General features: G+C 47.6%; 1 protein-coding gene across 13 annotated transcripts; it reads left to right on the forward strand.

Moving 5' to 3' along the window:
- Positions 1-1,987: 1,987 nt before the first annotated feature.
- On the forward strand, positions 1,988-108,757 carry LOC142587551 (glucoside xylosyltransferase 1-like). Of its 13 annotated transcripts, none has more exons than XM_075698650.1 (9): positions 1,988-2,250; positions 25,627-25,693; positions 30,335-30,358; positions 58,929-59,137; positions 60,815-60,962; positions 63,973-64,104; positions 69,030-69,222; positions 99,185-99,498; positions 105,631-108,757. In XM_075698650.1, exons 4-9 carry the CDS (start codon positions 58,947-58,949, stop codon positions 105,805-105,807), a joined length of 1,155 nt encoding a protein of 384 aa, XP_075554765.1. In that variant the 5' UTR covers positions 1,988-2,250; positions 25,627-25,693; positions 30,335-30,358; positions 58,929-58,946; the 3' UTR covers positions 105,808-108,757. The 13 variants fall into 13 exon arrangements, with proteins under 13 accessions (XP_075554765.1, XP_075554757.1, XP_075554764.1 ...); XM_075698642.1 differs by lacking the exon at positions 30,335-30,358 and adding an exon at positions 35,508-35,673; XM_075698641.1 differs by lacking the exons at positions 1,988-2,250; positions 30,335-30,358 and adding exons at positions 23,147-23,254; positions 35,508-35,673.
- Positions 108,758-144,179: the final 35,422 nt, after the last annotated feature.

Raw genomic sequence — 144,179 nt, forward strand, 5'->3', positions numbered from 1 at the left:
GATATGTAGTTCGAACAGGTTTTATTAGAATTTGGAGAAATCTACCCGTCAAATTAGGCTCCGCTGACATCCTTGAATCCCTTGGGTTCTGGGACAGCAGTGATGACGTAAAAATGTCTGCACCGGGTATTAGTAAAAGGCTATTGGAGATATAGAAGCAGAAAAATAGGAAGACCGCAAACAACGCAGGAGTACAAAAACCAAGTTCCCAATAGTGGTTCCGAAAGCTTGGGGAATTCTTCGTCTGTTAAAGAAAGATAGGTAACACATTAAGCAATATAAGAAAAAAGCGCTTGGTGGTGCAACCCACCGGCCCGTTTCAAAGAGGACGCTCACAGGGTCCGTGCACCCTACGCTGCGGGTGGGGGGGAGGGAGGGCGCTACTTGGCGCTAGGCGGGAAACAATGGCCTGCGGCGCGTCTTGCACTGCAACGAATAAATAAAGAAGCGCATGTTATTGTGTTAGACGATAATATTTGCGCTGAGCTTCGTTCATCCGGCATGCACACGTAGTTGAACGTAGTCCGTTAAGCATAAGCAGCTGGCACGTGCGGCCGAACTCTCCGCACTGGAGCTAAACTTCTCAGCAGAAGAGTTTGGTGCCTCAGCACCAAAGGCGTGTTAGCTGCCGGTTCTGCTACGAAGTAGAGTTCACCGAAACGGGAAATAATGTTAGTGCGGGCGCAGGCTTCGTAAATGAAGTGCGCTAAGTTTTCCCCAGAAGACAGAAATTAGCACGAGGTAGGATGATTCTCGCTGTTCAAAAATAGAACAAAGAGTGAAGCTGAAACTGAATAAAAATTACAAAGAAATCTATATCCCAGGCTCTGATAAGTTTTCTTTTTCTTGCAAGGCATCTTTTATTAATATTCAGTAAATGATTTTATATCACCTCCCGCCATCCGCCATGTCCATCCTTCTTATATTTATTGGGGTATCTATATTTCATTACCCTATTTCCTCTCTCTCAACTTTCTTCGACACATTCATCCTTATTGGTTGCTTTTATTTCCCATTTGTTCTTCTTTGTTTTCTTAAACGGGCGACGCCTCTTCATATATTTCAGCTTTTTAACCTTTTCTCTGTCTCCTATTTTTTTCTCTCGTTTATAATAAAAAACTAAAGCGCATCTTTGATTCCTCCCTGTTATGTGGAAAAATGAGTAAATGTCAGGTAGTCTTCCAAGTAACAAAATCTGCAAGGAATGTTCGTCCAGGCTAAATTCTGCTGCAGGCACAGTTCCAACAATTAAGAGAAAGACGAAGATTTAAAATATAATTACACTCGCAAAATGATGCGTGTTTGTGAATATACTGTTTTCGTGTGCCGTCTTCTACACGCAACCAGTTATAATATCTCCACGCGGAAGCAGATGTTGTCAACCCAGTGGAATTAGTTTTTCTTCAAAAACAGTTATTTTTCTATAGCTCGTCTCTTTACTGTTCTTAGTTTTAGTGGTACTTTTGTCATGAATTAACTTGTGCTTGGACAAGAGTATCGCCTCAGCGTAATGAAATAAATAAAGTTACCGAAACCTGGAACACCTTACCAAAAGAAAAAAAGACAGAAAAAAGTAAGGAAAAAGAAAAGACGATGACGCTGCTAAAATTTGTTGCGGAAGAATTCGCTGCGCATAACCACACAATCCTCGTAATCCATGTGAACACTGTTTCCGTGGATTTGAGAACGCGCAGGGAACTGACACGCGAAAATCAGAAAGTCGAAACAACGGAAAAGGAACGAAGAAAAAACGCCTAAACGGTTCTACAAAAATTTCGAACCCGAGCCTGCGAGGTTCGACTCCACGGTTTTTGCCGACAAAAGCTGCGCTTAGTGCTTGCGACATTTCGCGCGTCGCGTCGCAGCCATCTGGATGAGCACAGGTGTGCAGAATCCGATCGCCCAATCAGCAGAAAGACCATAACGCGATATGTTTAATCGCACATGTCTCGCCTCGAATGGAAACAGCGTCAGCTGGCTCAACTGTCTCTGCCGAAATATTTCTCTTTTTTTTGTACAAATAGCTAAACCCTCTTGCAAGTGATTCACATTCTTTAGTATTTCCTAAGTCGCTCTTTGAAAAGAATTTCACTCGGAGCTTCCCTCATGTCGAAACATGCCAGTCCATATCACCCCGTAGGGCTTCGTCTGTAGTATTCCCGTGAGCGCCGAATGCGAGGCGCTCTCCTTTCGTTGCTATCGAGTTCTCAACGTTCGTCTGACTTCAAGAAAGCAGCCGCATTTCTGAATGTAAGTGCTGAAACCCTTACACTTTTCTACGTACCCGGGAGCACCTGATATCTATTGGATGACCATAGTGATATGTTTCATTGCATCCGCCTTTCTCTTCCCCTTTGCTTTTATAGACGTTTTCCTGTGTTTCTATGTATCTATGGCCCTCGTTTATCCATACACCAATGCATTTGTATACTTTTTTCCCGAGGTATGTTATGACCCTGTATTACCCCTTTCTGTTCCCTATTTTCATTGAATACCGAAAGCTTCATTTCTAACGCTAAATTTCAATCCCAAGTTCTCGCCTTCCTGCCCACAGGTATCAGCCAGACGTTGCATATCACTTCGCCTGTTAGCAAGCAACAGAACGTTGTGCACAGAAGACAAACCAGCAAGCTGCTTCTCAATTATCGTTCCCGCCTGTTTGCATCCGACATTAAGCCCGATATTTATTCCTTCTAGCGCCCTTTCCACCCTTAACGTGTACATCGCAACCAATATCGGGGACAAAGGGGACTCTTGTCTTAGTCCTTTGGAGATCTCAACTTTAACGTCATCCTTTCCCATTCAAGGCAAACGGTATTTGCAGGTAAATCTCCCTCAAAAGTCCTATACAGTCATTGCCTCAGCCTTCTCCTTCCGGAATGTTGCGCTTAACCTTGGCACGCTGTCCGAAAATGTCTAAAAAGCCGCATATGATGATCTTATTTGTTGTCTGTTTATTTCTATGCACTCAGTAAGAACAAATAAGTTATGATCCAGACGACCACCGAAGCTCTCCTAGTATGCCATTATGTTCTGCCCGTGCTTGCAGTTTTAATTAAATTGCATACATTATAAACGTGTATATTACCGATCAAATGGTCAACAGTCTATTTATTTATTTATTAAAGTGATTTATTTATTAAAGCGATTACACATTTATTAAAGTGACTCGACAAGCCGGCCCTGCGAAATTGGCTGTCCAGCGAAGCTCTTGCAACACCACCACTACAACTCTTGAGGAGGATATACAATGCTTTATTGATGGCTCGGATGCTTATTTTGAGCTGTTGCTGAGCTTTGAGCTTTGTTGCGAAGTGGCGGTTAGGCCAGGAATCCACCAAGCCCCTCTACGAACACGACCGGTAGCAGGAATGAAGGAAAATGGGTTTATTTTACATTAATTACAATGGCTCCAGAAGTTGAAGCCCATTATACGCAGGAGCATATTAAATGTCTGAATTCTCATCAGCACACGTCAGCAGCACTCTCTCTGCACGGAAGGTCTCCGCTTTTAATGCCATTGTCTTTCCGAGGCGACTCGACTGGTGAATCTGAAGCCTTTATCCCGGCCAATCACAATCGTCGTATAGGTCTCGATATGCCGCCCATGATATCGCATCGTTCCACCGCACTACGCCTCCTATGACGCTAAATAAGCCCCCGCATATTTACCAAGCGCGTAGCATTCTGGGAATCCAAGGTCGGCGCCGTTCTTCGGCAGGCGTCGACTTGGACCACTTTCATTCATTAGTTCGTATTCTCAATTTCAGATAGAAGGGCCTTATGTGCACCTGTCAGCAGTCGGTGTCAACGCTGCGTTGACTTTTGAATAGGCGTGTATGAATGGGTTGCCTCGTAGAAAACGTCTAATTAATGCCCTTGGCCATGTTGCGACGCAACAGACACCCCCGCCGCCAAAAGATTTGACCTAAGGGTGACCAGCTGTCGGTTTTCCCGAAGCATCAGTGTTCGGTCGTGACCTCAGGGATTGTTCTAGAAGTGATGGCTGATGTCACACACTGCAGCTCGAGAGACCAGCCCTCGCTTCGTTGTCAACCTCTCTCTTGGTATACACAGGCCCTCAGACAAACTGGTCCTGGTATACACACGAATTGTTCGGCGTGCTCGAGCGACGCGCCTACCGGACGCTATGGTCCCCACATCGCTTTACAATGCTCTGCCCCTCTCTGTCTCGCTCTTTATTCTGTCATGGCCAGCTGCCGGCAGGACATAAATAGGTTGATAGGTGTCTGAATAACATCGATAGCGATTCGTAGAAAACACGTTCCTAAAATTTACCCTCAGGTCTTTGATTAATATGCCCGCCTCAGGCCATCTCCATTCTTATTCTGGCTCTCTTTCCTGTACTTGACCTCGAAGTTGAATTCCTTCCGAATGAGACCTTCTATGCAGTCTCCAGTTTTTTAAAGAAACGAAGCTTTCTTTGCATTTTCCTTTGACTTTCACACTGCTGCTGCTGTTTGACACACCGCATCGGGGGGTAATTTAGAGCGTGTGTATACATGACAGCAGTGAAGCGGTGAGGAAAGACGTCGCCAGAAACTCCTTTTGACCTTTGCACCACGCCTAATGTGCACAATGCCCTCTGGAGCTCTCGGAGCGTCGCCATCTTAGCCTCTTGACAGCTCTATTTATCCGTGGCTCCCCACAAACGCATTGCAAAATTACAGCGCTTACCTTTCTGCTAGCTTGCAAGCCACGAGAGAAATTAGCTGAAAAGGTAGAGGAAGCAGAGAATGGTTAGCGCAGCCTTGCCAGTTCCGTTAAAAGGGTGGAGAGAGAAGGGCGATCTGGAGAAGGTGACTTGAGAAGGCAGGGAAGCGCTGCGACAGTGGTTGCGGGCAAACGGGATAAATTTAAGTTCAAGGTACGGTAGGTATGTTCCTACTATTTCTCAAACATTAACACCATGCAAATTTGTCAACCGGACAACTTACATAGGGCAAGCCGAAGTGGAGCATTACTAAACCACACCTTAGGATCCAGGCGACACTACGGAAGCTGTCGCACGTCATATCAATGCTTCTGTGCCCGCCACGGTAGTTTTGTGACTATGGCATTGGTCGAGATCGCAGGATCAATCCTAACAGCGGCATTCAAATTTCGACAGGAGCGAAATGCCAAAAACGCTGCTGCACTTAGATTTAGGAGCACGTTAAAGAGCCCCGGGGTGTAAAGATTAATCCGGAGTCCGCGACTATGGCGTGCCTCGTAATCTCATCATGGTTTTAGCACGTACAGCCCCGTAATTCAACTGAAGCTTAAATCTTCTGCTACGATGTGATGTGCAACGTGAGGCAACGATAATGCTCAACCATTTCAGAGATTATGAACAATGGCGTACAATAACGCCTCAAGCGAACAAGTCTCCCTGTGTGTTCTGTGCACGACGCAGACAAACAGCAGGGTGCACGTAAGGCAACGTTTAACATTAGCTCGCCATTACGATGAAAAATCAAACATTCGCCGTCAACGTCCCCGCTAATTATGGTCCATCAAAGGAAACAGAAGTGAAAGATTCGCTTACATCGTTTCCCACAGAGCGTGAGATCCTAATTTTTCCCCCGGTATTTGTTTTAGCCATGCAAGAGGGCAATTGGAGTTCTCAACTTTGAAATTCCTGCTTCGAACATAGCATATTATGTTTTGAAGAGCCCATACTATGCACAAGCACCCTTTCTCTGAGGTGCTAGACGCCTCTCATAGCGGTGTCAGTTTTCAACGGAGGTACAGCAAGGAATGCTCTTCACCGCGTTTCTTAAGCTGGGCAAGGACGACACCTAGACTACGGTCGCTGGCGCCACACTAGAGAATGATTACTCCGTAAGTCTGGCGAGACAAGCACGGGTCGCGTAGACAAAGCTTCCCTTTCAAAACAATCCAGATATTTCGAATAAGGCTCTGCGAATTCTTGACTGTCGTGCGACTCACCGACTAACATTTTCTTTCTCTCGTCCACAAAGAACCCGCACTTAAGAAAGAATTTTTAAAGGTTGCGTAAAATACGCGCTGGAAGCTACCCGAAGATTCTACCTCATTTGTAAACATTACCGCCCACACTCTAAGCGATAATCAAAACGCTGTCAGCCTATGACTAAACGTGCGAAACGCGCACTAACTCCTTGCTTTCTTTCCGTGCTTGACACGCCTTAAATTAAATATACAGACACTTTCTAACATGTGCGGTTCACCCATCAGCATCCAGCGTACTTTTACAAGGACAGTACCATATTTCTTTGTGAATAATGTAAGACAAAACACGCAGCGTTCCTTGGTAGGCCATTTTGCTAAGAAGGCTCCCGCGAGGACGACCGCATTGTAGCTTTTTTTGTCAGCTGCAAGATGTGTACTATGTATTCATCGCCAAACTTGAAAAGTGCTGAACAAATCAAGTTCTGCTCTACTTGCAGATTCTTTATTTTTTGTCAAGCATAGCATGCGCTTCTCGAAGCCGAAGTTATTAATTGCGTAAGCTTTAGAAAAGAAGGGTGTAAACGTTGAACGCATGACATTCCATATACAATCCATATTTATACCGTCGCAAGAACATGGCTGCAGGTTTTCTTTGTAAAGCACGTAGGCCTATATGTGTATGCTAGAGGGTTGTACTTGATCTCGAAGCACACAGGATGGTTTTTTTTTACCTTTATTATGTCAAAATATATTTAGTTGGCTACAACAACTTCACACACTGTTGCAGGAAAGAAATGTATATAGAATTACATCAACACTGCTATTATTCTTCCTGGTTCGTTTCTTGTTGCCGACAAAAGTGACGATGCTCTTGTCATCTGAGTGAATATAATGGCGAGAAGTGTTAGAGTAAATTTATGTGAATTGAAACCGTTTAGACATCATATGAAGAATATTTAAAAAGATAACTCAGATAACTAACCCAGGGCAACAAAGATTGGTGAACCAGATAAAGACCCCGCCTCTTCAAATCACACGAATTTTTAGCGAAAATGGCACCTATAAATCATACATCAGGATTATAATGCAAAAACCGACTGTCGTTGGAGGAGGTGCCAGAAGTTTTTTTAATGTATCAATTACCACTGAACCCAATGCTGAATGCTTAATCTTTGAATGATTGCGTTCATCGCCATCGCGTCTAGGCCTGCGTCAATAACATACTTTCGTTGCACGCCCCTATGAAAGCAACAGCAAATCCCTTCCTTGTTACTTGATGAAGTCATTTAACTTACTTTTACTTATCACTTGATAAGTATAAACACCTCCATTACAAAGAATATTTCCTAATAAAATGCTAATTGTGCTTCCTGAAGGTTATGCGGGCATGCTCAATATGTTGTTGCACTCTTCGCTGCAAGCCTTTTTGGTTTAGAAGCTCCACGATGTAGGATATAAAAAAACATAGCATGTACATTTCGTAACCTATAGTAGCTTACGCTTCCATAAAGAGCCAGCGTGCTTTATAATGTACACTGTCGTAACGTTGGAAGAATAAAGCGCCCGTCACAAACCTTTCCCAATGTATATACAATGTGAAAAGATCGTCTGACACGGAAAATCAACAAAATGTAAATGGTGGACTTTCCTTAGGCCTTAATAGGTTAAACAATCGCTCCTCTAAATAACGTGTTCTGCATCAAGGGAAAGTCTCACGAGCCTTTCAAAAAGTGAACTGACACTCAAGCGCGACACTACACTCTTGCAGCAAATAACCTACACTTCGCGTTGTCGGCATTGTCAGCGTATCTTACAAAAGAATTGAAGCCTATCTGCTTAAACAGAAAGAAATACCTATTGAGAAAACAAAGTTTCGAAGATCTATGCACGCGCGAGCCATTCCTTTCAGAATATCAGTGAGCTTCTAAAACAAACAATCTAAACAAACTTGGAAACTTGTAAACTCTCGGAGGTCTCTCAACGTTTAACCTAACTCTAAAATTAAAGAAACAAACTGTTGCTTCTGGAAAGCTTGATCGTCGTTATTCATTCCGAATAAGCGACAATTGCGTCATCTCTTTAAGCCGTACGCAAAGGGGGCGCGGTCTGAAACCTCTTGTCAACCATGTTAACCAGGGAATAGAAAGGGAACGTAGGCCATTCCCCTCGTTACGGACTCCTGACACGCCTTCTAGGCATTTCTTCCTTTTTCCTTGCACTGCGTTTAGCGTCGTAACACAGCGCCTGACCTTCCTGCACAATTTGTTTCGCGGAAATAGGAACGATTTCCTCCTCCGGCTGAACTACTTCATTTGAGCTAGCTCTTTTTTCGTCTTTTTATGCGGTTTGCTGCCTCCCAGGGCAAGATTGGGGCCGTGGGGAAGGCTTTGGATCGTATTGTGCGCTACTGCGCTGTGGCCTAAAGCCACGACTTGCCACATACTCATCGGCCAGCTGTGCTGCACTCCTTAGAGACAGACCATCCTGCCTGTCCTTGACCGAAAGGCACACGTTATTCGTCAGAGTCTCGTCGCATCCCTCTAAGCGGATTAAATCTCCCGGTTGACTTACGTTATCCGCCCCTGTTGTATTCACCCAATCTGCAAAATTATCCTTCAGCTGACACGCAAACTCAGCAAATCTTTCATTAGGCTGCTTTCTTTGCTCCCGAAATCTCCTCCGAACTTCCTCTGCTGAGAGCGTGTATTTTGCGAGCAAGCTTGACTTCTCTGAAATGTAAACCCCTACCTCGGCTGCGCTCAATCATGCGACGACTTGCCAGGCTTCGCCCCGCAGCAGCTCAAGCAACCGCTCCGGCCATGTGTCCTGATGAAATGATCGCTTCTCGCAAGGTCGTTCAAAATTAATGAGGTAGAGGCCAATGTCATGGCCGGTTTCGTACGGCTGAAGGAAACTCCTCATTTCCACGCTTGCCGTTTGTGGCGGCGCCGGATCCACCCGGCGCGCTAATTAAGCTTGGTCCAGTCTTACTTTCGCAAGCTCAAATTCATCGCGCCTCCTTTTTTCTTCCTGTCTTTTTTCATTCTCGCGACATACATTTTCCCAGGCATCCGTGAGCTCATCTATCCTCATCAAAACCTACTTCCTCAATCGCCGCATGGGTTCCGGGCTTCCTCTACTGATGATTAATTTACATAACGAGATCTGCTGCCTAAAGCAGCATCACCTCTTTGCTTAACACTGTGATATCCATGCTGTTCCGAGAACTGGCTACAACTTCACCTGTATTGACCTCGCACCCGGTGGCGATCAATCAACGGTAATTGCCCGATATAACCCCGTCCTTTTTGTCCGGCATAAAGTAGTCGCTCTAACATTCACCCTACCTCGAGCTTGCGAAGGTCGTGTCTACCGGAGCTACGTTCTCAGGTCCGCCGATCCCATACCATGGTACTGCCTTCTGCTGCTCATCCTTCAATTTCCCACGAGCCATCCAAGACTTCACGCCATTACTGCGACGGTTGTGTCTCCATGAGCCACGAAGAGAAGCTCTGCTGATACCGGATTCACAGAACTCGCTCTTCCGTCTGCAATTCACTTCGATCTTGAGAAGGTCGTGCTTCCCGGAGCCGCGTTCACAGGTGAGCTTAACCCATACATTGAGGATGGCCTTCTTACTCGCACCGCTACTAATCAGTTTGTTGCTGATCGAGGTGGCGTTAGGGCCAGGAATCCACCAAGGCCCTGCATGAATACGTTGAGTAGTTTGACTGAAGAAAAAAAGCGTGTGGAACCACCAGCCACAGTTAATTAAGAGCAGTGGGATTCATCTTCAAGAAGACGAAATGTTCTTCTGGTAGAACGCTTCTGTGTTCTCTGGTTTCCGGCGAAATCTTCGGAATTTCCTGGTGCCTCGGCTCACAGTCTTGTGGCCATGGACGCGCAGCCTTCCAGAGGCCCTCGTGGCCAGAGGTCATGAAGGCCGTCCTTCACGAGGAAGAGAAGATGCGCGCTCAGTGACAACGAGGACACTGAGCTGTACTCCGTGTCAGATGAAGACTCATCTGATGATAGCTTCATCATTGTCCGCAGAAAGAGGGCCAGAACGAGGACTGTCAACGCGAACGCATCAACGCAAGCGAGCACGGCAACTCTGAAGTCAAGCCCTGAACGCTGGCCTCACGCCATCGTGTTCGTACGCGAGGAACACTCAAGCAACCTCCGATTGCTGAACAGGCAAGAGCTCTGTTTTCTTGGAAGGGGCCGTACCGAATGAAATTAAGAGCATTCGGATAAATACACGCAAAAATGTCCTTGTAATCGATGTTTCCAACGGGAGTGCGCTCGACAAACTAAGCAAATCTCGGAGCTAGGGCGCATCAAAGTGCGTTCCTTTATCTCGATGAATAATGCATCCACAGCAGATGTAATTTATGACATTGTTGTCGCCCTTCCCAATGCGTACTTGCCTATCCTCGTCAAACTAGCAAGTGAGGGTGATTTCATCACGCGTGTGAGCCGCCTTGGAACTTCGTGCTGCGTCAAATTGATTTTCAAAAGAGATTGCCTACCACCTCACGTCGAAGTCGGTCGCTTTCGACACCCTGTTCGGCCCTTCGCACAAAAGCCACTTCAATGCCGTCAGTGCCTTTAGGCTTGGGTATGTCAAGGGTGCCTGTCCAAACTCGTTACTGGGTCCCCGGTGTGCTGAACCTCACGTGGAGGACGCGTACCGGGCTACTGTCCTCAAGTGCGGCAACTGTAATGGCTGCCTTGCTGCCTCGCCTAGGGACTCCCCTCGCATCAAGAAAGAGGTCGCTGTTCTCATGCAAATGGTTCGGGACAATTCGAAAGACAGGGAGGCTGCTGAAACGATCCAGCGTCGGCGTGGGCGTCACCGAACCTCCTCAAAAAAGGCAGAGACGCGAAAGGAGAGGGGCCCTTCCATTGTAGCACCCACATTCTCGAATCAGACCAAAAAGGGGCTGAACAGCACAAGAAAATCAGCTGAAAGGAATTTTTCTCAGGAAGAATGGCCTGCGCTTCCGAGCCAGCAACTTTCCACAGAACAACAGATTGTCAAGCCTGCTCGGGAGCCTACTCCTGCCCCTGATGACACGCCCAAAGCAGATCGTCAAGTCATTTCAATGCTACGTCCCTTCATAGATTCCATTCGAGTGATTCCTTCGACCTTAGAACTACGTCTGCTCGAAGTGCACAGAAAGTACTGGACGCGTTAAGCCCAGTGCTTGAGTCTCTCGAATAGAGACATGTCCAACTATCGCCCATCCTTTTAGAAGAAATCAAGGCAGCGTCAGTCATCCAGTGGAACGCAGGAGGTTCAGAATCACGCATTTCAGACTTTCAACAGCTTATATATACTAATTTATTCCAATCATAGTCATATATTAGCCTAACGTGTCAAAACTAATTAGGTTATCGCTATACGAAGTTGTTATATCCGCAACAACTGATGCATGCAGCAAAGTCACCATTCTTATTCGTCGAGAACTGACCCATGTTCGCCAGCCGATTCCGGTTCATGATAGCAATCAATGTTTGCCCAACAGTTAAAAATGGCAAATTCATGTTTACACTTGTAGGCGTTTATATATCGCCTTCAAATATTTTTGATCCCAAAAGATAACGAACATCTTGTCGATGTGCCCTGCTCCTTGTGTCATCATCGGAGATTTTAATGCGCACCATATGGCATGTAGAAGCACGAGGACAAAGGCAAGAGTGCAAAGACTTCCAAACTTCGCCTGCAACCACGGCCTTTCCCCCTGAATGATGGCAGCCCAACGTTTATACGAGGCGTGAATTATGGCAGCTGTCTTGACCTAGCTTTCGTCTCCAGGTCCTTCAGAAGATAGATTAAATGGTTTTCGGATATCGAGACACACGGGAGTGATCGCATTCCCACGTAGCTTTTCATCAAAGCGATGTCGACGTACTTCCCACTGAACACCATTCGATTAATTGACTGGACTAATTTTACTTCCAACATGGAAAATGCTTGTTGAGAGGGCTTGTCCTCTGGATTAGAAGAAACAATCAAGTGTGCAATGCGAGACGCCACGCGCACGGTCACGGTTTCGTCGAAGCACACGGAATTGGATATAGAGTTGGAGCGACTACGTGCACTCCGTCTACGTGCGGAGCAGCGTTATCAGCGTACACGATCCATCGAAGACCTTAGGACAGTCAGACGATTACAAAAAAAAACATTCAACGTCGTATGGATAGATTGGCAACTCGACGTTGGATAACGTTTTGCCAGTCACTAGACCCCCGAGAGCCACTTCCCACATCTGGAGCCACATCTCGTAGACCACAACGTAGACCACGTCCCATACGTGGTCTACGTTGCCTCCCTGAACAACGCTTCCCATTCAAAGCGCTGGCGCTCTTCCGGAGGCGACTGGATGCTGATGCTGCAGAACACCTTTGTACAAGCATCGCTGGCCAAGCAACCGGTCGAGCCTTTCGACCCCCAGTCACATCCCTGTTTCACGGGGCTGCAGCATGGATCTTCCCTTCATAATGGAGGAACTAGAAGCGGCTCTTGCTCTATGCAGGCGTTCTTCATCCGAGAGGCCACATGGAATATCCTACCGCGCCTTGAACAACATGAGCGATGGCGCACAAAGAGAACTGTTACGTCTATACAACGTATCTTGGCAAGATGGCATGGTTCCCGAAGAATGGAAGACAAGCCGCTTGGTCCCTCTCCTGAAGCAAGGCAAGTCTCCACTTGAACTAGACCTTATACCGCCCAATAGAGCCGGCCAGCTGTGTGGGAAAGATAATGGAAAAGATGATCCTTGCCCGCTTGGAGTTTTACCTGGAACACTAGGACATGTTACCTAATTGCATCGCCGCTTTTCGTCAAGATTGCTCATCAGTAGACAGTGCTGTTGATCTTGCAGCTTAGATTATCTGCAGCTTTGTTCTTGGATGTCAAGGAGGTATGCGATAACGTATCTCATGAGGCTATCCTCCATGCTCTTGAGATGGTTGGCCTAGGTGGTCGAGTTTTCCCATTCGATTTCTCATTACCTTTTTATGGGACCGTTCTTTGCGTGTACCGGCGATGGTAAAACCGCACGGCACTACACCTACCAAGATGTTCCTCAAGGCGGTGTACTAAGCCCTAGCCTATTCAACCTCACTCATCGGTCTCGTTGATCATCTTCCAGCAGCGATCAAGATATCAATGCATGGAGACGACTTCTGTATACGGAGCTCAGGTGTGACACGTCCTCAGACACGTGCAAGACTTCAACAAGCTGGTACTCTAACAGCTCTATACCTCCACAACCAAGGTCTTGAAATCTCGTCCGACAAATGTGCACTGACGGCATTCGCTCGTAAGCCTATGACACCCTACGCCATCTCAATAAATGACCAGATAATTTCTTATGAGAAGAGTCACAAATTTCTCGACATAATCATTGAGAGAGGTCTCTCGTGGAACCCGCACGTGACCTACTTGAAACATCGTCTGACGCTAATCTCCCAGCTTTCCAAGTTTCTGGGCGGAAAGACTTGGGGAATGTTAGTGCATGCAATGTTGGAATTGTACAGGGCTCTTTTTTGGGCTTTTGAGTTTGCCCGTAATGACCAAAACTTGCCATACAAATCTTCCTGCTCTGCAGGCTCATCAAGCTCAGGCTCTCAGAGTTTGTATTGGTTTGCCAAAATGCACATCGACAGTAGCGACTATTGAGATCGCCCGGAACCAACCATACAAACACACATTGCGGTGGAAGTGTTGAGAGTGCACATTAGGCACGTTGCCCGTGCCCGTTCCCACCGTCTGGGGGAACGCCGCCGTAGGCGTCTCGCATCGGCCGCGCGATGCATCGGCTCCGTCAACTTTTGACAGGATCCGTGGAGCTTCGGATGTGACCCTCGTGAATTTGATACTACTGGATCCCCAGCATCAGTAGGAACTTTTCGACAACGGTCTCGTACAGGTGGGCCATAATTTGGACATTCTACGACTTCTACGACAAATTTGGACATTCTGCGAAGGTAACAAATTCACAGAATTTGTTATCTTCGCCACCCCGCGGATAGCTACCCCTCAAGAGGGTTAGCTTTGACTCCGTCGGCGCCGGAGTTTCCCTGGGACTTACCGGCCGATGGCGACCACAAAGACGGCTGGATACGACCCTACCACCATGGCCTCGGCAGAAATCAAGACTCATGGGCAAGACGAGGACCTGCCTCCCTCAGAAGATGAGCGTCTTTCTATGATGGTGAATCTCCGCCGGAGACGCCAGAAGAACAAGACGGTACAAAGGGCGACGCCGCAGCTGCGTCGCCCATGTCAAACACGGCAGCTAGGGATCCCAGCCACCCCGGCAAGCCCGGCAATGCTGGCGTTGTGCTGCCGCTGAACAAGAAAACGGCAACCACCTGGCGCCCGAAGCAGACGCCAAAAATGAATTCAGAGGATCTCATCGTGGTATTGAAGCCGCGTGTGACTTTGGACCTCAAGACGGCCTTTCGACATGGAGAAGTGGGAGCGGCAGTGGCGCATCATGTGGGTGGGGTGGGAGGAGCTGCTCTCAACGTCTGGCCGGTCTGCGACCAAAATCTCATCGTCTGTGGAACACAAATGGTGCAAGCAGCGGACAAGCTTGCCAAGGAATTTGACTTGAAAGCGGGGGAACGCTCCTTCCCCTTTCGGGGCCATGTGAAACTAAATGGTGAAGTGTGCCGAGGTGTGTGTGTGGCCAGTGTACGGGCTGACGAAACCTCCGCATCCCTAAAGGCTAAGCTTGAAATGCGAGAGGGCGATATTGCCTTCATACGGAAACTTGGTGCATCCAATGTGGTGGTGGTGACCTTCGTGGGCCGGTGGTTACCGTGTTACATACACTACGACTGCGAGTGTACCCCGGTCAGGGATTACAAAAAGACGATCCCCGCCTGCTACGTATGTGGCACGATGGGGCACCGCGTGGACAATTGCCCCCACCCAGTCGTAGGACGGTGTGGCTACTGCGGCCAACACGTTGGAACTTTGGACCAAGGCCTTGCAGAACAAGAGTGCACCTTGACATTCATGATCTGGGAAGGGGCTACCTCACTGGCTCCACAGATTGTGTAAGCAAGTTTCGGAAGCTACAGCGACCGGGACAACCTACCCTGCAACAACGGGGTCAACCACTAAAGACGGGCAAGAAGGGACACGTCACCCAGCAGGACCACGTAGCCCCGACCAACAAGAAGACGGGCAAGTCCGGGCAAGCCAACCGAAAGCAACTTTGTCAGAACCAACATGTGAAGTCCGGGACCAGTGCCAAGCCGCCAGCCTTCAAGGCAGAGGATTTTCGATCGCTTGGCAACAACCCTACTGCAATCCAGGTGAGCAACTGGGCGGGGTTTGTCTCTACTTCCTCTCAACCCTCCCCCATCCTCATGGTACTGGAAATGAGAAAAGAATTAGAAATTCTCAGAAGTCAGAACGCGCAGCTGGCAACTAAACTCAATGCACTGGAAAAGGCTAGGGAAGAACCGCTTGTTCCAGGAACAATGGATGAGGGGGACGACCCGGCGTCTGTGGGCTCGAGCTTTGCTCCGATGTCACGCTCCCCTGTAATCGCTACCTTGGAAAGCCGCATAACGGCGCTTGAGCAAACCATGGCCGAAGAAATGGCCCAGCTTCCCGGTCTGATTAAGGAGACCATTCAAGCTCGGTTGTAACAAATTGCAGCCACTATAACTCAACAGGTGACGGAATAAGTAACTCAAAACATCAATGGCAGGATCCAGGCCAGTCCAAAATTGTTTAGGCGCGCAGAACCTGTCAACGAGGTGAGCCGCCCATCAAAAATGTTTCGTTCTGTTGAGGACGATGAAAATGATGATTCCCCCCTAGCAGCTTTGCAAAGGGCCGGAGCAGTTGCGGCAGTGGGCCGGTTAGACCAACCAGCCTCGAGTCAGGAACATGGCTCACGGAATTAGTCGGTCACCTCGCAAACCAAAACGGGAACCTTTGTCATTAATACAGTGTAATTGTAGAGGATTCCGTCATCGGCATAAAAGAGCACACTTCGGCCTCTACCTCGAAACTCTTGAATTCTTAGCAGCCATTGTATCTCAGCAAGAACCTGGTGCATCTGCCAAAATGTCGGGCTACAACACACTCCAGAAAGACCCATTCACCTGTATTCTTGTACACAAATCGTACACGGCACAGGAAGTGGATCTAGACATTAATCTGGCCTATTCTTACACTATGGTCACTGTGCTTCCCCTGCGGTGCTCTGACTCATCAGTGCATATGCTTAATATCTATTGTCCGCCCAAACTCAAACACGTCAATTTCTCTGACATCTTTATTCGGGCGCTGAAGACAGCGGGTCGAGACCCATTGTTGATTGTGGGCGATTTCAATGCCCCCAGTCAACTATGGGGTTACAGAAAGGAGGAAGCACGTGAGCGTAAGCTAGCGGAGCTTATCTCAACGCTAGGCATCACTCTACAAACCGGCCCACACACCCTACGCGTATAGGGAATTCCGCACCTGGGACACGTGCACTGACCTGACGCTTTCCAGACACATACAAAACATCGAATGGAACAACATGGAGGACACTCTCGGAAGGGACCATTGTGTTATTAATACATTAATAGCTCTAAAACATTAATACCTCTAAAACGGCCACTTACTCACGCCCGAATCCCAAACTGGCAGGCATTCCGTAAGTCCTTACCAGCCAGCGATGTCTTTGAACATGGATATGAAGCATGGGCACGAACACTCAGCTCAACCCTCAAACAACACGAGAAGCACATCTAGACAACGGAGGACTACCCAGTTGTGGATAACCATCTACTCCACCTCTGGGAAGTCCGCCGCAGTCTTACCAAACGCTCGCATAGACAGAAACACAACCGTCCCCTCAAAAGACGAATTGTAAAGCTCACCCAAAAGGCCGCGGAATATGCCTCTCACCTGGCTGACACTAACTGGGTGGATCGGTGCAACACAGCAGCTACACAAATGTCTGGTAAGAACACATGGAGATATTTCCGCCATCTAATTGACCCCTCACAATCAAGAGGAGAAACAAAGACATTTACAACGTGCGTTCCACAACTTTAAAGGCACCACAACACACCTGGCCGAGACATTACGGGACAAGTGCTTGTGCCAGAAACAGGACCCCAAAGGCATAGAATATCTTTATGCAGGCAAAGATAGTCCGAGTTGGACCAACCGTTCCAACTCTACGACCTCACGGCGGCTCTGGCCAAGATGCGCAGGGGCACAGCGCCAGGTAGGGACAAGGTCACAGTCACACTACTGGCCAACCTCCCTGACCAGGCATATGAAGCCCTGCTCGAATACATTCACGCAATTTGGAAAGGGGAAGAACCGGTTCCCTGAGATTGGAAGACAGCGTTGGTTACATTCATTCCTAAATCAGGCAAGGCAATCAATACAGACAACTTAAGACCTATCTCGCTCACATCGTGTGTGGGCAAACTGATGGAAACGATGGTGCGCGATAGACTCTCAGATTATTTGGAACGCCGTAACACTTTCTCAGACACGATGTTCGGCTTTCGCCCCCACAAGTTAGCGCAGGACATCCTGCTCCAACTTAGCAGAGATGCAATACAGCCTATCAAGCACCCTCATAATGACAAGGCTATCTTAGCCTTCGACTTGAAGGGTGCTTTCGTTAACGTTAAACACAGCGTCATACTGAGTCACCTCAGTGAGACACACTGCGGCCGCAACACTTTCAATTACATTAAAGGTTTCTTGACCGATCGGGCTGCACTGATCCGTATTCAAGACACTGAACATGGACCCTATCAAATGGGCACGCGGGGTACACCGCAAGGCGCGGTGTTCTCCCCACTGCCCTTCAATTTAGCTATGCTACACCTTCCGGCAGAGTTGAATGATATTGAAGGCATACGGCATGCGCTGTATGCTGATGATATCACGATCTGGGCCACCGAAGGCAACTCAGGGCACATGGAGGGGAGCCTGCAGGCAGCAGCACGGGTAGTAGATCGCTACGCGGAGCACTGCGGGCGGCCTCCAATGTGCACCAGCAAAGTCAGGATTTTTCACTTTAGGGCTTCCCGTAAGGGTAATACAAACATCCACTTATCCCTCGGCAGTGGCCCCATCCACGAGTCTAAGGAGATTAGAATTCTGGGACTCTTCGTACACCATCAACGAAAGGTCGACACAACATTGAAAAGCTCCGGAAGATTGGAGACCAGGTGGGTCGAATGGTCCGCCGGGACTACAATAAAAGATGAGAGTTACGAAGCAAGGACGTGGTGCGGCTCGCTCACGCTTTCTTAACTAGCCGCATCCTGTATTCAGTACGCTACACCCCCCCCTTTCGGAAGCACGATGAAGACAGGGTAGAGGTTATCATCCGCAAACTGATGAAAAGGGCTCTTGATCTCACGGTATCCACTTCCAACGGACGACTTCTCGATCTTGGAATGGTCAACACTTTCCAGGAGCTCAAAGAAACTCACCTAACAAATCAATACACAAGGTTAGCCCAAACACGATCGGGCGAACTACTGCTGGCTCGACTACACATCCAACACGATTTTCACATACAAGAAAGAGTCAGAGTGCCAAAACTCCGGAGACGCGCCATTCGAATTGGATCTCTTCCAACCAAGATGGATAGAGAAGACCATATTGGACGCCGCCAAGCTAGGGTAGAAGCTTTGGAGCGTCACTATGGCAACAAACATGGAGTTTACTATGTAGATGCCGCTGGGCCAAGCCACGGGGGATAGTATACAGCAGCAGTCATACATCAGGGAACACAGGTGGATGGGCTCACTTTTCGTGCACTTGGTACAACACAAGCCGAGCAGGTAGCGATCGCCCTAGCTGCCTCGGACTTTAATTCTAAGTACATCATTACGGATTCGCGAGGCGCGTGCCGTAAATACGAGGCTGGTTGGGTCACCCTATTGGCCCAGCGAAAACTGAGAACCTGCGGCAAGTGTGTCGATCCCAACCCCCGCTATATAGTTTGGACTCCTGTCCATCAGAGCCTTCAAGGGAATGAACTGCTGATGCGCCAGCCGAGCACTCGCTTACCGGGCGTCCCCTTTGGCCCCTGAGGTCCTGGAACATGAAGGCGGAATTCTCTTAACTTTCAAAGACATTTCTACCTATTTTAAGGATAGCCATCGCCGCTACCCAGCCACAGCAAAGGGACTGGGGAAAGCGAACGAACGCGTTCTACTTCGCTTATACACCAACACAATGCTGTGCCAGGCAGTAATGAGACATTTTGATCCTGCGATCACTGGCAGGTGCCAACACTGTGGCGAGGTCACTGACACTTATCACATGGTGTGGGCTTGCCAGCAAAATTCGGCTCTCACCCCCCACCACAATCCTAACCGAGAGGACTGGGAGGCGGCCCTTCTTGGTTGCTCAGACCTTCAAGCCCAAACGGCCTTGGACAAGAGGGCCAGGCTGGCGGCTTCGACCAATGGGATCCCGGACTAGGGATTCTACCTAGTATATAGGGCTCCTACGCGAGTCCACACCTCTCTTCTTTAATAAATGCTTTCCACCACCCACCGTCTGGCAACACTACCGTCAGAAAGGCCGCAGGCATCGTTTTGTACTACGATTTCGGAGTATTACACCCGCCTTCGATCAGGCTCCACCCCCGCAACAAAGCAATGCTTTCGTCCATGGTGTTCGGCTCAACCTGCAGTGCACCTCACCGTACCAGGAATCAGGAAAAAATCTGAACTCTCACCACCTGTTTTTAAACAACTCACTCTGCTCCTTTTACACGAGATGTACGCTGACCACGTACATATTTATACTGATGGATCGGCAACTCGCCAGTGTTCCTCTGGAGCCGTGGTTTTCCCATCGAAATCCACCACCATCAGTTTCAAAACATGTCACCCAACGACACTGATGGCTGCGGAATTTGCAGCTCTTTGCGCTGCATTTCGTCTCCTGAGCCAAGAACAAGCTCGAAGGTGGTTAATACTCAGTGACTCGAAGGCAGCACTGCAGTCTTTGCTATCAGCCCTGCGGCGCGGACCACACGAACAAATGGCATTCAAGATTAGAGAACTAATTCATACCTTGACTGAGAAAGGACACCACGTGACATTTCAGTGGCTTCCAAGTCACTGCACCGTCATAGGGAACGAACACGCCGATAACGCTGCTCGGTCGGCTCTTCAAGGGGACGAATAGAATCCGATACCATTATCAAGGACAGATGCCGCTAGAAAACTTCGAATGCTCAGCCATGATATCGCGTTCTCCTTTTGGAACGCAGGAAGTTTTCAAAACTTCCTGCGCTGCCCAGCCTAGACTCCTCTTTACGCCTTTTGCATTCCAGCTGGACTCTGCCGTCGCGAAGCTACCCTGCTTTTTCGAATATAGCTAGGGGCGGCTTTCACCAAGTCTTTTGCTTTTCGAATCGGATGGACCGACGACGCCTCGTGTGATGACTGTGGTAACGAGGAGACTCTTCAACACCTTCTCTGTGACTGTCCTCGCTAAAATTTACAGAGACGATCGCTCGCAATCACGATGGCACGCCTTGACCGAAGGCCTCTGGCAGAGGAACTTATTTGAAAATGCCGCTATCACAAGCCATCGCAGCCGAGGGCGACGAGGGCACTGTTGCAGTTTTTAAAGGCAACAGAATTGGACAAGCGGCTGTAGCCTGAACAGATGTTTGTTGTGCTGCATGTGCTACTGTGCTATGCTGTGACAGTGTGCAGTGACAGTGACCGTCTGTGATTGTATGTCTATGCTCCTCTCTTTACCTCTACATTGTTATCACTTTACCTCGCCCTCCCCTCTCTCCCCAGCGTAGGGTAGCAAACCGGATCTTTCCCTCTGGTTAACCTCCCTGCCTTTCCCCTTTCCCCTCTCTCTCTCTTGCTCATCTCTTACGCCGCACCCCACTAATCACTCATGTCTAAAATCATCGACACGCCATAAGAAGCAAAGTTTGCCACAGATGCAGCCCTTCCCCCCTCCTGAGGACAGGCGGCCGTGCATGGTCACTTGAAGAGGTCGCGAGACGGAGCTTTTGATACGGGGAGCCGGTGTGATCCTTTCGAGAACGACTATGTCTTCACGCCCATTCCGCAGGATTGTGAAGTGGTGTTCAGAACGTTTGATAACGGGGAAAGGACCGTCGTAGCGGACCCGCCGAGAACGACGAGGCGTGTAAACACACAAAAACGTATCAGAATGTTTGCAGGCTTGAGGTAGCAAAATGTCATGCTTGCTCGTGAGAGCAAAGATTGGCGATAAACGCAAGTGGGGCACGAAAATGCGCAGACGCTGTATGAAAGAAGAAGGATCCTGAACATTCGGCATAGTTCAGGAATTGACTAGGTCATCGGGCAAACGGATAGTGCAGGCGTCATCATCATCATCATCATCATAATCATCAGCCTATTTTTGCGCACTGCACGACGATAGCCGTAAACCATCCCAACTACAGAGCAGGCGAATTCTGTTAGGAGTGTTGAACGAAGACCGAGCATCATCATTGGAAGGCGCCATACCCAATCCTCCACGTGAGGCTGAGCGGCGAGTGCAGCTTTCAAATGTCGATGTATCCTCTCGACGGTGACGCTGGATGCAGGATGGTGAGCAGTTATGCGAATGCGCAATGAACCCACAAAGGGTATTACAGACGTGAAAAGTGCCGGCTCAAACTATCTGCCTCGATCAGTGATCACCTTTGATGGCGTACTAAAATAACTAATCCATGTAGACAGAAAAACATGAGCAACTATCTCCGCCATTATGCCAGCCATCGCAGCTGCTTCAGGCTATGAAGCAAATACGTATAACCACGACATGGCGACAATGGTCCAGCGATCTCTAAATGAGCGGACTCAAAACGTGCATCTGGGAGAGGGAATCTGCCCAATCGAGGCTTGTTGTGTCGTTGCACCCTGATACGTTGACACGCTGTACAAGTGCGGATCTATGCAGTCTCGTATATCAGCGCGTATGCGCGGCCGAAACTAACTTTCGGTAATAAGGTCTTGCTTGGCACGTGCGCCTGTATGGCAGATGGAGTGCAGTGTATCGAAAACTGCATGACGAAGAGCAGGAACATAAATGCCGGTGCGGTTAGGTGAAATGTCAAACCAAAGTGTGACGTCGTGGTCAGGAATGTTGACTTGCTCCAATAAGACGGATGTAGAAGATCAGAATCGTGGAAGTTCAACGCCGGATGCGTGAGCCGCCGCGAGTGAAAACAAGGAGAGCTGTACAGAAGTTGTCGTGGGCCCGAACATTTTCATTTTAAATAAATGACAAGCGCATGCTCTCGGCAAAAGACAAAACAACACTGGGAAGGAGGCACCCTGACGCACAAAGCGCTGGAATTTAATTGGGGCTCCCAAGGCTTTAGTAACAATTATTCGTGTGGTACAATTCCCGTACTCCAACGCTATTCCCTCTGTGATAATGGACGCGATAATAATGTAATCAAGAATAGGGAACAAAATAACATGGTGCATACAGTCAAAAGCCTTCTCGTTTACGAGAGATCCAGCGATTTGGCTACATCACCGGTCTTCGGTATAAGTGCATCATGATATTGCTTCATTGGCAAGAGTAACATTTCCTTAAAGTTGACTACAAGAAGTAAACACAATTCAGGTGCGTGGCTGATAGCAGACGTTCCCAGCTTGACCGAGGGTTGCACGTCACGTGGTTTGCTCGAGCTTAGACAGCGGCCACACCAAGCCGACAGCGAGCCAGGCACGCTTTTGGCCGGGTAGCTTCATCAAAGCTATCTTACATACACCATGTAGCATACAGCTCATGTGATTTGCTCAATTTCAGACACGTGGCACACTTGCAATGGTGACGAAAACGGTACCACGCAACCTAAACCTTTCAGGAACAAGCCCGCGCTGCCCGTGGCAGACGCTACTCATCCCGTCACTACTCTAACGGAGCCGCCACGCCGACTTCGAGTTCTCCTTGTTCGTTTGCGTCGGCGCAAGGCAAATGGCGCGTGCTTCCTTAGCTTGTGTATATTGCACTGCGTAGTGTCACTAAAACTACGATGTTTACTTCGGGGAGAATATAACATATGCTGCTTTCGGATTTGTCGCACCGCCGCCATGACGTCACTGTGATTTTGATCTTTCTTGAATTGCTGCCGCGTGCTGAAGCTGCCGTTCTGACGTCAAACATAGCTGACAGGGGCTCACGAGAGAGCAAATGCCTCGGTTATGGCGCTCGCACGACTTCTGAAGCGAAGACGATCGCCTGCGGAGTCCGTCTGTAGAGGAAGGCTGCAGAAGCTGACGCCGACCCGCAGTTCGTAGCACTTCTTTCGCCTATTATTTCTCCTTTTTCTGCTATTGCCTAATTCTTCTCAAAATCAGCAAATTCTGTTTCTGTAGCATGTTGTATCACATATTTATATATCAAGGCTTAAAAGTTGTAGTATACCAGTGCTGTGCAGGGGGGGGGGGGGCGCCCATCGAAGATAGATGTATCTCGAATACTATGTTAGATACTTTTTGGCTATGCTGTATCTGTGTCATGATACATCTGGCAATACGTGTATCTACATCTGTATTGATGAAACATGGTTATAACTGAGCGATTTGAGGACATGACACAGAAATAATTCTCACCAGACTGCCGCCAAACTTCAACTGAGCTTTACTGCGTAAATAATATACGAGCAACAGTTGCTGCGTAGAAACTTTAGAAACAATATTGCCACAGCGAACTTTGTCAGCAGAAAAGCATATCATCATGCCTCACTTCACTACTCAACGTCCTGATCTTCGGAAGAGTAACGACAAATTGCTAACCACGCTATAACACATTCTGCGCTCCTCTTGTCCGTGGACTTCAATACTCATTGTGCAAATATATCTGTTCTTTTTTCGATAAGTTAAGCGGCCTGGTGCTAAATCAACCTTCTCCTTTTTTTTACATGCCTTAAACAATTCCTTCACTTTATTTTGCCTTGAAATTTCCTAGTATACAAGTGCCTCTGTACACTGGAGTGAACGGGCACCTTTTGCAATGGCCAGCCAAGTGACACTTCGCTACGAAAGCCTGCACATTTTCTCGATGCTGCCAAAGTACGCTGTGGCGATATTGTTTCTAATATCTCTGCGCAACAACTGCTACTCGAGCAATTTTTACGCAGTAAAGCTCAGTTGAAGTTCGGCAACTGTCGTTTGTGCATTCTTTCTCCTTCCCCTCCCGAAATCGCGCCGGTATAACCATGTTTCATCAAGCCAGCGACCAACTAGCCCATCTAAGTCAGTTAATCAGTATCTGTATTTCCAATACAGGAAAGAATGTGTCGTGTTTCTTAACTTACAAGGACAGCCGTCGCAACGTCACCGAGCCAAATATAGCTAAGCTGAACTTTGCTTCTCAAGACGATACTGCCATGCTGCTGCCGCTATGCCCCCAGAGTAAAACTAAAGGCAGCGGCATTCTTTTTTTTATCTTTTCGTCACAACCCACCAGCGAGGACAGGCGATCAGGCATGCGCGGGCGTATTGGTGTAGCAGAGCCACGGGGAGGCGCTCGTGCCGCCTCGACAAAAAAAAAAGTGCGCGAACGTCAGCGCGCAGCCGACCTTTTGTATTCTTGATTTTTCTGTCTTTAGTTTCGTCTGTGCAATTGACACTTACTCGCAGCCACCGTACCATACAGCACATGCTGATGCGTGCGACGTCTTTCGCACGAAATCTGATGCCGCCACATTGTCGGCATAGAAGTTGCGCTTGCGTGGTCCTTTGTTACAAAGTCTGAAGAATGCAAGAACGGCGTTGCCTTGCGTCCTGTGGCTTTCACACATCAGCGATTTGAAAGGTGCGTGAGTTTCTAAACCAAAGCATGGATTGCGCTGCTTCCTGAAGACTTGTGCATAAGACGGTTATTTTGTGTACGTGAAATAACTTTTTTGATCCACGTTACGTGAAAGTTTCCTGCGCGGCAGATGTTTTCTCGTAGAAGAAAAATCCTAAAACGATTGTACGGTAATGAATATATCACTAACCAATGCATTACGCCAGCAGATAAGTAGAGTAAGAAAGATCGTTGCAGCTTGATGTGCTTTCTGCATACACGAAGCTTCACAAAAAATCTCGCCATCAAGTTTGTTTCTCTTGTACAGCTGTCCGACAATCCGGTATTGCAGAAACCGTAATATTTTTATGGTTAAGGTGAAACTCCACAGCGGTAATTACGCCATCGTGCACAGGCTTCTTATTCACGTTCTTGTAGTTAGATGGTGGTCGCCCAAGCTACTCGGCAAGCAGAGCAGCAGCGTCGATCAATTACAAAAGCCACAAGCAAGAGTCGCGGACAGCACAGCGTACAAGGAGCTAAAGCCGCTGAAGTTACGCAGCTAAAGCAACCCCAATAAATTGTTTCGGAATGAAAATACTACACTTTCAGCAAGAAAGACAAATTTCGTCATACTAACCGATGTTTCATTCAAATGAAACATTTTTTGCATACGCATTTGTTCCTTCGCTATATAGATCTATGATAAGAAATTTGCATATCCATAGAGATATCCTAAGATACAAATGGAAAATATGAATATCTTTTCAGACACAATAACTGCGGTAGTATGCGCATCTGCATATCAAATACTTGTTACCCGAGTATCTTCTGTGACTGCAAAATATCTTTGACAATTTTCGTTTTAGGCTTGAAGAGTGTGTTCTTTTCCACGCGCACGTGCAAGAAAGATCATAAAGATCGAACGTACTTTGGGTATGCATAACACTTTTTTTTCATATTCTACTGCACTCTACCACAATTATAACGTTCTGTCACACTCTCCTGTAGATGTTTGACTAGCACAGCGCCTATCTCATGTAAGGAACCGAGTGCATTTGTGGTATGATACGATTGACGAGAGCTTTGTCTCAGACTGGCGCGTCCAACCGGCTGTTGTGTATTTTCACTTCTAGCTCACGAACAATCATGTGTTGAAAAAATTGGAGGACGCTTAAGCTTCGCCTTCAAGAGTAGAACGCGACAGCGTTCCCATCGACCCGCCAAGGGGTGTAAGACAATGCGCTACGGCGCAGGGATCACTTACGAGGCGCCCCGCATCGGACTTTGCGCCCACCTATCACACGGAGACCGTCGAGCAACGCAGCGTTCGGCGCGGCAACGAAACGTGCGCCTGAGCAAACGGAACGAACCAAAGAACTCGGTGTCTCGGAGGGGGAAACGATCTACGCCAGCCAAACGTCGTGATCGGCACGGGCAGAGAGATAGATAGATAGTAATCTAAAGAAAGGAACGGCGCTTGATTCAGCAACCCGCGTGGGAGCACGGCGAAGCGTCGTCAGGGGAGAGGGAGTCGGGGCCGCGACGCGCCTGGCACCGGTCCGCGCACAGCCCCAATGCGCGCATGGTGCGCCGCCTGTCGGGGCCGCACCGTACATTGAGAGGAGGGGGTCTTCTGTGTTTGCCGCAAGATGGCTCTGCGTGTGCGGTAAGCGCAGTAGAAATGTAGCGGAAACGTACTTCGCTACTCGTGTAAATGCGACTTCTGTAAGTTACATGCTCATAATTACCGCTAGATCATAGGCGACACATTGAAAGAAGATCATGCAATTTTATGGTGTCCTGGCCACGAGGGTATCTCGGGAAACGAACAGGCACACACTCTAGCTCGAGGCTTTACTAACCGAGCTGGAGATACGCACAACGATGAAAAAGACGATCACCTACTGGTCCGCGATATACTGGAGCACCAGCGAAGAACCCGGCAACAGTACGCCCCACCACACAGGCTACTCAATGTAGAGGAGGCGCAAAAATATAGAAGAATACAGACGGATACCTACCCACATTTGGGTAGATACCATAAAATAAACCCAACCTTGTACACTAACTCTTGCCCGTGGTCTTCATTGGCCTTCATTGCCTCATTGCCTCAATGGCCTTCATTGCCTCACGTAACATGGGAGTGCGCCAAAAGACCTCATGCCATTAATTCACCTTTGGTACTCACCTTGCTAAGGGAGCCCTGGGAGGCCATCCTCGCTCTTGCTGACCTCGAGGCCCAGAAGGGCCTCTTGGACCAAGCTGGGCGGGTCGCGATGGCCACTGGAGTCTTGGAATAGGGACCCACCCTGCACCGCTCCCTTCCGCCATTTTTAGAGCGCAGCTCTTTGGCGTCCGTTCCTGGGTTTCGCGTCGTCGTCGTCGTCGGCCTCGTAACCAGCTCCGCCCCCCTTTCATCCCCCCAGCGCTAGCAGCGACCGACTGATACCGCTGGATGCCGCTGACGCCGCTAGAGAGTCAAGATAACGTGACTGCATAGAACACCGTCGCCGCCATGCAGAAAGAGGAGGAAAGGGTCCCCCCCCCTGTTCTTGTGTGGCGGATAGGGTGCTCTTCAGTTGCCGACGCGCCGGTTATTCGTTGTCCCTGAAACCAACTCCGCAGCTGGGGTTGACTCACTATCGGCGTCAGCGGCATCAGTCAGTCGCTGCTATCTCTTCCCTCCTCCCTTTATCGTGTTGTCCGCTTGCTGCGCGCGCTTCTGCCCCCATCGTTTGCCGCTGGGTGTACACGCCGCCCCCCTCCCCCCTCTTCCTGCGAGTCTCCGGTTGTCAAAGCGCCGGCTCGAACTTAATTCCTTTCTTCGCTCCTCCTCCAATGCAACCCCTGTGCGGTGGCAATCAGAGAGCCAGATCGGTGGCGGCGGATCTGTATATGTGCACCGCCCGAGCCGAAATTGCCGCTGCCGTTCGCCCTGTGCGGTGGCAATCAGAGAGCCAGATCGGTGGCGGCTTGACATAAAGACAAACAGCAATTTCCTAACACTTATGCGGGAGAACATCCCGTTCCTCTCGCTCGTAACGCGTCCCACGGCTGTGACAACCTCGCGAGGCACTTGTATAGATCTCGTCTTTGAGAATCAAGCATTGGTGTACCAAGTCGAACATATATCAGTCTATTTCTCCGACCACAAAGCTTCCTTCATGACTGTCAAGAACTGTTAGTGGAGTCTTTGTTAAAGGAATACGTGTGAAAAATAAAAAAAAAATTCTGTGATAGCGCATACATGTGTTGCTTGATTTCTTTGCCTCAATCTATCAAAAAGGTGAAACAGCTTATTTGCTGCGCTCAAACTTCGCATTAGGAAGTAACGTAATCGTCGGTAATTTTTTTCTTATTTTTTTTTATTTTTTAATTTTTTTTCCTCATCAATAAATGTTTATTCCTCCTCCTCCTCCTACCGCTATAAACCGCAGTATAACTTTCTACGGCACGTTTTTAAGGCAACACCGCGTTCACTAGAAGCGCGTTTGTACCGCTTTCAAGCATTGAACTCGTGGCTCAGTGGTAGCGTCTCCGTCTCACACTCCGGAGACCCTGGTTCTATTCCCACCCAGCCCATTTTGGAAGTTGCTTTTTAACGCGATTGCGTTAAGGAGCTCGTGTCGCAGAAAAGCCGGTGGTGTCGGCGTCGGCGTCCGCGGCGTTGGCCGTGAGCGATAAATCACGACAGGCACTTCATAAATAAAAAGCAACTTCCAAGATGGGCTGGGTGGGAATCAAACCAGGGTCTCCGGAGTGTGAGACGTAGACGTTACCACTGAGCCATGAGTTCGGTGCTTCAAAGCGGTACAAAAGCGCCTCTAGTGAACGCGGTGTTGCCTTAGAAACGAGCTGTTTCTACGGCTCAGGCGTGCGTCGCTTGCTCAGGCGCACATATGGTTGTCGCGCCGAACGCTCCGTTGCTCGACGCTCACCGCGTCCGATGCGGGGCGCGTAGTCGCTGCGCCGTAGCCCATTGTCTTACACCCCTTGGCGGGTCGACGGGAACGCTGTCGCGTTCCACTCTTGAAGGCGAAGCTTAAGCGTCCTCCAATTTTTATTTATAAAGTGCCTGCCGTGACTTATCGCTCACGGCCAACGCCGCGGACGCCGACACCGACGACACCGGCTTTTCTGCGACACGAGCTCCTTAACGCTATCGCGTTAATAACTACGAGTATACGCGTACGTGAGACCAAGTTCTTTCTCCGTTCACTGCAGGTGTTCAGGGGGGCCGGAAGGGACCCCCAAATCGATTTGGATAGCTATACCTACAATGTGACGTAAGGAGCGCGTTCCTTTCGGAGAAAAGTGCTGTATAAGCACGTCGGGGCGAGCGAGATAACTAGAGAGTCGGCCGCAGTCTGCGCAGAGCCTGCGACGGTTAGAGATCGGCGCGGAAGTTGGCGCCTATCAATGGCTTCTCTTGTGTCACTCCCACCGCTTTCGAGGTTGCGTTTGTCGGCACGCATGGTTTCCTGCACGCCTAGCCTACTAGCAGCTATACTAGTGACGCTGTGCGAAACGCTTCCATCCCCCACGCATTCCAAGAAAGCAAGTTACCGCGCTCGTAGCAGCAGGACGTTGCCCTTCCACCCAAGACGTGCCTCTCCCGCATTCCAGGTGATAACAAGACCGCGTTTATATGGGCAGTAAATTGCGGTTGTAGCTACTTGTGACACTAGTAGTCTAGCATTTCCCGTATTTGACGGGATCGTGACAAAACATCCAACAAGCAATGACATCAAGGAAAGCATAGAGAAAAGTACTTGATGTCCTTAACTGAATTCTTTCAGTTTTTGTTGTCATTGTTAGCTTCTTATGATATCAGGAATAAAAAATGCCGCCCTCGGATATCTTTCCTCCCATTCACTACACAGTGAGGAACTTCAGTCCGGCAGCTTTGATGCCTTTTGATTGCATGCGTAGGTTTATTGCCCAAATGCCTTCAACCCCCCCCCCCTCCAAAAAAAAAAATATGCCTCACCTAGACGTTGCGCCTTAGGCAGAAACTATGTTCCACGATCTGCCGCCAAGGCCTTCACTGGTGGCGCTGGCTAACGTTCACAGGATTAGCGCAGATATGTAAAACGTAGGTACCCCACAAAGTGCACGTGAATACGGCGCCGTGGTAGCCCGATATGTAAGAGCATCGCACGCGTAATGCCAGCACGTGCCTTCGTATCCCATCTACTGCCAGTTGTTTCTTCAGCCACTTTCATTTCCTTTTATTTATCCACTCTTTAGTTCAATTTAGGACTACAAGTAATATGCCCAATTTTGTCTGTGGTGTCATTGCTAGATATATGTGTGTTTGTCAGGCACGTACGCAGGGCTAAACGGCGTACCCCCCCCCCCCCCACGTGTACACCCCCACACCTTTGTGCCAGTTCTGGGCTCTCTTGTAAATTCGTTGCTATGCATCCCCTGACCTTTGGCGCACAAGATCAATTCTAAAGATCCCTTATGTGCAGAGTAATCACTGCACTTTTTTTTCTTTTTAGAATGGAAAAACGTTTGATTTATACATCTAAGCAATCACCAGCAATTCCTCCATTTTTTTTTCAACAGCTGCGCAGCGCAAGTCGCTACAAGGTGAGCGGAATATCGAGGTCAACAAATTCTCATTCTGGGAAACATGACTTGCTGGTGGAATAGGATCGCAACGACGTGTTCGGAACAGCAGAGCGGAGCATGCGACATAGCGGCACCACGGGTTTAGGCAAGGCACCCTCAGTTACTTGCAATTTCCCGTTTTAATATTCGCAACGCATGACACTAAAGACACCCAGACACAGTGCACAGAGAAGGCTACTTGGTTTGTCTGATTTTTTTCCCTACAAGTTCTCGAAACTCTTTTACGAGATTCTATTTAGCCGGTGCGTAGACATTTCGCCGAGTCTGACAATAAGCATATCCACGCAGAAGCGTAGGAAGTGAACGACTACCATTCAAGGCAGCGAAAGAGCAAGAGGCTATCGCGGAGACTGTAATGCGAATGGCATCGAGAAAGTGTTCGCCCACTGATGAGAAAGAATTCAAAATATAAGAAAGAACAGGAGAGAAAGAAACGACAGCTTTTATATCAAGAGACAACGCGCACCGCCGCGAACGCTTTCCTTGGACTTTGACGCTCCGTGGAAAGGGCACGCATATTGCTCAGTGAAAAACGAATATGTAACGAAGCACGTTTGTCAGAGAAAACGCTAGCACAAAGATGACATTTTCAAGAATCTGCAGCAGCGACAATTAATTGACGTCAGCGCAATCCAGGTTGTCTCTCTTTAATGTCAACTGTCGAAGGGAACGCTGCTCACCTCCAAAAATCTCGTCAGAAACTGCCTACGCTGCGGACATGGGGTGGTCTGGCAAGACCCGAAGTCATTGTCTTACTAACGTTGTCAACTCTTATCGCATTCGCAAGTGGCTGCCGCTACTCTACGACGTCCTTCTCTTTTTCGCTGCCCTCTTAATGTTCCTGTTGCTGCTGATGCGGCTGCTGCACTGCCTTTGACGCACTGTAACATGGCTCCCCTCGCGGACGAAGCCCAGCGGGCGAGTCCAGTGCGAACGCGTCTGGTGTAACGGTAGCCTTTCTTATATGCACGTTCGGCATACACACATCGATTTAGAAACACGGACATCCTGCCTGTATGGCATTGATCATAAATAAATTGAGTCTTTCGTGGAACCTGCTAATCGACAAATGAGTTGGAACATTCCCATTGCATTAGTGAACAAGAAGTCAACCGTATCTAGCTTTTCTGGACACAAGGGTTTAGGTCGCGTGAATGCCACTACGTGACGTACTCACCTTAGACTTTTCAAACTTCCCGCGGTGACGCTTGATGATGTCAACCAAACAAAAGATGAAAAAGTAAAAGCTATTCCTGCGCATTGAATTTCCCCACAATGCTTGTCCCACCGGCCTTATCAGTATTCTTGATCAAGCGTATTCGCTCGTCGCCTGCAAATGACTCGTCATCCAGCGTTTACTCGCGACGAGCAATTGTTGATTCTGGCCTTTTGATGCGGTTCTTTTTTTCTTTTTTTTCCTTTTCTTTTTCTTTTTTTTTATTCAACGGAGTAAAGAAGCTAGCCTAACCGTCAGAAGCACTTCGGGGCAGCCTTTCTTTAGTTGGCACACATTGTTAAAGTCCGTGCGTCGCACAGAACCTACTAGAGACGCCGTCGTGGACGGATTTTGATTTTCCCCTATCGAATTCGTTAAAGTGCACACAATTATTTCGCTAGCGACTCTGCAATGCGCACTCATAGGCTACCGCCGCAGCTGCAAATCTAGATGTGCTTAAATATTAAGACATATACATGGATATGTTGGTTTTTCACCTTGACACAAAAGTCACGAAACAAGAGTTGAGCAAACTGACCCTGCTTCGTCGCAAGGTGTGAGACCGGGCTAGTTGGTATTCCATGCTAAAGTGACGAGCGCAAGAGTGGACACGGGACACTAATGAGGCGACAAGGATAAGCTCAAACTTCCAACTGGGCGCTTGTCTTTGTAGCGTCTGTAGTGTCCCCTGTCCACTCTTGCGCTAGTCACTTCAGTCTGTGTCGTCATCCGTTAGCATTGTATGGCCGAAGCTGCTCGCAATATTAGGACACATTTACTGGCCACCAGGCCAGGTACACCCTTGGGTACGAAATATACAGTACTTGCAGTTAGTTTCCAAAGTAGTCTCCTATGGCGGTTATCCACGTGCGTGAAGCAAGAACGCTATTTAAAATTATTGTGCAGTAATATATGCGGGATTTGTATGTTCTCCACATTCTCTACCATGTTGCCATTCCGCCTTTATTATATAGCCGCAATGTAGACTAGCAGCTATCGAACGCCATAAAGGCTATCCACATATTCAACCCTCAATGACCATCGGTTATCTTCCCTCCTCATTACACGTCCTGCCCATGTCCCCCCCCCCCCGTTTCTTTTTCTTGATTTCAACTAAGATGTCATTAACTCGCGTTTGTTCCCTCACCCAATCTTCTCTTTTCTTATACCTTAACGTTACACCCATCATTCTTATTTCAATAGCTCGTTGGGTCGTCCTCAATTTAAGTAGAATCCGTTTCGTAAGCCTGCAAGTTTCTGCCCCGTAGGTGAGTACTGGTAAGACACAGTTATTATACACGGACTGCATTCCAAGGAAAGGGAGGCGTAGCGGGGGGGGGGGGCGGCAGAAAGTTAGGTGGGCGAATGAGATTACGAAGTTTGCAGGGACTACATGGCCACAATTAGTAGATGACCGGGGTTGTTGGAGAAGAATTGGAGAGGCCTTTGCCCTGCAGTGGGCGTAACAGGGCTGATGATGACGATGATGGCATATTCAAAGACCTCACGCGCATCTCCTACACTTAATTATATTCAAGAGTTGTGCGACTGCCCAGGACATCCTTAACGAATGTTACATAACATATTATGAGGCTTTACTTGCCAAAACCAGGATTTGATTATGAGGCACGCCGTAGTGGAAGATTCGGGAATAATTTAGACCACTTGGGATTTTTAACGTGCGCCTAGCCCTAAGTACGCGGGTTTTCGCATTTCACGCCCATTGAAATACGGCTGCCGTGGTTGGCATTCGATCCCGGGACCACGTGATTAGCAGCCGAACCCAATAAAGGCTAAGCAACTACGGGGGGGAAGGAATGTTGGCAGTAGGAGGAAGGTGACAGCCGGCACGGGAGACAATTTGTTCGCATCCTCATTGAGTGAGCATGGGTACCATCTGTCCAAGAAGGACACCGTAGAATGCACTGTATTCAATGCGGTAGAGTCCGCGTCCAATATTTCAGACCCGAATCATATTGTAACTACTGACGACGAGGCATCTCGCTAATACGTGCAGTCGCTTGACAGCTGCCGAGCGCTGGCTTCGGCCACAGGACCTATTTCACCTTTGTTCAACACTCGCCGACATTCTCGCCTTATTTCGCACCATTGCGTTTCAGCTGAACTGATTCAACAGCCGATTTAAATGTGTCAAAATTTGGCCACCCTGTCAACGGTATGGTTTGTTATTTTTAATTCATCTTTTATATTTAGGCTAATGCTGTCCTGAAATTTCCAGCGGTTTCACCTTTCCCAAAATGCCCGCATTTTTGTCGGCCTCTGTTCATATGTTTGAGGATTTTTAATAGACGTGGAAACCATTGCGTGGCCCCCTGACCAAGCTGCTCAAAAAGCCATTTAACATCCCTGAGGTCCTGTGCAAGCTTCCGCCTTCTTGCCGTTCATCAACCTCTTGATTTTCCTGTCAACTGTATCCCACTTTGACGACTCCAATCCCACGGAAGTTGGCAAAGATATAATGTCCATGGGATTAAAGCCATTTAAATCAATTCTACTGTGGATACGACGGCCCATTTTTCTCACTATGAATGGAAATAATGCGTTAATGAGCGCCATTCTTAAGCATTTAAATTGACAGCAAAAATTATGCTGGCCCCATGTATGTGCGAATCGATGTAAGCAAAGCTTTCTGTGTTTGTTGTCATTGTCATACATAATGGATTATATCGCTATTGATGCAGTTGGTGTCGAAAGGCTGATTGTCAACTTAAAGGTGTCTTCGTCGGCCGGTCCAGATTGTATTTCATCAAAAATGCTGAAGTGTACGCAAGTTTATTCTGCACTGATATTGTCAAAGCTTTTTCAACAGTCATTACAGATGTCTACACTGCCCTCTGATTGGAAGATAGGGAAGGTGGTCCCTGTGCATAAATCTGGTGATGTACATTCCCCCAATAATTATGGCCCCATATCATTAACATCCATTCCAGTAAAAATCCTAGAGCATATAATATACTCGCACCTCATTGAATTCCTTGAGTCCAATTCCTTCTTCAGCATTTATCAGCATGGATTCCGTAAAGCAGTTTCGTGCGAAACGCGATTGTTATGTTTTACTAAAGACTTATTTATTAACGCGGATCATGACTTTGATACTGATTGCATATATTTAGATTTTGCTAAAGCATTTGACTCCGTCTCACACGATCTACTTATCTTCAAGCTTAATCAACTTAACATAGACCCCAATGTGCTTGCATGGATTAAGGAATTTCTTTCTAACCGTAGTCAGTATGTGACGGCTAACGACTTCTCTTCACGTAATTCTGCCGTAACATCTGGTGTCCCGCAAGGGTCCGTTTTGGGCCCTCTGCTCTTCTTGATTTATATTAATGATCTTCCTACTTGCCTTTCTTCCTCAACTGTCCGACTGTTTGCAGATGACTGCGTGGTTTACCAGAAAATTACTAACCATGACGATTATCTCAATCTGAAACGTGATCTAGATAGGGTATTTGAATGGTGCAGTCAATGGCTCATGACACTTAATACAACTAAATGTAAAAGTATGCAGGTTTCTCGTCACAGCACTAATCATTGTCCGCGTACTCACTGCCTCAATAATATTCCATTACCATCTGTTAACAGCTATAAATACCTTGGTGTTCACATTTCTTCTAATCTATCGTGGAATACGCATGTAGAATATGTAACTAACAACGCCAATCGCATGCTTGATTATCTGCGTCAAAACTTTTTTGATGCCCCATCGTCCCTGAAGTTAACACTTTACAAAACCTTGGTACGTTCTAAATTAGAGTACGCATGCGCCATATGGGATCCTACTCAGACTACACTCGTTCAAACTCTTGAAGCCATTCAGAATCGCGGCACACGTTTCATCTTGTCGAATTATTCACGTCATTCCAGTGTCACATCTATGAAGAAAACCCTAAACTTGCCTGACCTTTCGTTGCGTCGAAAGTCATCTCGCCTTAACCTTTTTCATAAAATCTATTATTATAACAATGAGATGAAGGACGTTTTGTTTCATCAACCCCATTACATATCTTCAAGGACCGATCATCGCTTCAAGGTGGGGCTACCTTCTTGTCGCACAAAATTGTGTAATGTCTCTTTTGTTCCTAGAACAAGTGTCGCATGGAACCACCTTCCCTCCACAATCGCCAGCATAGCTGATGACCACCAGTTCAAGATCGCTTTACAAGACGCCTTGTAATATTATTGTTTGTTTGTTTGCTGCACGCCTTGCCATTTCTTCCCCACTCCTTTCTGTAGTTCCTTTGGGCCCTGAAAGTATATTAAATAAATAAATAAATAAATAAATAAACAATCTCCACAGAGTAGACAGGCACTCGCTAATGAAATGCTGTCAATGTTTACCTGATTACACCTGCCGTTGTGATGCAAATAACCGGAACTTCATCTAATTTTCTCAGAAATAAACGCTGAATGAAATGCTGACGTCATCTTAAACAAGGTCAACAAGCGCCGTAGTGCTCGATCTTATGATGTCCCTATTCGTAAGCTTATATTCGTGATTTTTTTTTGGGAGGGGGACAATGTGCTCTTGAACCCTAGAAATGTTCCTCGGACGTCTCTGATGTGCTTGTTTTTATTCTCACGTACCCAATGAAAACTCTCATCGCGGCAACTTCATGATGTCCCGGTGGCAAGCCACCATGGCATGTCGCGCAGGTACGACCACGCTGATTCATTTGGGTTAACATATACAATTTTGTGCGTCATACTTCACCACATTCATTTTTCAAACTATGCCAGAGCTCGAAAAGGGTGGCCAACTCATTACGTCCCTTTCCTCTGTTTACTTCCGCAAAGTGTGTGTTTATCGCTGTGGTTACCAAATACGCCCAGCGGTATGCTACCACTCAAGCCTTTCTGGCGGCTGAGCAACTGAAGTCGCAGGCTTTATTCAACATGGCGTCGACGTTCAATAGCGATATCCTCAATTACTTCCCCCGCAGGGGCGTCTGCGTCAGCAGGCGTTTGGTGTGTTGCGACACCACGTACCCGAGCACACGAGGGTTGGACCCTCCCGCGTGTAGCCGTGCGCGGCTTAGCCGTGTCCGGGGAAAAGGGGATCCTGGGGGTTGAGCCAATGCCGGGTGTTTGGACCTTTATGGCCCTTCGGCGGCGGTAACACACCCCTTTGGCCTCGGCTTCACGTAGACGGCACCCCCGGACTGACCCACCCGGGGGAAATCGGCAGTCGCCTTTTCCTGTCCTCCTCTCCAATCTTCGTCTTTCTCTCTCGCCTTTTTCATCTTTCCTGTCTTCTCATCACTTCTCCTCACTTCCTAGTTTCCCGGCGACAAGGGTTAACCTTGTGTAGCTAGCCAGCCTTGGTTATGCTGTATTTGGTTATAGCAGCGATGTACGGCTGGCGTTGGCAGGGTTTCTCTAGCAGGAACTTCTGTCACGACCCCCTGTTGGGCTCCATGGTGGGTGGTCGGCATCGCGGGCGAAAACCCAACATTACTTATGGAACATGCTTTTCCTAAACTACCTGATCGCCCTCAGAAACGAGGGCGCACCGAAGAAATTTTTCAGTTTTTCGGACGACAAGTCCACAATTTTCCTCGTTTTCATGTCATCCACTCAGAAAAACCAGCTAAACAAGTGCGAACAATCTCCCCGTTCCTTGTACCTAAGTCTCTTACCAAAGTTTTTGGTCCAGGATATAAGGTGTCGAGGATGGCTAGCGGTGACCTCCTCTTGGAGCTCCGCGATCAGAAGCAATTTGAGAAACTGCCTCAGCTAGCATCATTTGGGGAGACCCAAGTAGTAGTAACCCCGCACCGCACAATGAATACCTCCCGCGGCCTTGTGTCGGACGATGATTTGCTGGAGCTCACTGAGGCTGAGCTCTTGGAGGGCTTCAGTGAACAAAATGTTATAAATGTCAAAAGAATTAAGATGAGGCGAGATGGCAGAGAACTTGCGACCAAACACCTAATACTCACCTTCAATGCAAGTGTCCTGCCCGAGTCAATCGAGGCCGGGTACATCAAGCTCCGTGTAAGACCATACGTGCCAAATCCCCCTCCGATGTTTCAAGTGCCAGCGTTTTGGCCACAGTTCGCAGAGCTGCCGAGGTCGCCAAACTTGTGCGAAATGCAGCGCGCATGAACACTCCTCTGAAGCTTGTGAGAATTCTTTCCACTGTGTAAATTGTGATGGCGAGCATGCCGCATACTCGCGGTCATGCCCGTCTTGGAAGAAAGATAAAGAAATAGTAACAATCAAAGTAAAAGAAAACATATCATTCAAAGAGGCACGCAGGCGGGTTGCATACCCTCCTAAGGCCAGCTTTGCCGAAGTGGCGCATCAAGGGGCAGCGTCACAACGGCCTCCGGCGGCTGTCCAACCCACAAGCCGTGAGTCGGCAGTTACGCCATCTGCCCCCGCGGCGGCTGCAGCTAGCGCTGCTCCGTCTACCCAGCAGACGGGGCCACCGACCCCGAAGGTGGGCGCAGCCGAGGCTGCCCCACCCACCCCCGCCCCTTCTAGCGCTGGCAACAGCCGGCGCAGCCAAATTCCTCAGGGTGCCCCATCAACCTCCGGGCTGGTGGGCGCAGGGATCTTGCGCTCCAAGGCGGCACCCTCCCTGACAACATCTCACTCGCAAGAGCACGTGTCCCGCGCCTCACTAGAGGCAATGGACACTACACCAACCCTCAAGGCGCACCAAGCGCCTAAGGAGCGGCGAGGCTCCCTCGAACGCTTCAGAAAAAGCAAAACCCCGGTTACAGGGCCTCGAAAGAGCTCTGTAATCTAAGGCATCACTCCCATTTCCGTAAACACAGCACCAATTTACTTTAAATATGGATACACAAATTCAGTGGAAGGTCCGAGGTCTTCTTAGAAACCTTGATGATTTGCAAGAACTCATCCACAAACATAATCCAAAAGTGCTGTGTTTACACGAAACACACTTAAAATCCAAACACACAAACTTTCTCCGTACGTATGTTACGTTTCGCAAAGATCGCGATGATGCCGTCGCATCATCGGGCGGTGTTGCCATAGTCACTCATAAAAGTATAGCATGTCAACCTTTACAGCTACGAACGCCCCTTGAAGCAGAGGCGGAGCGAGCTGTTCTGCTAAACAAACTCATCACTATTTGCTCGCTTTATATACCCCCACATCACAAATTACCTAAACATGAATTTCAATCCTTTATAGATGAATTGCCAGAACCTTATCTGGTTCTTGGCGACTTCAATGCACACAACTACCTGTGGGGCGACCCTCGTATAGATGCGCGAGGACGTCTTGTTGAACAGTTCCTTTTCTCTTCTGGTGCTTGTCTTCTGAATAAGAAGGAAGCGACATACTATTCTCTTGCAAACAGAACATTCTCTTCAATAGATCTTAGCCTAGTCTCCCCGTCACTACTGTCTGAACTTGAATGGGAAGTTAACGACAATCCTTACGGGAGCGACCACTTCCCTATACTACTAAGAACATATAAAGAAAACGAATGTCTACCACAGGCTCCTAGGTGGAAAATCGATACAGCCGACTGGGAGAAATTCCGAACCTTAATTAGCATATCATGGGATGACATGTCCTCGTTAGAAATTGATGCTGCTGTGGATTACTTTACAGCTTTCATTATAGATGCCGCATCTAAATGCATACGTGAAGTAAGTGGCTCGGCATGCAAACGGCATGTCCCGTGGTGGAACGATAAATGTAGAGTCGCACGTAGGAATCAAAACAAAGCGTGGGGGTTGCTACGTGCTTCGCCCACTGCAGATAATCTTGTTAACTTTAAGAAAGTTAAGTCTCAAGGCAGGAGAACCCGCCGACAGGCCAGAAGAGAGAGTTGGCAAAAGTTTTTATCGAACATCAACTCGTTTACAGATGAGGCGAAAGTCTGGAACCGCGTAAATAGAATTAGAGGGAGAGAAACATATTCACTCCCTCTGGTAAACACACAGGGTGATACGCTGCAACATCAGGCAGACTCACTTGGGGAGCACTTTGAGAGTGTGTCAAGTTCAAAAGATTATTCGAAATCCTTCCTGAAGTATAAGCAAATAGAAGAATCTAAGCCACTCAAAAGAAAATGTTTACAGAATGAATCGTACAACTGCCCTTTCAGTATTGCCGAGTTGAGAGCTGCCTTGAGCTCATGCAAGAGCTCTGCACCGGGATCTGACAGAATCATGTACGAAATACTGAAAAACTTACACAATGACACGCAGGTTACACTACTCACACTTTTCAACACCATTTGGGATGCAGGGTACCTTCCAACCGTATGGAAGGAAGCCATTGTGGTCCCTGTATTGAAACAAGGCAAGGACCCCTCCTCAGTGGCAAGTTACTGCCCGATAGCCCTCACGAGTTGCATTTGTAAGGTGTTTGAAAAAATGATTAATCGGCGACTGATTCCTTTCCTTGAAGTGAACAAAATCCTTGATCCCTATCAGTGCGGATTCCGAGAAGGGCGCTCCACAACTGACCATCTTGTACATGTAGAAGCAAATATCCGGGACGCATTTGTACACAAACAATTCTTCTTATCCATATTCCTCGATATGGAGAAGGCATACGATACGACGTGGCGTTACGGAATCTTAAGAGACTTGTCAGAAATGAGCATCCATGGTAATATGCTAAACCTAATAGAAAGCTATCTGTCCACTCGTACCTTCCGCGTAAAAGTCGGTAATGTACTTTCGCGTCCTTTTACGCAAGAAACGGGAGTACCCCAAGGAGGCGTGCTCAGCTGCACACTCTTCATCGTGAAAATGAACACGCTTCGCGCTTCATTACCATCGGCAATCTCTTATTCTGTCTACGTGGACGACATACAAATAGCTTTCAAATCTTGTAACCTCGCAGTGTGCGAGAGACAGGTACAGCATGGCCTGAACAAAGTGTCGATGTGGGCAGACAAGAATGGATTTAAGATCAATCCTAACAAAAGCTCCTGCGTTCTTTTTACAAGCAAGAGAGGAATGATCCCAGATCCTTGCTTAGAACTATGTGGACAACAAATACCCGTAAACAAAGAGCACAAATTTCTAGGTGTTATACTAGACTACAGACTCACTTTCGTCCCCACATTAAACATCTTAAAGAAAAATGTCTGAAAACAATGAACCTAATGAAACTTCTATCCCACACTTCGTGGGGTAGTGACAGGAAGTGCTTAATTAATCTCTATAAGAGCCTGATTCGTTCACGATTAGATTATGGTGCCGTGATCTATCATTATACCGCTCCAAGTGCGCTAAAGATGCTAGACCCTCTTCACCATCTAGGTATCCGTTTAGCCACAGGAGCTTTCAGAACGAGTCCCATACAAAGTTTATTTGCAGAATCGAATGAGTGGTCACTTTATATCCAGAGAACATACATCAGCCAAACATATTTTCTGAAAGTCCACTCTTATCCTCAACATCCGTGTTTTAATACCATTAACGATATGACATATGCTACACTCTTTCATAATCGTCCCTCCGTAAGACAGCCTTTCTCGCTGCGTGTGAGGGAGCTTAGTGATCAAATGCATGTCCCACTCCTCGAGCTCCGCCTAATGCATCCAGCCAAGCTGCTACCTCCTTGGGGGTGGCAGCTCATACAATGCGATATATCTTTTGTGCAAGTCACAAAGCGTGCTCCAGATATCGAAATCCAAATGCATTTCCGGGAACTCCAGTACAAGTATGCCTGCACCGAGTTCTATACAGACGCATCGAAATCGCGCGAGGGGGTGTCCTATGCAGCCGTCGGTCCATCCTTCTCGGAATCCGACATACTGCACCCGGAAACTAGTATCTTTACGGCTGAGGCCTACGCACTGCTGTCGGCCGTAAAGCATATAAATAAATCACAACTCCAGAAATCAGTCATATATACGGACTCCCTCAGTGTTGTTAAGGCCTTGATGTCTTTTTGTAACCACAAAAATCCAGTATTTAATGAACTCTACTCCGCACTGTGTAAAGCATATATATCTAACCAACATGTGATTATATGCTGGGTGCCTGGACATAGGGGCATCGAGGGAAACGTTCTAGCCGGCCAGATGTCCACATCAACTTCATTTCATGCAGTTCATCCTACTGCTTCGGTCCCTGTCACAGACCTGAAGCCTTTCTTAAGAAGGAAACTACGAAACTACTGGCAACATATGTGGGACGAAGAAATAAATAATAAACTGCATGTAATAAAGCCACAATTAAGTTTCCGGCCTCCTGTAACAAAATCCCGCCGGACAGATGTCCTATTCTGCCGTCTAAGAATAGGACACACTTTTGGCACACATAACTTTTTACTCACGGGAAACGAGCCTCCAACCTGTAGTAGATGCGGGGAGAGGCTGACCGTCCTCCACGTCCTACTGGAGTGTCGGGAAGCCGAATCTGAAAGAAAGAAACATTTTCCCATTGCATACCGGCAGCAGATCCCCCTTCATCCAGTAATGTTACTCGGCGCAGAACCGCTATTTGACACCAACGCAGTCCTAAGTTATCTGAAAGATGTTGTGTTGCATGTTGTTAGCCCCATACGTTCATAGCGTCTCCTCTCTTCAGAGGATGGCGCTGTGATAATTATTTTGGATAGCACATGCCTCTAGGCCCTTGTGGTTCAAGGGCTCTGGCGAGGCAGCAGTGCTCCAAGTAATTTTACCATCTTATATATTTTATATTTTGCATCATCCTTCTACGGTGGATTTTAATGTTCATAGTACTCGTCATTAATCATCACCATAATTTTATAGCCCATAGATTTTACGCACTTTACAGCGAATATTTTAGGCTACTTTACAGCCAAGTCACATCATCCATAGTACGTCGTCAACATTACCACGTGTCATGGCGCTCTTTGGCCAAACCTGGCCCTTGCGCCACAAAACACAACACATCATCATCCTCAATTACTTTTCGCGGACTTCGCTCACCGCCTTCTCTCCAGTGTCATCTCTTACACTACTCGCTCCTGCTAGACACAACACAAACACGCAACGACCTTAATGAAGTATCAATTACACGCTAGTTGACACGCTGTCGATGTATATTTGCGCTGAGCACAGGGATTGGAGCGTGGTCTTGTCTATGGAGACGTTATACGTCTACAGCCTCAACAACACCGCCCGTTACTAATCACGTTTCTTTCTTTTTTTTGTCGACAGGAGCATAGTGTATTTCCTCTGAATGTGCTTTCGGCTTTAGGTGTGACCTTGCACGCCAGCTTATTCTGTTACGTTGACGGCGACCGTTGTCGTCAGGCTGCCGCCTCATTCTGAGCTTCGCAGTGACCAGAGCGCACAGAAAGCTGTCTTCACAAACAAATCACCGGAATTCGAGCCCATCTCCCAAATGCACCATCTTGCATTTGTGAGATGGGCACGCTAACCATTACGCTACCACCTGCCTCCACCAATATCTGTTTATCTGCCTTCCCACTTCACGTTTTTGCCGCAGACGCAGGCAGAACGGATGCAGATACGAAAAAAAAGTAAACATTGCTTGAGCCGCCAGCTGACACATGACCTTAACTTTGGCAGGTTATTCTCATTGGAGCGCATGTAGGCTTGCGGCTGCGCGCAGATTGTGGGTCTCCTTAGCTTTATTGTAAATTGCTTTCACCGACTCTCTTCAGCTAGAACTGAAATGCCGGACAAAAATGAGAACTACCGTTGAATATACTTTTCTTGTTTTGTAGGTTCAAAACCAAAAACGCTCATTTCCAAAAATAGTGATTTTTTTAAGAAATGGCATAACGATAATGTATTTCGAGGTCAAGTCGTTGTGTCAATAGGGGCCGGCACCACGTATCGACGAAAGGGCATCACAGTGCCGATGCACGCGGCAAGTTCCTGAATGAAGAAAACAGGAAACGACTGTTTTTCAGTTCTCGCAACATATTGTACACAGAACACAAGGCACCCACCACCATGACATTTTATTTTTGACAACAGCGACACACAATGGCGGACTTATATAATTCCTAAAGGGGTTTCATTTGATTTTTTCATCGCAGAACGCAAGCACAGGTTGCGCCGCGCGTATACCGCAGCCACGCGCACTGTGGCCGCGCTCCTTTTCCTCTAACAATGTGGCCCCTGGCGGCTTCACGCGCTCCCGTAGGTGGCGGATTGGACTGTCACTCCAGAAGTTTAGATACATAACCTCTTTTCATAGAAACGACGGCATGATTGTTAACATATTGTTGGCTTGGATATGTTTTGCACGAGGCCCAAGACCCTATCTTCTAACGCGTTCTTATGTTTACGTTCGCATCTCAGTCTCGAAGGGACGCTCACCGTAACATGCTGCAATGGTGCTTGCGTTGAGCGTATGTAAGACGGAAAACGCGGTTCTAAAATGTCTGCATGTTCACTAACTTGTGCAGTAAACCTATGTTTGTAGTATTCGCGCAGTATAGTAGCAGTATAGTAAGAGTCACGAGTATGGCATCCGTAACCGCAAGCGTCACGTTATGGTCGTAACTTGTCGGGACAGCGTAGTTGTAATCCACAGACCCTGCCACTAAGGAATACGTGGCTAGGCATGGTTGATGAATAAATAATTGCGAAGATTGGTTTTCAGTAAAGGTTTGTTACCAAGAACGGCGGGAGCTTATACTGCCGCAAAGGACGGATGCTGGGCGGTGACTTCAATCATTTGCTCGACACATCACACATCTACACTGGAATTCAACTGGTTTCGCCAACTCTTGCTTATATTCTCTCGCCCCTAAGCTGCGACTTCGCCTGCCACCCGGGCCCCAGCTTTTCCTCTTTGTCCCCCTCTTCTTTCCCAATCTGCTGAGACGTGCTTCCGCTGATGCTTGCTCCTCCTTTTTCTCAATAAATGAAGGCATTCATTCATTCATTCATTCATTCATTCATTCATTCATTCATTCCTAAGTTACTGCAGAAAATATCGTGTCTCCATAACCACCCTGTCTCTCACCTGGACTCTCTCATCGCAAAACAAAGTTGCTGTGTTGCAAATGGCCAAATTTCCATAAATCGTCCTCCAAATTCCGAGTCGAGGCACCCCAAAATTTAGGTTGGCCCACCCCCATATCGCCCCCAAATTCAGACTGGCCGACCCCGAGATTGCCCCCACATTTAGGTATCACCAACCCCATATCATCCCCAAATACAGATTGGCCCGCCTCCACAATACCACCAAATTTAGGTTGGCCCACTCCAATACCACCTGCAAATCGAGGTTGGCCCACCCCCATATCCGCCCTAAACTAACGCTGGCCCACACCTCGATCACCTCAAATTTAAGATGGCCCACCGCAAATCAGCCACCAATTAAGGTTAGTCCACCCATGTATCACCCCCCAATTCAGCTTGGCCCAGCGGCACATCCCCCCCATGGCTAGGTTAGCCCGTCCCCATGTCACCCCAAAATTTAGCTTGGCGCACTCCCATATCATCCCCAAATCCAGGTTGGCCCATCCCCATATCAGTCCCAAAGTTAGCCTGGCCCACCCCTCTATCACCTCAAATTTAGGATGGCCCACCGCAAATCACTCCCACATTTAGGTTAGCTCATCCCCATATCACCCCCGATTCAGCTTCGCCCAGCCCCATTTCACCCCTGCGGTTAGGATGGCTCACCGCCCACATCCCCCCAAAATTTAGTTTCTCCCACCCCCGTATCATCCCCAAATCCAGGCTGGCCAACCCCCCACAGTCCCCCAAACTTAGGCTTACCCACCCCTATATCACCTCAAATTTAGGTTGGGCCACCCCCATATCAGCCTAAAAGTCAGCTTGGCGCATTACCATTTCACCCAAAATTTAGGTTGGGCCACTCCCATATCACTACCAAATTCAACTTGGCCCATCCCTGTATCACGCCCAAATTTATGCTGATGCCACTTCCAATTTCATGTTGGCCACCCCAACCCTTTTTATAAAAACCTCTGTATTCATTTGGGAAATTCGTCAAGTTTTTTGGCGTTACAGACACGATCTTGCACGATTTTGCCAAATTGCCAAATTGCCAAACTGCCAAATTGCTGGGGTACTCGCCAAAGAAAGCTGCGCATTAAAAGTAACTGCACCGATCGAGTGACGCCATATGTTGATCCTAAATACTGACGGCTAGCCAAGGTAGCTTCTCTGTAGAGCGACCGGGGAGACACAGCACGGGACATTTATTCAAATGGGTTTTTTACGGCCACACCTACGGATTCATTCCACATGGTTGTAGAGAACACATTAACAGTAGCAATTATTCCACACATTGCACATCTTGTCCTAGTTGGTGCATTTGTTATTTGGATGAATCTTTAGAAACAATTAACGTTCGGGTAGCGACTCAGCTTAGCAGAGCCTTTGTTCTGCACGAATGTTGCACAAGAATGGCACTGGCCACCGGGTGGCATTGTGGCCCAGGTGGACCTGATTCGCTTGGAGTATGTGCCATTAAGTACGGACCTTCCAGAAGAACGCAATAAGAATAGGCATTTTTTTCTCCCAGGTTCCAGGCTACAAAGCACGAAAGTTTTTTTTTCCATAACACAAAGCTATGTGCAAGCTTCTAGTTATGATGTCCAATGAATAAAATCTTCATAAATGCGATGACTTAAATGAACACGACACTGCTATGTTTTAGGAAGGAAAAATAGAAAATATAATATTTCACGAAAACCACTGGAAAACCAGAACCGCAAGCAAATCATGAGTTTTGTGTTTCTGCCATTTTGTGGGAGACTATAAAACTATGTGCTAGGCGGCTTTAAAAAAACTGCGCCGCTGAAAAACCAGAACTGAAAGCAAATGTTGGGTTTTGTGTTTCCTGCTCTCTTTTTTGTGTCCTGCTCTCGCTAAACCCAAGGGCTTCCAGGAAGCCAACGGTTCCTAAATCGACCACTGGGCAGATGGCTTCACATTCTAATAAAAAATGCTCCATCGTTTCCCTAGCTTTATCGCACCCCCAGCACATGCTGCTTCCTTCTTATATTTCGCTTTAGAGGTGCGCGTTCGAAGGTATCCTGATCTCGCTTCAAGAAGTACTGAGCTTCCCTTTGAGTTATCATAAATTATTTCTTTTCTGATTTCGTTTTTTCCTCTTATGTAATTACTCATGGCGGGTTTCTTTGCCATTACCGCCACCCATGAGATTATTTCATCCTCTCTGACTTTCAGCTTGACGTTCTTGGTTGTGGTGTTGTTCACCACAAAGGCCGCATACTTGCTTCTACGCTTCCCTGTTCTTTTCCTCCAATGTGAATCAATGTTTTTTCTGTACAAGGATGCACGGAGGCTAGCGCCACGTGGTGGCGGTGCAATTAACCGAGCGGCGGCAATGTCGTGCACACCCTCCTCTGCCATTTCGCCACTTGTTGAGCTATTCGGCAAGAGAACTGCCACGCAGGACCCACGGCACCGCAAACGTGGATGGGCTCGCAGAGAAAAGCTTCGGTCTTCAGAGGTCAGTGCCACAATTAGAGGTTGCCACGTGCTCCACAAGTCCGCCGCAAGCGATATTCTTTGTTTTGATGTGATATATGTTGGTGCTTCAAGGAGTTTTCGAAGTCACCTCTTTTTTTATTGAATACATTGTTGTGGCTGCAAGCGCTTTCAAAATTCCTGCTTTTGCCTATGTAGAGGGACAGAGAGAAAGGCTCTCTGTTGGACAAAGATTTTATCCCGAGCATGTATAGAACCACTGGCATGCGACTCTCTATAAGGATAGGGAATGGGATTAAAGCAATCTAGAGGAGAGTGAAAAGAAATGATCGAAAATTTCACAGCCACTTTCTCGACACTAAGTGACCTTGTACGATCGTCTTTGACGGAACGTGGCCTACACGAACCATTACCTGCCCTGCATAGGGTGTACCACTAATCCCCTGTGGAAAAGTCCACGTGGGGTATTATTTATATAACGCTTAAAAACTATTCCTTCTCCAGTCTCTCCTTGACACACTCTAGTTTATGCTATAACTAATGTTCACGATGACTCGCACGAGAGCGAGGTATCCACGTTCGGTTATGGGGTTTTTCTTCTCAGAACAAGAAAGGGGTCGGCTAACGTACGCAATAACGCGCGAAAAGCCATTCTGTAGTTGGGAAAGTATAACGCCGATGCCATGATCACACGCATCTGTACGAACTTCGGTTTCGGCGGTCGGGTGAAACTGAGCCAAAATGGGTGGGTTCGCTAGTCTAGCAATCAGTTCGGAAAATTCGGTGGCCTAATCAGGTCTCCAAGAACAAAAGAAAACGCCCTTCTTCAGAAGACGCGTCAAGGGGCGAGCGATGTCCGCGAAGCTATCGATCAAGCGTTGAAACTAGGAACGTAGTCTTATAAGCCTACGAACATCGCTCGACGAGCGTGGAAGTGGGGATTCTTTTACAGCACGGACTTTGTCGGGATTAGGCTGTATGCCGGCAGCGTCGACGAGCTGATCAAGTATTTTGATGTGACGTCGCCCGAAGTGGCATTTAGCAGAGCTGAACTGTAGACAGGCTTTCGGAAGACGGCAAAAACTGTGGAAAAGCGATGAAGATGGCTCTCGAAGTTGGCCGAATAAAGAAGAATATCATCTAGGTAGGAAAGACTTATGGCATTCAGAACTCGAAGAAGAGTCATACGACCGAAGGTGACAGGGGCATTACAGAGCCCAAACGCCATTTCTTTAAATTTCTAGAGGCATCAGGTGTAACAAAGGCTGTTTTCCGGCGAGGGTTTTCCGGCTGCAGTGACCACAGGATGGTAAGAACATGAATTAGCCAACACTTGAGGAGGGAATGGAAGAATCAGGTACCTGAGTAACCAAACAATGAGTTAGCGGTAAGAGGGAAAATAGAGCAATTCCGGATCAAGCTACAGAACGGGTATTCGGCTTAAACTCAGGAAGGGGACCTTAGTCTTGAAGATATGAACAACAATCTTATGGACATCATTAAGGAGTGTGCAATAGAAGTGGGTGGTAACTGCGTTAGACAGGATGCCAGTAAGCTATCGCAGGAGACGAAAGATCTGACCAAGAAACGCCAATGTATGAAAGCCTCTAACCCTAGAGCTAGAATACTACTGGCAGAACTTACCAAGTCAATCAACAAGCGTAAGACAGCTGACATAAGGAAGTATAATATGGATAGAATTGGACATGCTCTCAGGAACGGAGGAAGCCTAAAAACAGTGAAGAAGAAACTAGAAATAGGCAAGAATCAGATGTATGCGTTAAGAGACAAAGACGGCAATATCATTACGAATATGGATAAGATCGTTCAAGTGGCTTAGGAGTTCTATAGAGATTCATACAGTACCAGTGGCACCCACGACGGTAACGGAAGAGAGAATAGTCTAGAGGAATTTGAAATCCCACAAATAACGCCGGACGAAGTAAAGAAAGCCTATGGAGCTATGCAAAGGGGAAAGACAGCTGGGTAGGATCAGGTAAAAGCAGATTTCTTGAAGGATGGTGGGCAGATTATTCTAGAAAAACTGGCCACCCTGTATGCGCAATGCCTCATGACTTCAAGCCTACCGGAATCTTGGCAGAACGGCGACATAATCCTAATCCACAAGAAAGGGGACGTCAATAAATAGAAAAATTATAGACCTCTCAGCTTACTGTCCGTTGCTTACAAAGCATTTACAAAGGTAATTGCAAATAGAATCAGGAACACCTCACACTTCCGTCAACCAAAGAACCAGGCAGGATTTCGTAAAGGCTACTCAACAATAGACCATATTCATACTATCAATCAGGTGATCGAGAAATGTAGGGAATATAACCAACCTTTATATATAGCTTTCACTGATTACGAGAAAGCGTTTGATTCAGTCGAAACATCAGCAGTCATGCTGGCATTACGGAATCAGGGTGCAGACGAGCCGTATTTAAAAATACTGAAAAATTTCTATAGCCCATCCACAGCCACCGTAGTCCTCCATATAGAAAGCAACAAAATCCCAATAAAGAAAGGCCTCAGGCAGGGAGATACGATCTCTCCAATGCTATTCAGAGCGTGTTTACAGGAGGAATTCAGAAACCTGGATTCGGAAGAATTAGGGATAAGAGTTAATGGTGAACACATTAGTAATTTGCAATTCGATGATGATATTGCCTTGTTTAGTAACTCAGGGGACCGACTGCAATGCATGCTCACTGACCTGGAGAGGCAAAGCAGAAGGGTGGGTCTAAAAATTAATCTGCAGAAAACTAAAATAATGTTTAACAGTCTCGGAAGATAACAGCAGTTTACGATAGGTAGCAAGGCACTGGAAGTGGTAACGGAATACGTCTGCTTAGGACAGGCAGTGACCGCGGATCCGGATCATGAGACTGAAATAATCAGAAGAATAAGAATGGACTGGGATGCGTTTGGCAGGTACTCTTAGATCATGAACAGCAGGTTGCCGTTATCCCTCAAGAGAAAAGTGTATTACAGCTGTGTCTTACAAGTACTCACCTGCGGGGCAAAAACCTGGAGGCTAACAAAAATGGTTCTACTTAAACTATAGACGACGCAACGAGCTACGGAAACAAGAATGATGGGTGTAACATTACGTGATATGAAAATAGCAGATTGGGTGAGGGAACAAACCTGAGTTAATGACATCTTAGTTGAAATCAAGACAAAGAAATGGACATGATCAGGGCATGTAATGAGGAGGGAAGATAACCGATGGTCATTAAGGGTTACGGACTGGATTCCAAGGGAAGGGCAGTGCAGCAGGGGCGGCAGAAAGTTAGGTGGGCGGATGAGATTAAAAAGTTTGCAGGGACAACATGGCCACAATTAGTACATGACCGGACTAGTTCGAGAAGTATGGGAGAGGCCTTTGCCCTGCAGTGGGCGTAACCAGGCTAATGATGATGGTGATGATGATGATCGTCAAGAGCAACTTGCCAGAGCTGTTGCGACTGGGCGTCCGAAGATGTGGGAATGTACATTGCTCGCGGAAGGGTAAGGGAACGTGATGCTGGCTCGATATTCAGGATGTTTTACAAATACGTATATATTTTGAAATTAAAAAAAAATTCAAAGTAGTACAGTAAAAGTTCACGATGCAGTTGTAGCAGCCGATGACTACCGCCGGCCGTTGCTCATTTTAGGCTCTGCGGGGTCATTGTTCAGTCAGTTCCCCCAATCCGGCTTCAAGAGACCGATGACACCAGGTCCCATCAATCCGGAGGTCGGTTGCCCTTTCCCTCCGAAGGTAGCTTCGTCGGAAACGCACGCACTTCACTGGGCGCAAGCAAGGGAGGGGGGGCGTACGCTGACTCCGATCGTACACTGACTCCTTGCGCGGCGAGTACATACCAATATGGGCGGCTGACTAGTGATGGCTGTATGTTTGCTAATTGCCCAAACCTCTTCTGACCGAGGTAGTGCCGCGCTGGTCATAAATCCCGTTTTGAAAACCATTTTAGTGAGGCGGTCGGCCCGTTCCCCATAATCACGCTAGCCGTGACCGGAAGTTGTCGCGGGGAGTACGGTTGATCACAACAGCCCGTCTGCCCCCAGAAAGAGCGCTCGCAAGGGGGCAGGGTGCCTCTTGAAGAGGCCTTGGGCGCTCAGCAGACACAGCTCCGGCTCGAAGTCTCGGGCTCACCGGCAGGATCGAACGACCAATCGCAATGGCACCCAGAGCGGAGGTCAATAGAGGAGAAGTAACTGGCGCCGTGCTAACAGTCTCCCATGTCGCCGATCTGTGGAAGAGGGTACACGTCATTCTTAGTGGCCTTGAATTGTTGATAATCCACGCAAATACTCCTAGCGTTGTCCTTTTTCTTCACCAATATGACTGGGCAGGCCCAAGGGCTGGAAGAAGGCTCCACAATGTTCTTTTGAGGCATTATGTTGACCTTGGCATTATGTTGACCTTGGCATTAACCTTGGCATTATGTTGACCTGCCACATGGTAAGGTCCCTGGTGTACGGGAGGGGCATCGCCTGTGTTAATGCGATGCGAAACGAAGGTGGTCTGGCATAATGGATGACCAACAAAATCGAAAATATCTTGGTACAAAGCTACGAGGGAGCAATGAGTATTTGCATAATCAGGTCGCAGGCCATGGTAAATCGTTCGGTGTAATGGGTCCTCATACATAGAAGTTGAAGTCGACTGTACAGCAGACAAGCTGAGGATAAGTAGCCAGTGTCTAAACAGTAGAGTGCTGCAATGAATTCAGTGTGGCTAGGGAAATATCCAGTGGAAGAACTTGCGTCGATGAAGTAAAGATCAGAATGGGAATGCACGCCTAATTATTCCGAGCTGTAACAATGGTGTTAGGCAGCGTAACATGGCGGGTTAAGAGAACGTCCAGAACAGGTTATCCCACGTAATCTCCCTAAGGGAGAGCAGGGTAGGGCTCCGTTGAGAAGTATGGTTCGACCTGGGGTGGCAGACGAACGAATTGGCCCCACCCAAGGCGGGGCTTGTTTGTGACATCGTCGGCAGTACATTGGTGTCAGTATTAGCACAGAACGCCGGAAGAACGCCAGAACACGGCCGGTAATGTTAATACGGGCAGTATATAGGCCTGTATGCAGTTGTGCTGCCATTGGCAACTCGAACGGGAGGGGAGGCGCCAAGTGAGCATTTTCTTAAGACGTCGGCGCAGAACGGAGCCCATTACAGATGTCTGGGCATCTGTGTCTATTAGAGTGGTTATGAACAGACTATCAAAGAAAACTTCGATACGGTTGCATCGAGGAGCAGAGGTCAAGAGAGGATCTTCGTTCCGGGTCGTCAATGCAGTGTAACGTCCGGGCGCTGCATTATTTAGTTTTCTGAGTGGCGACTGGGATACGACGGAGGCGGCGAACGTCGACGCGGAGGTGAACGGAACTGTCGAGATTCAGGCGAGGGCGAACGGCTTGGATTAAACGACGGAAGGGGGCGTCACCACTGGAGGATTGTATCAAGCATAAAATTGATATATCAAGCAAGGGTTGTATGCCGAGCTGTGATAAAAAGTGACGTTGGGACGCGATGAGTACGAGTGGCTGCGGCCGTTCATGTAACGTTCGCCTATCACCTGGGCTTTGATAACACACTGGTGGGTACCGCCGACTCGGTGCAACTGAAGCGACCGCTATAGCATTTGGGAGTGCATTGCTGCTCCCTTGACTGTGGAGACCCATCTTGGCAAACTCTTGTCGAACGACAGATTGAATGAGTGATACGGTCGTCACATCATTGTCGGGCGATCGAGGATAACGGATCGCTGGAGCAATGGCCTCCAGTTCCCGACGGAAAATCTCTGTCACGGCAGGTGAACTTGGTGGCTGACGAAGCGCTGGAACGTCAGTCCAGGAAAATTAGCTGGGGTGATTGGCAGGACATCGAATTGCTGAGTACTGCGTCGCCTTTTAGCTTGTTCGAGGCGTCAGCACGACGAAAGGAAGGTATCAACTGTCGCACAATCCTTGCACAAAAGCCAATTGAATGTGTCGTCTGCTATTCCCTTCAGCACATGGCCGACTTTATCCGATTCCGACATGTCTTTGTTTGTTTTTTTACAAAGAGCCATCACGTCCTGTATATAGGAAATTACGACTCTGTGGACGATTGAGCTCGTGTCGCAAGCTCTTGTCTGGCTGATAGCTGATGACCTTGAAGGTTTTCCAAATACGTCACGCATCTTCTGTTTGCAGACTTCCCAGCTAGTCAGGCCTTCTTCGTGTTCGTATACCACACGAGAGCCGTGCCTTGGAAATAGAAGATTACGTTGACAAGCATTATTGTCACCATCTGTTATGGCCGCGGACGCGTTCATGCCAGGTGAGCCACTCTTAAACGTCCGTGCCATATATGCCAGCGAAAATTCCTTGGTCACGAGGGTGCGATAGCACTAGATCTCATAAAACCTGCGGGGATGTAGACCCGGCGGGATCGTTTGAAGACGTCGTGACGGAACCGATGTGGCGTTCACAACGGAGATACTGCGTAGCGAGGTAGTGAGCTTACCCCTCACTTCCCCCCACATGTGACGCTGTACGAGATCTGCACCGGTATTTGCTTAAACGCAACATTGAAGGCTCCGACCCATAGCATCGGGTAGGATAGGGTACCCTTCTACGATGGCACGTACTTACTGCAAGGAATCGGTCAAGAATTGGATGGAATTAGCAAGATTCTGTTAATACACATATTGGTAAACGTGTCAAACATACACAGATAATGTTTGAAGTATTTAGGAGTATCGCCTTGAAACAGCTATGAATTTTTCTATGGCTGAGCAAATATTCCTTTGCTAGATTTCAAGAGAGGACACTCCTAGAGAAAGAATATTTGGAATGAAAAAAATGGAAACCAAGTTGCTTGAACGTTGGTTCTGAAATGTCTTTCCTTAAAGAAGAAAACTAAAACGGCGGCATGATAAGAAAAAAATATCTGTGGTCTCGTCTTCTGCACATGCAGATTGGGCATAGAGTGGAGGGTGTCAGACAAGGCGTGTGAGAATAAAAGTTTAACACTGCTATTCGACAGCCTAATCGGGTAAGAATTACTTCAGTTTTTCTGTTGTGAAAGGAATTTTTGTGCCAAGCGAATAAGAGGTGTTGATATTCTGAAAAATTTGCTATCGCTTGGTCCATAAAGTCTTGATCAATTGCATATATCCTAAATCTAGCAGTAATTAGCTAAGCTGATGCAGGACATAATAATAGTGCAGGGCCACTGAGGGCCGCTCTCGCGAGACTGTCATCCATTTCGTTCATGTATAATCCCTTATGACCTGGCATCCAAAGTAACCTAATTAAGTTCTCGTGGGCATACACACCATATTAAAGCAGTCAACCTAGTCTTCTTTTGTTGTCGCGCTGTCGGCACATACCATACTGCAACAATATGCATGATTTCGGAAAAAATACTTGCAAGCGAATTACAAGGAAAGAATAATGTCGTTTCCAATGCACGTGGGCGGAGCGCTGGGCCGCCTCGTTTAATACACTGACTGAGACAAGGCTTCCAATAGTGCCAAGGAAAGAAACTGAATTCAGGCAGTATTTCGGGGGGACATCCTCGCTATCCAGGTCGCAGCAAAACGTTGAAGCACCATTATGACAGCCATGCACCTGCATACGCAAAATGCTGTGTTATAGCTACCATTGCAGACTTAAGGTCGCAGCTTCGAGCAGCTAGCGTATTGAAAAAGGGCTTTCGTACGGAAATCGCATTAGTAAGATCTTGATGAGGGCTAGTTGGTCCATACTTAGAACTGAGTTTAAACAGCGCGAAAAAGACGAGGACACAAGGAAACAAATACCTGCAAAAATACTAAATACCACGAACAGCGCTTGTCTGTGGTATTTGTTTCCTTGTGTCCTCGTCTTTTTCGCGCTGTTTAACCTCAGTTCTGAGTACGGAAGTCGAAGTGTATAATTCTTATTACCACAGTTTGATCGGCCGCAACATCCTTTCTCTTTTATTATATGAATTCTAGAACTAAGATAAATACAAGCCAAGCTCAGCAAAGAACCATCACTGCAACAATGTACAGGAAACCGACTCATTTCGCCAAATACCTGAGCTTTGCTCAGACACCTATACACCTCATGGGCCAGAAACGCTCGGTTGTGGCACCTTTGTTCAAGCGAGCTTTGTACGAACGAACCCTCAAGTAGGCTGAAAGCGAAAAGAATGAGAAACGACCTGGCAAGCCAATGCCTACCTCCGCAAACTGCTACGTCAGCAAGAACGCCATTCTACTGAGCGCCTGCGCACCAGCACTGCGCAGTCCAGAAAAACAGCACCCACTCCGTATGCTCCCTTTGTAAGCGAAGCAATCAAAAGAGTGTTCAAGGACTGTAATACTCAGATTGCCCACGTTCCCACGCACAAGCTATGGAGCCGACTGGTACGCGTAGAATATTCCGCGCCAAGGCTGCGGTGCATCGTACGTTGGAGAAGCAAGACACTTCAGATATCGTATCATGCGGCACCAAAATGATGTATCCAAGGGACACGCGGCCGCCAACGCGCTTGCCGGACATCATCTTATATCAGCTCAAATCATTGAATGGCATTTTGCAACCATCATTGCCGCGGAGAAATCACTTTCAATAGACATAATATTTATTCAATCCAAACTTCATACGCCTAATCGGGTACACGGTAACCAATGAAATCAACATTTAAAGCACCTATTTTATCTGTCTTTTGGTAATCGATCACTATCAAGTTTAAAGCAAACAGTACAATGGGCGGTTTGGTCTCACAACTTGGGACAATACCACAGTGAAAATTGCGATAAATTAGAAACGAATCAGCTCTCAATGTTACCGTTGTTTACGGCTGCATTTAACAGCTGACTGTGCATTTGCGATGCTGCTCGATGTGTAGATTCAGGAGGATGCGAAAGACTGGCAAATAATGCATTCGTATAGGAGGTTGATCCGGCAGAGAGCACCGCGGAAGAAACAACTGTTGCGACAGCCTGCGTAAAGCTGAACAGGTAGAAATCGTAACTTATAAGTGATGCAGCCACAAACAAGAGGGAATAATAAGAAAACGACCAAGGCAAGCGTCCTTCCATATTGCTTCGCGTTGCTCTGCACAACTTATAAGCATCAATACCAAGCGCGTTACTGCGCCCGATGTTTCGCTATAAAAATATCGTCGGAATCACGTATCCATCAGTTTGGAAATAGCGTTCAAACTAAATATTGTGCAGCTGCTCTGCGTAGCCAGCACGTTTTCTGTTACCCACCGCTACAACTTAGTGGCTACAGAGTTACTGAGGCCGCGGTTCGGTCCCGGCCGAGTTGGCCGCATTTCAATGGGAGCGAAATGCAAAAACGCTCATTTACTTAGACATAGGTGAATGTTAGGAACCCCAAGTGGTCAAATTTATTTCGGAGTTTCCACCATGCCGTGCCTCATAATTAGATCGTGTTTTTCAAGAACATTCAGTAGGCAAACAGAAAGGGTTAAAAAAGATCAATTCTGTGGTTCTGCAGGTCAACACCACGATCTAATTATGTCTTATTTAACACTTATGTCCGAATAAGGAGCAGCACAGATATAATGTGTACGTTTTCGCAGATGGTTTTTTAGTAGTCTTGAAACGACGGTTGGAAGACGCCTTAGCAACACGTAAACAAAAGGCACTTTAACGAAATGTCTTCCAGAGATTCAAAAAAGACGCTTTGTAGCTGCCTTTAGCGATTGCACATTTTTGCTCATTTTGACTGGTCTCAAACGGCTACAAAACACCTTGTGTTCAGTGGGCAAGAAGCTCCTAATCGGTAGCCAGGAGGTGCCCAACCTGACTGCGAAAGCTATTCCAGGTTTCATGAGATCAAGGCTTAGATTCATTTGTGAAAGAAAGGTTGACAGTGCTCTTCATCGTTAGTTGTGAGTGTGCCGAAGCAATTTGGTACAACCCTTTTCACATTTCTTAATCAGCGATAAAACGTCGTCTGTGAAAAAAAAAGTTGTCTTCAATTTCAAAAAGTATGTCTGAATCGTTATGACGACTCTTTTGAGTAAACCCCAAGGCGTAAAGCGCTCCCTGAAAACTGAGAGACCCAGATGAGCCAGTGAAATATAAGTTCTGCACTCAATAACTTGTATTTTACTTGCTCATCGGATCTCAGTTTTCATGAGTTTTCAGTATCTGTAGGAACTCCTCCTCCTCAGGAGGGGGCCGAAACCCCATGGCTCGATGCCGTCGTCGGCAGTCGACGTAAACCTCCACACGATTAACGGTAATCCCATTCTCGTGGTGGACGTCCTCGGCATGCTGATAGAGTCAAACGGCTGTAACGGTCGAGCGATCAACAAAATCACCGCGAACACGGAGAACATGATCGGACTAATCAACAGAGTATCTGAAAGGCAGGGAGGTATCAGGGAATACAACTTCCTCAGGCTCTTTCACGCCTTCCTCATGAGCCACATCACGCACTTGGCGGCCATGCATTGCTGGAAAAGCCGGAGAAGAAGCTGCACACGTAATTCGCTAGAGTATAAAGAGAGTGATGGGCATTCCCTTGCAAGCCAGCACCGTGCGACTCATGCAGCTACGCGTTCACAACACCCTGGAGGAGATCATCCATGCACATGAATCCGCCCAAGTAGCTCGGCTGTTTGCATCTTTGTCTTCTGCATATAATCTATAACCCCACTCTTACACTCTCTCTGTTAAGGTCCTCACACATTTGTTGTAACTCGTCTGCATTGTTGCTGAATAGAGCAATGCCATAGGCAAACCGAAGGTTGCTGAGATATTCGCCATCGATCTTTACTGCTGAGCCTTCCGAGTTCCGAGGTGGACTCGGTTGGCGAAGGACAGAGGTAATTGGAGATCGCAGAGAGAGGCCTTCGTCCTGCAGTGGATATAAAACAGACTGATGATGACGATGACGACGACGATGATGGTGATCATGATCATGATTATTATGCCCTACTTCTGACGAAATTCCGTTAGTCACAAGCATCCAACAAAGCTAACAAGGTCAATATTGCAAGTTCTTTTGAAATGGGCATTGGAAGAATGAATGTCAGCGGCCCTTGCATGTGTTTTCCTGGTAATTATTTCAAATATATTTTTGCAAAGCGGTAATCGGTGATAATAAACAAATTTGATTGTCGCAAACAGGCTGGCTCTCATATAAAGCTTTCAGCTGCCACTCAGCGCTGTCTCTATGTCGTGTGTCTCTTTTGCCCTCTTTCTTTGCACTTCAAGTCAGTCATGAACTAACTGTTCCAAGAGCGCTTAAGTAGACTCATTTACGAGAACTAACATAGGTTAGTATAAGTTAGCGTGACTAAGTACCGTCCCCTTTAATGAAGTGCCTCGTTATTTCTATATTCACATTTTTTTCCACAGAAGAATATTTGCCAAAAGACACACACGTGAAGTCTCAATAATGAAACCTTCAACACGAAGAGATCTGTCACATGATACTTCTGCAAGCTTCACGGATAAATTTTAAGCTTCTTATGAACCTCTTGACGCGAATTTGTGAAGCTAACAGTGAACAAGACACGAATACAGGCTCACTCTTGCAGAAAGTTCAGGTTCGGGAGGGGCTGTTTCGACTGATGTAATGTCTTTTGTGTAAACAGCACTTTTTGAGACAGACAAAGTGTATTCATGCTTTTAGAATTGCATATACTGTATGACCGTAGCTTGATATTCCTGAAACGCACGTAAATCTAGCTAATAAACACGAGGCAATCTAGACAAGCGCACGCGAACGCAGTAACAAGCATGGACAATTAGACAAAACCTTTATATAATGTGAAACTCCATTCCTTATATTAAGGTGCAAATGAAAGGTGTTTCACTTACTAAAAAAATTTAAATTAGGAGTTTATTGGATGTGTTGTTTTTGTGCAGTACAGAACAACGGCTATCATGGCGGATATCCGTCTTGCGCATCTCTTACTCGGCCTGTGTGCGTTAGCAGCATTGGCCGGATTTCTTCTCACCCGCTTTGGATACATGATCGTGGATGACAAATTGCACCAGTACCGTAACAAGGCCGAGGTCAAAGTCCAGCATTCAGTCGCCTTCAACGACGTAACACTCGTCAAGCCCACTGCAAGGTGAGCATTTCTCACTTTCTCCCTCTTAGTTCAGATAACAGAAAAAAATTCCTCTAGAATCCAACTCAATATCACTGTCGAGATTAACGCTACCGGCAGTCAAGCAGTGCATTGACGTACTGTATACCGCCGCCGAAGCGCATCACGGCTTAGCCGTCAACAGCCGGGCTTCTATGCTACGGTTCCCTCTGGGGACGCTGCGCCATCTACCGCCACTCACGCCAAGCCATCGTGCCTTTGCCAGGCCTGCGGTATTGCACCGGTGGCTCGCCGGTGCGCGCCAACACTGACAGTTATTCTCCTTGTGCCCACGAGCATCCGTGGCGCAGCGCTGAAGCATCTGGCTGAATCACTAAATGAATTATAAGCCTCTTTTTTTTATTATTAAAGAGTGGCATAATGCCCATATCTTCTGCGTAATTTTTATCCTTTTTTGCAGAACAAGCGGAGTACCTTAACCAAAGTGTACAGGCGTGTACTTATTGTTTGCTTTTGGGGCATGCGAGTTGTCAACCAGCTATATAATTTGCAGTTGAGATGTTCCGCTGCACAGCTCAACAAGACACGAAGAAACGTGATGCCACATACAGGGTAAAGCGCAGTGTAACAACTGTTTTATTCTAAGGGTTGTGGCAGTAATCGGAATATTGAATACATATCCAGCGAACGTTTCGACTAGATTCATAGTTGACTCGATGTTCATTGCTCGAATTTGTCGAATGTCCGTTCCTTTCGTTTGTCATATAGGTGATAACAAATCGATACGACGCCTATTTGATGTTTACAAACCGAAAGACATATCCACTTGCAGAAAGTTCTGAATGCTTACTTTACAGGAGAACGACGGTTGTTCTGGAGAGGCACCATTTGTGTAGTGAAAGCGATAAGCTGCTCGCTTCCTAACCTAGCTGGACAATAGGCATTTTTTTTATTGGCAGTCAGCCTCTGAAGGCTGTGCAAGAGTACCTTTACATAGGCTAATTAGTCAGAGGAGAGCCGGGCTGTGAGAAGACAATTTACGGATGGAAAAAGTGCATTGGAGTTCACATGCCAGTCATTACCAAGCCACGACCAGCAGCTTTCCGCTATCCTTGAAAAGAGAAGTGCTTCTCCATTGCACTCTACTGGCACAAACCAAAGGCGAGAAATTTGAAGGTTTAAAGAAGCTTTAGAAGTAAGGGCCACACAACGAGCGATAGACTTAAATGTTATGCGTAACGTTTAGAGGCAGGAAGACAGCGATGTGGACTAGAGAGCCAACGGCAATAGCTGATGTTCTTGTTGACATTTAAAAGAAAAAAATGAAGCTGCGCAAGCATCGCAATCCATAGTGCAGACAACCGGTGGTCTGTTAAAGTTACAGAATGGGTGCATACCAAGAAAATGAAGCCCATTCGCGGACGGGAGAGAATCAGATGGTGTGATGACATCAGGAAATTTGCAGTGATAACTTCGAATCAGCAAGCGCACAACAAGGGTAACTGGAGGTCGCTAGGAAGAGCCGTCGTTCTGCAGTGGTCATGAATATAGGCGGCGGTGGCTGCTGCTGCAGTGGTGGCGGCTGCTGCTGCTGCTGCTGCTCGTGAAGGAAGAGCAGGAAGTTATCTCAAGTACACAACTATTTTCTCCGAGGCGAAAGGTTACTTTAGATCTAAAACGACTTACTTTGTTTCGCAGCGAGAGAATGACCCTGGTGTTCGTCATATGCGAGAGCCATTTTGATCTTGGCATCGTTGCTGTGAAATCAGCTGTCGCCTACTCAACGTCGAGGCTACACCTAGTCGTCATCACAGATAAACAGAACGAGGAAAAGATTCGAAATGAGGTAAGCCGGTAACGTATGTCGTCAATGCCGCATGTTGCACAGATGCGTCAGCTTTTTCTGAGAGTCACGAGATTTTCAGGTGCCGTAGCGAGAAACTATGCGGGTGGTTTTCCGAGTCGAGCAGCAATTCTTAACGACCGCTTCTACTCATATACTCGAGAGGCAAAGCGGTATTCTCTTTCTTAACAACCTATATAATGGTGCGAAATTATAGTTAATCAAAAGATAGTTGAAATTTCGTGGCACACGTGTGTCCCAGTCTCTCCATTTGGTCCTCGTTTATTGCGCACTATCTATATACCGCATGTTGTATCGCCAAATCGCTGAAACCGCATAGATTCTCTTGAAGTGTATTTCAATATATTTTGTTGTTGACTTCATTTTACGCCTTGGGTGCTACGGCCTCCCACGTAGTACAAGCAGATAATGTAAAAGCGAAAGAATGGACTTTTCTGAGGGTGTATTTCCTGTCCTTTCTCTACTGCTAGCCTCATCGCAGCGTCAGTCAGCGGAACATGACTCTTCCCAATGACGTCCACCCCTTTCTTCGTGGTTTTGTTTCTTCAGTGGGGTGCAGGACTCGGATGCGCAAGATCCGCAATCAAGAATTTCATCGGCAAAACTCCTCTACAGGAAGAGCCCGCCTAGTTATTTTGGAGTCTCTGCTATGCGAAGTAAACGTACCGAGCACACCATGGCACGAAAGGCTTAAGCTACCTGGTGAAACGTGTACCACCTATATTGATAGGATGTTGAAGCTGTGCAAACTAGTTCACTTGTGAAATGCTCGAAGAACTTAAAGTCGATGATCTGCTGGTAAGGATCGCGCAGCAGGATTGTAAGAGTGACTGGTAAGAAAATTGTGGGCTCTGCTCCAAACGTTAGACTTAATTGCCGCTATGTAAATATTGGGATAACGCATAGAACATTACGGAAGTTGCATAAGATGAGGGCACAGTTGTACGCACAGCATTTAATTGCATAGCAGTGTTTTAGCCCCTTCACCTAGCCTTTGCTTCAAGTAGACTCCAACATTTGAGTTGAATCAATATTAAGGCGAAAGCGTTAAAGAGCTCGTTACAACGACCCATACCCGAAAAATAGTGGAGTCTTGTCAGTGATACAAAAGAAAGCAGACGAGTGGCACAAAAATATCATCATTAGCAATGACTCATACAAAAAAAAACATAATCTGGAATGCATCATACCACCGTAAGCAAACAAAGACGCAATGGCTCAATATGACTGAAGGCACGACGGAAAAAAGGAATGAGGCAAAGAAAGAAAGAAAATATCAAAATTAGGAATGGCTTATACCCCCGCAAACGAGCAGATACAATGGCGGAATGTGAAAGAAGAAACGAATGAAAGAGAGAGCGAGAGAGAAAACATTTACTTCTGAAGAGGTTGGGTGACTTCCTCGTTGGTAGAAGCCATTAGTTACGGGCCCCATTGGCTTACGCCACTCCGTGTGCCCGCCGGATCAGCCGTCGCTGCTTTTACGGGTCTAAGCTGGTCAGCGCAGTCTCCCAGGAGGAAAGTGAAGGGGAAGGAATAGATGAATAACCTGGAGGGTGTGGGCACTCCCAGATGCACAGATATACTGTGGCTTTGCTCCACAGTAGGGACAGTATGAGGCATGTTGCGCGGGGTGGAAAAAGTGAAGATAAAAGAGACAGGGAAAGCTGTCGCCACGCAACGGCCTCTTCTCGGTTAACGGAATTAGGGGGGGGGGGGGGGAGTGTCTTCCGCTACCTCTGTAATTCTGTAGAATTTCAGTGTCGTTCAGTGGTTCTGTCGGTGCGTCGCCTCGGTTGGACAGCTCTTCCAATGGCGCCCGCCTAGTGAGCTGTCAAGCTACCGCATTAGCGCGTTTACAGCATGAAGAGAGGCGTGTCCAGGTGTACAGACGATACGCACCCTGTGTAACGATGTAAGGTGTAATCATGTAAGTATGCGGTTTGTGTAGGATGTCACTATCCTTTGCGCGAAAGTCCAGCAGGTGGTCTGTGAATCCGTGACCAATGTGATGGGTCCATCCGGTGCCGTTATGGTTGAAGCGTGGACGATGGCTAGGGCGATAGCAGCCTCTTTCGCCGTGCCACTGTCCACAGTGAACCCTCAGAGAGTATCTGTACCCACGTCTCTGTGAGTAGCGGGCCACGTTGGTGCATAGGACCGCCGATGTGTTCGATGTGACATAGCCAAAGAGTCGAGCCAGGCTTGTGTGCTCTTGCTTTTTTTCGGCCTTTATGACGGTCAGCGTACATATTCTTGGGAAATGGGGCCAGGTGAATTTTGTGGTGAATGCTGAGCTCAAAAGGTGAGCGATCTTCCGGTTGTGGTTATCTTGGTGTTTGGTATCCTAGCCGGGATAGAATGAGGCACCCTTGCATTGTTCATTCTTATTGCATGGAATAAAAGAAAAACGAAAGAAAGGACGAATGAAAGAAATAAATAAAGAAAGGAAGAAAGGAAGAAAGAAAAAGAAAGGAAAAAGAAAAATAGAAAAGTCTGTAAGTAAGATAAAACGAAATAACCTTTAGATGGTGCATTAAGTGCCCTCATGTGTCGTTGAGGAGATCAAAATACAGCGAATTAAGTTTACTTCATAGCGCAGCTCGTTAGGTTATACAAGTCTGACCTCTCTGATCTGACAACTTAATGAATCAGCAGGTGTGCAACAGGCTTTCGCCTTCACGTGTAAAACAAGTGTAACATGCTGCCAATTTTTTTTTCAAAGTGGTTGGTTGCCTGTTGTTTAAATGAGAAATATTGTTGATATTGTGAAATAATTAGTCTGGAATAGCTGCTCCCTTAAGTTAAAATGCAACAACAATTTAAACTTTTGTTCATATGAAATATTTGCTGATTCTTCGCGTGTACTTGGTATACGTGCTTGCAGACTAAGGTTTACGTACTAATGGCTATTTTGGAGACAATGTGTCTTTTCTAGCTTTTGATATCTTCTTTTGTTCTGCCTTGGCTACCACACCCCCCTTGTTTCAAGTACTCCTCCTGGCCAGACAGCGTCAGAAAACGTGTGAGCTGTGAGGTGAAGCTTGAGTGGTTCCCCAAAGATAACTACTACGAGTGGCGCTATATGTTCAGACCTTGCACAACTCAGAGGCTTTTCTTACCGGTAAGTATGCGTCTGATGGTATATCCCCTTCGAGTACAACCTTTAGAATAGATCGTACATTCTGAGTGCTTCAGAAAGATATGTCCAGCTTACAGACTAGACTAGAAGGACTAGACTAGACTAGACCAGACTAGACCAAAAGGTGGACGGATTGCCGTCGGTCTCACCTCGTGCACTGTCCATGTGGGACATGTGTGACATGTGCGACATGGCCAACACCACCGGCAGCGCCCTTCAACATGCCAGCGTTGTCAGAGGTTTAGTAAGAGACAGGGCGCTGTTACTTCTATGCAGCAGGGGTCGCCTTAAGTGTTGCGACTCACCTTACCTCATTGGGTTTGGAACAAATAAAATCTGATTAAATAACTGCAGCGTCGCGCAATGACGTCGTACCGGCGTACACGTTAACGCTGTCCAAGAAGTCCAAGCAGAACGCTGAAGCTTACTATCGTTGTCGATAAAAGCAGGAACTGCCAATTTTATTGCTGTTTTTTGTTTGTAGAGTATTGCAAAGCACCCATCCAGCACTTTGGAAAATTTACGTGACGTAAAACAGGACGGAAAACAACGAAGTGAGACCACTGCATTATTTCATGCTTACATCATTAGAAAAAACCGGCTTTTCTACCTTCCAGCTCAGTTTCCTAAAACACTTTGCACATATAATACAACCTTGCTGCACAAGTGCGTTCAGAAGTTTCTGAGGTGCAGCCACGTTTTACGTATAGTTATTTCGTAAGTGGGTTTGTTTTTGATGGCCAATCTCGGCGTGCACAATGTCGGACAAAGCGTGTGATTGGCATACGCAGATATGACGTGCGTCAGCACAGTTATTCATATTAGCCAAGCCTTTCTTCATGACAAGAACACCACAGCGGTGGAAAAACAACGGTTCGTTCAATCTTCGCCGCAAATTCTTCATGCACGGTCTTCTCCTAAACGTATGTTAATTATGGGCGATATACACTTACCAAAGGCTACTGTTATCTTCGCCATCGCGGCTCCCATGTCGTGTGTTTTTCTGCAACCTCTACATTGGCCCGTACAGACCACTGCGCAGAGGCACATAATGCCCGTGTTGTTTACATTGAAATGACGTTCAACTAATTAAAGAGGAGATAATTAGGCTTGAATATCCGTTAATGGAACGTGCACTGCCATTTGACTTGTAAACGCCAAAAACATCAGTTTCAACTAGCGTTTTCTTGGCTTCACTGTATGATTACCAGAAAACGTGCATCGTCAACAGCGCAGCATTTTGTATATTTACTGTAGGTGGTTGCATGTGAACTTTTTTCGAATACGAATCGAAGTAGAATAGTCAGACGAATACGCACACATTTACAGTACAAATATTTATTTCGGCATATGCAGGTACCGCGCTTAATTCACTAGAGAAAAAATGACTCCAAGCTATCCCCGACCAGTAACATCGGTTTTAAACGCACTAATATTAACTGTAAATAAAATAATTGCAGGAATAGCTTCTCAACATCTTTAGAGCGTACTTGCCACAATATTTCGAAGCACAAATGGCTGCAATGCGACTAGCTTTCAAAAAACGGGAAAATAAACAGTTCTTCATTAAAGACCAGAGGCTGTGGAAAAAGAAAAAAATACAGATGCTGCTGAATAGCTTGTGTGCCGTCGAAACATGTAAAAGTGCCAGATTAAAAATCACTGGTTGCAGCGTAAAAGATGAAAGTGCTACAAGGGTAGGCTACAGGAAACAGTAAAGTGCACACTACGAGCCAAAATCACAGGTTATCATGTAGGCATCCACTCGGAAAGCAAAAACAGAATTATCAGTACCACACACTGATGCAGTGAGCAAGTGAGGAAGGCAATGTACATGGAAGCGCAGAAAGAAAACGAACACGCTTAGAGCACTAATTACGGAAGGATGTGAAACTGCAATGAAAAGGTAGCAATATATATTTCGTCCCTTCTAAAGCATCTCACAAACGGGAAGCCAAGCGGGTTTCTTGAAGAAAAACCAGCATGGTGCCGTGAGCTTGGTCGTGTCGAGAACAGGCATTCGGATACACGCAATGCTCAAGGCACCTGCACTGCAGATCTCGTAGGATATAGTCCCTTAGTAGCGACATGCGCTGTGAAAGGAAAGCAGGGAAGTGTAATAGAAGGTGCTCAAGTAGTTTGCAGAAGCCCCATTTAAATTCCGGCAAACATGTGTTCGCGATAAGCTTGTCGGACCGCCAGCCTCTATCTGGCACTCACGATATGTCTGAGGAACTTGAGCCGTCCGAACCCAAAGCACTGCTTAAGCGTGAGATTAGGCCATCGTATTGCTTCTTAAACTTAGTGCAGTCACTTGGAGGAGTTTCATAAATGGTTTGGAACAGATGACTACGTCAGCAAGATATACTGGATAGTACTGCTATTTCATTTCGAAGAGAACAGTGTCCGCCCTTTACTGGGAAGTAGCGGGGGCTGAGCCCAAACTAAACAAAAGCGCGCTAAGTTCGTCGGTAAAGTCGACGGTGGCCACGCTAGTCTACCCCTCTAGACAAGCAAACAACGCAGGGCGCGTCGAACTTTGTCTTCGGAGTCATCGGTGCGTGGCACTAGGCAGACATACTATCTAGTTACTGTCTTGAGCTTTCTCAAATAGTCACGAAATAGTGGCGCTCTGTCTTTTTTTTTTCTATTAGTATCACGACCGCAGACGCCCATGAGCTGTAGAAAGCATCCATAACGCCGTCATCGAGAATCTCTTGCACTTAATTCAGTTCGCGTTCTTTTCTCGTCACGAGGTAGCGTTAATTGTTAGAGTAATGGACGTTCGTCATGGTACAGTAAAATTCTGTGCCATGGGTTAAAAGTGTAGTACACCTTGATTAAACTTGGCAGACACTCATTTATCTCTACACGCAACTCACGACTAGAACCCGTTGCATCTGCCGTGTGTAGTGGTTTATCAAAGCGCTGAGTATACCTTTCGGTATAGTTGGAAACTTGATAAGGGCTATGAATTCGGCCTTGTCGGTACGTCATACTGAAAGTGAAACGCAGTAAAAATAAAAAGACAGATGGAGGGTTAGCGCATGTGTTGTGCCCTTCGCGTGTCCCTATCCTTTGCGCTTCACTTGGTGTCCCTTCTGGAGGCCGTCCCCGAATACTACGGCTGGCCAGGCGGACGAGATTTAACACGGACATAGCTGGTGTTTTTGCTGCTTGGGAGGGTTTGCTGCAGGGGTGAAAGATGCTCGGCACTTTGGTAACGTTTATGACCTAGTTCTAATTAAACGTATAGGATTTATGTAGGTATCTGCCTCTCCGCGTCTAAAAGTAATTTGTGCAGATCCCACGCACGGTGGGAATCGACGTTATGCAAACTATTTTGCAATCAGCTGGCTATGCAGCATTGTTTGCGGTTCCGCAATGCGTAGCCAGGTTTACCAATGTGCTTGTGTGAATCCAGTATGTGTTTGTGTGACGCGAGTACAGCGTACTAGAATTAGCGCTATAGTGCGTTTGAGTGACGACAGCAGCAAGATGACGACGACGGTAACGCTGGTTGCATGATTTCTACGAACGGCGAATTGATGTAAAGGAACGTAGTGGAGGTGTGAGGTGGGTAAGAAACGCAGAAAAATCTAATTGCGCGCTGACGGCAGCGCGTGCTATCACGTAGAGGGCACAACCGGATGGCTTGATGCCGATACTATAGCACAACTTGCACCACGTGTTCTTCTATAGCCATTCGAACGAGTGGCTGTACGACTGGGCCGAGCCGTGATGGCGCTGCCATATTGGAATTCTATGCAGCTTCGTCGTACTCGGACAATATGCGCATCAATTGAGAGCACACCTCGATGTTTAATTAACCGGTGTAGTAACAAAAATAAGGACTGTGAAAAACGCGCAGGGCACCCAGAGTCTTAGATGCGCGGACACCTAAAGCGGATTTTTTTCCTCTTTTAATTTATTCTGTATCCTAGAGAGCATCCCTTGACGCCCGTTTGGTATGAGAGATATAAGAATATGTCAGCATAAAATTATATACCGAGCTACCACTCTACGTAAAGCCATTATTTCGTCATAGAAACGCCAGCCAGTGCGACTGGCAGCTTTTTATCGAGAACGGTGACGCACCAATGTTAGCTTCACCGTCGTGTCGCCACTTCCCGGTTCTTGTGCGCACGCCATGGGAACCATTCATAATTGCTTGTCGTTTAGTTCAACCTATTGTTCTGGTAGTGGCCGCACAGCATAAGAAATGAGATCATTCAAGGCTTTATAACACATAACGTCCTACAAAATCTCTGTAGCAAAGTCAACTAAAGAACTATTGCAAGAACACCATCCAAACTCAATAGTGTTCTACTTATCCTCGGAGTAAAGGCCATGTTTCATAATACAAGAACTTGATACTTCGATAACTTACTCGGAGCTGACCAAGCGACAACTCTTTCCAAAACTTTTGTTCATTGTCATAACCTGGAATACTTGTTCAAAAATATAATAATCGAAAGCGAGCTTCCTATTTTAAGTTTATGTGAACTTTCATCTGACAATGACTTAGAGACGAAGATGAAGAATTATTTTGCAATATATTTACTGAATACTTCATCTAAAACTTTCCTCCTGTCATATTTCTGTGTTTATATGTTAGCTCTGCCACTGACGTCCGTAGAAGACGGCTGGCTGCCGGATGCTATTTTTGAAGCTGTTCTTTTTGAAGCATCGGTTTATTTCGCTCGCTTATTGCGTAGGCTTCAACGTGATGCGACCATAGAAGTTAGCATTATTAGCCATCATGGTTTAACAGTAAGTGAATGTGCATGAGCACTCAGCTATTAAGAATGCCTATCCTTTATCACGCTAACATGTAAAGCGACAAACCTGCCGAGGAGCTTTCGATTGTGCGAACTCTACAAGCCAGCCTAACATCATTTTCACAGAGTATGCTTCCTAACGAAGATGCCGTCATCTACGTTGACACAGACGTGGTATTTCTGCATCCGGTCGAAGACTTTTGGAGAAAGTTCTACGCCATGAACAAGTGGCAGATGGCCGGCATGGCACCGGAGACAGAGAACTTTACACAGAACTACTACTTGACAAAAGCACTCCACCCTTTTGTGCAACCATTTGGTAAGGGTCGTTGTTATTCCACTTGTAAAGTTATACATACGCAGCACGTTAACCCAGACAGAACTGTAGTTACGTTTACTTTGTTGCAATTGTGCCGAAATACCATAGAGAGCATTGATAAAAACGGACAGCGCAGTAGGCCAGCGCCATAGAGTTATCCCTACCATCATGCGGGACGAAGAGCCCGTAGAATCGTCATCTTGCATGCACACTGATGTAACTTGCTAAGTAAAAGAATTTCTTAATGTCTAATTATCAAAGCCGATACAAGTTTTAAACAGTATTCCTTTATAGAGTGTCTAGGATAAGTAATTGTGTCTTTGCAGTATCTAGCAGAAAATAAATTTGCAAATATTTGCGTATTATCCAAAGTTCTAACGTTATGTTTATTTATTTATTTATTTGTTTATTTATATTCTATACTGGGTCAGTCCCATCAGGGACAATAGCAGGTGGGCATACAAAACAGAAATACATAGTAATAAATGTGCACGTACAAATAAAAGTTTGAGTCTCGCTTGTTTCGCTCTTGATGAAAGCGTCGCTAAACCCATTATGCCCGCAAGGTTAATGGCTGAATATGTGTGCTTATACTTCTAAATAAACCGTAGCGCATTTCGCTGTACTTTTTTCAGTTTCGTTATATTAGTCACTGAGGGGGAAAACCAAACTGTGTTAGCGTACTCCAAAACTGATCTAACGAAAGTAGTATATGCGAGAAGCTTTATCGATGTGGGTGCGAGGCGGAGACATCTTTGGAGATAAAATAGCTTGCGTAATGCCTTCGAGGTCACGTTGGCAATGTGCGCGTCCCATCTCAGGTCAGAAGTTAGAGTGATGCCTAAGTGTTTATAATGGTGAACTTTTGTTAGCATTTGTCAGCACAACTTACCCGCACTTGCATGCATAGGGCGTACTTTCAACCTCAGTTGTAGCATTATCACGGTTTATAACACATAAAAATGCCAACTTGAGACTGATTGGAAACCTTTGCCCCGCAGTCATCGTAAATTGGCATAGTGATGATGGCGGAGGGGGGGGGGGGAGAGAGATAGAGAAAGAACTTTATTGAGCCGAGCTCGACATCTTCTTAGACGCCGTCGATGGAAGTGGCTCCCTCTTCACGGGACCCATATGCTTCCCTAGCCGCCTGGCCCCTGGAGATCAGGATGAGCTGGTTTTCCAGGGCGCTGCTGGTTAGCAAGATCTCCCATCGCTCGGTAAGGGTGGACGAGGGATGGGGTAGGGTAGCGGGGCAGTTAAGAGGGGGGGGGGGATCGCCTTGATGAAATCGCATACTCCAATGACGTGTTGGAGCGTGCCTAACTGAGTTTTGCAAAAGTTACAATCCTCCTCGTACCTTTCCGGGTACATCTTGTTTTGAAGGTAAGGGTGCGGGAAGGATCCTGCCTGTATTTGCCTGTAGATCGCTTGCTGTTCTCTGCTAAGCGATTTGTGAGGATCGGGTTAACGGCGCCTCCCCGTCTTATAATGGTTCGTAATGTCTCTGTAACTAAATACGGACTGTGGCTCACCTTCCTCAACCCGGTGTTCCATCTCTCGGGCAAACTGGTGGGCAAGTTCGTTGCCCTCCAGCCCAGAGTGAGCCGGTGTCCATATTAACTCAACTTTCCTTTCAGGTACGTCGCGTTTACTTTTCAGAATATCTAGTGCCGCAAGAGACACCCACCCATTTCTGTAGTTGTTATACGCCTTTTTCGAGTCGGTGACAATTCTTCCCGCCTTGGGCGGCGCGAGTGCTAGCGCTATCGCGGCCTCTTCTGCCACCTCGGGAAAAGACGTCTTCATGGAGGCGCAGGTTACTAGCACATCCCGCGTCGTAACTGCCAGCGTAGCTTTCGATGAAAACTTGGGTAACGAAGCGTCTGTGATGAGAGTGACCCCCTCTTCCTCTTCTACTATTTGACCCAAAGTCTCCGTCAAGGCCGCTATACGAGCCGCTCTGCGGCCGTCGTTACTACCCTACCTCACGTTTCTAGGTAGTGGCTTACTGTGGATTTTATGCGCCCACAACCTGGGTAACGGCCCCGTTTCTTTCCGCTCTGCCTCTAGCCAGCCCAACTTGGCAAGAACGCGACGTCCCGCCGACGTCTGACTGAGTCCAACTCTTTGATTAGACAGATAAGCTTCTATTAACTTTTCGATGACGTTGTGCTTGGCCATGCCGAGAAGCATGTCTGTCGAAGAATGCTTCGGAATGCCCAGCGCCAGCTTGGTTGCCTTTCGTATAATGACGTTCAACTGGTCTCTTTCTTTTTTCAGTAACTTGAGGTACGGGGTGAGGGGGGAAGCGGGGCTTGTTACCATAATGATGGGAGGGCAGGAAATTAAGACGCGGGAACATTAGCACTGCGTAAATATTACCCAGGAATTTTTTCAAGAAGTGCTTTCTTCTCAAAAGATGGAGCCATGAAGCGAAAATATTGAACGTCTTCCCGTGGATTCAGCTCTGCGAATTATTTTCGCATTGGAAATAAAGTGGTTCCGGCGAAAGAGGAACATTAAAGAAAGCAGAAGTGTAAGGAGCAAATGGAGAAGACAGGGCATTTTCTTTTCTGCAAGTTGTTTTTCACAGCGCTTGTCTTGCTCTCTCGCTACGTTATTTCACATTGCAATCTTATTATACGTATTGCATTGCACAACTCTTCCTGTTCACGTTGATGGTGCTAGTAAGTCAAGCCTATTACCGTAGTAAAACGTTGTAGCAATTATTTAGTTCTTCTTACAGGGCCTGCACCTTGTATCCCTGTGCCCTAGATTTAAGTTATGATTATATAGTTCAGTTATTTGTGCTCACTTATTTTTACGTTAGTTAGCTTCATTTACTTTTCAGCTATATATTACCCTCATAATTTCACTCCCGCGTGCTTACTTCTATTATACTTGAGTTTACGCGTTATATGTTTCTTTTACTGCCTGCCACGTATGGAGGCGCCGAGCTCGTTAATCCTGAACATAGCGTTTTGTTTGCATCCTCCACAGTGTCCGTTTAATTCTGACATAAAGGTTGACAGAATGTTAGTGCAGCCATACGGCGAGGTGAAATATGTGTATTGTTGCTTTCCCACCGCTGGCACCAGTTGTTGCAAATGGGTCGCAAGCGCCAAGGGTAGCGTTGGCCTGGCGGCCTGGGGCACAACTGGAAACATCTGAAGGTCCTGGCAAAGCGTGAGTCGACTGCTAACAGAACAACTTGTCTATTCTAGCATCGCAAAAGAGCGGCCGGTCAGGTCGACCGAAGTGGAGAGACGAGAGAGCACGTTACTCGACGGAAGAAATCGGAGCCTCTCTCTTGGCGGCCGGGGGCAGCTGCTTTTATACTCTCGGAGTTGAGGGCAAGAAAGAACGGCTCTGGAGGGGCGTCCATGACGGCGGGCACGGACACGCTGAGAGACACATTGAGACAAGAAGTGACGCATCCGCCGGGCCGGCGCTGGTCAGACCTCCTCGCTTCACAGTTCCTCTCCCCGGCTGCCGCGCTTTGACAAGCGTGGGCACCAACATGCACACACACACTCACACACACACACACGAAGACACGTGGTATTGAAACATGCCTGGACGCGCTTGGAAGGAAGCGTTACGGCAGCGCTGAAGGGGCCAAAATGTCCGCCGCTTTGAATGAAGACCCGGCGTCCGTTGCATCCGCGCCGGCTATACCGCGCGTCGTAGGCGAAACGTAACAGACCGCCCCGCCGGGAGAAGGAGATCCCGATGGTCAGGGGACTGCATCCGCTGTCCGGAGGGATGTCGCTCGATGATGCTCATAACCGAAGTCGGTCGTCCTTCGGCGTTTCTTGAGCGCAGCGCACAGAGAAGGCCTCGTTCTCACGTTCAGGTTCACACAGGACACTGCAAAGTGACTTCGGGAGAGTTGCCACTTTTGTTCTCGTTTCAAGCAAGCGTTAGAACTACGCCGAAACTCAACCGCTCAGTCAGCAAGCACGACACAACCCTCACTAAGCCCTGCCAGGCTCTTTCCTCTTTTATACTACTGCCTAGTTCCTTACAGTCTAGCAGCACTCAGAACGCGTCCACAAATTGGAAAATTGCACTAGAAAGCACGTCATGACTTTGAAACACTAAACAAAAGCAATATGTTAAAAATCTTGCCTCAGGAAGAAAACATGAGTAACAAATAACTTTGAGGCTGATTCCTACATTAGGGGCCTCGACTTAAGCCATCGGCGTTACCGTTGAGATTCCCCTTTTTGTAACGCACCTCAAAGGAATATTGTTGCAAAGCGAGGCTCCAGCGCAGGAGGCGGCCATTTGTGGAAGAGATGGTCTGCAGCCATTGGAGAGGGCAGTGATCCGTCTCGAAACATGCGAAGCGGAGACCGCAGCGAGCGACCGTACACCAGCTCAGCTGGCGAAAACCCTGTAACCGCATGCGGCGCGGTCCTTAATGCAAACATCACCCCAGGCAGACACAGCTCCCAGTCAGTTTGTTGTTCAAACCGCAATGCTCTCAACACGCGCTTCATGACGGAGTGGAGCTTCTCAAAGGAATTGGACTGTGGGTGGTACACTGAGCTGTGTAACAGCTTTACCCCACACCTTTCGAGAAAGGCTGTCGTCAAAGCGCTAGTAAACTCTGTGCCCTGATCTGACTGGATTTCCGCAGGAAAACCAACTCGCGCAAATATGGACTGTATTGCATTGACTATCTCAACTGAGCTCAGTTCTTTAAGCGGCACTGCTTCAGGGAACTTTCTCGCTGGGCAGATCACAGTCAAAATGTGTATGTAACCCGTAGTTGTTACCGGCAGAGGTCCCACTGTATCAATAACGAGCCGTCTAAAAGGCTCCGTAATGATAGGTACCAACTTCAACGGCACCCTCGATTTGTCCCCTGGTTTGCCCACCCGCTGACAGGTGTCACATATCCTCACTAAGTGGTCTGCGTCCCGAAAACACCCTGGCCAATAGTACTCTTGCAAGAGACGGTCCTTAGTTTTCTTAACTCCTAGATGTCCGGACCACGAACCCCCATGCGACAAGCGCAACAGATCCTGACAGTAGCACTGAGGCACGATCAGCTGATCGAACTCCACTCCCCTGTGGTCTAGGTACTTCCGGTACGGGACCCCACCTCTTTCCACAAAACGAGCATTTTTCTTGGCGATACCTTCCTTGACATTGCAGCGCATGTTTTCTAGGCTGCCATCCTTTTTCTGCTCGGCTATCAAAGCCGACCGGTTGACCTTTAGCAACCTATTCAGTCCATCTGACGTAGGCGCGATGAGCAAATCTGCAGATAGCTCTTCTAACTTACCCGTGTCGGGCATTTCCTCTCCAGTATCTGGTGCCTTCAACGCTACAGGCTCAATTTTATTCAGAGCACTGTGAATATCAGCTTGCTGCATTTCCGACCCTTTCTCATTGTTCGACAACGTCGGCCCCGCAACTACCGCCTTTGCAGCGAGCTCCCGAACTCTCGATCTGGTTAAGGCCTGAACGCTAGCCTCACCAAACAAAAGCCCCTTCTCGCGCAGGAGGTGATCGGACCTGTTCGAAAATAGGTACGGGTACTGGGGGGGGGGGGGGCAGCATAGATGACACTGCGGCCTCCGTCTCAAGTGCTCCGAAAGGTCCTTGAATAAACACTTTTGCTACGGGCAGACACACGCTATGAGCTTCCACGGCTTGCTTGATCCATGTGCACTCGCCCGTGAACATAGCGGTTTCTACGTAAGAGGGGTGAACTACATCCATTGTAGCTGCGGAATCACGAAGCACTCGGCACTCTTTCCCGTTCACGAAGAGGTCTCGCATGTAAGGCTCGAGAAGCTTCATGTTCTCGTCAGTGCTGCATAATGACAAAAACACGACTTTTGTTTTTGTTTCGGGACACTGCGCCGAAAAGTGACCCAGCTTCTGGCACGTATAACACAGGCGCGCTTGCCGCATCTCGAACCGCTTTCTGCGTTCGGCTTCGGCTGCCGCCGTCTCCTTACGTTCGGTCGGACTGCTTTCACTCGCATCCGCACTACGTGTGTCCCCCCTTGCTCTCATGGGCGTGAACTTCGGCCTCTCAAACTTGGAGCCAAATTCACCCTTTTGACCGTCCTTAGCTCCGCGAGCCCGACGCGTCACAAACTCCTCGGCTAGCTCGGCGGCTTTAGCCACCGTACTAACGTCTGGCCTATCCAAGACCCAGTACCGCACGTTCTCAGGTAACCGACTATAGAACTGTTCCAGCCCGAAACACTGCAGAACTTTCTCGTGGTCACCAAACGCTTTCTCTTCTTTGAGCCACTCCTGCATGTTTGACATAAGTCTGTAGGCAAACTCTGTATATGACTCACTTCTGCCTTTCTCATTTTCCCGAAACTTCCGACGGAACGCCTCCGCTGACAGCCTGTACTTTTTTTAGCAGACTCGATTTCACTTTGTCGAAATGCTCTGCCTCCTCTCTCTTCAAGCGAGCGACTACGTCGGCCGCCTCGCCGGGTAACAAAGTGAGCAAGCGCTGTGGCCACGTTTCCCGAGAGAACCCCTGCTTCTCGCACGTTCGCTCAAAGTTAACCAGGAACAAACCAATGTCCTCTCCAAGCTTAAACGGCCGCATCAGGTCAGTCATATTGAACAATACTCGTTCTCCTGCACCGTGTGCCTGACTTCCATTACGAGAGCGTTCGATCTCTATGTCGAGACGCTTTATTTACAAAGCGTGTTGACGGTCGCGCTCTTTTTCTTTCTCTTTTTGCTCTCGCTCTTTCTGTTCTTTACGTTCGCGCTCGTCTTTCTCTTTTTGCTCTTTAAGTTCGCGCTCTGGCCTCTTTTTTTGCTCTTTCAGTTCGCGCTCCTGTCTCTCTTTTTGCTCTTTAAGTTCGCGCTGCTGTCTTTTTGCCCTCTCCTCAATGGTCTCAAGGCATTCCGACAGCTCGTCATCCTCAGCTTCTAACTCAAGAATAGCCCTTAGCAGTTCTGGTTTTCTGAGTTTGTCTGAGACATCCAGACCCAACTCTCTTGCAAGCTCCAGCAATTTCGGTTTGCGCAACGGCTTCCAATCCATGGCTGTTCTGAATGCTGCTTTCTCTACTGCCTACTATTGTCTTGCCGCAAACTAACCCGGCAACAACGACAACCACAATTACCAGCTCTGTTTCTGACACTAACAAAAGCCTGGTAAAACTCAGAAGAAGAAAGTCCCGCACTCACGAAACCTCGCAGCCAAGAATTCAGCGCAGTCATTCCGCTGCAGGCAACCAGTCATCACACAGGGCTCGTTGTACTGCACCCGGATGGTCGTTGTGCTGCTCAGCATACAGTCGACCGCATATCTTCGCTGCTGACCTCCGTTGTCGCGATCTCACCGCTGGCAAACAGTTGTTGCAATCTCACCGCTGGCACCAGTTGTTGCAAATGGGTCACAAGCCCCAAGGGTAGCGTTGGCCTGGCGGCCTGGGGCACAACTGGAAGCATCTGAAGGTCCTGGCAATGCGTGAATCGACTGCTAATAGAACAACTTTTTTATTCTAGCATCGCAAAAGAGCGGCCGGTCAGGTCGACCGAAGTGGAGTGACGGGAGAGCACGTTACTCGACGGAAGAAATCGGAGCCTCTCTCTTGGCGTCCGGGGGCAGCTGCTTTTATACTCTCGGAGTTGAGGGCAAGAAGGAACGGCTCTGGAGAGGCGTCCGTGACGGCGGGCACGGACACGCTGAGAGACACGTTGTGACAAGAAGTGACGCATTCGCCGGGCCGGCGGCGATCAGACCTCCTCGCTTCACAGTTGGGGAGCTCCTGTCCCCGGCTGCCGCGCTTTGACAAGCGTGGGCACCAACATGCACACACACTCACACACACACACACACGAAGACACGTGGCATTGAAACATGCCTGGACGCGCTTGGCAGGAAGCGTTACGGCAGCGCTGAACGGGCCAAAATGTCTGCCACTTTGAATGAAGCCCCGGCGTCCGTTGCATCCGCGCCGGCTATACCGCGCGTCGTAGGCGAAACGTAACAGTATGCTGTATTCTATGCATCAAATGCTCATATCACATTGAAACGGTCTATAGTATGTGATGTAATGCCCCGGCCACATTCGAACGAACGATGGACGCCCTTCTACACGCAGTCAAAGGCTTTTCCGAGCCAACATGTGCCAAGGATGTTCGCAGCTTCTTGGGCCTTTGCTCCTACTTCCGTCGGTTTGTCCGAAATTTTGCGAACGTTGCGCGCCTTCTCAATTATCTCCTCAAGAAAGACGCTGCATTTATTTGGGGCCCTGAGCAAGCTGGTGCTTTTACCGAGCTGATTGGGCTGCTTACGTCCCCGCCCATTCTCGCTCACTTTGATGCGTCAGCTCCAACAGAAGTCCGTACCGATGCCAGTGGCTACGGTATTGGAGCTATCTTGGCACAGAAACAACAAGGGCGCGAACGTGTTATTGCCTACGCCAGCCGCCTTCTTTCCTCTGCGGAGAGCAATTACTCTATCACCGAACGCGAGTGTCTAGCTCTCGCTTGAGCAGTGGGTAAATTCCGCCCCTATTTGTACGGCCGCCAATTCACAGTCATCACTGATGACCACGCCCTGTGTTGGCTTTCGTCCCTGAAAGTTCCTTCAGGGCGCCTTGGCCGCTGGGCTCTGCGCCTCCAAGAATACAACTATTCAGTTGTATACAAGACCGGCCGGTTGCATCAAGATGCGGACTGCTTGTCGCGCCATCCTGTCGACCTTCCTGACATTTCTGCGGCCGGCGTCCCTGTCACTGTTCTCTCTCTGAATGCTTTTCGCGACATTGGAGCCGAACAATGTCGGGACGCCTCCTTGCAACACCTTATTCAACGGCTCACTTCAACGACGCCCGAACCTTCCCTTCGCATGTTTGAACTTCATGATGGTATATTGTACCGCACTAACATGCGCCCGGACGGCCCTGCCCGACTTTTCGTTGTGCCTGAGCACTTGCGTCAGACTGTTCTCGCCCAGCTTCATGATGTACCGACTGCAGGTCACCTTGGCGAGTCACGCACTTATGACCCCGTTCGTCGGTGCTTCTATTGGCCTGGTCTATACCGTGACGTCTGCCGTTATGTCGCTGCGTGTGATTTTTGTCAGCGACGGAAAAAGCCGGCCACACTCCCTGCTTGTCGCCTTCAACCACTTGACGTACCATTAGAACCATTATTCCGTGTAGGTGTTGACCTTTTAGGCCCTTTCCTACGTCTACTTCGGGAAACAAGTGGATTGGTATAGCAACAGTCTAAGCCACCGCATATGCAATCACACGGGCTCTTCCGACAACCTCTGCAACCGATGTCGCCGACTTCCTCCTAGAAAACGTTGTCCTTCACCACGACGTCTCTCGACTGCTCCTCACCGACTGAGGCCGCTACTTGCTTTCTAAAGTTGTCAATGACATTCTACACTCGTGCGCGACTAAACACAAGCTTGCTAGTGCTTACCATCCACAAACGAACGGTCTAACCGAGCGCCTTAAGCGCACCCTTACTGACATGCTGTCCATGTATGTCTCCGATGACCATCGCGACTGGGACTTTGCGTTGCCGTTGGTTACTTTCGCCTATACTTCGTCTCGCCATGATACCGCCGGCTTCTCTCCATTGTTCCTCTCGTTTGGCCGCGACCCTACGTTACCTTTCGACACCGTTCTGCCTGCTAGTCTGAATTCCACATCCGAGTACGCCCGTCAAACCATCCTCAAAGCACAAGAAGCACGCCAATTGCCCGACGTGGTCTTCTGGAGTCGCAAGACAATCAGCGGCACTTATATGACGCCCGCCATCGTGACGTCCATTACACACCGGGCGCCCTGGTTCTCCTTTGGTCGCCATCGCGATGCGTTGCCCTCTAGGAGAAGTTACTTTCATGCTACTCCGGCCCTTACCATGTCATGCGTCAAGTAACTGACGTCACGTACGAAATCGCCCTTCTTGAGCCAACCGTGGCTCAGCATCGCTCCGACGTGGTCCACGTCGCGCGTCTTAAGTTGTATCGCTCGCCCGTCTCGTAACCAGCACCGAGCCGGTGCTTCAGCCGCCGGGGGTCATGTGACACGCTGACGAAGATGTTTTAATCAGCGTCGGAAGAAGGGGATGTTCTGGTCTTCGCGCGCTGCCTACCCTCTTGTCAGCTGCTATAATTATTGTAAAAGTATTTTAACCCCGTAACAATATGTATATATATATATATATATATATATATATATATATATATATATATATATATATATATATATATATATATATAGTACTGGAGAAGAACGAGCAGCATGCACTGCTTCTCGAAAGATGACGACAACGAGTTGTTCGAAGCCTTACGCCTGTGTTGCCTCCGCTGTGTGACCTCTCGCTGCGGTTCTCTACTCTCTGACTCTCTGAAGGTTTCATCAATTAAACCAGAATGCCTCTTGAAATTTGGTGGACGTGCTGGGCGCTTTAAAAATATGAAACTCCGCAGGGTGCGCTCCCTACGGTTTCTGCCATGCCTCAGGACGCCAGACAGCCCGATCCTCCCCAGGCACCGCCTATCGTCTGCCCCGGTGCTCTAAGACAGAATGGTGTCAAAGAAGCATTCGGTCACCCTGATCTGCGCAAGCTTCGCGGGGAACAACGCTTGCGTGGTTGCCCTCAGCAAAAGGGTGAAAACTTCACCAGCTACATTGAAGACGCAGTTGACCTCTGCCCGCGCATTAATCCCGCTATGCCCGGCACTGAAAAAATCAAGAATGTCATGAAGGGCATAGAGGATGACGCCTTCCAAGTGCTCTTGGCGAAAAATTCCCAAACGGTTGACGAGGTCATTAACCCTGTGGCAGAGCTACGACGAGCTCCGTAAATAACGCCTTACTATGCGCCGAGCTGTCGCGCCGCACGACACGGTTTCGGCCTTAACCGACAGTTCCAGCGCTGCTCCCGCCCACTCGCCGTTCCTCAACCGAATCAAACAATTGTCACTGTCATTGTCACTGTCACTGTCACAACTGTCACTGCTACGTGCAAACCAGTAGTCTGAGTCCTCTTTGTCCCCGGAACCGTGAGAGGTCATAAATGAGCAAGTCAACGATGCCCTGCCTCTCGCTAATAAGCCTCCTCCAGCGCCGGTTCTACTCACGTACGCTGCCTTCGTCATCATTCGAAGATCTCCGCCTGAAGTGGCGCACTGCATGCCCACAAGCGGCTTCTACGCCTCGTCTTTTAGGGTTGGGAACTGCTTGCCCAGAAGCGTCTTCTGCGCCCCTCCGCAGCCCCTACGCCCGGCTCAGCATCGTGCACCCCAACCTAGGCCCCCTGTTTACAATCCGTACCGTACCCAGGACAACCGGCCGATCTGCTTCGCGTGTGGCCTTGCTGGCCGCGTGGCACGGTTCTGCCGCCGATGAGGTTGGTATCCTCCGGGTACTGCTAGACTACAAGGGAATGCTCCTGATTCCCAGTCCCACTATGCTCCACCAGTTCCGCACATCGCTCCCTCGTCTCCTGCTCTCCAAAGCTTCAACACTCGTCGGTCTCCATCACCCCGTCAACGTTCCCTGTCCCCAATCGCCCGTCGCCATCCAGCTGTGGAGGAAAACTAAAAGGTGCAGTTCCGGAGGCAAGAACTGCAATTCCCTCGAACTGCTCAAGCCCTCGTTTATTTCTGGCGAACGTCATTGAAGTTTATGCCGAAGGTCCACAATAAAGGGAAAATGTCACATCCACCCAATCATAGCAATTGCTACAAAGTAAAACTAAACAAAAGATTTTTCTTTGTAGCAATGGCTACGATTGAGTGGATGTCTCATTTTCCCTTTATTAATTACTTCCGTCCGCCTTGCGGGTTCCCGCAGAACTATTACGCCATCCCTCCGTTCTTTTCCGCCCTTGTGCCTGTTTCCTGTGCTGCTTTCTAAGATTCCATAGTTCTCTTCACGCCGTCTCAACATGTTGCCCGTCGTCCCTCAGCAGCTCCATTTCAGCCATTGCGTTGGCCAGGACGCGCATTTGACCGCGTCGGAGTTGATCTTTCCGGACCCCTTCCAAGCACATCAGACGGCAACGACTGGTTGATTGTGGCGATAGACCGTCTTACGCGCTACGCGGAAACTTCGCCTCTGCTCAACGCACCTGCGCGCGATGTTGTCTGGTTCCTTCTACATAACATGATACTTCGCCATGGAGCCCCCAGAGAATTGCTGAGCGACAGAGGCCGTGTCTTTCTATCTCACGTTATACAAGCCCTACTCAAGGAATGCCACGTAAATCACCGTAACACTAATGCATGCCATCCGCCAACTAATTGGACAACTGAGCGCTTTAACCGCACACTTAGCGATATGCCGCATCCGACGAGACCAATTGGAATCGCGTTTGACCCGTCGTGACGTACGATTTTCTCCGGTATCTCTTCTTTACGGACGCGAGCCTTCCTGCACAATGGATGCCATCCTTTCGTATCGCCCTGACACGACAAAGGCTACTACCCTGTCCGAAGCTGCTTCACACGCGAAAGAGTGCCGAAAGCTCGCCCGCGCATTTACTTCGGAAGCTCAGCAGCAACAGAAGCCCCTACATGATATTCATATCTCTCCTGCACCCTATGCCTCTGAATTAATAGTCTGGCTTTGGATTCCCACTACAATGGATGGATGGAAACAACTTTATTCTGAATCCGGCAAATTTGATGACCCGGGCTCAGGTCTCCCATGAGGGGACTTCGAGGCCTTGCCTCGTCGCCGCCTCTCGGGCTTGCTGGACAGCCCACTCTTGTGTCTTGAGGTTGGAGCTGCGCAGAGCGGCGGCCCACTTCGACGCAAGAGCCTCCGGAGCTGCTGCCATTGTAGCTGATGTAACCCGACACTCCCACAACATGTGTGACAGCGTCGCTCTAGTGTCCTGACATAATTTGCAAAGAGCATTCGGGTATTGCGCGGGGAAAATGTGCTGCAATCGCACCGGACTGGGGAATGTTTGTGTTTGCAATTGTCGCCAGATGACTGCCTGGCGACGTTTCAGCATGGGGTGAGGTGGGGGCAGCAACCGCCTGCCTAGCTGGTAGTGCTTGGTGATGTCATTATACCTGACCAGGCGTTCTCGCGTGCTTTGAGCCAGCAGTTCCGAACTCGAAGAGGCGGTCCCCGATTCTGCGCGGCGGGTCAGTTCTCGCGCAGAGCGGTGTGCTACCTCGTTCAAGTTAATGAGGCCGTCATCGGTGGGGGTGGCGACGTGCGCTAGAAACCATATGATGGCGGTGTTATCGAAGTGCTGTCGACCAGCTTTCCTTAGAATCTGGAGAGCTTCGGAGGAAATGCGCCCCCGCGCGTAGTTGCGAACTGCGGATTGTGAGTCGCTAAACACTACCTCGCAGAGGGGGTCGGTAAGCGCAAGCGCAATCGCTACCTCTTCTGCTGTTTCGGGGTATTCCGTTGCGACACTACACGCGTGCGTAAGCCTGGAGCTAACGTCTACGACTACCGCCGTGAACCGGCGTTCTCGCGTGTATTCTGCGGCGTCTACAAAGCGCGTAGTCCTCTTTCCACCCAAGGAGCGCAGCAGTGCCTTGGCACGGGCCTGGCGTCGGCCCCGATTAAATTAGGGGTGCATGTTTCGAGGTATAGGGGCGACAATCAGTGTGTCGCTGAGGTCAGGTGGAATGACCTGTTTCTGACCGTGTTGGACGTGGTAGTCGAAGCCGAGTTTCCGCAGGATGTACCGGCCCGTGGCTGTCAGAGACATGCGTTCGAGTTGAGAGGTTCTTTGCGCATCCACGATTTCCTCAAGCGTGTTGTATACCCCCAGCTGTAGCAGACGAGCAGTGCTTGTGGACTCCGGTAGGCCAAGGGCGATCTTGTAAGTCTTGCGTATAAGGGTGTTGATTTTATCCCTTTCAGTGACATTCCAGTTGTGGAAGGCAGCCACATAAGTGATGTGACTGATTGCGAAAGAGTGTATGAGGCGCATGACACTGTCCTCCTTCATGCCCGTGTGCTTGTTTGTAATGCGTTTGATCAGGCGGGTAGCCGCTGTAACCTTGCCTTCGATTTTGCGAATAGCTTCTATGTTTGACCCGTTGGCTGTTATATGCATGCCTAGGATGCGTATCTTCGGGACTCGGGGAATGCAGGAGCCGTCTTGCGTATAGAGGATTATGTCGTCACATTGGCGCCATTCGGCTGTAGGCTTGGGCCTGCGGCGCGAGCGGTAGACGAGCAGCTCCGATTTCAGTGGAGATAGTCGGAGACCTGTGTCTTGTAGGTAGGTTTCGACTGCAGAGACCGCTGCTTGTAAGGTGCATTCTATCTGACCGTCACTGCCCTTGTTGACCCACAGGGTGATGTCATCTGCGTACAAGGCGTGATGGAGGCCATCGATCTCGTCGAGGTAGGCCGGGAGACCCAGCATCACGAGGTTGAAAAGGAGCGGGGATATGACCGATCCTTGAGGAGTGCCGGTGCTTCCTAGTGTATGTTCGTCAGATGTCATGCTGCCGACCGCGAGGGTGACTGTGCGGCGCGACAGGAAGTCTCTGACGTAGTTGTAGCTTCGCGCACCCAAGTTGAGCTTGTTTATGCGGCTCAGGATTGCTGCATGTGCTACATTGTCAAATGCCTTTTCCAAGTCCAGGCCGAGGATGGCCCGGTTGCCGCTAGTTGGGTCGTTGATAATCTCGTGGTAGAGCTGGAGCATGACGTCTTGAGTGGAGAGGTGTGACCGGAAGCCCACCATAGTGGGTGGGTAGGCTCCAGTGTCCTCGAGGTGGTGGTTGATGCGGGAGAGGAACGCGTGCTCCATCACCTTGCCAACGCAGGATGTGAGGGAAATGGGCCGCAAGTGATCGAGGCTGGACGGCTTGCCTGGCTTCGGTATCAGGACTGCTTTAGAGCGTTTCCACGCCTCTGGGATGCAACCTGCTCGCCAGCATTTGTTGATGTATGCCGTAAGAGCGGTTATCGAGGCATCATCGAGGTTTCTTAGAGTCTTGTTCGTAACCTTGTCGGGACCAGGTGCTGATTTGCCATTAAGGTCGTGGAGAGCTGCGCGGATCTCTGACTCGTGAAATTCTCCATCGAGTGTCACATTTGTCTCTCCAGTGTAATCCCCGTGTTGAACATCGGGCCGTCGAGGGAAGTACTTGGCTAGCAGGCGTGTCACGAGCTGGTGATCACTCGTGGTAGCCTGTTCCTTGTGCAAAAGGCGTTGCAGGTTTGCTTGCTGAGCAGACTTGCTCTGCGTTTCCCCCAAGAGGTGACGAAGGAGACGCCACGTGCTGCCATTGTGGAGCTGCCCATCGACTGCGTTGCAGATGTCATACCACTGTTGGCGGCTTAAGGTCCGGCAATGGTCTTCCAGCTGGCGATTGATATGTGCGATCTTCTTACGAAGCTTTCGGTTGTGCCTTTGCTGCTTCCATCTTGCGTTTAGTGACGTCTTGGCTTCCCAGAGGTGGGCTAGTCGGCTGTCGATCTTGTCAACCTGGAATTCGGGTGCGAGCGTCTGCGTCGCCTTGTTCATGTCGTCGTTGAGCGTCTCCATCCATGCCTCGATGTCATCGATGTTCTCCTCACCTCTCTGTTCAGCTCGCTGCTTTCGGAATTTGTCCCAGTCCGTCCATTTGAATAGCTTAGGAAAAGGGGGTGTACCCGCCTGAGGAATTCGTGTTTCTATGATCATGTGGTCACTACCGAGATCTTCAAAGGTATTGCGCCACATTGCTTGAGGGATGTTACGGACCGCCGTTAGGTCTGGTGTCGTGTCCCGTGCCGTAGAGGTGCCCGTGCGGGTTGGCGCCGTGGGATCGGTAATAAGAGTTAATTCGGCATCATGTAGGTCCTGCCACAGGCGTCGACCTTTGGCGGTAGTGTAGCCATAGCCCCAGGCCTCGTTCGGGGCGTTAAAATCTCCCCCCACCAGAAACGGGTTTGCGCCCGCCAAGGCAAGCGCCCCTCGGAACAGAGAGAGGAAACGAGCCCGTGAGTGAGCCGGATTACTATATACGTTGAGGAGAAATAAACTGTGGTTGCGTGTTCTATTGGGAAGGAGCTCTACAAGCATGTTTTCCGCATGTGTGCCGCTTACGCTGTGTTCTTGCACCACTATTCCTTTCCGAATTAAAATTGCAAGTCCGCGATCAACGGGAATCGGCGAGGCATTCGCAGTGTAACCTGGAAGTTTTGGTACGGTACCTACTGTTTCTTGTATCATTATGATGTCGGGTTTGGGTTGCGCGTGTCGGACGTACTGTTGCAGCAGTGGTTGCTTCTTAGTGAAGCCCCGACAGTTCCACTGCCACACCACGAGCTCGTTAGTGGGGCTGGCCATCGTGGTGCTGTACTTGTGCGTTACCTGAAATAGGACTAGGGTGAATGACTGTAGGGCCCATGGTGGGCATCATTTCCATGCCTGGGCGAAGGCCTATGTGAGTCTCGATTTTGTCTATATGGATTTCAACCCTGTCTGTTCGAGCAGTGAGGTTATTGACCGCAACGCCGATGTTGCGGATCCCGGTTTGAATTTCTGAAAGCAGCTTCCTCATTTCTTCTTGTTCTTTCCGCCAGTCATTTATCGTGACATGTGCTTTGCGCCAATCACTTACTGCTGATTCGAGGTTCTCGAGCTGTTGAGACTCGGAACTGGCCGCCGCGCGTTTCTTTGTGGGCGGCGCCGCATTGTCGTTACCGTTCGTGACGGGAGTCGGGACTAAAGCAGGTTTAGGTATAGATGTCTGCGCCATCGACTGTTTAATCTCTCGAATTTCTTGGGTTAATTGTAGCACGACCGTACGTAATTGTGCGTTTTCGCGCTGCATTTCTTCCAATGCCACATCCCTGGGGTCCCTCTTATTATTGGGTTCGGAGGCAGTAGCTCCCTGAGCCTTGCGTCTCAGCGAGCCCTTAACCGCATCTGCCCAGCTCACCTTGTCAGGTAAGTCCGAATCTTGCTGGCCGGCTTGCTTCGGACGCCGAGAGCTCGAACGGCTACGGCTCGGCCCGGGGGTTTTGCTGCGCGCCCGGCTCCGAGACCTGCTCTGCCGGCGGGATGGAGGCCCCGCAACCGAGCGAGACCGGGCCCGGCCTCGAGAGCGGGAGCGGGAGGCAGGTGGGAAATGTTCGTCGTAGTTCTGTTGCTGTAGCTCGAGGGCGGCCTCCGCCGCTGCCCTCTGGCGGTCTCCGCGTCGTTTCTTAACAAGATAGGGGGTCTTGAATCGAGCCTTGCAGGCCTTGTCCGCAGTGGGATGCGCTCCCCCACAAAGGTGACACCTTGGCGTGCATGTGTGATTGGGGTCTGGGTTCGAGGCTCCGCAGCCTCTACACACACGGTCTTGGGGGTTCGGGCAGACGTCCATGCGATGTCCGACGCGTCCGCACTGGTGGCACACGTCAATCTGCTTTCTGTACAAGGTACACCTGAGCATAGCACCCCCGTAGTACACCCACGTTGGTACTCGGCCACCATCGAAGGCGATGATGACCGACGTGGTCTTGCTGAGTCTTTTGGCCGCTAAGGCATTCGGGTTCCTCTTGTTGACTATATGGAGGTGAATGTCCTTCGCGTCTTCTTCGAGAGGAATGCCTCGGACGACCCCCTTGACTGTATAGTCGGGCGCAGTTTCATATGCCCGTATCTCGAACTGGTGTCCGTCGACCTCAAAGCTGTCGAGTCGGCGGTACCGTTCTGCATTAGGAGAGTGAGGGGTACTCACAACGATGATATTTTGCTGTATATTTAGGCAGACAATGTCCTCCGTGGCGTCTTGTGGAGATACGTTTGCTGCCCTATATAAGGCCGAAGACCTGCACTTTAACCCAAACTCGTTTTCAATACCAAGATCGCTACCGTGTCGTCAGTCAAACGTCTCCATTGAACTATTTGGAAGAACCCCTTGAGCCGCTTTCGGATAAGCGTAGCCGAGGGCACGAAATCTTGCACGTTCAGCGGCTTAAGCCGCTGTGCTGTCTGTGCTATCCTGCCCGTAGGACGCCAGGACGGCTCTTCTTCTTCGGGGAGATAATTGTACTGGAAAAGAACAAGCAGCATGCACTGTTTCGCGAAAGACGAGGATGAGCAGTTGTTTGAAGCCTTGTACCCATGTCGCCTCAGCTGTGTGACCTGTCACTGTTGTGCTATATACTTTCTCCGAGTTTCATCAACTAAACCAACGAGAACGCCTCATATATATATATATGTGTGTGTGTGTGTGTGTGTGTGTGTGTGTGTGTGTGTGTGGTGTGTGTGTGTGTGTGTGTGTGTGTGTGTGTGTGTGTGTGTGTGTGTGTGTGTGTGTGTGTGTGTGTGTGTGTGCGGACGTAGAACAAAGCTTCAGTACAAAATGTGTGAGGTGTATCGTTGCATTGAGGAAGATGGACCAGCAAACTGGTTCGATAGGTTCCACAAGAAGTGACCCTGTACTCAGAGCCTGCATTTGTGTGTACTTTCATTTTCTTAAGTAAACGAGATTCATTCAAGGGAGTTTATTGTTTTTTCTGTATTATTTGGCAACTTTTGACGGAATATCAATCGCTAAATATCGGCTTCTTCGACTACGACCAGCATGGCATAAAAGGAGTCAAACCAAATGGAAAAGAAACTTCAAGACGAAATTAGTAAATTTCTGCAATAGGCGGCAGTATGGCTAAATTACAGCTCTTGTATAGCAAACCCAATGAAAGACGAACGCGCATGAAGGGCACTATAATTGATAGCTAAAGAATATAAAAATATATGCCATAAGCATGCATTCGCCTCTGTCGTTATCTTGAATGCACTCCTCCACCTCTTGGTTAAGCTACAGCGAGATACCTAGTTCACTTCCCAACAATAGAGTGAAGCAACTACCGATAACAAGTTCACTTAAGTTGCAAAACTATTCAATATCATAGGTGATTGATCATTATTCCACACACTCGACATACATGTTCAAGCCTAAACAAGTGCAATCGTGAACTTCAAGTTTATGAATGCGAAAACATCTGGTGCGACAATGCAGCATAAGCACACACAAACACAAACATACGAGCGCGCACTCTCTCTGGCTCTCTCTCTATCGCACTTTATAGGCCGAAACGACGATATGACCATGAGGCAAGCCTTAGTGGGAGACTCCTGTTTAATTTTGACCACATGAGATTATTTAACGTGCACTGAATTCAAGATTCAATGGAGCTTTTGAATTGAATTCTGGAGTTTTACATGCCACAGCAGCGATTTGATTTTGGGACAAGCCGTAGTGGGGCAGTCCGGGTGAATTTTGACACACAGGTGATAGTTAACGTTCCTCCAATTACACGGGACACAGGCGTTCTTACATTCCATCATCATCATCATCATCATCATCATCATCATCATCATCAACATCATCAGCCTGGTTACGCCCACTGCAGGGCAAAGGCCTCTCCCATACTTCTCCAACAACCCCGCTCATCCACTAATTGTGGCCATGTCGTCCCTGCAAACTTCTTAATCTCATCCGCCCACCTAACTTTCTACCGCCCCCTGCTACGCTGCCCTTCCCTTGGAATCCAGTCCGTAACCCTTAATGACCATCGCTTATCTTCCTTCCTCATTACATGTCCTGCCCATGCCCATTTCTTTTTCTTGATTTCAATTAAGATGTCATTAACTCGCGTTTGTTCCCTCACCCAATCTGCTCTTTTCTTATACCTTAACGTTACACCTATCGTTCTTCTTTCCATAGCTCGTTGCGTCGTCCTCAATTTGAGTAGAACCCTTTTCGTAAGCCTCCAGGTTTCTGCCCCGTAGGTGAGTACTGGCAAGACACAGCTATTATACACTTTTCTCTTGAGGGATAATGGCAACCTGCTGTTCATGATCTGAGAATGCCTGCCAAACGCACCCCAGCCCATTCTTATTGTTCTGATTATTTCCGTCTCATGATCCGGATCCGCCGTCACTACCTGCCCTAAGTAGATGTATTCATTTACCACTTCTAGTGCCTCGCTATCTATTGTGAATTGCTGTTCTCTTCGAAGACTGTTAAACATTACTTTAGTTTTCTGCAGATTAATTTTTAGACCCGCTCTTCTGCTTTGCCTCTCCAGGTCAGTGAGCATGCATTGCAATTGATCCCCTGAGTTACTATGCAAGGCAATATGATCAGCGAATAGCAAGTTACTAAGGTATTCTTCATTACCTTTTATCCCCAATTCTTCCCAATCCAGGTCTCTGAATACCTCTTGTAAACACGCTGTGAATAGCATTGGAGAGATCGTATGTCCCTGCCTGACGCCTTTCTTTATTGGGGTTTTGTTGCTTTCTTTATGGAGGACTACGTTGGCTGTGGAGTTGCTATAGATATCTTTCAGTATTTTTACACACGTCTCGTCTATACCTTGGTTACGTAATGCCTCCATGACTGCTGAGGTTTCGACAGAATCAAACGCTTTCTCGTAGTCAATGAAAACTATATATAAGGGTTGGTTATATTCCGCACACTTCCCTATCACCTGATTGATAGTGTGAATATGGTCTATTGTTGAGTAGCCTTTACGGAATCCTGCCTGGTCCTTTGCTTGACAGGAGTCTAAGGTGTTCCTGATTCTATTTGCGGTTACCTTAGTAAATAGTTTGTAGGTGACTGACAGTAAGCTGACCCGTCTATAATTTTTCACGTCTTTTTCATCCCCTTTCTTATGGATTAGGATTATGTTAGCGTTCTTACAAGATTCCCGTACGCTCGAGGTCATGAGGCATTGCGTATACAGGGTGGCCAGTTTCTCTAGAACAATGTTTCCACCATCCTTCAACAAATCTGCTGTTACCTGATCCTCCCCAGCTGCCTTCCCTCTTTGCATATCTCCCAAGCCTTTCTTTACTTCTTCCGGCGTTACCTGTCGGATTTCGAATTCCTCTAGACTATTTTCTCTTCCATTATCGTCGTGGGTGCCACTGGTACTGCATAAATCTCTATAGAACTTCTCAGCCACTTGAACGATCTTATCCATATTCGTAATGATATTGCCGGCTTTGTCTCTCAGCGCATACATCTGATTCTTGCCTATTTCTAGTTTCTTCTTCACTGTTTTTAGGCTTCCTCCGTTCCTGTGAGCATGTTCAATTCTACCCATATTATACTACCTTATGTCAGCTGTCTTTCGCTTGTTGATTGACTTGGTAAGTTCTGCCAGTAGTATTCTAGCTGTAGGGTTAGAGGCTTTCATACATTGGCGTTTCTTGATCAGATCTTTCATCTCCTGCGATAGCTTACTGGCATCGTGTGTAACGCAGTTACCACCCACTTCTATTGCACACTCCTTAATGATGCCCATAAGATTGTTGTTCATATCTTCAAGACTAAGGTCCTCTTCCTGAGTTAAAGTCCACTTTCGGCTATCGCGCTTGCGGAAGAAGGTATTCATTATCCGCATATTATTCTGTTCCGCAAACGCTACTAATAACTCTCCCCTGCTATTCCTAGTGCCTATGCGATATTCCCCCACTGCCTTGTCTCCAGCCTGCTTCTTGCCTACCTTGGCATTAAAGTCGACCATTAGTATAGTGTATTTTGTTTTCACTCTACCCATCGCCGATTCCACGCCTTATAGAAGCTTTCGACTTCCTGGTCATCATGACTGGATGTAGAGGCGTAGACCTGTACAACCTTCATTTTGTACCTCAACAAGACCTGCCACCCTCTCGTTAATGCTGTAGAGCTCCTGTATATTACCAGCTATATTCTTATTAATCAGGAATCGGACTCCTAGTTCTCGTTTCTCCGCTAAGCCCCGGTAGCATAGGACGTGCCCTTTTTTTAGCACTGTATATGCTTCCTTTAGCCTCCTCACTTCACTGAGCCCTATTATATCCCATTTGCTGCCCTCTAATTCCTCCAATAGCACTGCTAGACTGGCCTCACTAGATAACGTTCTAGCGTTAAACGTTGCCAGGTTCACATTCCAATGGTGGCCTGTCCGGAGCCAGGGATTCTTAGCACCCTCTGCTGCGTCGCAGGTCTGACCGCCGCCGTGGTCAGTGCTTCGCAGCTGCTGGGGACTGAGGGCCGGGGTTTGATTGGTGCGTTCATATAGGAGGTTGTGGCCAAGTACTGCACCAGGGTGGCTAATCCTGCACTGGTGAGGGAGTGCGTTACAGGTTCTGGTCACCACGATCAGGCCACACTCCAGTCCTGTTTATGCAATTTTATCAACACGCGGATTTTTTTTTTAATCCGGCGGCAAATTGCCGGCACCGGAATTCGAACCACGGACCTCTTGAACGCGAGGCGGGTGTTCTTCCTCTACGCCACCGCTGCACCATTTTACATTTACATTTTATCTCCATCGAAATGCGGCTGCCGTGGTCGGGATTTCATCCCACAACATCGTGCTTAGCAGCACAACACCGTAGCCGCTAAGCCACAGTGGCGGGTAAGGGCTTCTTAAGACGAAACATTCTTGCTTCGACTTTTGCGCCGCCGCCGCCGCCGCCGCTGCTGCTGCTGTTGTGGTTGCTGTTGTTTGTCTTGTTGTTGTCGTGTTGTAATAGTCCTGCACGCTGCGTTGGAGGCTGCTTCAGAGTCTGTATATGCATGGCAGGAGCGTGCCAGAGAAGAAAATCGACGCAAGAAACTCATTTGTACCTTTCCATCGTGTAACATGTGCACAATGTTCTATGGTTCTCCCTGGGTGTCGCCCCATTATTCTTGAGCGCCGTAGTTATTCGTGACCCTTTTCAAAAGCGTTCCAGAAACTGCAGAGCTCACCTTTCTACTAACATGCAAGTCGAGAGGAGACGCAGATGTAACTATAGAGACGTGGGGAGAGAGGAGGCAGAGAATGGGTACAAACGACGCAGTTGTGGAACGAGTGAATAGCAACCTTACCACTCTTGCAGACCCCATACAGGGGTAGAGGGCGGGAGAGGGAGAAGATGACGTGAGAAGACAAGGAGACAGCGGTTGCGGCAAAACTGAAGGTACGGTACGTTACGCTTCTGCTATTTTTGAAAAAATAAACACCGTACAAAAAACTCGCTGGCCTACGCTGCACACGCAGCACCATCACAGCGTAAGCTGGATGAGCGGCTTCATAAGATTTCCATTTTCGGCACCACGCACTACAGGGTCTCCGCGGCGAGGTCTCTTCGCGTCGTTCTCACGAAAACGATCTGAACTTTCCGCCCGGCGTCGACAGCGAGCTGCGGCTCGTCCTGCTCTCTGCACAGCGTTCTGCTAAGCCCGATGTTGCCTGGTTGCAGCCGCGCGCACAGCTCCCCGGTTTGCTTCTTCAGCAGCGGTTCATACATTGCGAGAAGGCGCCATTACGTGTACCGAAGAGTAAACGCAGTTAACCGGACTACGTGGTCGCATGTTACCTCCCGATACCTGAGGCACGGTACGTTGCTGTTGATGATTAGGGCTCATTGGCATCTCCTAGCCTGTTCGAGCTTACCAGGTCCAGCTACGTGCAGCATGGAACTGCTATATGCAACTGCTGGTGAAATATAGTGGAACTTCAACGCAAAATTTTTGCACGTATCGATGCTACGAGGTGCGCTTGTTACATCGCGTGTAAAATGGCACAATACGATGCTAATGATTATGATGATTTATTGGCATTCCCTTTGAAACCGGACAGTGGTAAACAGTCGCCTAGCCTGCTTGAAATAATGAGATATGCTATACATCTTTTCATTACATCAATATTTATACATCTTCATAATATTGTGATTCTCTGGATTTGTGAATCTCTGGTTGCGCAACATGTTTATTTGCCTTGTTTAACGCATTATATGTAGTGACGTTTTCTTAGATACGTATAATTATTGGAGACTTACGTGTATATTTAGATATCTTGTTGCGAGGTTTTGTATATACGCGCGTTAAACTTTGTTTCCAGTGACACTTTTTTTGCCTTTCATAAAGCTGTATCTTCGCATTTGTATATACCATTCTATCGCCGCATTTCTAATGTACGAGGGCGAGTCAAATGAAAGTGAGCGAACCCACGCCGCGCAATGATGGTTCGGTTATTTATCTGCGAGGCATGCGCGTAGCACAGAGGCATCTCCCACTTACAAAAGTGACACCTAGGTGTTAGGGAAAAGGTTCTTTAATGCTCTTATACACGGGGTTGAACTTAGAAGGGTGTCATAACGGACGCTGCAAAAGTTGAACAGCGTGGTGTCGTGAGGTTTTTGACAGCTGAATGTGTTTCCCAAAAAGGAATTAGTCGCCGTATGGCTGACGTGTACGTTGAACATTGCATTTCTTTGGCCACTGTGAAGCGTCGTAACAAACGGTCCAAAGAAGGACGTGAAACCTGCGAAGACGATCGAAGACCGGGCTAAAGCCGCCGCGCAATCACCCCACCACAATTGCGAAGGCTCATTAGACAAGCACAGAGGATACGCATCGGTGACTTGGCAGGGCTTGTGAAAATCAGTCACGGTTCGCGTCACGCCATAATTCATGAACATCTCGGTTATCGGCTCTTGTGTGCGCAATGGATGCATAAGATTTTGAACCACCGCCAGAAGACAGAGAGGTTTGGCGCTGCCTTGGCTCATCTAATCCGGTATCACAACGAGCGTGACGACTTTTTGTCTGCAATTGTGACCCGGCACGAATAATGCTGCCACTACTGAAACACGAGGGCAAAGCTTACAGTGAAAACATTTGAATTCACAACCCCCAAGGAAAACAAAGGCCGTCTTTCTGCCGAAAAGGTGCTGACTTTTTTTTTCGGTCGTCAGGGGCCATTACTCATCGAATTTGCTAAACCCGGAGGGACTCAATCGTTTCCGATATTGTAAAACGTCGGATAGTTTGCGTGTCGCTACAAGAACAAACGACGTGGAAATTGACGAATGGGGTCATCTTTCTCCACAATGACCGTCCCCACGTCGCTGATGTGGTTAACACAAAGCTGGCAAAGTTCAAGTGAGAAACGCTACAACATCCGCCCTACAGCCCAGACCTGCGACCATGTGACTTCCACATTTTGAAGCATTTGAAAAAAAAGACAGCTCAAGGGAACCAGATTCGTGTCGGACGACGACGTGAAAGTCACTTACAGAATTTCGATGCAGCAACCCAAGGAGCTTTATGAGACGGGAATCACGCGACTTGTTAGTCAGTGGGACAAATATCTGAATGCTCAGGGAGACTACTTTTAAACAAAGTACGCCCTTCGTCATATGTTCGCATTGGCTGACTTTCATTTGACTCGCCCTCGTATATTTTGCAGAACTCCTGCTTTTTATAATTATTTTATTTATTCAATATACTGCTAACACGGGTGCCATGCAGGATTGACCATAGATAATTTTTTGGGCAAAACAGTTGCAACATATAACATCACAAAGACATGGTGAAAAAAAGAAAAATAACTGAAAAAAACATTGCATCATTTTAATGAAATCCCTCATTGTACAACCAACACAATGAGAAAAAATCAGGATTGGTTTCTGACCGCATTTATAAGTAGTTCGACTGTTTCACATTCTACAACATCGGCTTGCAGACAATGCCATTCACGAGTTGTTCTCGAAAAAAAAATGAAGTTTTGAATGTGTCGGTGGGATTTATTAAATCTACAACTTTCTTAGAGTGACAGGAGCGCACTGTGCATATTGATGATGGTTTTATGTACGATGCCTTATCAATTCAAATTTTGTCATGAAAAACTAAATAAAAGAACTTCATGCTTTCCGTACTTCTTTGTAGTCCTTCAAGTTCCGCTGTTTGTAAGACATATGCTCTCTGTTGCGACTGTAATATCGGTACAATTACCCACAGTACACGACCGATGACAGCTGCTTCTGGGCAACACATTCTACCAAAGGACAGCGTAATTGAGATTTTTCCCTGGTCGTTACATATGTACAAAGATGTAAACAAAGTTCTTGACTGACAGAGATAGAGATATGAAAATGAGAGAAAAGTAGGGAAGTTAACAAAGTTTCATTAAAATATTTGTCCTCAACAAGTTCATTCCATGGCCTTTATATTTTTCATACATATTTGTCAAACTGATATAGTTATAAAGATCGTTGGGTATTTTTTTACGTATCAAATAGAAAGAAAACATGGAAGCATTGGTATAAATTACTTCGGACACAATTTTTTAGACGTACGAGCATATTCTTGTATGAAAAATACATTTTTCACTTCTGTTGACAGTGCGTAGCATTCAAGAATTCGTTTGCAGCATCTTTCGCAATTGCAATGCAGTTATTGTTAATGTATTTTGTTTCTCGACAAATTCTATAAGGAAGAGGCAGGCCGCAACGTGAGCCCCCCCCCCCCCCCCCCCCCCCCCGTCGAACGAAATTTCTGGCTACGCCACTGGTGACACTACGGAAGCGGTGTCGGACATCAGAGCAACACTTCTGTGCCCGCCGCGCTAGCCTGAGGGCTACGGCCAGTGATCGAAGTCACGAGTTGAATCCCGACCGTGCCAGCCGCATTTCGATGGGAGTGAAGTACAATAAAACTAGTGCACTTTTATTTAGGTGCACGTTGAAGAATACCAGGGTGTTAAACTTGATTTGGAATCGGCCCTTATGGCGTGCCTCATAATCCGACCGTGGTTATCGCACGTACAGCCACATAGCTGCGTTATAGTTCAATACTTCTTGCCACAATGCGATGTGCCATGTGATGACATGACAACGCTCAACCCTCTCGGAGGTTATGAAATATGACGCACAAAAACGCCTCAAGCAAACACGTCTCGCTGTGGGTTCCGTGTACCACGCGGACAAACAGCGGTAGTGCACGCAAGGTAACATTTAACGCTAACTCACCACTAAGCGCTGAAAAAATTGCACATTCTCCTTCAACACCAGCGCTGATTACCGTCACTGAAAGCAAAGAACATAAAAGGCTTCGCTTGCATCCATTCCCACATTGCGTGGGATCCCCATATTTTTGCACTTCGCCCCCACTGAAATGTGGCCGAGGCGGCCGGGATTCGATCCTGCGGCCTTGGGCTCAGCAGCGCAACGACAAAATTACCTTCCGATGTTTTTCCTGCCAAAACGAAGATGTAACCATGAGGCACGCCGTAGTGCGAACTTCGGTTTAGTTTGGATCACCTGAGGTAACTTAACGTGCATCCAGTGCACGGCACACGGGCGTTTTTGCATTTCGCCCCCATTTAGATGCGGCCGCCGGTGTTTATCCCACATCTTTCGGTTTAGCAATGCAACGCCCAAGCCACCGCGCCACCAAGGCGGGTGCAACCTAAGCCACAATTTCGCGAGAGTAGCAGCCAGAAGTTCAAGATATTTTTTGTAGGACTGCTCTCGTTGCCGAACTGACCAGCATATCCCACAAGTGCGTCTGCCTAAAACTGGAAATTTCTGAATATGTCCCCCCCGCGTGAAATGAGCGATACATAAACCGAAGAAATTGAAGCGAATATACGTGCGGGCGCCGTTTCCCACAACCAAGCAAATGAACGTATAACAAATGAACACGCTTGCGCTACTCTACGCCAACAATTAATAGCACAACGCGACAGTCAGATAACGCTTCCCTCACCGCCAGCGATGTCTACGAGGCACGCCACACCAACGCCCAGCTCGGTACACACGAGTTTTGTATGACAAATATGTACAAAGTATTTCCGTACCGCTTCAACTTCACTAGCGCCAATGTTTTTGAAGTAAGCGTCACTCTGAAAGCACTAAGTTGTCAGCGTCCCTCTAGTAAAGCGCTTGAATTTATTAATGTATTAGCACTCTTAGGGTACTACCCGAACTTTCCGGGGGCTACGTATCTATGTATGCAGGCATTAACCATGTTCCCGCCTACCTGGGTCACTGGGCATTCAGTGGTCAAATAGGTTGCGCATCGGACTGCTGTCTTGAGGTAACATGGTTTGAAACGAACAGTCGGACTAACTGGGATCACTGAGTAAGTGGCAATATCTACAGTCGCGTGCAGTGACTTGCAACACCCTAGTTCGTGGTCGAATGGGCTACAGAACTGCGCAATGACTCTGACATGTGAAATAGCCGTTTAATAAATACCACTAATTGAAGCTATGTTTAAGTCTGGAACTTACCTTGTGTCTGCGCAGCCGTACAGTCTTGGAGTCCCTTCGACCACGGGCAGCGGTGTTAGAGGTCATATTGCACATGACTGAACATGCGTGCAGCTCTTCAAAACTCTTTCACGCCGACATGGGTGGCTGTAGATGCGCGAAGGGGTGGGCACCACTCTTCGAAGGAATTCTTTGACAGCGACTTGGAGTACTGGGTCTGTGCAAATTGGTGAGGCTGTGTCGCTTTACTGACTCAATGCTAAACGCATTACCATCGAGAGTCATCGTGATATGGGTTCTGCGGCACATTTCGTTGTTCAAGCGTATGGTCGATAGCTGCGGCTTGTACGTCACGTGTTCGAGCATAGGGAAGACAGTTGTTAAGGAAGCGCGAAAGAGGATTGCTGCTGCAGCACACACTTATCGACAACTCGTTTCGACGGTGGCAATACGTTGTGTCGCTATATTTACTCAATGCTAAACGCATTACCATCGAGAGTCATCGTGAAATGAGTTCTGCGGCATATTTCTTTCTTCAAACTTATTGTCGATAGCTGCGGCTTGCACGTCACGTGTTCGGGCATATGGAGCAACAGCCAGTTCTATCCGCCGGCACTTGAGGAGCACGGCCTACCGCGTCGAGAGCTGTATACGCGCAGGAGCCATATATGGTAAAGACAACATTAAGTGAGAGTAAAGAGTGGTTTCCAATAATGTTTGTGTTTTGATTTTTTTCCCAGTACTGACTTGCACTTGACCGCTTCAACATGCGCACAACCTGGTGCACTTGTTCAATTAGGCGTTCGATCGACTCTGCGCAAGTACCGTGCACCACATTTGTCCGCTTCAGGTGTTTTACCAGATTTTGTTGACAAAACTGCGGTATCTGTGTTATTTGGAACAAAGTTATGGAACTAAGTTATGCATTTTTAAGGTAGCTGCACGAGCTTAGTTTCCTAGCTTTATCTTTATTTATTTTTCGTTTTTTAGGAGTTGAGCATTTGCATCAATTTTCGTAAACATTTGAAGCCGCAGAATAATATTCTGCTAGCTGCAGTTTGTAGCTTGAAGCTTTTTTTCTCTTTTAAATGCAGCGAAGTTTATTGCATTTACTTGAGCAGATAGGTATTGAAGGCATAACAGCGTTTCACGTGCACTGTCTAAACAGATAAATACGATTTTGCGCCGAAGTATAGCTTCGGTTAAAGAAAGAAGCTTTAGCTCGTCATCTGTAAATGCATATCAACCGAGATGTCATGTTGCGCAGCAACAAGGACACCAGTTTCTAGGAAGTTTGCCGGAAGAAACAGCTAAAATCTAGCAAATATAGTGAGCGTATTTTCTTTATTTAGGACCTCAATTGTTTTTGACGAATTTTTTGAAATTCCTAAAGTTCATCAAAATCATGTAATTCAGTTTACAACTGTAATTCCGCGGCAAACAAAAACTATGTGGCGGTTCTGTAAACTCCACGTAGTAATGGATCTAAGGTGGGCAGCACTGATGTATGCTCTAAAATGTAATATTGGAAGGTTCGTAGGACGTTGCAGCAGCCGCGTAAACCTTGGAATAAATTGGTGTAAAGTGTAAATCCAGCAATTACATTTGCCCACTTTAGCGCTCTAAGAGATGCAATTTACAGAACGACGACATCTGTGTTGGTGCGGTGTTACGAATTCGCGTATCTCGTGCTTTTATTTTCTTTTTTTTCCTTTCCTACCGATTTTTCGCAATCTTGGTAAAAAAAATATGCGAGATCTCAAATCAGGATTTCTCTTCATTACGGGTACGAGAATGTAATTTTTCTTATTTCATTCTAATCGGTCCTGTGGTTATCTCCGAAAAGCATATCATCGTTTTATATGTGTTTTAGTGGGGAAAGCTGAGGCACCATGCCTGTCCGTACACGATGCACCTGTTATTTCAGATATATTTGCGACAAAGTGACTCCTACTCCTGTTCCTTTCTGTTTGATGGTGCAGCGTTGAATGCTGGTTTGCTGATGATGAACCTTACGCGCATGCGTGCCTTTGGCCTGGAGAGACGTGTACTAAAGCTCAAGCGGGAGTTCGACGGCCGCATTCCGTGGGCTGACCAGGATTTGCTGAACATCCTGTTCTATCGATACCCGCAAGGGATATTCACATTCACGTGCCGCTGGAACTTCCGCGGCGAGCACTGCCAGGGTGACGCCCTTTGCACTGACGGCCCAGTGGCAGTGGTGCACGCCTCGCGCAAGATGATTCTGGAGAAGCTCGAGCCGGCATTTGTCGTGCTGCATCAGGCCATGCAGAAGGTAAGCGCATCGTCAGTGATGAGCCCAGTCACATTGGGGTTTTTCTATATTGGTCGTGGGAGTCGCCATGCGCCAGGGGTGCTCCGAAACGTGGATTGATTGTTGAATGAAACTTCATTGTTGTTTTCGCCGTCATTCTCGTTTTTGTCGTTGTTGTTGTTGGTGGTGGTGACGGTGCCCTAAACAAGTAATTCATTGCACCGATTGTTCAACCATAGCCCGCTCCTATAGCTGCATCACCCGAGACGTATACGACATTTTACGTAATCCGATACAACGTACGCGTCTCGCTTTTAAATAAAAGAGTGATAAGGATGACAGCTCCAGTAATGCGATAAAAGAGGAAAATGAAAAGCAGCGCGTACGTATAACTACGCTCTATCGAAGTTGTCCTTCTGGCGCTCACACAAGAAAGGAAAGGCAGGAAAGAAATTATGCATAAACCTTCGACAATGATTGTCAATTCAAACAAAGGTCCCGAAAGAATAAGCGACTAATGGACAGTGTCCTACCCATCTCTTTGCCGCCCATCCCAGAAGCTCGGTTGGCTGAAAGGGCGCGCTTTTTCCCTCGGTGCCTTCGTGCAGTTCTTTCGTACCAGCCGTGGAGAACGAACGCATCCACTTGTTGCTCTCCTTGGTGCATCCGCGTGAACGGCGTCAACGTTTGACGGAATGCTCACCTGCGCTTGCGCGGGACTTTCCGTGGGCGAGAATACGCTATGAATTTTCGGCCACGGCGTATACAGTTCCCGATCGGCTGGCTGCCGCAAGAAGGGAGGCTGTCGCTTGTGGGTTCGTCGCACGTCTTTTTGGCCACCCGGCTGGCCAAAGAGACGTGCGACGAACGCACAAGCGACAGCCTCGCTTCCTCCACTCTCTCTGCTTGCCGATGTAATGTAGCGCGAAGACACAACTACACAGATGGGACACCAATTAGCCAAACAACACACGCAGGGGAAATCTGTGCATTAAATTGCTTAAAGTCCTGTAGCCTTTGAGGCGGAACCTCAATCGGGCAACCCCTGAAACTAAATATCTTGCTTACAAAACTCTGGTTAGACCAATTATTGAATAAACTAAAATTCTTTGGGACCCACACACCATAAGTAACTGTTCTAAACTTGACCGAAGAGAGAGGCTAGCTGCCAGGTTTATATTTAATAAATATCGTCGCATCCATTCTCCAACATAGTTATGTCAGTTAGTTGATCTAGCACCACTTGAGCTCAGAGCAAAATACGACAGATTCAAGTTCCTCTTCGAAGTTATTCACAATCAAGTAGACATTAAACCATATGATTATTTCAGCTCCCTATGAACGCGTCAATGAGGCATCGTCTTAGTATGTACAGGGGCCGACAAAAATGGTATATTCCACGCAGATTGCTACTGCAGCGGCGTCGCTCGGCATATTGTCGAGCTGAAGCACGAAACATTGACAGGAGTCAAGCGGCATGCTTGCAAATCACAGATGCTGCCTGTAGATGGTGTTGCGATGGTTTGCCGTTGCTCCGGATCCTGCTGCGTGGAGCATACCACCTTTGTCGGCGCCTGTACATTCCGCCTCCACTCGCCCGCAATGATTGCTTCAAGTTCAGTTTCTTTCTTAGGGCGATAAGAGAATGGAATTTGCTACCCGACTCTCTTGTCCCCTCGATGTCTTCAACTGCCTTTTTTAGAATGTCTTAAAAGCACATTTGTTTGTAATAACACGTAGTGAATTGCCCAATGCCTATGCATTTACTTTTACATGAGTGACTCTTATTGTGTCTATGACGACGCGGTGCCAAATTGTGAATGGTTTCTTTATTATTTTCCCATGTATGTTGTATTTCATACGTCTTTTCCATTCTAAGACAAGCTTTGTGCGTGAAAACCTGCAACTCGGTCGCATTCTATGTTTCTTGTTGTTTTTATTCTCCGCTCCTGTAATAGCCGTCCGGCTGACAGTATAAATGAATGAATGAATGAATGAATGAACGAATGAGCAAGTCCTTCCCTAGAATACTCCTCTCTGGGTTTTCTCCCCGCCACTCCCTTGCTCAAAATCACGCGCCCTTTCCCTCTCCTAGCCGTGATGAATGAGCGACCATGTGCCCCTCCCTTCCACTTTCCACGTTCCCCCCTCGGCCCCCTTCGCAACCCGATTGCCCAACGAGACGCGTCTCTCTCTCTCTCTGACATGCCGTCGTGCCCCCGACCTAGCATGAAAACGACCGAAAGGGCCAAAGAAAGCTATTCGCTTTAATATTACAACATATGTACCCAATAAATTTTGTGCAGTGGGCTGACGCCCATGAAACGACTTTAGCCGCACTACATGGACGACCCGCCGTAGCGCGTGGCATGACTGTGATAGATACTTGTCATCGACCCAGACTTCGTAGTTGATTTTGCCTATGGCGCGGATGATCTCCTTTTTATTGCGATAGCAAATAGATGGACACTCCAGGCGCATTTCTGCCGTTGGCGTCACCATCGGCATCGCTTTGAGGTTCCGTTATGACCAAGGCCGATAGAATCGTCGTCGCGCGCCGTATGATGTATGTGCGAGTGAAAGCGTGCGAGGGTGAGCCTACGATCGCGGCCCAAGCTCGTGCACGCTGCGGAAGAAAGCGAGGAGGAAACGCCCCGCCTACCGTCGCGCGCAAGGCTTCGCGAGAGAGGGTGGAGAAGAGGGGCGGGCGTTCAACTTCGGGAGGTCTGGGCGGCCGCGCGCGCCCGGCCCCGACGCTGTATCTTGAAATTCATCAGCGACGGGTGCAGAGTCCGCATTGTGCTGCGTTTTCGCGATTTCATGTTGATGCGAGCGGCTGCACGAAGGTCAATTCGCTCGCGGCTGCTGCCGCGTTTCCTCACTGCAGCATTCTGACAGCGAGTTTCTGCGGTCATCGAGTGAGGTGTGTTCATCTTTACTTGTGTGCGCGTGACACCATGCCTGTTAATTTAGTTAGTATACCTATCTTGCAAGTTTATACGGTGGATGAAACTACTACCCTTACTACGTCTGCCTAGCTGTCCCCTAGCTTGCTAGCGCAATCGATGATTCGCCTTTCGGGCGAAACTGCGACTTTTTGGATCTTTCCCACTGCCGACATCCTTATCGAGGAATGTCATTGCTTCGAACAAACTAAAAGCTGCTGTATCACGCATCAATTCGCTAGTCAGTCCAATACCGCCGCGACCTGCAAATGTGAGTACCATCACAGTCACCCAAACACTAGCGACAACATGATCGTCATCGTCTCCGCCACGAGCTCGAGGCCGCCTATTTGCCATCCTAATCCGAAACGCCTACCGATCCATCACCAGCCACAAATGGGACAGATGCGGCCGTTGTCGTACACGAATATGCGAATATGGAAACTTGGTTCAGGATGGTCCACTTTCCCTACCTTGCATATTACATATGACATACTATAGGTTCTCATTCTGGTTGCGTGTCCAAACCATTTTATTGCGGCATCAATTATTCGGACGCTCCAGGCGTATTTCCGCCACCGTCACTGGCGTCGTCGTTATGTTCCGTATAAAGTTCAAGTGCGATAAGATGGTCGCCGCACGCCATATGCTGTATGTGAGAGTGAAAACATCTGAGGATTACCCGACGATAGTTGCTCAATCTCCAGCGCCCAAACAAGGAAAGCGGAGACGTAGCGTGCCGTCTTCCTGCATCGCGTGCAAGCGGTCCACTCTGCTGGCAGTTGCGTAAGCCGCGGTCGCACAGGACCTATCTCAAAAGCCAGATGCGATGGAGACAGAGCGCGCCAAGTGCTGATAGCTTCGTGAGCGCTGTGTTCTGGCCGTTTAGTTCGCACTGAAGCTAGCGGCAGCACAAAGTTAAATTCGGTCGCTGCTGCTACCACGCTTCCTCATTGCAGCGTTATTAGAGCAAGAGTGCGCTGTCATCGAGTGAGATGTGTTCATGTTTGCTTGGGCGCGCGTGACACCACGCTTCTTAATTTAGATAGTAAGCGACTGTTTACGAGTTTATATGGGCATATAAAGTTACTGTCCTTACTTGGTATAGTTGTTACGTCTCAATACCACAAAGGGTGTTAAACTTTTGCCACGTGTCAAACCACCAAACCTGCTATCCAGACGTCAACAAGACATGGACGACTAAAAGCGCTCACCCCACCATTACCTGGAAACTGGAGAAACGGGCGAACGGGGTAGGGGGGGGGGCAACAACGAACTAACCAGGCGTCGCCGGATGATTTCTTTCCTCAGATTCTAAACCGGATTCTTCAAAGGGGAATTACTGCGGGTTATCGCGAGCATGGGCGTGGTATCGCAACGGAGTCGACGATTGAGATTTACTGCTCGACAGACTTCACATTCCCTAGTCGACTCGCCTAGGGAAGAGGACGAGACCAAAAGCAGATACTTTTGGAGAGTGACGTCAGTGGATCCTGATGTGAATTGAGACCTTTAACTTGCTCCTGCATGTAGTGGGCTTCCGTGCTGGAGCCGTGTAACTAAGCTAAATAAACCCTTTTTCCTTCATTTGCTACAACTTGACGTCGTAATCGATGGGCTTGCTGCATTCCATACCTTGCACTCTACCCTAGCCGCAACACTGTATACTAATTTGCCATCGCAATCGATGCTTCGCCTGTCGGGTGAAATTGCGAGTTTTCCTGACAGAATGACTAACATGAATTCCTACACTTTCACATGTAGCCTCGAGGATTTTTAATGTAGGCTTTGTTTATATTGAGTTGGAGACAACAGCATGTCTTCAACGTACGGGAAAAATCACGCGGCCTGTTTCCATTTTGCGTGTCTTCCAATGCAGAGGAACTGCGATGTGGGATACGACAGGCCAACGTGGCATGAAAAGAAAATCTATATTATAACAAAGAAAGCAGCCGTACGGAAGCAACGTCTTGTCGCGGGTGCGAAATGACGGAAGAACAGTGTTTGCACCACTTGTGCTGCCCATTATCATTGTCAAAAGGTTAAGAAATAGCTATAGGCTTATTATGCGTCTAGATCTGTTCTCGTAATATCAGAACAATCTGTTCAGATCTTCTATTATCTCTTAATATCTTGCCCAAAGAGCCGGCCTTGAGTCGGGTTCCTGGCAAGAGATTCCGCGCGCACTGCATAATCAGGTGCTTTCAACTGCAGGCTCAGCGGTACGTAGTCGATGGCCACGTCAAAGCCAGCGAAATAACATCACGCAGAGCTACGTACGAAGACCGTTTCTCAAATCAATCCTCAAAGTAAGCTGACCAATCAGCTGCACGACAAAGTGATCGCAAGAAGTGAAAATGCCACCAAAACGCGACTAATGTGACACGTATTTCAAGGATTGAAAGTGTTACCGTGCATTCATGAGGTAGAATCGAATGCGCGCTTACAAGCAACATTCCTACCGAACACTATAAACGAAATCTACTTGTAGAAGAGAAAATTTTACTGCACGAATCAATAATCGCGCTCTCCTTTTGTTCTTTTCGGTACCGTGCGTCAGCAGCGGCAAAACAGAACAGACTGTTCGGGACAAAGCACAAGGAAGTCTGAAAAAAATTACGAGCATGGACTTGAGTCACTTCTCCTGCAAAACAAAACATTATTTCAAAGGCAAAAACTAAAAACCTCTTCCCATAAGCCTCAAGGAGACGTATATGCAATTAAAAGCTCTAACTGTATCTGAAGGCAAAACTTGCTTCCCTGAGTCCGTCACTGTTTATTCGAGTCAGAGCACCGACGAATCCCTCGGCTTGCAAGTGCTATTGAAGATTGTACTATTTGTAGGTAAGAATTCGTAAAATTACAAATGTTTATAAATTATATCAGAAGATAATTATCGAGTGTGTCAACTTCTATGCATAAAGCTCTCTAGCATTGGCATCGTTGCTGCGTTGTAGGGAGAAGTAGTGCCGTTGGTGACGGAGTTGTCACTATGCTTAGCGGCACGTCAATAATAGGTACAAGATTCCAGCCCTGCAGATACTAATAATGTTCATAAACTGTAGACCAAGCCCTCACCCTTCAGTTGTGTATAACATGTACTGGGCTGCAATTGGCTATGACCTTATTGCAAGCGTCGGCCACCTTGCGTTGCAGCGCATCGGGAGATGAGTTCTGTCGTAACTTTTCTTTCTGTTCAACGTTTCAGTTCAAGCTTGGACAAAGTCTCGTGGATGGCTTCATTGTTCCTGTGAGAGAAGGCCTCCAGAAGGCGCGTCTGACGGGGTGCACCGAAGAGTTAACCAAGCAGCTGCCTCTATTTACGCTGTCTGCAAGTCGTGTCGACAACGTGACTGGCCGAGCTGTGGGCGCGAATAGAACTTAGCTGTGGAGTGCATCACCGTGCCGCTTTAGTGACGTTTACCGGTGGTCATATTCCGCCATGAATTAACTATGGCCCGATAGTCTTGTGACCACTGTTCAGCCAATTGACCGGAGCAGTCGGTTGTTAAGAGGACGGTGTACGACGAGCGACACACCGATGGAATCTTCAAACGCTTGCAAAACGCCTCAATTCTCTCGCAAAAGTAACCGCGGAATCTACTTGAGTGAACTTTCTTGCATTCAAGGGAGGACGTTGCATTTTACAGGCAACAAGACGCACAATTTTCATTTAGGGCACCTTCATTTTAAAAGAAATTGTCAGAAATCAGTAAGCTTCAAACATGTAGACGCACGACGCTTCCATTTCCGCAACTTTCAACTTAAAACAGACGTCGCCATTTAGTTCTGTTCATCAGTAGTATATCACATATTAGTCTGGGATACTTCAATTGTTTTCAATGTAGATGTCTTAGGTGATCTTTACAATATAGAATATCATTTTTTGTTGTTGCTCCGCTACAGAGTGTTAGACTTGATGGTATACATGATAGAGTGTGTAAGCGTGACTGAACGACGACCTAGAAAGAAGCAGATACACAGAGACAGCGCTACTTTCAACTAAAGATTTTATTTTTGCACGCATCGGTAAGTATACACCGGACGAGCGGTAACAAACTAGACTACAAAAAAGAACATTCAGAGGTGCATGTCCATGAACCAGACAGGTGTCCAAGGTGGGATCAAAAACATTCACTGCAATAGTTACAGCGACAAACCGAGGAATTGTATCTCTTTCTTCAGATAGCAACACTGTTGGCTTGATCAAAACAAGGCATAATAACTCCAGTATTCAAAAAGGGTGACCGTGCCTTGAATTGTACTTACAGACGCGTTTGCATTTGACCATTTCTCGGCAAAGTTATTGAACGGCTAGTAGAAAAGCGCCGGACTATTTACCTGTCGAAATTTAGTATACTTTTACCGTTCCAATTGGGCTGCCGTTAGAGCTATTCAACGGAACTTGCTAACATCGCCATAACTGAGCAAATAAAGATGGCAATTGGCAAAGCAATCTAAGTTGTATCAGTGTTAGTTCATCTAACTAAGGCCTTCGACGCAATTAACCACTGCATTTTGTCTTTTAAAGTTGAATATACCGGTATAAAAGGTCGTAGCTGCTCTAAGATTGATACAAAATTACTTAAGAGATAGACCACAAAGAGTAAGAATAAATTATGTTCTTCCTAAATCAAAGATAACAAACTTTGATGTATTACAGGGATACATATTTGGCTCACTTTTGATTTTGTTATATGTTAACCACCTACGTAATTGTCAGCTTTCTCCTAACTGCATCCTTTATGCGGCTTACACAAATATATTTAACTCTCACCATTGTGTAAGTAAACTAGTTTCGAAACTTAACGCTGAGTTAAGCAAAATGTTAAATTGGTGCAACATTAACCAGCTCGATATGAACCCGTCTGAAAGTAAATCTGTTTTATTCGCGTCCCAGCAACGCTCATCCGCATTCATGCCTCCGCTTTACCTTGGTGATAATCCTATTGCCCTTAGTTCTCATTGTAACTATATGAGTGTAGAACTTGACTGTAACCTTAAATATCATCTACACATAGCCAACATTGGACAGACGGCAACCTACGAAATAAGGACACGTTTAAAAGCTCGCTATGTGTGGAGCCATGAAACATTACTCTCTTTATACTACTCATTTATCCATTCCTATATAAACTATTGCAATGCATGTGAGAGCAACACGTATGTTACCCCCTTGCTATCCTTACAAGTCTTGCAAAACAAAGTTGTTGGAATAATCAGTTTTCATCCTAACCGTTGCAATTAAAAACGGTTACTGCGTAACTATAGCATTCTTACTACGAACTCATTAACTGTAATCTTGGTACGTCTTTATACCGACAACCAGCTGACTCTCACCGCAACAGTGTGATACCTAGACCTTTTCTACTGAATACCAATCTTACGCGATTTTCATTGAACAATAATTTTATTATTCTGAAGGTACCCTCCAATTATGCTAAGCAGAGGGCCCCCTCCTTTTCTTCTTCTTTGGTTGTTTCTTTCTGGAACACACTACCTACCACTATTAAGTCATGTATTAAGTCATTTGAATTCAAGCAAAAAACTGAAAAACCATATTTTAGCATCTGCAATCACTTAGTTATTTATGTATCTTTTTTTTCCTTTTCTGCCTCCAAACGTACACTTTGTTAGCACTTACGCTACACGAATAAAAATCTACCTGGTTATGCCTCATTATCCATTTACTTCTATAAAGGCGTTATAGTTACTTCCACCTGTATGGACATATATTTTTAATTAGTCGAATGTAGTAATGATGATTATCTCTCTAGCATATGGCGTACTTTTATGTGCTGTATGAATTAGCAGATGTTCTTGCACGTTTGTAGCTGATTTGCGTTAGCACTGTCGGAAACCAATGTCTGTTTATGATTTTTTTTGCCTTTACATTAATCGTTCCCCTTGTGGTTTATACTTTTACTTATACGCTATACAGGAGGTCCTATTACAGTCTTTGACCGCGGGCCCTTCTCCTGTACACTATTTCTTTGTGTGTGTATCGTGTGTAATAATAATAAAACCAAATTAATTCAAACCCTGATTCATTCAGTCTATGCCGAGCGAAACGATTTTTCCCTTTGAAAAGGAGCTCTTTCTTTTAAGAACTAACGCACTTCATATTGATCAGCTACGCAAGAACGAGGCAGAAAATGTCACGGAGTGGTTCAAAGCCACTGCCATGAACAAATACAGGGAACGGTGCGTCGAATAAGTGGCACAAGCGACTGCTCATTACAAGCCGTAACCTCAAAGCCAGCGTCTGTATTTTCTGTACCTGAAGTTTGTTATGTTTTGTATTATAGTACTAGCAATTTAATAAATGAAGTGGCGAACTGGATGAGGTGGTGAGGAATCCTGAAAGCGCGATATGACAAGAACGCTGCCGAACAGACGTGGAGTTCTTCAGCCGTCCTGGGTAACACATACTAGTGTGCCTAAACAAGGTGTCGTCGTCAAATCTTATTTATATTTGTTCTTTTATTTCTATTACAATCTAACATCTTATATTTTGTAAATAAGTGTTTAGAAGTGCTAATATTGCCGGAAGTTCACCTACAACTCTAGGCAAACTTCGAAGGAGGAAGAAGTCACACTTTTGAAAACTTAAAGATGCACCGCTTATAGAACATATTATGGTACTTTTACAAGAGCTTTCGAACAGTGGTAAAGAAAAACTATTTTGCATACGACTAAAACATTGTCTACAATTTCGCGGCACAATAGCGGCGGTGAACACCGTGACTGCTGCACCGCAGCTACTTTACATTGGGGCTGCCCTAAATATACAAAACGTAAATAGCACAAAGCAAACAGACGCGCAGGCAGCAAACCGAAACATGGTATGGGCTCAGCTGGCTACCGTGTAAAATCTATAGTAATACTACATCGTACTATCCACCTGTGAGCAATGCACAGCTGCGGAACAGAATTGTTTTGCAAGTTGCTTCTTATTACCTGCAAAGGCAGAAGCTCATAAGAAGATGGAGGTTTGAAGGGCTAAGCAGTGATAAAACAAGGAATAGCCTCATTACTTAAAGATTTAGTGACATTTCTTATCGGACTACTGCTAATAAAAGTGACAAACGTCTAATAAATGTGAGAAAGCCTTTTAGAGCTTAGTTCTTAGGCGCCCATTCCTGTGTTTCGTGTTGGCATGGTCTCTCTGCGTCACCGAGCGAACGAACACAGCGACGGATGCAAGAGCGAACGCGTAACGCAGCGCGGGATGAAAGACGGCAACAGCGTAGAAAGCGCGATGAGGAAAGCAGATCAGGAGGGCATGCTGAATGCGTGAGAAGTGTATTGCCGCGCAAGATGGTCCCTGCCACGACGACCACTACGAGATGGCGCCAGAGAAGCGCGCCGTGGTCTTTTCACCAATGGCATGCGGCAAGCGCGTCCAACGATGTCATATATACAAACAAAGCGTTTCATGAGCAAAGGTCTGTCTGCGGCGGCTGCTGTGAATCGCGCCCACACGTCACCCATGCGCTGCTTCTCGCGATCTCCCGATTAGCGATGCAGTAGAGCCAAACTTCGCTCCGTTTGCAATGTGCCGCACGAGACAGATTGTCCGCGCCAGATGTGAGTTTTTTATTGGCACAGGCACAAAGAGACGAAGGTGCATCATCGCGTGATACGTTGGCATGTTGATGTGACATTCTGTGCATTCGTGTATTTGCCGTGTATTTTGTCACAGGCGTGAAGAGCAGTATTTGCTCTTCACGCCTGTGACAAAAAACCGTGTTGAGCAACTTGGTGTGAATGTTCATAAATGAAAACGGCAATAATGCAACCTAATCAACTTCCATACAGGTATGGATGTATCTGACTTTATATCCGGGATAAATATGCAGCGCTATCACCTTAGGAAATCATGAAAGGCAGGGTACTTCGTGGATACCCAGAAACTTAGCCGGCTGTATACGCATGCTAATATATAGGCATGACAACGAAAAATAGACCTGCTGGATACGCGAGTAATGGGCACAGTGAGCTCACATTGCTGTCACGGTAAAACACTTCTTGGTGGATAAACAAAATCAACACCTGCAGAACGCTTCATTTATGCAATCTGTTCATATACAAGCTGATTTTTCTTTAGAGGTTAGTGAGCGCGAAAAAATCCACAGTTCCGGAAAAGAAGCCTATACCGCGTTCGCCTTATCTTTCTGCGTTCTTGACATCCTTTAGCGCCAAGGACCCTTGAGCTGGGTTACCTGCCCTGCGAAAGCGAAGTTCTTCATTGGAAAGTATAGATGTTTCCCGGTGTTCATATGACCACTGACATGCTACTTTTAATGCGTAAGGATTTTTGGTGAATACCTAAGCAAAATCTATCCATCGCGCGAGAAGGGAAAAGCCTTGTTTCTACTCAAGAACGCGTATTTGTGAAGTGAAAACATTTAATCGGTATAATCTAGTAAATGTAGACGATAGGTACCTTTATAAGTGTTAAGAAACAATTCAAAGGAAACAGGAGGACGCTTAAGCTTCGCCTTTAAGAGTGGATCACGATATCATTCAAAGATTCTCGACCGCTTCTCACGCTTCCCGGCAAATGCAGCTTATTTAACTTAATATTTTCCTGGGAGCACTGGCGACGAATGTATGCACGAAGGCGAGCTTTCTGGATCTTTTTTATCCCCCTCACGGCGGGCGCCGCTGCTGCCGTGAATGCGTGGAGGCTTGCGCCATCAAGATGGTGTTGAGAGAAACCCAGCGGAGCGCGCTGCTCCTACTAAGAAAGAACTCAAACGGCAGCTGGAAAATAGGTTTGTGTTTGAGTTCCAGCGTAGCAGAATCATGTTTTCTCGTACATTCAAATTACAATCCGACGCTATCATGTCTGTAGGTTGTGTGTAGGTTGTACTTTACAAATTTTCTGGCTCATTTTACTTTGCGAAATTTAATTAGTTTAGTAACGCCTACGCGCCACGCTGACGGCCTGCGTGGTTTGGGATGCGTGATTCGGGGTGATTTTTCCCTCACGGACAATGCCGCCGACGCCGACACCGGATATTCTGCGACACGGGCCCTTAATGATATCGCGTTCAAAAGTTTATATGATATGATATCAGATTTATTCCTACTTACAGTGATACATAGGGCTCCAAAGAAAATGTATGGGGAAGCCTATAGTAGGAGTGAGTCATCTCAAATTTGGGGTAGGGAAAACTGGAAATTTGGAGGTGGGCCAACTTGAATTATGTGGGTGGGCCAACCTAAATTTATGAAACCCCATAAAGTAAATAATTATTGCTTAAGGGAACGAATATAAGCGTCAGTGAGGACTATTTCAAAAGATTCTTCAAAATACGGAAAGGTCTATGGGCTTCTTCACAGCATGAAAGGACGAAGGGAGCCAAGGTTAAGCTTGTACATGATAAAATCAAAGTGAACAATGTTGTTTATGCATGGAATAAACACACGACGGAGCAATACGAGTGTAATTCCCTCCCACAGAATGACTCTGCGCGAATTTCAGAAAGCGAAAGATTCAAGATATTGAATGTGAATGCAGGAAGCATGCTAAAGAAGGTCGGAGATATCGAAGCAATGATTTTGGAACATGTACCAGCCATTATAAGGATTACTGAGACGGCTTTATAAATATATTGTAGATAGCGAAGTAATTTCCAATTCTTCTGTAATGGTTAGGAAAGCCCAGCATAGTACAAGTGGCGGTGTTATGTTAGTGATTCGCGATAATATCGATCTTACTGTATTCCATGATTCAGTTGACATTGAGGCTGTATGGGTTATGACAATTTAAATAACCGCGCCATTCACAGTCTTGGACTGGCGCCTTTGGTGGTGGCCCCCGAAGTCTCCAGTACAAGTGCTCTTAAGTCTCCAGCGCTTTATGGATTGCAATATGGGTCGTGGTAATAATATACTTTTGGGGGCCTTCAACCAACCTGGAGTAAACTGTAATGATTACTCTTCTGGAGCAACAGAAATTGTAAGTTGTGAACAACTACTAGAACTTGCATCTTGCTTTTGTTTAAACAAGGTGGTGAGCGACTATACAAGAATTAGTGCAGGCACTTCGTCTGTCCTTGACCTTGTTTTTGTGCATACTCACATGATCCCTTTTCTACTTGACTGTGAAACCAGTGATCTTATCACAAACCGTAAGCTAGTAATGCTGTCTTTACACCTTTCCCCAGCACCGTGTGCCTTCTCTCACGAACGTTTTAAACCATGCTGGCGTTGATAATATTGGGGTACGAGAATTGTTAGCGCACTGTTATGAGAGCTTCTCTGAAAGTTATCAGCTTAACCAGAGCCCAGAATTTCTCTGGGAGTACTTTTTAATTTGACCATGTGCATACTTATGCGTATTAAGAAAACTAGTAATTGAAGTCGTGGGATTACCAGAGAAATATTACACATAAAGAGACAACTAAATAGAAAACGTAAGAATCCACCTACTTCATGGTGCGACAGCGCATGCGCCCTGCCCTAGCGGATTAGTCGCGAAACGTTTTCGAAGGGTCGCGCGCGTGGCCGCGCGCTGAAAAGTTTCCCGAAAAAAAAAAAAAGAAAAGCGCTCGGACGGGCGCCGCTGCAAACGCTCGTGCCCTCTACCGGGTTGAAACTCTACTGGCAGCTCGACGTCGGTGCGTGGCAAAAACATGCGTAGCGTAACGCTGCAACTCCGCTTTAATATAGAAAGCGGCCAGGGCATCGTCCAAGTTGTGCGGAATACACCGTGAGCCAGGTAGTTGATGGCTGGCAAATTTACGAAAACCCAGTGCGTTACACTCGGGCGACACAAAAGTACATCACGTTGCTGAGTAGTCTTCTTGCAGCGTCGGCCCTCGCTTGCTGGTGACGGCAGTGCGTGCTTGACTGCACGTACTCGTAAGGCGCAGCAACACTGGGTCGATACGAGACCAACAGGACGCTCACTCCAACGACTGGCCGACTATTGTGCGTCGCTGAAACCTTATCACACCAGGTAGACAACGACGCAACCGACGAGCGCGAATTTTACTGCGACGGGCTTTCTTGTCGACGGCACCGGCCAAGTTAGCGTGCCAACCTTCGTTAATTCGACGGAACCCCGCGCGATCTGCCGTTGAGCGGACAACACAATAGCGACAGCGTCTTCGCTTGTGTATATAACTAATCGAGCTCAGAATGAGTCAAACACGTCTGCCAAGTTGAAATGCACAAGCTTCGCCAAATAGAATTCAAAATACATCGCATTAATTTTTCCGTCTTCGCTTCGTGGTGGTTCTTTTCCCAAGGTGTGGAAGCTAGCTAAAGCGATTCTTATCCTCAAAAGCGACAGTCCAGTCAATTTAGCAAGTTATCGCCCTGTCTCGATTACTAATACTTGCTCAAAGCTGCTTGAACGTATTATCTCGAAACATCTTTTAAGTTATATAAGCGAGCACAATTTATTATCTCATTGCCAACACAGCTTTCGACAAGTGTCTTACCTGCTACATCTCAGCTCATCGAATTAGTGTACCATCTTCGGAAACCATAAACTTTCGCGGACGGATAGATATGATCTTCGTGTACTTCGCAAAATCATTCGATAAAGTGTATCACAATAAATTGCTACCAAAATTAAATACTGTTTAATGATGCCACCATTACAAATTATTTCTCATCCTATTTTCATACTCGCGTGCAATGTGTTGAGGCTAGAAGCATGAAATGTCGATGTTTCAGCTGTTAGTCAGGCGTACCGCAAGGTGCCGTTCTGGGCCCCCTTTTATTTCTTTTATTAATTAACAACTTCCCGAATAACATAGGCGTTTCCATCAGACTCTTTGCAGATGACTGCATTATGTACAATAAAGTACAAACACAAGATTACCAGAAAAAATTACACGGAACTAGAAATAGAAAAAGAAATAGTGTGACGAATGGCAGATGGAACAAAATCCAATAAAAAGCGTAGTCATGACAGTCTCTAGAAATAAAAATTATTTATACCACTCTTACTACACTGATAATTATGAACTTTAAAGAAATGAGCAGCATAAGTACCTCGGCTTGATTTTATCAAATTATCTTCGCGGGAACGATCATATAGATTGAGTATATTTTAGTGCCAGCAAGTCGCTCTGGTGTCTCAGGCGTAATTTGCCCTTTGCAACACAAGAAACAAACTATTTAGTGTATGGAACACTAATTAGGCCAATAATCGAATATGCGAAGGTTGTCTGGGATTCTTTCTCTGCTACAAGCATATCAAAAATTGAAAAATTGAGCGTGTAGTAGTGAGATTTATATTCAACAAATACCGGTGGTCGGACTTCCCTTCTCGACCATGTCTACTTGCAGACCTACCCACAATACAAGCTGAGACCAAATACAAAAGCTTGAAAAATATTTATCTTTTTATTAATCGTGTTCATATTTAATGCACCGAATGTTCTGAAATGTTTCGCAGTGAAACCTCTAAGCACCGCCATTTAATGCTCATTTGTACTCCTGTCGTTCGTACTGACTGGTTTAAGTACAGCGTCTTCCCAAGAGCTATCATTGAATGGAATTCTCTGTCCGAAGAAGCCATCTCATACTCATCAATTGATTCACTCATAAAGCACATAGCTGACGCATTGATTTGTAACTGCTAACATAATTTTTCTTGCCGATAACTACTTGCTTATTTGCTACTTGGTGCTATTAGTGTTCCTTCACCTGTTAGATTTGAATGGAAAATGTCTCATGTGATTGTTTTCCAGAATGCTATACTCGCGGACAACTTTCTGTGGCTATGAAGGGAAAGCTACGGAGGCAAAGCAGGCGCAAGTGAGAGCGCGCTTCTGAAACGAGTATCGCGTTTTAATCCAGGTTAGTTTAGGCTGGGGAAGACAATACATAAACACCTTATTAGCGACAGTTAAATAAGGCAGAATACACCACTGAGCGTAAAGTTTACTTATTTTGCGGATTCTCCCTTCCGCGTCTCGGAAAACTCGAAACCCTCGCACGTGGAGGCTGCGTCGATGCAGCGTCCGTTCCGGCCATTCAAAAACACTGTCAAACGCTGGCGAACTACTTGGCGCCGTAACACACGTGCAGCAGCCGTACGCCAGTCGCTTTCCCTTCACAGCCACAGAAACTTGCCTGCGAGTATAACTGTTATGCATTTCTATTCCACTCCTTTAATAGCCCTGTGTAACGGCTCACACTATATATAAATAAGTAATAAATAAATAAAAAGAATCCGCGCCAAGGTTACGAGTCTGTAACGCGAATGTTTAGGCGTTAGGTACTGTGCGGGCTAGGTGTTTTCGCTCGCGATCTCGAGCTCACCGAGTCACTCGGGAGTCTGAAGGTCTGGCTTCCTCCAAGAGCATTCAATGTAAAGGATGGCTTTTATTGTTTTAGTTTAAATTAATACACGCTCCTCTCCGATGTATCTGTGTGCTTGTTCATATCTCGGACCGCATTGCGACCTCGTGTGCATGTTTAAGACTCAGCATGCTGTGTGGTACCTCGTATTTTACCTGTGTATATTATAGTATGTCTCTTACTATATGCACACCCGCCGTGGTTGCTCAGTGGCTATGGTGTTGGGCTGCTGAGCACGAGGTCGCGGGATCGAATCCCGGCCACGGCGGCCGCATTTCGATGGGGGCGAAATGCGAAAACACCCGTGTGCTTAGATTTAGGTGCACGTTAAAGAACCCCAGGTGGTCAAAATTTCCGGAGTCCTCCACTACGGCGTGCCTCATAATCAGAAAGTGGTTTTGGCAGGTAAACCCCAAATATTATTACTATATGCACACTTATTTTACTCTCTTTAACTCACTGCGCTCTTGCTTTTTCCTAACGTGTGACGTGTCTTCTTCTCTTATTCTTATTTACTGCGATAGGGAGCGTCCGCGAAAATTCTATAATTATAATTGCAAATAGAGAGTCGCAGTTTCACCCGAAAGGTGAAGCATCGATTACGATGGCAAATTAGCAGACACTCATACAAAGTAAGGAGAGCACTTTTATCGGCCGTGTAAGCTTGTAAACATTCACTTGCTAACTAAATTAACAAGCATGGTGTCAGGGCGAGCAGCAAACATGAACACATCACACTGGATGACCACAGACATTCGCTGTCAAAATGCTGGCATGAGCAAACGCGGCAGCGGCAGCGACCGAAGTTATCTTTGTGCCGTCTATCGCTTTAACACAAACTGAGCGCCGAGAACACACAGCATGCACAAAGCTACAAGCCACCGACGCACATAGACACTGCCCCCAACGCACATCGCTATCAAGATACGGCTGGACGGCCGCGCGCAGTCGAAACACGCGCAGTTGCACCCGGAGTAGAACGCCGCCACCCCCTGCCTCCCCTCCCTCCGGTTCCTCGCAACGTTGAGTGCCTCGCGTGTCGCAAGACGGCGCGCTTTCTCTCCGCTTCCGTCACCATCGCGCGAGCGAGATTGAGCCGCGATCGTCGTCTCCCCTCGCACGCTTTCACGCGCACATACAGCCTAGGGCGCGCGACAATGCCGACGCCGACGGCAGAAATGCTCTTGGAGTGTCAGTATAATTTCTATCGCAATAAAACAAACAAGCGACGTCAGCTGGACTGCCGTAAAATAGAAGTGATTGGAGTGGGGCAGGCAAGTGTTTCCGCCTTATCAGAAGGGGAGCGAGTCTTGTTGTCATTCGCTTCGATTTATTGCCCGTCGTTTTATTGGCAACATAGGTACCATAGATATCGCACCACCTAAATGCACTTTCTGTCCTAGCTTTAAAGCAATTCAGAAACAAGAATGGAAAATTGGGCTGATCCGTAATGTACGAGGCACGTTCCGAAAGTACGTTGCCATTTGCCATTTGGCAGCGGTGATAGCCAGTAGGCGCAGGACTAATCAGAGTAGTTGTAATAACTTGGGACTCACCGCAAGGAGCTTCTAGATACGAGGGTTACTTCACTGGAAGCTTGAAAGCGGCGCAGCATTGGAAGCAGCCCTGCAGCTACCCACTGCTCCATTGACCCCGGAGACTTGCCGCGAAAAACCGCTAGGTGCAAGGTGCACTTCACCGAGGGTTCACTAAAGGCAACGCATCGGCATCACCCGGAAGTTACCCAAAGTGCATCAGCAAGAGTACAAAAGGAAGCGCTCGACATTCAGCGTAACATTTGGCAGCGGTGACAGCCAGTAGGCGCAGGACTAATCAGAGTGCTTGTACTGCAGGTTGGTGCTGTTTTTCTCTCTGTTATTTCCGCGTTTTATTTTATTTGTCACCGCTGCAACATTGCTGTGTCATTTTGCTTATTGAATTTCTTTTTGCACATTTTGCACTTTCTACACTCGGTGACGTCACAGAAGGAACGGGATGCACGCTCTGACTTGCGCGAGCTACGTTCCGAGATGAAACAAATGAAACAGAGACTTGAATTCATGGAAAATCAATTTGAAACAATGAAGCAACAGCTAATGGAAGGACGCTCCGAGAGAGAAAGCTTCAGGAAGGAAAATGACCGGCTGAAGGCTAAATGCAGTGAAAATTAGTCGATCATTGTAGAGCTGCAGAAGAGAGTTGTTCAGGGTGAGCAGTACTCTCGCACGTCGAATGTGGAAGTAAAAGGGCTCGTTGAGAAGAAAAATGAAAACATCATTGATCTTGTTGGCCAGATTGGTGGTTTCGTTGCCGAACCCATTTCTGCTGGCGATATAGAAGTGTGCCACCGAGTACCGACTCGTGAGCAGGGCAAAACGAACGTTATTGTTCAGTTCAAAAGCAAGCAGAAACGGGACCATGTCGTCGAGAAAGCCCGCAAGAGCCGCATTCGAAATCGTGGTGTAGGAATCTCCTGCGAAGCTCAAATCTTCGTAAATGAGCATTTCTGTCCGACACTGAAGCGGCTGCTTCAACAGGCAATTGCAAAAAAAATGGGAGAATCAGTGGCAGTTTGTGTGGACTAAGAATCGGAAGATTTTCGCGCGCAAGACACAGTCCAGTCAAGCGGTGCGCATTGAAACAAATGCTGACCTCGTCAAGATTGCCTAGGGTGCTTACGCTTATAATCTGTGTTACGTTTTCTTGTACACGCGATGCTGTATCAAGAGTTTTGTCTGCCATGTGAACTGAAACTTCCGGCGCAGTCGCAGGACATTTTCACCGCCATTCACCTCAATGCACGTTCCGCCGCCACTAAGCTCGATGAGTTGCGCACATTCTTTAATGAATTCAACTTCCTGTTCGACGTGATAATGCTGACTGAAACGTGGTATCATTAAGGAAGCGACATGTTAAATATGACTGACTACAATCACTATTTTATCAATCGAAGTGGCCGCCGTGGTGGCGGTGTGGCAATGCACGTAAAAAAACACATGATCTGGGATATAATCCCGGAATTTACGTGCATTACAGCTGACTATGAAGTGCTTTGCATAAAGAGCAATATCAACATGTACGTGGCGTTTTACCGCCCACCGTCTGGTGATATGAGTGTATTCCTGGAATTTATTGAAGAAATGTTAGAATACTCAACATTTAATCAGTATAACACTCTAATAGGTGGCGACTCTAACATAAACCTTCTCAAGGATAATTTGACCTCCCGGGAATTCCTTAACAAACTTTACGCTTGTGGCTACGATAACGTCATTACTACGTCAACACGCGTGACGACAACTTGCCAGTCCATACTAGATTTGTTTATCGTCAGCATAGACACTGATGTAAGCGCAGCTGGCACGGTATGCGCCGGCGTAAGTGACCACTGTCCTGTCTTTATTGCTTTTCCTAAAACTACTGAAAATGAAATAACTTACCAGGATATCGTTAAACATAGATGTATGTCTAGCAAAAATATGACCTCATTCCGCATGTGTATGCTGAGGGAAGATTGGTCTTCTGTTTACGATACGCTAGACCCAAATGAGAGCTATCGTGAATTCTTGTCTATATTCACTAGTCATTACAACACATCTTTTCCTTACGTAAGCACCAAAGCTTACAGAAAAAGAAGAAAACCTTGGGTAGGGCGCGAGCATATCAAAACGATCAAGAAAATAAGTAGCCTTTTTAAGAAGTTTTTGCGCACACGCGATATTAAGCAACTTGAGGCCTTTAAAACTTACAGAAACAAACTAACTGCCGCTCTGAAAAAGGCAAAGGCCTCCTACTATAACCACATGTTTTCTGACATCTGTCGACGGCACCCAAACGAGGTTTGGAAAGCCATCAATCATTCACTGAACCGCAGAGCGGGTCAGAATACTTTAACGGAAATAACCATTAGCGGGAACAAACTTTCCGGTGTGCATTTAGCCGAGCACTTCAGTGAGCACTTTGCTAATGCGGTGCAACCACTGGGAAGCATTGCTCATACTCACATTACTTACTATAATACTGATACAATTTTTCTCGCACCTACAGATGAAGCACAAATAGTATGCACATTTCTTTCTCAAAAAAAAGCAGTAAAGCTGTCGATGTCGACGGATTTCAGGTAGAGGCGATTAAGCACGTAATTGACCTCCTTGCTCCTTGTCTAGCCTACGTGTTTAATCTAGACTTTCAGTCTGGCTCTTTCCCAAATCTCATAAAAATCTCAAAAGTTTCTGCTATATTTAAAAGTGGATATAATAATGATGCTAATAATTACCGACCAGTTTCCATAATTCATGTATTCTCCAAGGGATTAGAGAAGATAATACTCTGCCGCGTAAATAGCTTCTTTAACAAACACAATATACTTTCGGAGTATCAGCACGGTTTTCAACGTGGTAAATCTACACAGACTGCACTGTTAGCTCAAAAAGAACTGATAATTAATAACATCGAAGAAAAAAAAGCTTACGCTGGGCGTTTTCATTGACTATAGCAAAGCCTTCGATACCCTAAACCATTACATTTTACTCGGGAAATTAAGTGCTCATGGAGCACGTGGTGCAGCTAATTCATTGTTTAGTTCCTATCTGTCTGAGAGAAAACAATGTGTCTCAATTGCTAACTGTTTTTCGTCTTCTAAAACCATTTCTTGTAGCGTGCCTCAAGGAAGCATTTTAGGACCAATGCTGTTCAATATCTACATAAATGATATTGTTAAGATAAACAATGATGGCTTATTCCTGCTCTATGCGGATGACACTAGTATTTTCGTTTCTGGACACGATCCAACTGAAATTGTTGGCAGAACTCAAAGTGTACTTTCATATGTGCTGCAATGGTCCACTGCTAATGGCCTACGAATAAATGCGAAAAGAACAAAAGCTGTCTTTTTCAGATCCCGAGGCACTGAAGTCAACGTGAACCAATCATTAACGCTTGAGGGAATAACCGTCGAAATAGTGGAGAAACATAAACTTCTGGGCGTGACTTTTTCTGCTCATATGATATGGACGTGTCATATTGAATCACTGACTAAATCGTTATCGTGTGCTGCTGGTGTTCTGTCACGATGTAGGCACTTTCTTCCAGAAAAAGCTAAACTTCAGATTTATTATGCTCTGTTTCTGTTTCATATAAATTACTGCCTGTTAGTCTGGGGCACCACAACCCTTAGTAACATAAATACAATTCACCTATTCCAGAAAAGAGCACTTCGGTATATTGCAAACGTCCCGCGCAATAGTTCTACAGTTACATTGTTTACTCGCTATAAGATATTCCCAAACGAACATTTCGATGTGTTTATTAAATATTTATCTAATTTAAGCACGCATTACACTGATTCACGCACCCGCAGCGCCGACAAGTGGCTTGTTCCTCGTTCCCGCACGACCTATTTCTGCAGTCTCTTCGATTCACACTGCCGTCCCTACTTAATAAATATGGGGAGAAAGATGCCAACTTTTTACGTTGGGAAAAAAAGAAATGCGTGAATTTTCTCTAACTCTTGTCAAATGTTTTTTATACTGCCCGAACATGATCAAGTATGTTGCGTTACTCTTTGTAACACGTTTATTTTCGTCATTTTATATGTGTTCACGTGAACACTGAATAATTTATATATAATGTACAACTGTTCTGGAGTGTACTTATATATTGACTTTATTTGTTCTATTGTTCAGTTGTTGTATTGGCACAACCTCTTCTTAATTTCTTTTTAAAAACTGCATTTTTTACTTGATTAGTGTACATTTGTTTTTGAACGTATGAATCGTATTACCGCTGTCATGTACGTGGGCCTTTAGGTATCTTCAACTGGTGTTACTGTCGCTTTTCGCCTAAGGAACCGCCAACTGTCGTTGGAAATAAATATTTGATTGATTGATTGATTGATTGAAGTTTCGTCATTTTTTTTTAAAGAGAAGATGGTGCACCAGGTGAAACAATCAAGTGGCATCAGAATTCGCGCACGTTGCTGGTTCAACGACGGAAAGAGCATAAGCGGAGGAAAAATGGCACATGGGCAGGGCGCCAGAGAGAGTAACAGCAGCCGGCGTTCTCGAGGTTATTCGAATATAAATCATTGCACTTATTTAATGAACCTATTTTAATGTCACATTGCCATCCCTCTTACGAACCCACGTAAATTCTGGAGTATTTTTGGCGACAAGAAAGCTGACTCCATTCATTTAGTTCATGTAGATGGCAGTGATGTTGACGAAAGCCAGTGTTGCACTGTGTTAAATGAAGTGTTTAACTCGTTCTTTTGTGATGATAACTTTGCCTATTTACCAAATATTCCTGATTCCTTGTTCTGTGCTATGGATCCCATATTATTTGATTGGGTTGGTATCAACCGTTTGATTGATAATCAAAAGATCTCAGCTTCTGCAGGTCCTGATCTTATTAATTCAAAAATGTTAAAATGTACTGCATTATTTTAATCTATTATTCTATCTAAACTGTATACTCACTCAGTACAGTACTCTTCGCTTCCTTCAGACTGGAAAACGGCGAGGGTGGTTCCAGTCCATAAATCAGGTAACGCAGTATGTCCCGAGAACTACCGACCCATCTCATTAACCAGCATTCGATGCAAACTCTTAGAACACATAATCTATTATCACCTCATCGATTTCCTGGAAAGCAACTCGTTCATCTCAACACGGTTTTAGAAAATCTTTTTCATGCGATACTCAACTTTTTGTTTCACTAACAATTTGTTTGCCGCCTTAGATCAAGGATTCGATATTGACTGTATTTCTTTAGATTTTGCCAAAGCTTTCGATACCGTATGTCATAACCTACTTATCCATAAATTTAATGAGCTTAATATTGACCCAAATGTGTTGTATTGGATTACACAGTTTCTTTCTAATCGAACTCAGTATGTCACAACCAATAACTTTTCATCTACATTGTCAACAGTTACATCAGGAGTGCCACAAGGCTCCGTGTTGGGGCCTCTACTCTTCTTGATTTATATTAGTGATCTCCTTAACTGTGTAAAGCCATCATCAATTATTCTTTTCGCAGACGATTGCGCAATATACCGAAAGATCACTAACCCTGATGATTCAGATAAACTGCAAGGAGATCTTCACAATGTATCGCTCTGGTCTAAAAATTGGCTCATGAAACTTAACGCTAACAAGTGTAAATCGATGCGCATATCACGTAAAACCAGCAATAGCAATCAGTGTCGATATGTACTGAATGACACTTCATTAGCATCCGTTCACGCTCACAAATATCTTGGCCTTCACATAACTAATGATCTTTCATGGAATTTGCATACTAATTATATTACTGCTAATGCTAATCGTATGTTAGGGTATCTTCGTCCTAACTTTTCTACCGTTCCTACTTCGGCAAAATTGACACTCTACACAACCCTAGTTCGCTCATAACTTGAATACGTCTCTGCCATTTGGGATAACAATCAAGCATCACTAACCGTAAAGGTTGAAGCAATTCAAAATCGAGCAGCTCGCTTTATTTTATCTAACTATTCCCGCCATTCCAGTGTTACATGTATGAAAACAACCCTGAATCTGCCAGATCTTTCATTACGCCGCGAATGTGCTCGTCTTTGCCTATTTCACAAGGTTTATCACTCAAACCAGGTGCTCAAGAATCAACTTATCACCCCACCTTCCTACACTTCATCCCGTTCTGACCACAGATATAAAGGTGCTGTCCCATCCTCCCGAACGAACAAGTATCATTTTTCTTTTTTACCCCGCACAAGTGTCGACTGGAACCACCTTCCTGCTTCCATCATTCAGATCACGGATGTAACTTCATTCAAGACAGCAGTCTACTACGCTATCGCTTAACGTTGCCTGCATACCATTGTCTGCATATTACATTGCTTGTTATGTACCCCTCCTTTCTGTGGTGCCTTAGGGTCTTGAAAGTATGTATAATTAATAAATAAATAAATAAATAAATAAATAAATCACGATGAATAACCGGCGTAGGCTGACAACGTGATGTCCAATGGAAATGCGGGCTGTTATCCGGTATGAATGTGCACATGGGATAAGTGTGTCCGTCATCTATGAGCGCCTACAGATCATTTCTGGGGAAGAGGTCATGTCATGGGCCTTACATCGCAGGGCAGAAAGCTTTACCATACTGAAAAGATTTTGCGCCAAAAAACAACACACACAAGAAAGACGACGACACCATGGGCGCTGGTGTCGTCGTCTTTCTTGTGTGTGTTGTTTTTTGGCGCAAAATCTTTTAAGTATGCAAGATCACCAACTAGCCCAGCAGTTAACTCTTCTAAAGTTTTACCAGAGTGCTTTCTTCAACCTGATTGCACGCTATGACAAATGTCTCAATGTGAGTGGCCACTATATAGAAAAATAGTGCAAGGTGTATAATTCATGAAGTCATGGTATTTTTTTGTCGACAAAGTGTCCGTGTGAAAATAAATGACGAGATTTGCTTCCGGAACGTCCCTCGTATATTTAGAAGCACATACATGGCTGCTACACGTGACCGCAAGGAGCAAGCCTTGTAAGTGCAGTGTGCCTTTGCTATGCTGCGAGCCTTCTGTTCCCAGTATTATATCGGATTTTGTTATTTGGGCAAAGGCACGCAAAGCTTTCGTCAACAGCAGTCTGGTCACTACCTCACAGAAACTAGCGAAATGCTCGCAAGTGCAGCGCCCGCAGTCAAGCACGTAAGCGCATGGACGAAACAACAGATGATATCATTTAATGATACCACACAACGTTAGGACTGTGATGTAAGGAGTTCTCAGCTACGCTTTTTTACATTTGCGGCCATTCACGGAAGAACGTAGAACCTGCTGTCAAAGGAGTCCTACATTTCAGCAGTTACGATGTGCTTTGAGGTCAGCGGTGAACCGCCTTGATGATCATCCTTTCAATGTAGAAACTTTATCCCCCATTGGGACCCTCCTTCTTCCCCTCCCTTGCGCAGAGTGGCAGGCTAGATACTCCACTTTCCAGCCAACTTTTCTGCTTTTTCCAGCCAATAAGTGTCTTCTTCTTCTTGCTTTGTTCATGCGGTAACTGTAATAGTCATCTCGCATACAAAAGCAAGAGGGAAACAGCACCTTGCTAACACGGGAATTTCATGCGGTAACTGTAATAGTCATCTCGCATACAAAAGCAAGAGGGGAACAGCACCTTGCTAACACGGGAAAGCGTCCGACCTTATTTTCACACACACTTATACTCACAGCGGTCATCTGTTAAGTTCCTCCCCAACCAAGAAGACAAACAAACGTACTAGAGCTTAGCGGGGCTTCGTGGTTATAAACCCACAACTTCATTTCACATCTTGGTGCATCTTCTCAGTGTCAGTGTACTAGCGTTGGAAATGGAAACAGTCAGTGTCTTTCGTGCCTTTTGTTGAAACTTCTCTCTGTCCAGCTTCAGATCGCACATGCTCTTTGGCGTGTGTTCCAAGGTACGGGTCAGCAACGGACGCTGTTTGTTCTATCTTAGTTTCGGCAGCCAAAAGAAGACTGTAGCAAAGGCGGCGATCCTGGAGACGCATCAGCTGCGACGAAGTCCGGTCGCAAATTTTCTTCATGGCGCCGCTGACATTGACCATCCGACAAGACATCAGCTGCATTGTCGGTGGCGCTGTCAGTCACGCTTGCTGGCATCAAGGGATGCATTATCTTTCGCTTTAGTAGCTTCAACAAAATACCACCCTCATTTCAAGATGTGACAATGTTAAGGCAGTGTACAACTCATGGCATATGGTTAGCTCCGCTGGTCTGCAGCTAGTGTTTTCGTGGGGAGTGGTCCTCCTGTTAAGGATGGAAGCTGGTGGGCATGTTAAACTGCCTTCAGTAGCTTTCTTTAGCTTTGACTTGATGCTTTGAACTACATGCTCTGCAGCTGCATTTAACGCTGGATGGTACGGGGGTGTCGGCGCTTGTTTGATACTCTTCCGATGCAGGAAGTTCTTGCAACACTCTCTCACGAACGCTAGACCTTTGCTGGATTCAATAACGTGTGCCAATCCGTGAGTAGCAAACACAACCCGCAGGCAAGGAGTAGTTGAAACTGCCGATGGTGCAGATACAGGAACAGCCTCTATCCATTTTGAAAACGCGTCGAGAACAACAATCATGTAGCGGTTCTTCAAAGACCCATCAAGATCAATGTGAATGCGAGACTAGGGCCTGTCTTGGAACGGTCATGGCATCAACACCATTGGTCGCACAACGTTGTGGTGTTTCTGACAGACATGGCATTGGACAACTGCAGCGGTAATGTCTTCGCCCAAGGACAACCACCAATCACGACTTCTGGCGATAGCCTTCATCTTGGCCATTACAAGGCGCGCCTCATGAAGCAGTTTCTGTACGTCTGGCTGTAAATTAATTGAACTAACTTCTCGTGACCAAAGAAAAGCAGTTTTCTTGCACCCTTATTTTACTTTTTCCGTCAGCGTAGGAGTTTATCCCAGGATCGCCCAGCTTAGCTCCAAACCATAAAGCATCTCAAAGCTTCGTTAAGGTTGATGCATTGGAAGTAGCCTCCGCGACTACAGCCGGCAGCAGAACCCGGGGATAAGCAGCATCTAACATGAACACTTCTGCTGGCGACTCGACAGGCTGAGCGTACAAAGGCAACGGTAGCCTACTCACGCCGTCCACGCTAACAGTGATCGTTCCCGGTTGGTACTAGGGCTCGTACATGTACGCTCCAAACGGGACACGTGGCCAGCACATCTCGCGCATCGGCTTGTCCGCAGCAAGCAACCTCAGCAGCGACTTGTGGTCGGCAACAGCTTAACCGGAATTTGCGTACCCATAGGCACTGTCGGAACATTGTTCACAAGCCAATCACAAGCGCAAGAGCCCTTTTGTCTATCTGACTAATTTCGCACAGCTAACGCGAGACTTCGCGATGCAAATGCAATTGGCCGTTCAGCAACTAAGTCTTCGCAATGAGCCAGAAGAGCGTCATTGCCATACAGTTACGCATTGAACATTAGCTCCAAGTTTTTCTTGCGATCATAATGTGCCAACGTGGCTACAGAAGCCCGTACATTTTTGCTTTGTAGGAAGGAACGCTCGTTATCGGCACGACACTCGCAAGGCACCTTGGCAGCAGCAGCTCATTCAATGGATGCAGCACGCTAGATCGTCCAGGCAGAAACCTGTGGCAGAAGTTGACTACACCACCATAACCCTGCAGTGACTTGACATCTTTATGCCCAAGGGCATTCAGCACGGCCTCTGTCTTCTCAGGCTTAGGTTTAAAACCTTCAGAGGTGACAACGTGGCCCAGGTGCTGAACTTGTGGTGCCCGGAAAGTGTACTTATGCAAATTCAGCCTAAACCCGACTTGCTTCAGTCGGCTTAGAACTCCGGACATGTTTGAGTGTATTAGACAGGGAGAGTTTGTCCAGTACGGGGTCCTTACCGAGGCGTTTTAGAGCGCAGCACTTAAGCGTCTGTTCTTGCTTTGAGCATCGACGTGCCTCGACGTTATGCCTCGTAACCGAGCGAACGCGGAGCGCTGCGGCAGGTAAAAGAACCACGCGCGAGCACGAAAGTGGAGGAGGAGCGAAGGGACGAAGGCCTGTACATGCAATGAGTTGCCGTCTGGCATGGTAGCATTTGATAAGGCTTGATGTAACGCTCTCTTGGATGTTGTCGCGGCTTGCACTGGTGGCACGATGTCCCCGCGACGAAAGGCCCGTTCTTACCGTTGGTGGAACGAAAGCGTCTGAAGAAAAGCGTAGTGCCACGCAAGACGAACTGTGCGGCGACGATGGGTACGATATTGCACCAGAGTAGCACGCATCGTCTGCATGGAAACGAAGCGCAGCCTTAGCTGCATGACGGCTGCTGTGAATTACGCCCAGGGCTCACCCACGTGCTGCCTCTGGTGATATCCCGATCGGCGAGGCAGTCGCGCTACACTTCGCTCCGTTTGGAAGGTGCCGCACGAGACAGATTGTCCGCGCGAGCTCGCTACTAGCGGCGTTCTCATCCTAACATAAACCGTCAACCTATATAATCATAATACAAAATATTGACATGCGTAATGAAAACACGCTTAGAGCTGCGCTCAAAGTCCGCATTAGGGTGTATCGTAATCGACGGTGAATTTTTTTACATGTTGGTGGCGCCACGATCACATGCACCCGGACGGCGCATGCACGCCGGCCGGGTGCATGTCGGGTGCGAGACGGTAGGGCAACTCCAGGCTGGCCCTTTCCGGCTTATGCAGGCTGAGAAGAGCGGCCTTGGGGTCGCCGAAGATGACTGCAGGGGTCGCTGGCTGCTGTTACGTCAGTAGGTCGACGGCAAGGTGGAGGCCTGCTACCTTCACTGCTGTTGAGCTCGCGTGTGCCGGGAGGCGAGACGGCTTGCTCTTCTGCAGAGCGGGTGCTACGCAGGCTGCCGTTGATGAGCCTGTGTCTGGTACCACCGAGCCGTCGACGAAGATGTGAAGGTGCTCCCTGTGCCTCTCGTTGAGGTGAGAGGCTGCCGTCCACTGAAGGGAACAGGTTGCGGAGCGCCTCTTCGAGACGCCCGGTAGCTCTGTAGTAATTTAGACAGGTGGTCGTTGTAGTGCGAATGACTGTACTGCATTTCCTGGCGTGTTTCCTATGACCTCCTCGTAGGGGTAGCACAGCCGCCCCGTCTGTGACGAGGGCCGGGAGTGTAGGCGCGCCGAAAAGGTATGGCCATTTGCGGCATGGTGTAGGCGGTGTTGTAATCGCACCGCTCGCACGAGTTGTTGGGAACTCGGCGCTGACGCCCGTTGTTGCACCTGGGTCGCAAGCCCCAAGGGTAGCGTTGGCCTGGCGGCCTGGGGTACAACTGGAAGCATCCGAAGGTCCCGGCAAAGCATGAGTCGACTGGTAACAACAAAACAACTTGTTTATTCTAACATCGCAAAGAGTTGGCGGTCAGGTTGACCGAAGTAGAGAGACGGGAGTGCACTTTACTCAACAGAAGAAATCGGAGCCCTCCTTTGGCGTCCGGGGGCAGCTGCTTTTATACTCTCGCAGTTGAGGGCAAGAAGGAACCCCTCTATAGACGAGCACGTGACTGTGCCGCTCGGGCACAATGGGATAAAGTGGCGCAGCCGTCGTGCCGGCGCCGCTGGGGCACAATGGGAGGAGAAGGTGGCTCACACGTCGTGTCGGCGCCGGTCAGACCCCCTCGCTTCACAGTTGGGGGGAGCTCCTCTCCCCGGCTGCCGCGCTTCGACAAGCGTGGGCACCAACATGCACATACACACACACACGCACATGAAGACACGTGCCATTGGAACATGCCTGGACGCGCTTGGCAGGGAGGCGTAGCGGCGGCGCCGAACGGGCCAAAATGTCTGCCGCTTTGAACGAAGCCCAGGCGTCCGTTGCAGCCGCGCCGGCTAAACCGCGCGTCGTAGGCGAAACGTAACAGACCGCCCCGCCGGGGGAAGGAGATCCCGATGGTCAGGGGACTGCATCCGCTGTCCGGAGGGATGTCGCTCGATGATGCTCATAACCGAAGTCGGGCGTCCCTCGACGTTTCTGGAGCGCAGCGCACAGAGAAGGCCTCGTTCTCTCGTTCAGGTTCGCACGGGACACTGCAAAGTGACTTCGGGAGAGTTGACATTTTTGTTCTCGTTCCCGGCAAGCGTTAGAACTACGCTGAAACTCAAACGCTTAGTCAGCAAGCACGGCACAACCCTCACTAAGCCCTGCCAGGCTCTTTCCCCTTCTATACCACTGCCTAGTTCCTTACAGTAGTCTAGCAGCACTCAGAACGCGTCCACAAATTGGAAAATTGCACTAGAAAGCATGTCATCACTTTGAAACACTAAACAAAAGCAATATGTTAAAAATCCTGCCTCAGGAAGAAAAACATCAGTAACAAACAATTTTGAGGCTGATTCCTACGTTAGGGGCTTCGACTTAAGCCATCGGCGTTACCGTTGAGACTCCCCTTTTTGTAACGCACCTCAAAGGAATATTGTTGCAAAGCGAGGCTCCAGCGCAGGAGGCGGCCATTTTTGGGAGAGATGGTCTGCAGCCATTGGAGAGGGCAGTGATCCGTCTCAATGATAAACCTCGAGCCGGCTAGATAGCATGACAATTTCTGAACGGCCCACACGAGACACGCACACTCTTTCTCGGTGGCGCTATACGCCTGCTCACGACTGGTCAGCTTACGACTAGCATACAGGACGGGGTGTTCTACTTCTCCATTTTCCCGTTGGCACAGTACAACGCCCATGCCTCGCTCACTAGCATCGCACTGAATAACGAACCCTTTTGTATAGTCTGGCGATCGTAGCACCGGCTGGCTTGTTAGGGCACTCTTTAGGGCGCTAAAAGCTCTTTCCTTTGTCTCGTCCCATACGACTGTTTGGGGCTCTGTTTTTCTTAGAGCATCCGTCAGGGGAGCCGCGATATTTATTTATTTTTATTTATTTCACAATACTGTCAATCCCAATTGGGATTATTACAGGAGTGGGCATATAGTCATCAAAAAGTACAATTTGAGCAAACACTGAGCAAACAAGGAGTTAGGATAGAAAAACATGGACGCTTTCATTTATTGAGTAACACACTGGTCTTCACACAGTTGCTCTTGCAGAAGAGAAGAAAAATAACTAAAAGACTAAGTAGTGATTGCGATTGCTTCTTCTAGATGATTGGTAAATGTTTCTAGTGTGGGCTGGGCAGTAATAGCAGGGTTTAAGCAGTTCCACTCTCGCACAGCTCGCGGAAAGAATGAAAAGAAATAAGTATTGTTGTTACACAGAAATTCCTCTAGCGTGAAAGCGTGTTTATGCCGAGTCGGTCTAGTGAGCTTGTACTTTAGAAAAGTGGCGGGATCCAATTTCAGTGCACTGTGTAATACCAAGTATAGGAACTTCAATCGTTGAACCTTGGCTCGAATTTCTAGGGTAGCGAGGCCTGCGCGAGAAAGAAGTTCGGTTGGTGAATCTGTGCGTTTGAAACGGTTATAAATAAATCGGGCAGCTTTTCTTTGTATGCGTTCCAGCGTATGAATTTGGTTTTTGGAATGTGGAAACCATACTATGTTGGCGTATTCGAGTGCCGGTCTGATGAGGCTGACGTAAGCAAGCTGTTTTGTCTGGCTAGTGGAATGCGATAAGGTGCGTTTGAGGTAGAACAGTTTGTTCAAGGCTTTTTTAGCTACGTACTGTATGTGTGCATTCCAGGTGAGGTCGGATGAGATGATTACGACTAAGTATTTATACTGGGTGACGCTTTGTAGAATAGTGCCGTTGAAACCGTACGGGAACTGCAGACTTGATTTTTTGTTTGTGACCGACATGCAGACAGTTTTATCAGAATTTATCACCATTTGCCAGTCTGCACACCACTGCACTACCTTATTTAGGGATTTGTTCAGTTTTGCTTGATCTTCGTGGTTACGCACAGTATGATAAAGAATGCAGTCATCTGCAAAGAGGCGAATGGTGACGTCGACTTGGTTGGTTATATCATCTATGTATAATAAGAACAGAAGTGGGGCCAGAACTGAGCCCTGGGGAACGCCGGACAAAACAGGGACAGCATCAGAAAGGTGATCATTGTATTCTACGTATTGGGAGCGGTTTGACAGAAAGTCATTGATCCAACCAACAACAGGGCCTTTACCAAGTAGGCGGTTAAGTTTGTGAAGCAATTTAACATGGGAAACACGATCAAACGCTTTGGAGAAATCCATAAAGATTATGTCTACCTGTAGTTGCTCATTAATGTTTTGAGTTAAGTCGTGAAGGGTTTCCACGAGTTGGGTGACTGTTGATAAACCATTTCGAAAACCGTGCTGGTTTGAATAGATTAAATTGTTTGCTTCCACGAATTCTGTTAAGTGTTTCAAGATTATGTGCTCTAGTATTTTGCAGCACGTGCATGTTAAAGAAATTGGCCGGTGGTTAGACAAGGAAGATGTGTCACCTGATTTTGGTATGGCAATTATTTTGGCAACCTTCCACTCTGCAGGAAGGCGGCTCTCACGGAGTGACTTTAAGAAAATTAAATGAAGAAACTTGCTTACTGGTTCTGCGTACCTTTTCAAGAAACTGTTTGGAATTTGATCTGGACCATCGCTTTTCTTTTCATCTAAAATCAGAGTACCTGGGGATGTACCTCTGATAGTAGCCGGCGACACCTAAGAACGACCGAATATCGGTCTTCGTGTGCGGTTGCGGGAAGTCTCGCACAGCGGCCACCTTTATTTCAGAGGGGCGGCGACGACCCCGACCAATCACGTGACCGAGGTAGACAACCACGGCCTGTGCTAACTGGCACTTAGGAGCCTTGACTGTCAAGCCCGCTTCGCGCAGGCGGGTTAGCACTGCCCGCAAGTGTGCCATATGCTCAGACCAGGATGCGAAGAATATCGCTACGTCGTCTAGATACGGTAAAGCGAATTCTTGCTCTCCCCGCAACACTTTATCCATGAGGCTTGAAAAGCAGTATGGCGCGTTCTTCAAACCAAAACTCAACACTTTAGGACGGAATGTTCCCATTGGTGAAATGAACGCCGCATACCTACTAGCCTCTTCTGTAAGTGGAACCTGCCAATAACCCCTGACAAGATCTAGGGTGGAAATAAACTGAGCGCTACTAACTTTCTCAAGGCGCTCCTCGATGTTAGGGATCGGATAAATTTGATCCTTAGTGATGGAATTAAGCCTGCGGTAGTCGACGCAAGGACGAGGTTCCTTGCCCGGTACCTCAACTAAAATCAAAGGGGAGGTATAATCACTCTCACCTGCCTCAATAACACCGAGCTGTAGCATTTTCTTTACCTCAGCCTCCATAATATCGCTCTGGCGGGGTGACACCCGATACGCCTTGGATCGTACTGGCTCTGGGGAGGTAAGTTCTATATCATGAGTAAGTACAGAAGTCCTACCAGGCCTCTCAGAGAACAGACCTTGAAACTCTTGTAAGAGCTGGTGTAGTTCGGTTTTCTGCTCAGGCGACAGCGATGCTCTACTGATTAAGTCACTAATGACTTGATCGGTGTCTTCCCTGTTCGTCACTGAGCCTAGTCCCGGAAGCTCGACCGGAAGCTCTTCAGGAACGTTTACCATCATGCACACCACTGCTTCCCTTTGTCTATAAGGTTTGAGCAGATTACAGTGGTAAACTTGCTGTGCTTTCCGCTTTCCTGGCAGACTCACCACGTAGTTGACGTCTGACAGTTTTTGAACAATCCGTGCTGGGCCCTCCCACTGCACGTCTAGTTTGTTGTTTAGCGATGTGCGCAATATCATGACCTCATCGCCCACCTCAAAATGACGGGCCCTGGCGGTCCGATCATAATAAACCTTGGCCCTCTGCTGGGCCTTTGCCATTGCTTCACCTGACAACTCCTGTGCCCTTCTTAAGCGTTCGAGGAGCTTAAGCACGTACTCCACCACGACTGGGTCGTCGCCCCTGCCTTCCCATGATTCTCGAAGCATGCGAAGCGGAGATCGCAGCGAGCGACCGTACCCCAGCTCAGCTGGCGAAAACCCCGTAGCCGCATGCGGCGCGGTCCGTAATGCAAAGATCACCCCAGGCAGACACAGCTCCCAGTCAGTTTGATGTTCAAAACACAATGCTCTCAACACGCGCTTCATGACGGAGTGGAGCTTTTCAACGGAATTCGACTGTGGGTGGTACACTGAGCTGTGTAACAGCTTTACCCCACACCTTTCGAGAAAAGTTGTCGTCAAAGCGCTAGTAAACACTGTGCCCTGATCTGATTGGATTTCCGCAGGAAAACCAACTCGCGCAAATATGGACAGTAGTGCATTGACTATCTCAACTGAGCTGAGTTCTTTAAGCGGCACTGCTTCAGGGAACTTTGTCGCTGGGCAGATCACAGTCAAAATGTGTCTGTACCTCATGGCTGTTACCGGCCGAGGTCCCACTGTATCAATAACGAGCCGTCTAAAAGGCTCCGTAATGATAGGTACCAATCTCAACGGCGCCCTTGATTTGTCCCCTGGTTTGCCCACCCGCTGACAGGTGTCACATGTCCTCACGAAATAGTCTGCGTCCCGAAAACACCCTGGCCAATAGTACTCTTGCAAGAGACGGTCCTTAGTTTTCTTAACTCCTAGGTGTCCGGACCACGAACCCCCGTGTGACAAGCGCAACAGATCCTGACGATAGCATTGAGGAACGATCAGCTGATCGAACTCCACTCCCCTGCGGTCTAGATACTTCCGCTACAGGACCCCACCTCTTTCCACAAAGCGAGCATTTTTCTTGGCGATACCTTCCTTGACAATGCAGCGTATGTTTTCTAGGCTGCCATCCTTCTTTTGCTCAGCTATCAAAGCCGACCGGCTGACTTTTAGCAACCTATTAGGTCCGTCTGACGTAGGCGCGATGAGCAAATCTGCAGATAGCTCTTCTAACTTTCCCGCATCGGGAATTTCCTCTCCAGTATCTGGTGCCTTTAACGTTACAGACTCAATTTTATTCAGTTCAGGCGTGCTCTGAATATCAGCTTGCTGCGCCTCTGACCCTTTTTCATTGTTGGACAACGTCGGCCCCGCAACTACCGCCTTTGCAGCGAGCTCCCGAACCTTCGATCTGGTTAAGGCCTGAACGCTAGCCTCACCAAACAAAAGCCCCTTCTCGCGCAGGAGGTGATCGGACCTGTTCGAGAATAGGTACGGGTACTGGGGGGGCAGCTTAGATGACACTGCCGCCTCCGTCTCAAGCGCTCCGAAAGGTCCTTCAATAAGCACTTTTGCTACCGGCAGACACACGCTATGAGCTTCCACGGCTTGCTTGATCCATGCGCACTCGCCTGTGAACATATCGGGTTCTACGTAAGAGGGGTGAACTACATCCATCGTAGCTGCGGAATCGCGAAGCACTCGGCACTCTTTCCCGTTCACGAGGAGGTCTCGCATGTAAGGCTCGAGAAGCTTCATGTTCTCGTCAGTGCTGCATAATGACAAAAACACAACTATTGGTTTTGTTTCCGGACACTGCGCCGAAAAGTGACCCGGCTTCTGGCACGTATAACAAACGCGCGCTTGCCTCGTCTCGAACCGCTTTCTGCGTTCGGCTTCGGCTGCCGCCGTCTCCTTAGGTTCGGTCGCACTGCTTTCACTCGCATCCGCACTACGTGTGTTCCCGTTTGCTCTCATGGGTGTGAACTTCGGCCTCTCAAACTTGTCTGCCGCTCAAATGTCTGCCGCTTTGAACGAAGCCCAGGCGTCCGTTGCAGCCGCGCCGGCTAAACCGCGCGTCGTAGGCGAAACGTAACAGCGGTCGATGTGCCTCAGCCCATGTAGTAGAAAGATGAGAGACAGAGGCCATGCTCCTGCCTCCACAAGAGTGGCAGCCACCTTTGAGGTGTGGAGGAGTCGAAGCCAGAGCTGCACTGCTGACCTATGCAGCATCTCCAGCTTCTTCAGGCGCGGGGGTTGAAGCGCCACCAGTGGAAGGGTGTACCGCAGGCGTGATGTGGCAGCGGCATCGTGGTGCCGTAGGGCCAATCTGGATGTACAGCCCTATCCCTGGGCAAGAAGCTGAGATACTGCCTTGCGGACCCAGGCGGTGTAGAGAAGCAGCTTTTTGGTAACGCGGAGCCACGTCGACCGGAAGTCTAGCTGTAGACCAAGGTAAGTGACCGCCGTGCTCCATGGGATCTGCACGGTCTCCAGGTGTAGCATGGCAGCAGTGCGGTGGCCAGCTGCTTACAGATGAAGCAAAAGGGTCTTGTTTGCCAAGATGGTCAAACCAATGCTTCTCAAGTCGGCGGCAGCAGTGTCGAATTTATTTCTAGGGCCAGGCGTGCCATGCTGAGAAACTGCGATGGTACACGCACCCACAGGGCTATATCATCCGCGTATATGGACGACTGTACGTGGAAGGGGGGGTCGATCGGCAGGGCTATGGGCAGCCGGGAAAGGGCCAGGTTGAACAGGAAGGGAGTGACAAGAGAGCCGTGCGGCATCCCGCAGCCACTGAACGAGGTGAACCCTTCTGAGAGTGCGTTAATGCAGGAAAAACACCAGGAGACTGCGCAGGTTCCCGTTGATGCCCGTGAAATCTAGGACCTGCTGGATGATTGGGTGATGGAGAGGCTCTCGAAGGCCCCCTGGATGTTGATGAGCACCAGAAGCACGACGTAACCACGGGCCTTGGCATCCCCCAGAGTAGAGACCAAGTCCGCGATGGAATCCGCAGTGCCCAATTGGCGCCGGAAGCCCGTCTTTTGGTCAGCCTGGAAGCCACAGGTGCGGGAAACCCAATGCAGGCGGGCCATGGCAATGGCCTCCATCACACAGCAGCAAGTAGAGATAAGAGAGACTGGCCAGCAGGAAGTTAGTTCCTCAGCCGCATTGCTGGTTTTCAGGATGGGGGTCATGATAGATGTGCGCTATGACTCTGGCACTCGCCTTGGTTGTCAGATATACTTCAAGCAGTCAAGCAGGTGCTCCTGCCCTCTAGCGGTCAGGTTGCGAAGCATCAGGTAGGGGGAGGAGAGTGTTGACGCCATCGGCTCCCAGAGCACCGAGGCGCTTCCCTTTCCTGAGGGAAGCCTGGAGCTTGAGGAGTGTGAGTGGCTCCTGGCAATTGTCGGGTACCTGACTTGCCGTCCATTCTGGGTGGAGACTGTGTAGGCAGGTAGGCAGGCTGGCAAGGGGCATCCCGACCTGCATGGTGGCAGCAGTTCAAGGAGCAGGAAGCGCTGTGTGGTGTGTGTTTCTATTCTACGTGTCTCGTCAAAATGTTGCGCAATCCAACTTATGATATGCTATACCAACACGCCCAGTCTTGAACCTTGGCGAGGGGGAGCAAAGTGGCTGGGCAGGAGCTCAGCAATCCAGATCGCTGATCTTCGCTGTTCCCCAGCGTAATGACCACAGCGAGGGCAGGTTCGCGGCCCGCACCAGTGTGCGTGCCGGCCAGTGACTTGAGGAGTCACCACGCCAAGGTGCCCCTGGACCTATCCTCGATTGGGGAGAGGCTCCTCCAGCGCTGAATCCTCCTGCGTCAAGGCTGCCGTCTGTATCGGGCATCCTCTCGCCTGAACTCTGTCCATGCAGTGCTCTGCCTTGTCCGTTCGGATCGCATTGCGCTCTATGCGGCACCTGGCAGCACGGAGGTTCAGCAGAAGCAGATCCGGAGCAGGGTTATCTGGTTGGGCAGAGCACTTAACGGTGTCTGGCTCAGCGCATTATGCGATACTACTCAGGAAGTCAGAGCCATCGGCCACCTCACTGCAATGCTTGCTGAAGAGGGACAAGTGTGTGACAAGGTATGTTCTTGTCCTTGGCCTCTTCCTAGACACGGGAGTTATCAAAATGGGGAAGTGGGCAGACCACCACGTGTCCGTAGCTCTAGCCCAGGAATCGGTCCACTGATGTGTGATGAGAATGCGGCCGATGGCTGTGCTCAACCCACGGCGTACGTAGGTAGGTTCTCCACTGTTGAGGATGGCAAGTCCAGCTCCGCTGATGGCGTCGGTAAGGTCCTTGCCTCGGCGAGTGGTGGCTGCGGCTTCCCCAGTCTATGTGGTGGGTATTAAAGTAGCCACACAGGACTGCCTGCCCGCCGAGATGCATAGCCAGCTGGATGAGTCAGGAAGGTTGCCAGGTCTTCCTCGAACGAACGTCGACGTTCGCCACAGTCATGTCCGGGCTACCAAGAAGGACGTGAACGGCACAGCGTTCAATGGGGCCATCGGTGATGTCGCGTCCACTCAGGTGTCCACTCCCTCAGGGACGCAGGGCTGGCAGCGTCATCTGGGGGAAGCTATATAGAAGCTCAGCTATCGAGCCACATTTTCACACAGCAGTTATTGCATAAGCAACAGCAAGCACAGGCGACTAGCAGTGGCAAGTGCAAAATTTGCTGCTATGTTTGCCACAATAGGAACACAGATTGACTGCATTAGATGCATATGCACTGCGCTCACATTCTGACTTGCTGAGGTGTGGCAACAGGTAAAAAGTGTTTGAAAAGACAGAAACGAAAAGGGAGGATGCAATGCGAGGGCTAGTGCTCGTGTTGGGATCGCCATTTTTGTTTCCGTCTTTTGAAATCCTTTATACATTTTATTTTACTGTCATGCGTCACAATGTTTGCATGTACGACGAGCTCTGAATTTAGGACTCACACTGGGTTGTTTCGTGGATTACAACTGTTTGTTAAAGTACGTAACAAATCTTCATGCTATGTAATGTGCTGCAACAATGTGCCCACCTCTGCATAGTCCAGGCGGTCCTGGCTCAGGTGTCCACTCCCGCAGGGGCGTAGGGCTGATAGCGTCATCTGGATCAAGTTATACAAAAGCTCAGCTATCGAGCGATATTTCCGCACCGCAGTTATTGCATAAGCAACAGCAAAGACGGATGATTAACAGTTGCAAGTGCAAAATGTGCTGCTTGCCAGAATAATAGCACATGTCACCAGCTTCGTTTGTGTTGAAATATTTATAAAATGAAGGGCTATGAATTTCGGACGCATGTGGAGTTATTTTCTTAATGTCGATATCTAATGCTCCAAATAAATTGTTCCTTTTGTAATAGTTAGGCTAGAATACGATATGCATTTTTACAGCTGTTAAACAATCAACAAGTGAAATGCAGCCTACCTTGATTATTGACAGGCACGCCTGGCAGAGATAGATCGATTTGCCCAGGGCTAACTGCGCAGCCTGAAATCTAATTGGAGTGCTATTAAGGGAAACTAAATGTATGCATGCAAAGATGACAATAGAGTTATTCTTTCTATGGAGTTTCCAAAGTGAAGGGTACAGATTCACCACATAGTGAATTCCCAAAAAAAAGAAGTGCACTTTCATAGCAGCCCGACACTTTTTCCAGTTGAAGAAAAGACAATGGAGCGAGAAAGCTGTGCTATTTAATGTTGAGTGTAAGATAAGGCCCACGTAGTTTAGCTAAAAAAGTTTAAACCTGGACTACCTTTTGACTCGAACAGCTCGAATGGCGCTTTCACGCTTCGCACGGCTGACCAAACGAGCCTGCGTCCCGCCGCGTCCAAGAAGTCTCCATCCGTGAAGTGCGCCGAACAGATTCTGTAGTTGCAGACCTTCAGCTGGGGCAAACCTATGAGGTCCTGCATTCCAGAGTACTTGAGAAACGCTTCCATCCTGAAAAAAAACTTAAGCGAAAAGCATAAATTCCAACCTGATAAAGTGCGCAGTCGGATCATGCATAAAAACTCGTTTCGTCGTCTCGGCACAGTACAAGTTGTCATACATCTACCTTAAGGCTCAGAAACACGTTTTTAAACAATAGCTGGTTTTCAGCAGCAGACAAATACAAAGAAGATCAGGATGTGAGTTATCCCGATTACTTAGGGGTAGAATGCAAATATATGGATCAGGAATTCACCGAAAGTGAGGTACGCACGGCACTGTATGATCTGAATAGTAGGTCAGCAGCTGGCCCGGATGGCATCTCTAACAGATTGCTTAAGAATTTGGACGACGATTCAATAAAATATCTGACCACATACATTAATGACCTATGGAAAAATGGGGTATATCCAGAAGAATGGAGGACGGCCAGTACTATCTTAATACCAAAGCCGGGCAAGCAACTCAACTTGGATAATCTGAGGCCAATTTCGTTAACATCATGTCTAGGGAAGACAATGGAGCATGTCATATTGAACAGGTTAACGAAATATGTGGAGGACAATGACATCCTACCGTACAATCTGATTGGTTTCAGATCAGGCTTGTCCACACAAGATGCCATGTTGTTAATCAAACATCAACTGCTATTAGCTAAACCAAAAAACATTCGAGCTCTCTTGGGGTTGGATGTCGAAAAAGCTTTTGACAGAATTAAGCATAGAGCAATACTTGAAGTGATTTCCGAACTGGGATTGGGGAGAAAACTCTACGAAGTGGTCAAAACCTTTCTTGGCAATCGTTCAGCTCACCTTAGATTCGGGGATATTAAATCAAAGAAGATGGATCTCGGTGACAGAGGGACGCCACAAGGGTCGGTCTTGTCACCTATGCTTTTCAACCTGGCCATGTCAAAAGTGGCAAAGGGACTAAAAGGGATAGAGGGCATTCACTTTACCATTTATGCAGACGATGTGGCTATATGGACCGCTGAAGGAAGTATGGGACATGCGGAAAGCAGACTTCAGAAGAGCATTTATGAGGTAGAGTCTATTTTAGAAGGCATGGGACTCAAATGCTCTGCTAATAAGTCTGAACTCCTTGTACTCAAGAACAGAAGAAGGGGTAGAAAACCGAGGGGATACGTTCCCGAGGAAGAACCCAGGTTAGTACTGACCACGAAGGCAGGCGAATCTATTAAGCAAGTAGAATCCATTAGAGTCTTAGGGTTATTCCTGGAGTCAAACGGGGCAAATGGAAGAACAATACGACACATCACAAGCAAGACTGTGGAGGTAATAAGACTGCTAAGGAGAATCACTAACAGACACAGAGGGCTGGGAGAGGAGAGCGCCATGAGACTGGTCCACGCTTTCGCCTTGTGTCACTTCTCATGTGTAGCTGGGATGCTCACTTGGACACAGACAGAGATAAACAAGTTGAACAGATTAATTAAAAGGCTAGTCAAAACAACAGTGGGGTTACCGATTAACACTCCGGATAACAAATTAATGAAACTCGGGCTCCACAACACAATAGCCGAGATAACTGAAGCTCAGCAAATTGCCCACAGAGAGAGGCTCTCTGGAACAAGGCCAGGTAGAGCAATACTAGAAGAGGTAGGATGGTGCCCAACCGAATCCAAAATTTCAGGTGAAGGCACAGTAGAACTAAAAGATAGCATAAGAAAGGTAATCAAGACGACTCCTTTCCCCAGAAATATGCACCCGGTGCACAACCTGGAAAGACGAAAGGCAAGGGCCAAAGCTCTCCTGCAAGAGATAGAACACGACAGAGAACATGCGGCATTTGTAGATGCTGCGTGGGTCAGAGGAAAGAAAGCCTTTACGGCAGTAGTAGTAGATGCAGATGGTCTCACTCGGGATGCTATTACAATCATGACTAAAGACACGACAGTCGCGGAACAAGTAGCGATAGCATTGGCTTTAAGGAATAATAAGTGGACGAAGATTTACAGTGACTCTAAGATGGCTAGTAGACACTTTACCAATGGCTTTGTAACCAAAAGGGCTGCCCAGCTGATCGGTGAGTTGGACAGCCAAGAGATCGAAATCCGCTGGTTTCCTGCGCACATGGGGTCTGTCGATCCATCTCGGAAGAATTTAAACGAGATGGCTAACGCAGCTGCACGAGGACTCACAATCCGTGCACTACGCGACCAGAACCTTAATAATATACAGGAGGAGAACAGGGACCAATTACTAACATATAATGAAATCACGAGGCATTATTACATCAACAGAAGGGAATTCCCAGTGCCACACGCTAAGCTCAATAGAGCTCAAGCGGTGACTCTGAGATTGTTGCAAACAGGAACTTATCCAAGTCCAAACTTTATTAACAAGATATATCCTGAAAGAGAGATACCAATCAATTGCGAGAAGTGTAATGGCATCATTACTCTGGATCACATGCTTTGGCAGTGTCCTGTGACTTTCACAGACTGTGACAAGGAGAGAGACTGGTGGCAGCGAGTCCTACACAGTGGAGGTCTTTTCGATCAAGTACAGGCCGTCCAGAAGGCCCATGATACGGCGGTAAAGTTAAACCTTACTGTCCCGACGTGGGAGCCGCCTGCGTCAACCTAAGGGTTGATCTTCAGGACATTAAATAAAGTTCATCATACCATACCATATATCAAAAAGCACGTGGTTATAACAGAGACGCAAAGGTGAAACTATACAGTATGTCTCAAGTGGTTTGTGTTCGCTGCTTGTTGGTATTACGGTTGTTGTGGTCGCACCGCTGGCGCGAGTTGTTGGGAACTCGGCGCTGACGCCCGTCGTTGCACCTGGGTCGCAAGCCCCAAGGGTAGCGTTGGCCTGGCGGCCTGGGGTACAACTGGAAGCATCCGAAGGTCCCGGCAAAGCATGAGTCGACTGGTAACAACAAAACAACTTGTTTATTCTAACATCGCAAAGAGTTGGCGGTCAGGTTGACCGAAGTAGAGAGACGGGAGTGCACTTTACTCAACAGAAGAAATCGGAGCCCTCTTGGCGTCCGGGGGCAGCTGCTTTTATACTCTCGCAGTTGAGGGCATGAAGGAACCCCTCTATAGACGAGCACGTGACTGTGCCGCTCGGGGACAATGGGATAAGGTGGCGCAGCGACGTGTCGGCGCCACTCGGACCCCCCTTGCTTCACAGTTGTTGGGAGCTCCTCTCCCCGGCTGCCGCGCTTCGACAAGCGTGGGCACAATGGGAAGAGAAGGAGGAGCAGCCGTCGTGTCGGCGCCGCTCGGACCCCCTTGCTTCACAGTTGTTGGGAGCTCCTCTCCCCGGCTGCCGCGCTTCGACAAGCGTGGGCACAATGGGAAGAGAAGGAGGAGCAGCCGTCGTGTCGGCGCCGCTCGGACCCCCTTGCTTCACAGTTGTTGGGAGCTCCTCTCCCCGGCTGCCGCGCTTCGACAAGCGTGGGCACCAATATGCACATACACTCACACACGCACATGAAGACACGTGGCATTGGAACATGCCTGGACGCGCTTGGCAGGGAGGCGTAGCGGCGGCGCCGAACGGGCCAAAATGTCTGCCGCTTTGAACGAAGCCCCGGCGTCCGTTGCATCCGCGCCGGCTAAACCGCGCGTCGTAGGCGAAACGTAACAGACCGCCCCGCCGGGGGAAGGAGATCCCGATGGTCAGGGGACTGCATCCGCTGTCCGGAGGGATGTCGCTCGGTGATGCTCATAACCGAAGTCGGGCGTCCCTCGACGTTTCTTGAGCGCAGCGCACAGAGAAGGCCTCGTTCTCTCGTTCAGGTTCGCACGGGACACTGCAAAGTGACTTCGGGAGAGTTCACATTTTTGTTCTCGTTCCCGGCCAGAGTTAGAACTACGCTGAAACTCAACCGCTTAGTCAGCAAGCACGGCACAACCCTCACTAAGCCCTGCCAGGCTCTTTCCCCTTTTATACCACTGCCTAGTTCCTTACAGTAGTCTAGCAGCACTCAGAACGCGTCCACAAATTGGAAAATTGCACTAGAAAGCATATCATCACTTTGAAACACTAAACAAAAGCAATATGTTAAAAATCCTGCCTCAGGAAGAAAAACATCAGTAACAATTTTGAGGCTGATTCCTGCGTTAGGGGCTTCGACTTAAGCCATCGGCGTTAACGTTCAGACTCCCCTTTTTGTAACGCACCTCAAAGGAATATTGTTGCAAAGCGAGGCTCCAGCGCAGGAGGCGGCCATTTTTGGGAGAGATGGTCTGCAGCCATTGGAGAGGGCAGTGATCCGTCTCAATGATAAACCTCGAGCCGGCTAGATAGCATGACAATTTCTGAACGGCCCACACGAGACACGCACACTCTTTCTCGGTGGCGCTGTACCCCTGCTCACGACTGGTCAGCTTACGACTAGCATACAGGACGGGGTGTTCTACTTCTCCATTTTCCCGTTGGCACAGTACAACGCCCATGCCTCGCTCACTAGCATCGCACTGAACTACGAACCCTTTTGTGTAGTCTGGCGATCGTAGCACAGGCTGGCTTGTTAGGGCGCTCTTTAGGGCGCTAAAAGCTCTTTCCTTTGTCTCGTCCCAGACGACTGTTTGCGGCTCTGTCTTTCTTAGAGCATCCGTCAGGGGAGCCGCGATATCAGAGTACCTGGGGATGTACCCCTGATAGTAGCCGGCGACACCTAAGAACGACCGAATATCGGTCTTCGTGCGCGGTTGCGGGAAGTCTCGCACAGCGGCCACCTTTATTTCAGAGGGGCGGCGACGACCCTGACCAATCACGTGACCGAGGTAGACAACCTCGGCCTGTGCTAACTGGCACTTGGGAGCCTTGACTGTCAAGCCCGCTTCGCGCAGGCGGGTTAGCACTGCCCGCAAGTGTGCCATATGCTCAGACCAGGATGCGGAGAATATCGCTACGTCGTCTAGATACGGTAAAGCGAATTCTTGCTGTCCCCGCAACACTTTATCCATGAGGCTTGAAAAACAGTATGGCGCGTTCTTCAAACCAAAACTCAACACTTTAGGACGGAATGTTCCCATTGGTGAAATGAACGCCGCATACCTACTAGCCTCTTCTGTAAGTGGAACCTGCCAATAACCCCTGACAAGATCTAGGGTGGAAATAAACTGAGCGCTACTAACTTTCTCAAGGCGCTCCTCGATGTTAGGGATCGGATAAATTTGATCCTTAGTGATGGAATTAAGCCTGCGGTAGTCGACGCAAGGACGAGGTTCCTTGCCCGGTACCTCAACTAAAATCAAAGGGGAGGTATAATCACTCTCAGCTGCCTCAATAACACCGAGCTGTAGCATTTTCTTTACCTCAGCCTCC

This window comes from Dermacentor variabilis, chromosome 7, assembly GCF_050947875.1.
Source record: "Dermacentor variabilis isolate Ectoservices chromosome 7, ASM5094787v1, whole genome shotgun sequence".
In the NCBI taxonomy this organism is placed as follows: Eukaryota; Metazoa; Arthropoda; class Arachnida; order Ixodida; family Ixodidae; genus Dermacentor; species Dermacentor variabilis.

Bases quoted from the DNA above. Each gene is read 5' to 3' on its own strand.
- LOC142587551 (XM_075698641.1), top strand. From the start codon at position 23,167: ATGGCGCTCGCACGACTTCTGAAGCGAAGACGATCGCCTGCGGAGTCC. The intron at 23,255-25,626 runs GTTCGTAGCACT...TTTTCGTTTTAG, and splicing joins GAAGCTGACGCCGACCCGCA to GCTTGAAGAGTGTGTTCTTT. The intron at 25,694-35,507 runs GTATGCATAACA...ACGTCATTCCAG, and splicing joins AAAGATCGAACGTACTTTGG to TGTCACATCTATGAAGAAAA.